Genomic DNA, 111886 nt, shown 5'->3' with positions numbered 1-111886 from the left:
ACATCTGCATTCAGAAACTCATAACACAACTGCCCTGTCTTCCTTGCATTATGGCTGACTGTGGATTGGTACCACCTGGCATGAAAAGTGTGGCGAATGTACATTGCCATAAGTAGCTCAAGCAAAAGCCTTTGACTGTGTCGACCACAGCAAACTATGGCAAGTTCTTAAAGAAATGGGAGTGCCTGATCACCTCATCTGTCTCCTGAGAAATCTCTAGGTGGGACAAGAAGCTACAGTTAGAACTGGATATGGTGTAACTGATTGGTTCAAAATTGGGAAAGGAGTACGACAAGGTTGTATATTGTCGCCCTGCTTATTTAACTTATATGCAGAATTCATCATGCGAAAGGCTGGACTGGATGAATCCCAAGCCAGAATTAGGATTGCTGGAAGAAATATCAACAACCTCAGATATGCAGTTGACACAACTAAGCGACAGTGGAGGAAAGGACTCACAGACCATTCTGCACAGAGATGGTGCACATGGGAAGGAGCTGATACTTCCCAGGAAGTTCTAGATCAAATGGGAGGGACTTGGTGCATGTTCAGTTCCATTGTGCAGGATCTGCACCAATCACGCCCCGCCCTGCCCCGCCCCCACTATGTTTTCTGGCTTTCCATTTGTCAATGGATTCAGATTCCCAAAAAATTAACTTTCCAGAGGTTACAATAGTCTTGAGACTAAAAAGATGAGCTACCTGTAGACTTGAGCAACGGCTTGAAACGTTAAGAAATTCCTGCATAGAAACAATCTGCAATAAAGCATGCCAGCAACACGCATGTTACCCCATGGATCAGACGTGTGCACATTTCATGCATAACTGACTGGATGCTTCATAGGAGGGCAAAGTACTCCTTCTGATGGCTTTCTGCATACGACTGCCCTCCAGTGGTAATTTTTAAAAAAGACACAATATTTCCAAACGATTTCCATGTTGCTGCTGCAAAACAACAAAGAATCTCTTAGCACCAGCTTGTTATGGCATAAACCTTTGTGCATTTCATCAGATGCATAAAGTGCAATCCTCAGATGGCTAAGGAAAAAATATAATACATAACATGGTGTTATAGGGTTTTTTTGGGGGGGCGACAAAGGCGGAGCACAGAAAAAACCCCTGATGTGGGGCATTTTGATTGATGTCGGCAGTGTGATGCAGCAGCTAAAAAAGCCAATGCAGTTCTGGGCTGCATCAATAGGAGTATAGCATCTAGATCAAGGGAAGTAATAGTACCACTGTATTCTGCTCTGGTCGGACCTCATCTGGAGTACTGTGTCCAGTTCTGGGCACCACAGTTCAAGAAGGATACTGACAAGCTGGAACGTGTCCAGAAGAGGGCAACCAAAATGGTCAAAGGCCTGGAAACGATGCCTTATGAGGAACGGCTTAGGGAGCTGGGTATGATTAGCCTGGAGAAGAGAAGGTTAAGGGGTGATATGATAGCCATGTTCAAATATATGAAAGGATGTCATATAGAGGAGGGAGAAAGGTTGTTGTCTGCTGCTCCAGAGAAGAGGACACGGAGCAATGGATTCAAACTACAAGAAAGAAGATTCCACCTAAACATTAGGAAGAACTTCCTGACAGTAAGAGCTGTTCGGCAGTGGAATTTGCTGCCAAGGAGTGTGGTGGAGTCTCCTTCTTTAGAGATCTTTAAGCAGAGGCTTGACAGCCATCTGTCAGGAATGCTTTGATTGTGTTTCCTGCTTGGCAGGGGGTTGGACTGGATGGCCCTTGTGGTCTCTTCCAACTCTATTATTTTATGATTCTATGATTATTATTTTTACTCTCAAACTGTGTGTTAATCACTCCTGCTTTAGAGGCAGGCAAGAAGAATACTTTGTAAGACTCATTCCAGTAAAAATAATAATCCCAGAGCGATCTGGTCATGGAGAATGAGCAGCACTGATTTCTGGACTAGTACATGTAATAGGAAGAAGACTGCTCTTGGTGATTCCTTGCTTAGCCCAAAATGCCAGTCTTTCGTGGAATGCCCTTCCCTGTAGAAGACTAATGGAAACTAGCTTATATGAGCAGACCCTCCAAATGTCTCTGTTTTCCAGGGACAGTCCTGGATTTACAGAAGTCACCCCAGTTTCTGATTTGATCCTGGAATGTCCCACTTTTCCTTAGGACATCCTCGTTTTCATTGGAGAAATGATGGAGTGTATGACTGCGTGGTGAAGCTGGGTCTCTCAGCTGTGGCCCATGAGTCAAGGGGAAAGGGTAGGGTTGGGTTGCTATATTTCGAAGAGAAAAAAAGAGGACACATTTGCCGACTCATACTTTTAACTATGGATCGCTATGATGACTCTACCCATGAGAAAAAAGGACGTGTCCTGGAAAAAGAGGACACATGGCAACCACAGCAAGGAGGTAGTAATGTGTGGGTTTCATTCTCATTACATAGCTGACAATATAGTAATTACTAGGGTTACTCTTCTTTGGAGGCTGAGACTGAGATGCAGGAGGCAGAGCTTAGAAGCCAAGTAAATGAAGTATTTAGTAAATGAAGGTGCAGAGTCTGGCAGGATTGGGGTTGCGTCTAACAGCACATCATGGTAAAGGTAATGAATTTGTTTTAATTTAATTTTTCTCATGGCACGATTCCTTCCTCAGTAAATACCTCTTACTTTTTCCAGCGTTACTTCAGTGGAGATGAAAGATCTTTTTTTAAAAAAATTAAAAATTAAAAAATTAAAAACATTGCAGCTGATAAATGGCTTTTGCTGTTGCTACGGGGCCTGCCATTTCATACTGAGAATGAAGAGATGTTTTTGTGAAATAGACATTTCTCCCTGGAGGTGGCATGCTTAAAAATGCTGACTAAGGGTTGCACAAGGCAGGCTGTCAAACATCAAAGGGAAGCAATCTTCAGAATATAGTTGCATACATAAAAGCGGGTGTTGGTGGGGAGCAGAGGAGGAGGCTCAGAGAAAGAGAGATGTGGCAAAGTTTTTATTTTATTTTTAAAAAACCCCTCAAATCCTCACACTTTGTTAAGTATATAGCTGAGATTACAACATTATGGGAGTTTGGGACTGGCTCCTATAATATAGGGACACAGAAGTTCTTCTATAGTTTGTTTTTAATATATTTTTATTAAAGTTTTTTTGGTTTACAAAAGTATGTGCAATGTCTCTTTTTCAAGTTACATTTTCTACAGATCAGTTTCATTTGTTGAGGCGTTAGTGTTACATTAGGAAGAAAAGGGGGAAGGTGGAGGGGGAAGGTGGGTGGGGTGGCAATGCTTCACTTCTACTTATTGTATGTGTGGGGTTTTGTGTCAGCCTCACTTGTGCGGGTTCTCTTTACTATTCGCTTGTATTTCTTTGGTGGTGAGAGAGGTTGGGGTTGGCCTAGGGTGTGGTTGCTTGTTTGTGATTGGCTGTGGTGAACTTTGTTTTCAATAAATGGCACCTTTTGAGCAAATGACTTGAAAATTGGTAGATGGTCTATGAAAGTGCCAGATTTCAAGCTGCTCTAGTAAAAATGGCCCAAGATATAGCAAGGTAAAAAGTACTGGAAATTGGCAATTTGACCCCTTTCCCCAAAGAAAGTATATCATATACTTCTTTCAATTTTGATGAAAATAGTAGTACGTAGTAGTAGTAAATGTGCTTTGTTCAGGCTTGTTGTGAAGCACAAGCTTTCTTTGGTTTGGGGAAGCTCTGATCACCAACTAAAATTTTATTAAGGTTTTCCCACCCCATTAAAGTCTGTGGAAGGTTTTCCAGCAAAATAATGCTTATCTAAAAGCAAAAAATTAATCTTTTTTTTTTGGCCAGGATTGCAGTATCTGCAAAGGGTGGGTGCTCTATACAATACCTATTATGAAATTTCACAGGAGGATTCCTCTAGCTTCCAAAAGCCATACAGGAACAGGATATCGTGTGGGGCATCTTTGCTGGTTGCTGGAACCAGCATCTCCTCCATCTAGATTAGGACCTGAAAGACCAAGAGAAACTGTTTCAGAGCTTGGAGGATAAGTTGTAAGCAAGCACAATATCACAGCTGACCTTCCCATTTTCCTGTTTTGTGGCAACATGAGATAGCTTTAGCTTTGGTCTTAGACTGGCAGGGTGTTGTTGCTGCTGTTTAAAATCATTAAATTGATTACTTGAGCCATGAGAAGACCTAATTTTAAAACTTATTCTAGAATCCTGAAAAGATTCCTAAACGTCAAAGAGAAAAATCCCAAGTCAAAACAATGCCAATATTCTAATGGCTTAAAACAGCATTGTCTGATGATTGAACTTAAGGTTGGAAAAACAAGAAACTGAGAGATTCATCCACTCCTAACTGCATCATAAAATGATGTTTTGGGACACTAAAATAGCTTATGAGAGGGCAGAGGTAAATGCATGTCCCCCGACAAAAACATGCAGGATGGAGAGATCTGTGATCTGCATCTGAACTATATGTGTGGAGACCATGTTACATGGACAAACTGCTCTTAGTGGTTTGGGGACTTTGGCTGGAATTTGTCTGTCTCTCTGTTTCACAATTCCTGGGTTCTCTCACTGGTTCCTCAAAACTCTAAATGACTTGCCATAGTTCCAACATGCACAAGAGACAACCTCATTACTTGTTTCCTATTATAATCTCTGAGACCCCTCAGAAGATGCTCTCCAAGTGACAGCACCATAATGGAAGGTTCAGACACAGCTATGGAACTTCCTCCCATGGGGGGTTCGCCCAAATCCGTGAGTATGTTTTAGAAGTAGTGTAAGACCCACCTGTTTGAGTTGGTCTTTGGAGATTACAATTGAATTGGGGAAAGTTGGTGAAATTTCAGTGAGTTAGGTTCAATATGATTCTTCCCTGTTTGGAAGAGGTATTGCTTGTCACACTTTTCTGAATCCTTCAGGATGTGATGAGCTATAAATGATTTTTAAAAAATCCTTTCCATTGATTTTCAGTTTTAGGCAACTGACTACAGTAGTACATCAGGTTGCAGACCTGATCAATTCAGGGATGCCGTTCGCACCCTGAAAAGTCCACAACCCAAGCGACACTTTTGCCCATGCGCGAAAGCACGATAGAGTGCTTCTGTGCATGTGCAAAGGGCACAGAACACTTCTGCACATGTGCATGCGGCAAAACCCGGAAGTAAACACTTCTGGGTGCGCTGTGTTCGTAACCTGGAAGAAGGCAACCCGCCAACATGAGGTATGACTGTACAGTGGATTTTGGGAAATAGAGTGATTGGCTAGATTTATCTTTCGTCTGACCCAGAAATGCAGTTTTTTGCCGATTTGCAGAGTGCTGCTCCTGAGTAGTGGCTGCTTTTCCATATCTCTTATGTATTCACATTCACCTTCTTATATATCATGGTGGGGAGTCTGTGATCCTTCAGACAAAGATGCATTTCCCAACATCACCCCGACCATTGGCCTTCAGTGCTGCTTCTAGTTGCTATGAATGCCAATCCAAGCTACTTTGCCCTTTTAATTCTATTGAGACCAGGGCATCACAGAGAAGAGGAGAGCCACGGAGCAAATCCTTATTGCAACATACGCCTGCTAACTGGTGAGGCAGCTACTTATTTCATGGGTTACTTCTTTTAACTTCCACAAGATGGCGCCAGACCTGTTTTCAGAAAAGTGATATTTCCCTTGGGCCAGGTTCTTTCAGGACAAGGGTCGGGTATTCTTCTTTTGATTTAAACTTCCTTGCTGTAGGTTCTGTTTAATGCTTCTTGTTCTTTGGCATTCCTGCCCTGCTCCATAAATCTAATGCCTCCAGCAGCTGCTGAAGCTTCCTAAAATAAGATATAGCTCATTCTTAAGACACAGTTGCAAGAGCTTAATTATTGTTGTTGTTTAGTTGTTCAGTCGTGTCCAACTCTTTGTGACCTCATGGACCAGAGCACGCCAGGCGCTCCTGTCTTGCACTGCCTCCCGCAGTTTGGTCAAACTCATGTTTGTAGCTTCGAGAACACTGTCCAACCATCTTGTCCTCTGTCGTCCCCTTCTCCTAGTGCCCTCCATCTTTCCCAGCATCAGGGTCTTTTCCAGGGAGTCTTCTCTTCTCATGAGGTGGCCAAAGTATTGGAGCCTCAGCTTCACGATCTGTCCTTCCAGTGAGCACTCAGGGCTGATTTCCTTCAGAATGGATAGGTTTGATCTTCTTGCAGTCCATGGGAGATCTTCTTGCAGTCCATGGTCCGGCTCTCACTTCCACTCCTGTGCTGCCCTGTGAGTTTCTGCCTTCCTCCTTCTCACCTGCATTTTAAACAATTGTCTACAGTAGGATACAGAGGCATAACATGAGAAGTGAAGAGGTCCTGGGTTCACAATTTTTGAATGGGCACCAACTAGGTGACCCCACGTAGGTGACCCCAGTGCGGCCTGGTTCAGTGCTCCTCTCTACTTACCAAGGACTGCATTGGCTGGCTGGGCTCCCCCCTGCGCAGGCAGGCAGGCAGGGGGCTCACTCAGTGTGACCCTGCTTTGCTTCAGCGGCATCAGCAGCGAGGGCTGGGCTGGTGTCCCCCACCTGCTGCACACACGTGTTTGCCCCAGGCCCCAGCAACCAACGCTACATCACTAGTAGGATACAAGAACTGCAGTGGGCAAACCTGGCTCCTGAAAATCACTTCCATCTTCACCTGGCCACCAACAGCACCAAGCCTTTACAGGGAAAGGAGCAGTGAGCTTAAGGGGTACCAATTTCTCTGGCCTCTCCTCTCCTCCAATTTCATGCCAGGCTGACACAAAACCCACTATGAAGTAATGCTGTGATGGCCACTAGGTAGGGGAAGGCACAGGGAATCGGGGAAGGGTGTGTGGATTGGCCAACCAGTGGCTGTACGTCTCCATTCTATGCACATTTATTCAGAAGTCTCACTAATATTAACAGGATCTACTCTCAACTGGGCCAAAGCAAACAAGATGAATTTTAACAAGGAGAAATGTAAAGTGCTACACTTGGGCAAAAAAAATGAAAGGCACAGATACAGGATGGGAGACACCTGGCTTGAGAGCAGTACATGTGAAAAGGATCTAGGAGTTTTGGTTGACCACAAACTTGACATGAGTCAGCAGTGTGATGCAGCAGCTAAAAAAGCCAATGCAATTCTGGGCTGCATCAATAGGAGTATAGCATCTAGATCAAGGGAAGTAATAGTACCACTGTATTCTGCTCTGGTCAGACCTCACCTGGAGTATTGTGTCCAGTTCTGGGCACCACAGTTCAAGAAGGATACTGATAAGCTGGAACGTGTCCAGAAGAGGGCAACCAAAATGGTCAAAGGCCTGGAAACGATGCCTTATGAGGAACGGCTTAGGGAGCTGGGTATGTTTAGCCTGGAGAAGAGAAGGTTAAGGGGTGATATGATAACCATGTTCAAATATATAAAAGGATGTCATATAAAGGAGGGAGAAAGGTTGTTTTCTGCTGCTCCAGAGAAGCGGACACGGAGCAACGGATTCAAACTACAAGAAAGAAAATTCCACCTAAACATTAGGAAGAACTTCCTGACAGTAAGAGCTGTTCGGCAGTGGAATTTGCTGCCAAGGAGTGTGGTGGAGTCTCCTTCTTTGGAGGTCTTTAAGCAGAGGCTTGACAGCCATCTGTCAGGAATGCTTTGATGGTGTTTCCTGCTTGGCAGGGGGTTGGACTGGATGGCCCTTGTGGTCTCTTCCAACTCTATGATTCTATGATTCTATGATTCTATGAGTACATAGGATCCTTGCAGATTTAGTTACTGATCAGTTATCTTCATCAGCTTTGTTGGACACAAAGCTTGCATTCAAGTCTGACCATCTTGTTTCAGAGAATAACTTTCTCTAAAAGTACGCAGAGTCTTGCGATACCTTAAAACAGTGGTTTTCAAAACTTTCTTCTCTGGGCCACACTTTCAGAATAAAAATTTCCTTGCGCCACATTAATATTTTTTATTGATAAGAAATATACTGGGAAACACTGGAAAAAGATACAACTTCTAGCAATGCTTGATTTATAAAACACAACTACTTTATAATATGACCATGGGTTGGGACATGCAGAAAGTATAAAACAATGCAACTACACAAGAAAATGAATCAATCCCAAAGTATATAATATTGACTGTACTTGATTCTTCCTGCCACATTTGCCATCCTCTCCTGCCACACCAATATAGTGTGCCACCAGGGCCGTCTTAAGCACATCCAGCGCCGTGGCTCAAAGATCCCTCAAGAGCCCCCCCTTTCCCAAAATTTAGAGCTCCGGGGGCAGCACCTCCAGCCCCCCCCCGAAGCCCGGTTTGGTGGCTGCAGAGTTGAGCCCCAGCCTCGCAGGCTCCCGCCGGCAGCTTTGGGGATTGCGGCGGCAGCCAGGAGCATCTCCGGAGCTTAAAGGGGCCGGGCCGGGCACCTGCTCAGAGTAGCGGGGCTTTGGGGGGATGCTTGTCAGTGGGCTGGCTGGCGCAGCCCTAGAAGAGTGGGGCCAAGGCAGTTCCTGCCCTCCGGGTGCCCCACGCGGCGGGCGCCAGGGAGCATCCCGAGGGATGTTCGCCGGGAGGGCAAAGACTCCGCGAGGGGCAGCGGAAAGGGCGCCGTCATGGCACACCGGGTTTGCGCCGCGCTCGCCTCTCAGCCCGAGAAAGTCCTCCTTCTCTTGTCCTGCCTGAGCTATGCCTGACTCTCCATGGACCGAGGTCCCTCCCTCGCCCCCTCCTCTGCTCTCGGCGGACTCGGTGCGGAGGAGCTGGTGGCCCGAGGCGGAGCCTTTCCTCGGGTGTCTCTTCTTGCTCCCGCCGCCGCTCCCGCTTCCCCGGTCCCCATTCCCGCCGCCCAGTCCAATGAGCGCGTTGAACTCCTTGCACTTCTTTATCCTTTTCTGCTGGGCCGGGGCAGGAGCTGGGGAAGCCGGGTAGCAGTGCAACCCGGGAGGGGCTCCCAACTCTGGACCACGGCTCGCCAGCTTCAGCGTCTCGGAGGTTTCCCTGACCGCCCTGGAGCAGCATCAGCGGGGCTGGCGCAGCGCCCTCAGTCGCTGCCGGTGCCCTTGCTCAGGGCTTAGTGGTTGGTTGAGCGCCACCAGCGCCCCTGAGAAGCCGGAGCCCTGGCGCATTGCGCCACCCAGCCTTGTCTTAGGGCTGGCTCTGTGTGCCACCCTTTCAGGACCACTGCCTTAAAGACTAATAGGTTTTTTTAATGAATAAGGTTGTAAGGGTGCTGGATTTTCCTGTAGGATCTTTCTGTGCATCAACTATACTGTGCTGTGGAAAGAATCAAGAAATTGGGCTTTTCTTTATTTATAATAATGAACACCTAGCCTTCCTCAGTGGTCTTCAGCTTGGTCCAGCCGTTGTACTTAAGATAAATGATGTCACTAAATAGGGAATTAAGTGGCAAGCTGCTCTCGAGTCTTATGATCTGCCCGCCCCCACCTGATCTCCTGTGAAAGTTCTGCCAAGGTTCTTTATTCCCAATTTACCATTCTGTTGGCTAGCTGTAGTTACAGGTAGGTAGCCGTGTTGGTCTGAGTCGAAACAAAATGAAAAAATTCCTTCAGTAGCACCTTAAAGACCAACTAAGTTTTTATTTTGGTATGAGCTTTCGTGTGCATGCACACTTCTTCAGATGTTGGCTAGCTGGTTTGTCTATGTGGGTTCATCTCTGTCTTTAGAATGACATTCAGAATTCCTGTACTGCAGGGCAGGAAGAATGCTCTGTGAAATGCATCCTTCTGGAGTCACCATCTGGGCAATATTCATCTTGCTTAGCAAAATGCCACAATATTCTGCCGAACGCAGGTGCTGAGGCTGATCACGAGGCACTGGTGACCACAGCAATAAACCAACATCCAGCAGGAATATAATTAAGGCACCTGGTGCTGCCTTGGCTTTGAATGAGCCAATTTTATTTTCTGTACTGATCTGAATGGAAAAATCCACCCTTTGTTTCACTCAGCAGCAGCAGCATTGCAAGTTGCTTCTGTTTAAGGAATATTCAGCCTGATTTGTTTATATTAATTTTTCAGGGTGGCTAGAAGTAGACAATGGCAGCTATTTACTGAGCATTGATTCTGATCTGTTTGTGGGGAGTTTGTATGAAGTAGCATCAAGCAATTGTTATCCTACACATTCTAGTGCAAATTCCCATCCTTTTCCTTCACACAAGAAGTCTGTTCTTCTCCTAAACAGGCAGCCCTGTTTAGGGAGGCTTTTAATGTTTAATCAATTATTTTATTTTATTTTTCTGTTGGAAGCCACCCAGAGTGGCTGGGGAAGCCCAGCCAGATGGGCGGGGTATAAATAATACATCATCATCATCATTATTATTAGTTACTGGTAGGTGGCCGTGTTGGTCTGAGTCGAAGCAAAATAAAAAAATTCCTTCAGTAGCACCTTAAAGACCAACTAAGTTTATATTTTGGTATGAGCTTTCGTGTGCATGCACACTTCTTCAGATACACTTGAAACAGAAGCAACCAGAGGGTGGGGGTGATGGGAATGGGTGATGGGCTGTAAGAGTGGTAAACCTGTTGATGGCTGTTAATGACTGCTGATTACTGAAATAGGTCCTGCAGGGGAAAAACAAGGGCTGAGGCTAAAGAAAGCTTGATCATGCATAATGAGATAAGAATCCTATGTCTTTATTCATCCCAGGTTGCTCCGTGGTTTTAAGCTTGGTAATGATTTCCAATTCAGCAATTTCTCTTTCCAGTCTGTTTCTGAAAATTTTCTGTAATAAAACAGCTGCTTTGAGATCTTGTATAGAATGTCCTGGGAGATTGAAGTGTTCTCCTACTGGTTTTTCTGTCTTGTGGTTCCTGATGTCAGATTTATGTCCATTTATCCTTTGGTGTAGGGTTTGGCCTGTTTGTCCAATATAGAGAGCTGAAGGGCACTGTTGGCATTTGATGGCATACACAATGTTAGAAGATGAGCAATTGAATAGTCCTGAGATGGTATGTTGGATGTTGTTGGGGCCAGTAATGATGTGGTGTATGTGGCAGCAAAGTTGGCTTCTGGGTTTATTGCAGGCTCTGGTACCAGTGTCCATGTTAAGTCTGGTGGTTGTATTATTGTGGGTGAGGAGTTGTTTAAGATTGGGTGGCTGTCTGTAGGCAATGTAAGGTCTTCCTCCCAGAGCTTGAGAAAGGGAGCTGTCATTGTCCAGGAGAGGCTGTAGATCTCTGATGATGCGTTGTACTGTTTTAACTTGGGAGCTGTATGTGATGACTAGTGGTGTTCTGTTATTATTATTTTTTTGGTCTGTCCTGCAGCAGGTTCTCTCTAGGTATCAGTCTGGCTCTGTTGATCTGTTGTTTAACTTCATCAGGTGGATATTTTAGTTCTAAAAAGGTTTGCTGTAGATCTCTTAGGTGAGATTCTCTGTCTGTAGAGTTGGAACAGATGCGGTTGTAGCGTTATTATTATTATTATTATTATTATTATTATTGGGGGGAACAGGTTTGTTACACCTAAATTACCCATTGCCCATCCTGTCTCCACCTTACCCCTCACCCCACAGCAGCATTCTACAAAGCATGCTAAATATCTTGTACTTTTAAAATTACCTTAATAATGGTATTATCCTACTGATATTTTGATTTCTCTTCCAAAAGGGACAACATGGCTGCTAACATTTTATAAATAAACCAGTTCATAAATTGTCCCCCCGCCCCGACTTTTCTCATGGCAAAATCATAAATTCTTTTCCCAGAGTCAGTTTCTCTGGCAAGGTCACACCCAATAGAGAAAAGAGCTGTGTAGTTTAATGGTCCTTGCAATTTGGCAGAACACCTGCGGCTTCTGATGAGCGCTAGCTTGTTGAAACACCTTTTAGCTTCTGCGGAAAATATCCAGAGGGCTGAGCATATTACACTGAAAATTAATTGTACTTGGCTTTTCTAAATCTCTTTTCCCAAAAGTAGATTTGAAGATTCCCCACCCTGCCCGGATGTAACATTTCACAAGGCAAATATTAATAAATATCTGCAGGTCTTGGAATGCTAAGCCTCTTGAAGCAAGATATAAGGCAGGGATGAGGAACCGCCCAGGAGAAACTTCACCCACCTGAGGTCAGATGTGACTTTAGATGTGGGGCAGGTAAGGATGCAGTTGCAAACGAATGACCAGGAGTTTAAATGAACTCCTGTTTGTTCCTTTCCAAGCAGGGCTTGCTGATTAGCACTCATGTAAGCTGAGGCTCCAACACTTTGGCCACCTCATGAGAAGAGAAGACTCCCTGGAAAAGACCCTGATGTTGGGAAAGATGGAGGGCACTAGGAGAAGGGGACGACAGAGGACGAGATGGTTGGACAGTGTTCTCGAAGCTACCAACATGAGTTTGACCAAACTGCGGGAGGCAGTGCAAGACAGGAGTGCCTGGCGTGCTCTGGTCCATGGGGTCACAAAGAGTCGGACACGACTAAACGACTAAACAACAACAACAAGCTGGCCTAGGTTCTGGGGTCTTGGGCAGGGGGCATGACATGCCATCCTCACAGGCATGCTTGGTGGGGATGCGGGAGAAGGCCTTCTCAGTGGCTGCTCTAAAACTTTGGAACTCCTCCCTAGGAAGGTTAGACTCTCTTCTTGCAGTCTTTCCACCAGCAGGCGAAGAAGATCCTCTTATTCCAACAGGTTTTGGGGAACCAACAGTTTTTAATGAAAGGGCCAGTGCCATGTTTTTAAATGATTGTTTCTCTCTCTGTGTGTGTTATTAGCTCAGGGCCGGATTTAGGTCTGATGAGGCCCTAAGCTACTGAAGGTAATGGAGCCCTTTATATGTCCAGCTGTCCTTTGTCAACAACAAATTGTTGCTGTTTTTTGTGTTGAATATATGCTATATGGTAAGTTATGGACCTAATAGGTATCTAAAGCCATCTGCACATAATAAAATACGTATTTTATCAAGTATCTTATATTTTGGAAATGGACACCCAGGTGTTTTTTTCCCTTTACATTTTTGGGGGGCTTCCAAGAGAGTGGGGCCCTGAGCTATAGCTTGTGTAGGTTATACGTAAATCCGGCACTGTATTAGCTGTTCTTTTATTATTAAGGATTTTCTTGATTAACAGCTGTTCTGAGTTTATCTGTAAGGTGCTTTGAGAGCCTGTCAGCAAAGAAGGTGGGAAACAAACAAACAAACAAGCCCCATTTGGATTGGCTACTCTAAGGGGGTTTGCTGTTAGCAGCCATCAGCTGAAAGTGACTGGATGTGAACAGTTAGAAATTAGCCAGGTGCGAGGAACAAATTGTGTCTGGAACAGGTCCAGTTGTGACCCTGTGGAAATCTCTGGATACCAGGCTGGCAACTGGGGAAAGTAAAATGTCACTTAGAGAAGGATCTGAAATATTTTCCTTGAAGCTTGAATTTATCCCCCCCACCCCTGGATTGTTTAATTTGATGCTTTAATGTGTTGTAAATTGTTTTGAGATTTGTTTTTTAAAGCTTGTTTTTTTAAAACTGCTTTGAGATTTGTTCTAGAAAGTGGTATAGAGATGAAATTAATAATAATAATAATAATAATAATAATAATAATTCTACTAAAACAAAAAAAGGCATCTAGACATTCCATTGTGGTGACTGGAACTCAGGTTCAAGGTGCCATTTGCTGATTAGATTATGTATCTCAGTTTCTAACACTGCCTGTGAAGGCACACTTTCATCACCAATTAGCTGATTGGTGCTTTGAGCCCTCACCCCTCACCCCGGTTGTCTATTTGCAGGTGCGATTTGGATTCAAACCGTGTCTGCAAATGGACACCTTCCCTCTGCAGTCATGGTTTGAATTCCTTTGGAGGGGCACTGCTAGCTCCAGTGAGCTGATTCGTGCTGGAAAGGAGTCCCATTAAAATTGCCATCAGAAGTCACAGTGACGTTGGATGACTGACAAGTGGCAGCCCCCCCACCCATCATGGCAGACTTTGGGCTTTAAAATTTCAGCATTGCCCTGTGAAACGCCATCCCTCCCCCCCCGCCTTCCGTCATCCATCATTGTTATAGAGCAGGCATCTCCAAACTGTGGCCCTCCAGATGTTTTGGCCTACAACTCCCATGATCCCTAGCTAACAGGACCAGTGGTCAGGGATGATGGGAATTGTAGTCCAAGACATCTGGAGGGCCGAAGTTTGGGGATGCCTGTTATAGAGCCTCCTGCAGCAACCTGTTGGCTCAGCAACCAGTGCAGGCAAACTGATTGTGCTCCCCCCAATCTGCCTGTGACCCCCAGCTGTCTTTTATCCACAACAGAGCCATTAATTTAATCCCATTCAACTGCTCCTATTAACTTCCTAATTATATTCAATTTATTTGGCTTTTTAACCATCTTCCATGCCTTAACATATGCATTTTGTTTCTTTGCTGCTGTTAAAATATATTGCATCTATACAGTATGGCGTGTATACATCTTGGAGGAGCTTTGGTTTGTTGCAGCTATTAGACTGAGTGCAAATCACAACACACATGGATTGCCACAAGCTGGTGGTTGAACACAAGGACTGCTCCCCCTACCTGCCTTTGTCCTGCTCCCCAGCATTGCTTGGTGAAGCATGCTTTAAAGTGACAAATATCAACATATTTTACTTAATCAGGAAATTTCCCAAAAGGATGCTGTGTCATTTGAAACAGATTTTAATATTGAAACTGTTTTTAATATTTGGTTGGAAGCCGCCCAGAGTTGCTGGGGAAACCCAGCCAGATGGGCAGGGTATAAATAATAAATTATTATTATTATTATTATTATTATTACCTTAACGTGAGGGAAATCATATGCAAATCTTGCATCCCTGGGAAGCCTGGGAAGGAACACCAGCAAGCTGTCAAAAGGAGGAGCTTGGTGGCCCTAGAAATGCCATTTTGCTTGCTTCAAGCATACCATGCAAACTTAGCTTGGGCAACTCTTACACCTATTGTGGCCTATCCAGATAGCTGGTTGGCCCTCATGCACCATGATGCTAGACACCAATCTAATTTTCATTCCCAAGGCAGCATTTTACAGAGGTGGAAGGTTAATGTATTAATATGCCCATTTTAATGCATGTCTAGCTCCTTGAACAAAATTGCTGAGCATTAAAATCTGATTTATGATGACATCCTGGCGATGGAAGTGATTCTCTTTCCTTTTTTTAAACAAAAGATCAGGAAGTGAGCCCCAGCAGCCACAGAAAACAGAAACACTGAATCAGATGTTCAGCTCATTATACGATGTCCCTTACATATATGGGACCTCTTTGCCATAGATTACAGACAGCATGTGTGTTGTGTGTGCAGCCTAGAACAGTCTGTTCAGTTTATGAGACTCCCTCCCCACATTTCAGCCAATAGGCAGGGTCACCCTTTAGAACTAAAGTTATGAATCAAAATGTGCAGGCACAAGGTGGCTCTTTGACCTTTGCTGATAACATTGCCGTATACCGCCACCATAAGATCTGTTCTTGATCTACAGATTCATTACAAATAATGAAAAAGTTTTGTTTTTTGTTTTGCATGGTTTAGGGCTGGCATTGGAGGAATGCTACATGACAGGTCAAAATTCAACAGGTTAAGCCTTTTCTAGTATGGAAATGGGGGACCCAGGTGGCGCTGTGGGTTAAACCACTGAGCCTAGGGCTTGCCGATTGGAAGGTCGGCACTTCGAATCCCCGCGGCGGGGTGAGCTCCCGTTGCTCAGTCCCAGCTCCTGCCAACCTAGCAGTTCAAAAGCACGTCAAAGTGCAAGTAGATAAATAGGTACCGCTCCGGTGGGAAGGTAAACAGTGTTTCCATGCGCTGCTCTGGTTTCGCCAGCAGCTTAGTCATGCTGGCCACTTGACCTGGAAAAACTGTCTGTGGACAAACGCCGGCTCCCTCGGCCAGCAAAGCGAGATGAGCACCGCAACCCCAGAGTTGTTCGCAACTGGACTTAACTGTCAGGGGTCCCTTTTCTTTTAAGTATGGAAATACAATTAGGAAGAAATTATCACCTGCTCAGTCTTCTAGAGATCTTATTACATGCATATGACCCCTTAATTTATTTTGGGGCCCTCTACCTTACTCACAACAGGATACAAATCTATGTAAGACCCAAAGCATGCAAAATGCAGGCAGAAAATCCTACTGGCACCCCTACCAACAGGCCTCCAAGATAGATGTTTTTACTTTTGTAAGCTATTGGAGCAGGCATCCCCAAACTTTGGCCCTCCAGATGTTTTGGACTACAATTCCCATCTTCCCCAACCACTGGTCCTGTTAGCTAGGAATCATGGGAGTTGTAGGCCAAAACATCTGGAGGGCCGCAGTTTGGGGATGCCTGTATTGGAGAGTGATTAAAACCAGTAGAAAACAGCAGTGTGTGCGAAGGCGAAGTGGCAGCAAGGTCAGCATTGTGCAAATACAGATCGCAAAAATCTGGGGCTCCTGTTTGCACATTTGCACTCCCACCACCCCTCCCTTTCTGTAAGCAGCAGTAACTCACCTGTTGAGAGGCCAGGTAAGCACCTCTGCCCCATCATGTTGCCAAGGCTAAGATGATTTGGAAAGCCGATTAAAATGGGGGTTAAAATGAAAAGATGCCAGGAATATGAATGCTTCCATTGTGGATAATGCAAGGCCTCATGATCTGCGCAATCTGTCCTCCCTTTCATTCCAGAGATGGTCCACTAAGGGCAATCAAGTAGTGCAGTAGAATTCATGCATTGCTATTGCTGAGCAGTTAGGGCATACATGCAGCAGAATGACAGCACCATGTGAACAGTGAGGATTTTCTGGTTGGAGAGATGAGAGTCAGGGGTAAATGACAGCTGATATGTTCTGCCTCTAGGCCAGGCATCCCCAAACTTGGCCCTCCAGCTGTTTTGGGACTACAACTCCCATCATCCCTAGCTAACAGAACCAGTGGTCAGGGATGATAGGAATTGTAGTCCCAAAACAGCTGGAGGGCCAAGTTTGGGGATGCCTGCCCTAGGCAAAGCAGTCAAAGTGAGAACATGCATTCATGGTGTCCCATGAAAAGAGGTGCATCCAAAACACTTGTATCAGGGGTGGTGGAACTTTAGGCTGGGAGGCCAAATGTAGCCCCCTGGAGTCTCCCAGGCCACCCTGTCCCAGCTCTGCACCCTTCCTTGAGTGCTTGTGCTTGGCTGGAAGGTCCTTGAATTGTGATGCTTGCCTGGATGGACATGTGTGTTTCTGCGCACATGCAGTGCAAGGTGTTGAACTAGACGACGCTCAGGGTCCCTTCCAACTCTATAGTTCTATGAAACCACCAGCAAGCATGGTTGGCATGCAGCCTGCTGTACAAAGGTAAGAGTCGCATTCACTGCTCTGTCTACATTTGCCTTGTCCATCTGATACGTTGCTTCGAAAGGGGTTGCCCAGGAGAGAATGTGGCTCTTGGGTTGAAGGAGGCTTCCTGCCCTGATTTAAACGTTACAAATTTAAGTACAAGTTTTGCACAAGTTCAAGAGAGATTAGCATGGTGAGGGGCATGCTTGTGTGTAACAGCACCTCTGCTTTTAGGGCTGTGGAAGAAACACATTACTTAACGATAGGATAATTTCTTTTCATCTGTGACTCAAGCAGAAAGCAAAACAATTCAGAGAGAAAAATATGCCAATAACTTAATAGTTTATTAGTCAGTCAACAATATTACAAATATTTAAAAATTACTTATTATATAAATAGTTGGCAGCAAACTATTCCATTACAGAGTTAAATTACCAGTACAACAGACAGACTGGAGATTTAGACACCTGGAAGATAACAGTAAAATGAACTAAAATATTTTAACAGAAGATTTTAAGCTGAAGGCGATCAACTAGGGAACCAATCCGCCAGCACCGCTGCTGGGTCACCCCATTCATTTCACTGGGACTTTTATGGGGCTCCACTGAAACCAACAGAGGTTGCTCAGCGACAGTGATTCCTGCATTGGTTCCTTTGTATCCTTAAAAAGCATGGATTTTCTTTTTATTTAGAAAAAAATAAAAACTGTTTTAACACCACATTAGGAATACAAAATAAAATTAACTGAAAATATTAATTTGCATATCAAAGAACCATTTATAATTACAATCCAAACACTCCATAAACCACTTGTGCGATTCTTTACAGAAACTCGGAATTTAGAAACTAGTTGCTTTAATATTACAAAGATTTAGGCTCCAAAAATAATTCAACATAAAATAAACTTTTAGCAATTAGCGTCATAAAATTATATATTTCCACATAAAAATACAAAATAATATTAATGACAAGAATATGAAAAATTATTCCAAGTATTTTTGCTATTTGAAATAAAACAAACAAACAAAACCCAAAACAACAACAAAATAGAAATATGCATGAAAAAAGTCTCTCCTTTTGTTAGCAAAACACTATCCAAAATAACTACGATCATTTACATCAGTACAAAGATTTCTGGATTTTAAAAAATATTTGCAATGACAAAAGGGGTTTTCTTTTCTGACAGTAAAAAATGACACTGTGGATAAAATTTGCAAAAGATGCAATGAAAAAAATAAAATTTGCATTAAAAAGGTTTACACTGTTATTCTTTTTATACAAACATTAGAAACAGTATTGCACGTCACAACACAGAATCGAGGTTAGTCAGCCTTCCAAAATGTGTTATATTCAAGTTTTGTAGCATCTTTGAGGAGAGGCTCTGTGCAGCCAGATGCAACAGGGAATAAAATATCAAGTGTTTTCCATACACAAATATATAAATGCTAAATGTTTCCTTCTTAACAAAAAGTGTGGACTTTTAAAGTATTTTTTTTTCTTCCACAGTCAAATGTTTGGGCAGCAATATGCACATTTGGGGAAATAAAAGAAGCTTTAAAATACAAAAATACAATAAAATTAACAATCTCCTACAAAAATAGTAAAATAAATATGATTTATATAAACAAAAACCAATACAGTGTTGAACAGTTAAGAAAATAAGGGCACAATCCACTAGGGACATCTCTTACATTATTATCCTGTCTTGAAACAAACAGGAGCTGTGCAAAAGCACATTATCTCAGCCTCCATTGAGATGAATGTGCCCATTCACTTCAAAGAGTGCTGATGCAGGAGAGCTTCCAGGTGGATTGTGGCCTAGGAACATGGATTTAAAAAGGAATAAAAAGAGGAGATGTACGGTAAGTTACAGGAGCTATTAGCCTCAATAGCTCCAGAAATGAAGTGAGAAGCATAGCCTGATATTTAGAATAGTTTACCCATACCAAAGGAAGGGTATCACTGTTTCCTTACAGTTTTATTTGGGGAGAAAAAAAGGATTTTTAAAACATCTCCAATTATTTCAATTTTCCATATTCATTTTCATTATTTAAAACATGTAAAGGCTCTTTAATTTTAAACTCCAAGCAAGAAATATGAAAATAAAGTTAAAAACATCTGCAGAATTAAATTATATCTAAATAATTAACATTGCAAAACTACTGATTTTTTCCCATTTCTAAATTCCAAAAATTGAGGTATAGCAAAGGAGATGTTGTCAGTCAAAAAAAAGTGTGCCTTAAAATAGCTGACTAGTTGGAAAAAAAATCTCTCACAGAGATATAAAAATAGTGCATAACAAATGTCAAAAATGGATCAAGGTCTGGTAGGGTTTAAGGTTAGAAAAGAATACTCCAAAAAATCTGGAGGATCATGGTTAAGTAACAAATAGGATACATTGACAACTAAATCAGTTAAAAAGCTCTTCTTAAAACAGCATCAACTTTAAAACCTTAAAAACTTGAACCACAACCACAACGAAACAGCAGATTTAGACATGAAACCACATATTGAACAGTACAAAAAAGCACATTGCAGACAACCAATATAAGAGCAACACTTTGCTTACATGAAGGATTGTCCACAAGGGATTGCCAAGGACAAAACCCTTGCAAATTTCTCTCTTGGAATAAGACTTTCAATTCTGCACTGGGTGCTTGCTTAAACTGTAGAGTGGCTCTTTCTTCCATTGAAACATAAGGGCTAGTTGCATTAAAATGTTTTGTGGAGGACAAAAACACTGCTAATGAATTTCTTGCATTTCAATTCAGAAACAGCCCCCCTCCCTCCCTCCCCCTCAAAAATCTTGCAAGCAATGTCGTCACTTATAACTCCTTCATCAAAATCAAAACACTATGTTTGACTTTCAGTCAACTAACTATATTGCAACAGTGACCCTAGTTTGACAGAAGTCTTAAATGCACCTAAGGTCAAACAAGCACACAGTTTAAGCCAGATTTCACTGTTGTCTTAAAGGTAAGATTTAGCTTATGCAACTAGCTGTCTGTATATTACACCATCTCCATTTTGACTTTATTTTATTACTAAAGCATTAAGTTTTCTTGTATGAGCACATTTTTAATGCTCATTTCTCAGTAGTTTCCCATTTGGTGACTGGTTAGCAGTGGGCTGGCCATCTTTGGTTTGTAAAGGAAGTTTTAACCGTGAACAATCAAGAGGGCTGAAATAAATATAAATCTATTAAAAAAATCTAGTAATTTTGCTCAAACGTGTCTAAGCTACACCACTCCACATGAATTAGAACCACACATCACAAAGTTGCACAGGGATTACAATATTACATCCAGTCTGCAAAAATTGAATTCCACTACCAACCAGGTCACAAAATGGCTGCACTTTCTAATCTAAAACTAGTTTGCATATTGTACACATGTAGGACATTTTTAGAGGAAAAAAAACTTGAGTCACAATAATGCATGCAAGTGTCTTTTGTTACAAATTTTGCAATTTGCTCATGCTATCTAGATTTCAGAGCATTAATTTTTTTTCAATAACTCACCTTTTGTTAGATCTAGTGCATGCATATGGTGTATACAGGTAAGTAAACATGCAATTTTTCACATTCTAAAACTATGGCAGTTTATGCCATATTGTGCTGCCTGCATTTTAATCGGCAATGCAGTGTATCTTAAAACGTTTTAATCCCGTATTAATAGGTGGCATTACACACAGCACCTATATAGCAGCAAAGCTAATACAGCTTGTGATTATAAATGTTTAAAAATAGCTAATAATTCAGATTATCTTGAGGTATTATTTCTTGCAAGTCAAAATGGAGAGCAAAAAATCAACCCTATTTTTTTTAATTGATGTATACACTGAAAATAGCAACAACAATAAAAATAAGCTTTTTTGTAGCAGACATATTCCATCTTCACTATTTTTGCTACCTTTGGTAAATTACTAGGGCAGATCTTGAAGTTAAAAACCCATGTTTAGAAATAAGTGCACGCTTCACCCACTAAATATAGCAGCAGACAGTGTGCCCCTATGCAAAAACATTCTCATATCTAGTTTTAATTTTACATATAAAAATAAGTTGGAGAAAATACAAAAAAACATTTTTTTTTATTTTAACATGAAAATATCACAAAAATTATTAAGCCTGAGATGTAGGGTTTTGGTGAAAAACAAGAGGCTTTGTAGTGTTTTGGCTGCTGAAAAAGATGCATGTATTGAGAGTTGGGGTGAGAAGCAGAAGAATGCACTTATTTCTTCTGCATGTCAGTATCTTCAAACACAGTAAGCCACATGCACCCTTTGTTCCTTAAGCAGATGCTGGAGAAGCAGGCTCAGTTCCAGCGGAAGTGGATCTGGCGCGGGCGGTCAGCCCCTTCCTTAACCAATGGCTTATGGAATTCACGTCCTGCCCGAGAGTGGATATTCGCCCAGCAAAACTCACAGTAATACTGCAGGCAAGTGACATTGGCACAAAAAAAGGGAGCAAACTTTCCACCACACCGTGCGCCCTGGCATTCGTCACACATCTGGTCATCCAGCACATATGGCTTTACCTCCACCTGTTTCAGAAACAAGCACACAAGAGGACAAGCGATCAGATTAGCTTCACATATCGTTGTTAAATTTGTATCCTTTATTTTCTCCAGGAAAATATGGGTGGCATAAATGGGGCTTTAACTCAACCCTTATTTCAAATTTAACAACTGACCCACTTCATCACACTACAGGGAGCCTCCCCCCATCATCCTGACCAGCACTTCGCCCAGTGAGAAAGGTAGCAGCAGGTCAGGCGGGGGGGGGGGGAATGAGGAGGGGAGCGGAATGGAGGAGGGAAGGCTCAGTGAGGTATCAGAGCCCTTGCACCGCTCAAGCCAACAAGTGGAAGAGGGAGCACAGTTGCTTCCGGCACCCGAATTGAGGCGCGCCCCCAAACGCAGGTTTAGAGGGTGGCGTTTTGGGGTGCCCAAGCTATTATGCTGGCCCTGGAGCAGAAGCGCGCCATTGCCGTATTCTGAGAGTGACTAGGAGGTCATGTTTTCTGCTGTCTCTGCACTATAAATAGTATGCACAATAAAACCCTTAAAGACAGAACGGACTGGAGCGTCTTTACTCAGGAGTAGCTGCAACAATCCCCTGACAGGTTCAGTGTGGATTTTCAGGCTGCCAGAGAGACACCAGTCTTGCATACTGTTTTCCTCCTCAATAAATCTGACTGCCAGAATGGAAAAATGGCAGAGGTCCAGTGCCTGATTTGCATGAGACCTGTGTTTGCTGCTGAACTTTAACAAATTGTGTTAAGGGAGGAATTGGAACGCTGTAACAAAAATCAGTTCGACATATTTTTTAAAGAAGACATTTCATGTTTCTCTTTTGTCCCTTATAGTGAATAAACCAAGAGTTCACTAAAGTTGAAGTAAACTGTTGCTGCAAACTGGTCTAAAACACTGTAAAAACCTTGATAGCAGAATGCAGTTGTGAAAAGATGTTATTTGTTTTAAGTGACTTAACTTCAAACTACATCTTGTAATACCTGGATTCTTGAAATACCCGGATATAATGAGAAGAACATCCATTTCAAATTATATGGGTGGGTTTACAAAAGCAGACTTCCCAACAGCATAATCTGGCAAAGTACAGCAGTTGAGTATGCACAGCCTTCACATAGATGTTGCCCATTTGGGTGAACATGGTGTGGCTCGGTGAGACTTGTATTCGGGATACAGTTTCACCTCAGTATAGCTTTTCTGACACCCAAATCTCTGTGTTGCTCAGATTTTTAAAGTCACTGTTTGTTGCTGATTGACATGATTAGATGATCTAGACCAACTAACACCTTCCGTTATCTATCTCAGGCAATCTGCTACCAGAGATCTTATTGTGGCAACCAACCCCTCCCCGCCTTCTACTTGCTTCTTGTCATGCTAGTTAATATTTTCACTAAACAACTGTACTTCTTATATAATGAAAGCAATTCCAAATGTTGCCCAAATATAGGTTGAACACAAAACATAGGTAAGAATCCCCTTGAGATAACTGCAATTCATATTTAATTATCAAAGCTTGACAGAGATAATTTCTGACTGACTGTCCACTTTTGGCTTGTTTGTATGAATCATGCATTTATTCATATATAAACCACCTTGTGGCTCAGTGTCCACCAAAGTGACTTCTAATACACAAACAATTAAAATAAGCACCATATGGTTCAGAGAGGAGAGGTTTTCAAGAAACCAGAGGAACTAGAACTACAGCATAGGGAGATTGATTTATTCTCCTCTTGGCAATGTTACTGAAAGGTCTAGCTTGGCTTGAATAACCTGCAGGGAGACAGTAGACAGGATATGTGACTTATTTTGGGAGGGCAAGGGGCTGCCCTACTGGAAATTTCCCCAGCTGTTGTTGAAGGTTCACCTACTGAACACTGGAATGAATGTCTCTCTGGAAAAACATGCTGAGAGCTTCAGGAATCATCTACATGTTCAGTAAAATTACATGTTGATGTATCATACTGATGGAAACATACTATGTAGCAGGAAACATATTAAAAGATAGGGCAGTGGAGATATATAATTGGCATGTGTATGTGTTTTGTAAGAGCAGTGCTTTTTCAGAGGGTACTTAAGGGGGTACCTCTCTTTCTTTGGTTAAAAGATGTGGCTCTTACTGTAATAACTTCATGGTGAGTACCGGCACTTATTTTTCTAGAAGAGAAGCACTGCGTAAGAGCAAATGCAGTTCCAAGCTCTGGAGCAGATCTATGGCACCATGGGAGGGATATAAACCCTCCAATTGATTAGAGCCAGTTAACCTTAACATCTTGTAGGAGCCCGACATCCCATACAGACACTAGGCAATAAGTTTTCCCTAATGGCAACTGGCTTGCAATCCAGGCTGTGCGCATGCAGACACACACTTTGTGCCCAAGTAAAGTGCCCCCTCCCATGCTGACACCCTCATATGCTTCTCATAATGCAGTCTGTCCAGTTGCTCCCATAGAAAATAATAGTTGCTATAAAATACAGCAATGTCATGATTGACATTAATTTGATACAACTTACTCGTTTATCAATGTCACCATGTTGAAGCTGAACAAACCGAGCACTAATAGCAGCAATGTAGCTCTGCTGATTGGAAAAAGCAACTCGCCCAGCACCTTTTGGATATTTGAGTTCAGGATCTGTATCAATTCCAGCGTAACAAACTCCACCATACAGACGGTCCATTATCATGGCTAATTCCACTACAGAAGAACAAAAACCATTGCAGTAACATTAAACTACGTTGATATACTTTAAATGGGACACATATTAATAATGGATAATGGGATGGGAAAACCCATAAGCCATGGATCCTATGGTTTGCTCAACAGCAAAAACAGTGCCTAGAATTAAGAGTTAAGCTAGCAGTGGTGGGGCAAAAGGGCAACTTGTACAAGGCTACAATCCCGGGCACCAGGCAACACCTGCTTGCAGTGCTGTTGTGTTAGCAAGGGGGATAACGGCCACTCTGGTGCCATCGTATTGCACAAATTTGCTACAGTGCTTTAATAGTACTATACTTACCAGCTCGTAATGGCCTGGGGACACCACCAACAAAAATGGTTTTTCGGGGATCAAGAGGCTGAGAACCATCCATCACAAAGTCACTATCACTTAAGTTCCAGGGACGGATCTGGACCTATTAAAACAACAAATAATAGATCTGCATATTACGTTTTCACTAGATGTAGATTATTAATGCTTGGGATATAGGTCATTCACATGCAATATAAATAGGTTCAGTAAAGGTAAAGGGGCCCCTGACCATCAGGTCCAGTCGTGTCCGACTCTGGGGTTGCGGCGCTCATCTCCCTCTATAAACCGAGGGAGCCGGCGTTTGTCCGCAGACAGCTTCCGGGTCATGTGGCCAGCATGACAAAGCTGCTTCTGGCGAACCAGAGCAGCACACGGAAACGCCGTTTACCTTCCCGCCGGAGCGGTCCCTATTTATCTACTTGCACTTTGATGTGCTTTCGAACTGCTAGGTGGGCAGGAGCTGGGACAGAGCAACAGGAGCTCACCCCGTTGCAGGGATTCGAACCGCCGACCTTCTGATCAGCAAGCCCTAGACTCTGTGGTTTAACCCACAGAGCCACCTGGGTCCCAAATAGGTTCAGTACAAAACCCAACAGTATAAAATACTGTATAAAACCACTGTGCTACCTAGAATCATACATAAAACACACGTCTTCACAATGCTACATAAATCACAGTAACATATATAGAACTTACATATTGAAAGGGTAGAATTTAATACAGATTAAAAACATTAATTATTAAAAGATATTAAGGTTAAACAAGGGCATTTCCAAAGCAGTCAACTGCAATCTCCTTAATAACTCTTACCTGGATTTTCATTGCTGCTAGGGCAAAAAGAGAGGAGACCTTATGGGTAACCCTACAACTGGTGTCTGACAGGAGGTATTTTCTGGAATGGTGTGGAATATAGATGGGGCAGAATAGATCCCGAAAATTTGGTTTTTGGATCAGAGTAAAGTGAATAAAAGAACAAATAGTGAGGCAGATACTCAATATCTGGGGCCCTGCAAATACACAAGAGGAGTGCCAAGGAGGTATGAGAATATCTGCCATCAATCAAAGCTGTGGGCATCATTAAGAAATGAAGGGCTTTAAATGCTTGTATAATCTTTGAAAGGGATGCGGGTGGCACTGTGGTCTAAACCACTGAGCCTAGGGCTTGCTGATCGGAAGGTTGACAGTTCGAATCCCTGTGACGGGGTGAGCTCTCATTGATCGGTCCCAGTTCCTGCCAACCTAGCAGTTCGAAAGCAAGTCAAAGTGTAAGTAAGTAAATAGGTAGCGCTCCGGTGGGAAGGTAAATGGCATTTCCGTGCGCTGCTCTGGTTTTGCCAGAAGCGGCTTCGTCATGACCTGGAAAAACTGTCTGTGGACTAACATCGGCTCCCTCGGCCAGTAAAGCGAGATGAGCACTGCAACCCCAGAGTTGTTCACAAGTTGACTTTACCTTTTTAAGCTTTGAAAACATACTAAGTTTAACCAAGGAGTATGCACTGGCAGCAAGATTTGGTTTGAGCCCTCATTTGGTGCTATAAAAATTGGTTTAATTTGGCTTGAACTGGGTTCAAATCAGACTTCTGGTTTAGAAAACCTTAGCCCTTGTCTCTCCTCACTGACTATAATGGAGAAATCAATAAATAGCTCTACATTCTTCTACTTTGGACAGAACTGAATGAAATTTACAAATATTTATGTATGTATGTATGTATGTATGTATGTATGTATGTATGTATGTTGTTTATGTTATTGTTATTTACGACGATGGTATACTTGGTCCCCCCCTTCTCATTTTAGGTAACTCAGTGAGTTTCATGGTTGAGTGATATGAACCTTGGGTCTCCCAGGTTCTGGTACAATATTCAAGCCGCGATACATCACACCGGTTCATAGTAGTCCCATCTCAGTGAACAAAACCTGACAAACTACAGAATAACAGGTACAGTACAGGGTGCTTTTAAAGTATGAATTTTAAAAAGAACCCTCTATATTTTTTTTATTTCTTTTTGCTGTACAGTGGTACCTCTACTTACAAATTTAATGCGTTCTGAACGCACATTAGTAAGTCGAAAAAAATTGTAAGTTGAATCCCATAGGAATGCATTGGGAGAAAAAAAATTGTAAGTAGAAGCAACCCTATCTAAAAATTCGTAAGTAGAAAAAATCCTATCTAAACCGCATCCAAGATGGCGGAAGGAGCTCCATTCGTAAGTAGAAACATTCGTAAGTAGAGTTATTCGTAAGTAGAGGTACCACTGTATTAGATGAAATTTGCGGGCATGGTAGTGCATTCTGAGGAGATGAATACTGTTAAATTTCAGAAGGATTGGTGCAGGATATTTAGAGTTAGGCACCTTTACATTTGATCGAAAATCACATACATCACCGAAGTGCCCCTAATAGTAACCTGCAAAATCTCAGAAGGATACCGGTAAGTGTAGGCAACTAAGAAATGGTGTTGAATGAAAAAATATGTAAACAGTTCCAGTCTTTTTTGTGTCCTGCTCACAAAGTCAGGAACTAAATGCAAATCTGATTTAACATGCTGCATGTTTAACATGTAGCGGGCATGTGGCAGGGGCAGAACCAGGAGGACTTGAACAAGCAGCATTTTGCATGCAAGCACCTCTAGCAGAACTACCAAAGAGCACAGAACAGACAAGAACAGGGCTGATGTATTACTTCACTGTGATTGGAGAGCCCTGGTAAGGTCAACTTGTTTAGTTGCTGTCTTTCAATATTCAAGGTACTGCACTTTTTATAACAACTGTATAGATCCAGATGTTTGGGTCCAAGGATCAAAAAAGTTATGAAAATTCTAGCAGAACCACTGCAGGGATCTGAGGATTAACCTTCTTCCCTGCAGCAGTGATCCTGCTAACCCTCCACCACTGCTATTGTTGAAGGGGGAAAAAACAGACACATTAAATGCATTTAACATCATGGCCCTAAGTAACAACTTGCTTCTAGCTATTTTTATCACCATCCTCTCGGAAGCAGCCTTCATACAATGACAGTTATGACCCAAAGGCCATGTTAGCTTCACTTACGGGCTTGTCCTTGATAGTAGGGCTGGAAACACACAGATAAAGTTTTCCATCTTCTTCAATGCAGGCATCGATCAGTGCTTGAACAGAGGTCTCCTCTTGGAAAAGAAGGAATGCATAACCTGAACAGCACAGAGGGAAAAAGGCTTGAGTACCGTTAATATATTCTTAAGTACAATATGACCAAAAACCAAAGGACTCCATATGTATGTTCCATGTGCACACAGGAGTTTCAGTGTTTGGGAGAATGGGAACATGCAGAGTTTTGATACCAGCATTGAAGCTACCTGATGAGATCCCAGGCCATGTTTTAAAACTTCTGGGTAGTGAACAACTGAAGAGAGTAGGCTCTCAAGCAACACATACGCTGCCTTTCCTGAGTTTTCTTTTTGGTGTGGTTAGATTGCCCCACCTCAGAACCATAGAGAGGGAATTCACAAGGTAATCTCACATTTTTACTTTCTCTGCTTTTACTTTCTCAGTAGAAAAGTAGTACATACCGGTACTATAATAGGGCAGATACCAACAACCCTGAAGCTACCTTCTATAATGCTTATTTCAAAGGCTGTGTTGACTCATTCATTCTCTTCCATCTAATAATGTTCAGTAAATGGATGAAAGACTTCAATGGTTGTAAACTGACTCTACAGAGAACTTCTATATCCTGGAGAAGTGGCTGGATGTCACCCTGAGTGGACCATGGCCCCTTTGGGAATAGCTATTTCCAGAGCCTGATACAGTCGTATCTTGGTTTTGAATGCCTTGGTACGTTTTGGTGCCCGAACACTGCAAACCCGGAAGTGAGTGTTCCGAATGTGAGCTGAATGTCCGACGGGGCTTACGCAGCTTCCGATTGAGTGCAGGAAGCTTCTGCAGCCACTCAGGAGCTGCACTTTGGTTTTCAAACTGTTCCAGGAGTCGAACAGTCTCCTGGAACAGATTAAGTTCAACATCCAAGGTACCACTGTATGTTTTAAGAATATAGTCCATAGCTACTGAGCAGCTGTAGAGATGGATACCTGAGCTCCCCAACAGGAGGGTTTGAGTTAGACAAACAGAACTTGAAAGGTTCCACACTATTTTGCAGCATTTTAGTTTACCTAACAAAGGTCCTAATATTGGTGTTGTATTTTTTCTTATGAATGAATACACTTACCATATATACTCAAGTATAAGCCGACCCGAATATAAGCCGAGGCACCTAATTTTACTTCAAAGAACTGGGAAAACTTATTGACTTGAGTATAAGCCGAGGGTGGGAAATGCAGCAGCTACTGGTAAATTTCAAAAATAAAAATACATACCATCCTATATCTTTTCCAGCTGTCAGCTGCGGGGAGAAGCAGCGAGGAAGGATCCCTTCCTCGCTGCTTCTCCCTCCCCATCGCCTTGCACAAAGCAGGCATAGGACGGGGGTTCAGAGAGTCGCAGTGCAGCGATTCTCCAAACCCCAGGTCCTGTGCCTTTCTCCACTGCCGCCCGCCTCACTTGAATATAAGCCAAGGGCGGCTTTTCCAGCACATTTTTGGTGCTGAAAAAGTAGGCTTATACTCAAGTATATATGGTACCTTTACTTTTGGGGTGCACTACAATAAGTTTTGTTTTGTTTGAGTAGGAGCATGGCTTTTGTTGAATTGTCATGTTGTATATTAAAAGTAGAGAAAGTAATTTAATTTAGAATGACATGAGACTGACTATTCTGGTAAGGAATGAAGCACACCTTGCTCCTGGCTCCCATAGCGGCATGCAGTGTTACCTCGCATACAGAGAAATTATAAAAAAATTCCTTCAGTAGCACCTTAAAGACCAACTAAGTTTTTATTTTGGTATGAGCTTTCGTGTGCATGCACACTTCTTCAGATACACTGGAAACAGAAGTGTCAGACCCTTATATATATACAGAGGGTGGTGGGGGTGGGTGGGAATGGGTGATGGGCTGATGGGAGTGGTAAACCTGCAGCCGTTAACAGCCATCCACAGGTTTACCCATTCCCACCTACCCCCACCACCCCCTGTACATATATAAGGGTCTGACACTTCTGTTTCCAGTGTATCTGAAGAAGTGTGCATGCACACGAAAGCTCATACCAAAATAAAAACTTAGTTGGTCTTTAAAGTGCTACTGAAGGAATTTTTTTATTTTGCTTCGACTCAGACCAACACAGCTACCTACCTGTAACTAGAGAAATTATATACAGGCTTTGAGGGCTAGTTCACAAATTGGAAACAGTGTCTGTATGTAAATTTGTGGAGAAACCTATATGATGAACTGAGCTACATATTGAGACTAACTGCAGTCATCAGCAGCCACTTTCACAAGTGTGTTGACACTTTTCTCTAGCTACTATAAATATAGCAATGGATGCTGCACTTTGTTATGTGTGCTGCCCAAGTCACCACACAATCATGTATAAATAAAGAATAGAGGGAAGCAAGGCGTACATGTGTGAACGAGGTTCAAGTCTTTTCAAAAAATGCCTTATATGGAGTGAAGTACTCAGAAAAGCAATACCTTTAGGTGGAAAGTAGGATTTACTTTCTGCTTTGTGAGGCCAGTCAACGACCAGAGGTCCAAATCGTCTGAAGCTAGCAGTAATTTCATCTAAAAAAATTGATGCAAATAATTGAGTAAATGTATTGGCTTGCATTTCCTTTCTTAACGTTTTCCACAGCTACTTATGAACCATTTACTTACGTAAGTATAACTAATGTAATTTTAAATGGCTCACATTGGAAGTAGTTCTGTGTGAACTCTCTTCCAGCTTGACATGGAACTATTTGGGTTTCGTAAATCTTTCAAAAACATGGAAAGACAATACAAAAGGAGTGATGCTAATAAATACTATTTATTTTAAAACTGTTTGTGCCAATTGCATTCCTGCTCTTGGAAGGGGAGAGCCTGCCCTGCTACCTTCTAGAGGCAAGAGACTCAGGGTAGTTTATTCCTTTGGGAGAGTGGACCATGTGTTATAAAGTTTAGTTTGAAGTAAATCTTATTGATTTCAGTAAAGCTTACTTCTAGGTAAGTGCATATAGGATCACAGTATCAATTCCATATCGATTTGGTTTTTCCAAGACAGCCCCCCCCCCAAAAAAATCGAGCAACTCACCTTCATCAATATCTGGAGGAAGACCACCAACAAACACCTTCCGAGAGAAACGTTCTATCCGTTCTCCATTCTGATGAGCAGAATAGCATGTAGGTGAATTCAACACACCTACTTGGTCACTATGACCATCATCCAGTAAGCCATCATCTATTGGAAAGAGGGAAGAACGACCTGGGGTGGAAAAAAAGAGAGAACAGAATTCAGTGTTATTCATGGATTCTTTATTCAAACCTCTAATGGTCAGACTAGATGTCATTGAAAGCTTCACACTGGAGATCAGTAGCTGTGAGACCATGATACGGGAGGGAAAAGTTAAAAATACACCTGCTACATGGCATAGTGCCAATTCTGACACGCACACCTTCCCGTGTTTAAAAACAGATATGGTTTTTTTGCATGGGGGTTAAGTTCTGCCTTGCCCCCTTTTCTGGCCACTTCCAGGTTGTGGAATGAACACATGCGCAGTCGCAGACATATTGGATAAGTGTAAAACGGTCATTGCCTGGATGTGAAATATGGTATGTATTCATAAATTTTATGTATCATGCAGTTGGACCCTTAGTAGCCTTGGGCATGCTACTATCTCTCACAATCAGCATTCTCACCTGCAAGCTGAAGACAATAATAGACATCCCTATAAAGCTGCCATAAGGATTCCTAAGATCACATAAGTGCAGTGTTTTAAACACTCTAATGTACTATACAAATGCCAATTCTGCAATGCGAAAGAAAGAAAGCAATGTTAAAGGAATTATGTTTTCAAACAGCAAAAAAAATTTTTTTTGCCAATTTAAAAATATTTAAGGAGAGCAAATTTCAAAAGTAAAGCAAAGGATTAATGTGTTGCTTTAATAAACCTATATTGTTTTGAATAAATGTAATTAGAACTGTTACAATATCGGTGCTTCAGAGTTCAGGCTGTGATCCATTGTGGGATTACCCTTTTAACCATTGCGGAACTCACATGCTCGAACAAATACAGAATCCATTTACAAAAGCCACGCTTACAATATAGAATTCATAGCAGTCCTGTCTTTCCTTGGTTTGTTCTCCATTAATCCCTTTGCAATGCTATCCAAGGCCTAGTTGCTGTTATACTGAAGCAAAACATTAACTGGGATAAAAATGATAGTTTGTTTAAGAGATTTCTTTTAGTCGGCATTGCTCTCCAGTTACAATAGAACAGATTTGGGTAGTAAGAGCTTGGCTGGGTACATAAAGGTCAACTGGCTCATTCTGTTGTTGAACCGATGCTTGTAGGCCCCTAACTAGCTTTGAATTTCCAATAATATTTTACCAGGGTAGGAGAAAAAGGAATTGCATCTACTTTTTATAAAATATTACTTGATATCCAGATGGGACTTTTGTATGATTACATGCACACGCACACACCCCACACTTAGTGCATTCCACTCTAGTGCAACCACATTTACACAGTTCATTGTTAAATAAATGATTCTGGGATTTCTGCAGCAGCAAAATGTTATTTATAAATTGTTTAATAAAAAGATTTTTACAATAAATAAATAAATTAATAAGTATTGGTGCTTCAGACTGAGGAGAATTAATTTTAATATGAAAACATCCTAAGAACTAGCAAGTAAACAGTCCAACATATTCCATTTGCCAACAATCGTCAAACTGCACGTAAAACCAGAGGGAAGTCATAGATATTGCTACGTCTCCCATGTTCCAATCAAACTGGGCATAGAGGCCTAACTGACCGGTTCAGAGGAAACTACAGAAGATAATGGTATTTCAGAGTAGATTTTTCTCAGTTTATTGGGAAAGGTTTTGTGACTGAAACGAATTTTAATTCAGCTATGGTGTGAAAGCACCTGATTGGCACCGAGGCTCAGCAACCAGACAGGAGTTTGCTTGGAAACAAAAACACAAAACAACAACCAAACAAACGAGACAAAGCTCACTAGGTGCTGAAAAAATATTATTCATTGGGTGGTGTCCAACAAACCCATTCCATCTGTGCAAGGATGTTGGATACCACACAATATTTACAAAAGCATTCCTATGGCTAACACATTCTGAATACGACATCACATCCAGAGGCAGTAGATACTTCTTGTCTCCTGAATGAGAAGTTTCTTTGTCTTTTCAGAGAGCACTCCCAAAACACAAAGGAACGTCTCATTCAGAAGAAAAGTACTGCCTCTGATGAGAAGATGTCATACTCAAAATGTGTTTGCCATAACAGAACTTAGGAATCCTTTTCTAAATAAAGTACTCATTTTTTTAGTATCTGCCATTTTTTTAGTACCTTTCATTTTGTTTGGTATTGTTGCCCTTCTTTTTTCCTACAGATTTCCTATGAACTCATTATGCTCGGAATGCCTCCTTTAAGGAAATAAACATACACAAGGTGGTGGTTGTTTTCAAAAAAAGAGGGAAGGGGAAATACTGTATGTAAATGAAATTTATCCAGACTTGTTTCTGAGTATTTAAATAGCAAAGTGGCTCACTGTGACTTATTTGCGAAAGCATTTCACAGAGTGAAACAATCAGATGCACTTTAATATGGGTTCCACATTGTTTTCAGCTACTTAATTTGCTACTGGAGATGTCTCATTTGTCATTATTTTACTGTTATTTATACTGTATCTATTATTTTCATATGAAATTGTGAGCAACCTGGAAGGCTGAAAGTCAGACCAAAAATATTTTAAACAAAACAAACAAACGCCTTAGGATGCAATTTCATGATCATGGAGTCATGTTCTCATGAGGCTCCTTGCAAGACCATGCAGGCCACCACCCTAAAAGAGCTAGTGGAAAAAGCTATTTGAAAAAAGGAACAGAAGAATTATAACCAAACCAAAAGAATCTGAATAAAACTATGGTGAACTGATACAAATGCCAACTTCACAGAGCAGGAGAAAAGAACATTTAACATGCTGTTGGCCTCTTAACCCAAAAGCTCATGTTGTCATAGCAACAACACTCACATAATTGAGAAAACACCACAATGTGAAGTGCAAAGGGTAGAATGAGAGTCAAAAGTTCTCTCTTTTGCATACATAACATCTTTCATCAACACATATTAACAAAGAAACATCCTCCATTGGAAACAGGGTGATATCCAATGCTGTCTGTGCACAAGCAGGACAGACTTCCATTTACGTAGTGAGGGTTCCTCCTCCTGTACTCCTTTCTGCAGCCCCCACCAATGTGTACCTAAAATCTGTTCCAGAGGGTTGGGGGAACATTCAGAGCAATATTTTAATGGAACACAGGAGGGAGAAGACAAAGTGTAAGTTTGCTTCCGTGATGTTGGATATTACTGAGACAGGTGTGTGTGTGTGTGTGTGTGTGTGTGTGCGTGCACACACACACACACACACACACACACGTGCAAGCATACATGTTCAGCAGCCAATATGCACATAGCTTCCCAAATGATAGCAGTTGGCACCCACTCCCTCACCTCCAAGTATTTGGAATAAATTAGCCAGCTACAAAATGGGACCCTGGTAAGGAAGTGGATGACCTATAAGGATTATTGGTACCTTTGTGTATTTCAGCTTTAGCTGTGATTTGCAACGTGTGGGCCAAGCAATTGCTATCAGAAATAATATAGTATCAAAGATTTAAGATGTGAGTTTCATCTGGATTCTGTGCAGTGGTAGGTGTGGTGACATGGATACCACTGCATTTCTTGGTCCTTTCAGTAAGTTATGTGGAATTAATGAGGATGTGTTGGTTCTATCCAATACAGTGAGCCACTGAAAAGACAAAAACATATGTAGCCATGTTAGTCCAACATGGATACAAATGCATTTTGTGTATCTTGGAGAATATCAAATTTAGCTGCCCACGTGAGAGCGCCTGAAACTGCAGGTTGTGATTTTCAGCCACCTAAATATGGGAGTTTACATTCTGGAGTGCTACATATCCTCCAAAGCAAGAAGGAAATGCTACCCAATTTGGCTTCTGTGACCACCTAAAATTAATCTCTAGCTTTGCCAATTACTACCATGCTTTTCCTTACTTCCATCTCTGCCTCAGAAGGGTTCCAAGTTTTCTAATTCACAGCTTGAATGAGCTCAGATGATGGTGGTGACCAGGGGCATTTCCCCCCAACTCCCACTGGAAAACCTACTATGAACTACAGTAATATAGAGGTAACATACCTTTGCCACAGCTATCCATGCACTACCGGTAGTGACTTCCAGGTTAGGCTACTATGATACTCTATATAAGGGGTTGCCTTTGAAGACTGTTCAAAAACTTCAACTGGTACAAAATATGGCTGTCTTGACTACTCATTGGGCCCAGGTAGATGGAACAATTTCACCAAAATTGTGCCAGTTGCACTGGTTACCAATGCGTCACCACTGGTGATGACTTTAAAGCCCTAAACAGCTTGAAAGTAAGTTACTTTAAGGGCTACCTTGCACTTGATCTGCCTATCTGTTCATTAAGATCTACTTCAGAGGCCCTTTTCAGACACTTACCTATAAAAAAAAATAGGCACATGAAAACAGGCCTTTTCAGCAGCTAATTTTTGAACTCGATTCAAAGCAAGCTAAGGCAGGCTCCATCCCTCGCTACTTTTAAATGAGCCTTGAAGTTTCATTTTTTGTGATCTTTGAGGGCTAATCTAGGACCTGCAAATTGGAAGCTGATTTTGCTGAGCTAGATTATTTTTAATTTATTGTATGGGTTATATATTTTTGGATGTAACTGTGTATTTTCAAATGATTTTATTGTTTGATTCTACGGGTGCATTTATGCACAGTTGCAAACAAGTTTGGGAGGCAGTGGTGCCTAAAAAGTGGGCTAAAAGCCTATGAAATATATAAAGAACATAAATCTGAAGGTCCATTCAGAATCTAACAGGGACTAATCTAATTAAGTCTGTACACTTCCTTCTGTAAACCATCTTGGGGCTGTTAAAATATGAAGGTATCATGCCTTTAATATCACACCAACCTTTTCTCTTTTCCCTCCCACATGATAACATTAGACTTTAGCCTGATGGAGATGCTTGAGAAGTCAACCACTTTTTCAGTACAGTATTTTATGATGGTTCACTTGGTTCTAATAACTGTATTAGATTGTGGATTTTGGGTCATGGTGACAAGAATCTCTTTGCTGTGGTGTTTTCCCATATTGCTCTTAATTTAAACCAATACTATATTATTAACCAATGCCCACTGCCATTAGATAGTGGAAATTACTCATGTGTCTCAAGTTATTGAGTCCCACGGAACACATTTTATTTAGAGCTATATTTACAGGAAAGTACATATAGCATTGCTTGAGATAACCATGGCTTTCCAGTGTTGCAAAACTGGTTAAAATTTCAGATATGGACCTTCTCAGCATCAGCAATTACATTCTCTTTTGCTGTAGTCCATGGTCCACTTAGAGAAGGCTATTCTTTTCTTATCATGACTCCAAAATACATTAGTTTCAATACATCAGTAGAGTGTATCTTGTCTCACTGTTTCAAGGCAGGCCACTTCAAAAGCAGGTGGTAAAACAACCACCTCCCCATTATGCATTGTAGTAATCTAACCTTAATATTATGTAGCCTGGACAATTCAAACCCATGGTTACTAGGTCCAGATTTACAGTTTCATGAGGGACTTCGTTCAATTCCCATGTTGGAAATCTGATTAACCAAATGTAATCAAAATCCATCCATGATCATCCGTGATCCATTCATGATCACCCTCTCTCTCTATAGGCAGATGGTCTTAGCCTTTTCTTTACATGGCACCAAACTATTTTCCTTCATGACCCAGGCACTTGGCCGTGAAGTTAATATTTACCCTGAGTATATTTGAGAATCATGGTTTGAGATCTGAACCACTAGGTGTGGAGCATTGCTTCTAAGAGTTGTTTTAGTGTATATAAAACTGTATATTGAATCTGAAACTTGCTGATGGAATGAAACAACTTTTTTAGGAGGGGAAGGTGTGTTTTTAAGAAGCCTATTCAGGAAGTATTTACTGTAAACAAGATTGTGAATAAGGAGGGAGGGAAATCAAGCACCAACATTTAGATAATACTAAAATCAGTATCTAAAGCAGATAAAGATTTTGCTGAAGTGTGGTCATGCAAAATGAAAGGAACAATCTATTATTAAAATCAATTGTTAGTTTACCACCAACTTCAACGAGAAGTAAATGGCACCTTCAGAATAACTGATTTGGAGTAATTACCAGAATAACAGCCAATCTAACCCCAACCAGCATTAGATTTATTATAGGAAACAGAAGGGAATTACCTCGTCTTCGCCCATAACTCCTTGCTGCATGTAAACAAAGGACAAATGGTAAAACATTTGGAAATACAAATATAATGTAGGGTAAGTGATTTGTGTGTATACCAAATTAAGTCTGCAGTGATTGTTTATGATGTGCATTTTTACTTTCATTTGATAATGAGCACCAGAGACACTTCCTATGCAAGTATGAAAATGGTTTGGATAATTTTATTTAAATTTTAATATTTTAATGCATTATAAATTCTGTTTGTATTAGTTGTAACAAATATCACACAATGCGTGTAAATATTTTAAAACTGTGTTTCCCATTTTCAGCTTTCAGGATGGAGTATAAACAAGATGAACAGAACTTTACTCTTAACAGAGAGCACTTTGATTCTTTTCAGTGTAGAAATATGCAAATGAATCTGAGAAATGTCCTGACTCTTGGGACATTTTGTACTTCTTTTGCAGTGGTAATACAAATACTATAAGCTATGACCTTCATTTGCCATGAAAACAGCTGGAAGAAAATTAACTCAAAGGCTTTTGTCTCAAACAAAAGACTCCTTTTGATCTTAGATTAGTCTTGCAGATAAGTAAAAAAAAATCCCTTTGCCTGGCAACTCAAGTGTAACAGAATCACTGCTGACTTTTTTGCAGTTTAAAGGCTGAGTGTTTCACATAAAGCTGTAATAGAAGTCCTGATCTCTCTCTGGGCCCTCTACTCTGGCCAGAAATAGCCACATGACATTATTGTGCCAGACTGTTCTCTCCGATTTTTAACAGTGTGGAAAAGTAGCATGCATAGGTATGGAAACCTTGGAATGCCACTGCCTGTGTCAGTAATAGAGCCAGGTCGTCTGACTTTGGATAAAGGGAGCTTCTTATGGACTAAAAGTCACCCTAGCCCTAACTCCTACTTCCAGCTACTCTCACAGAAGAACTAGCATATGCTGTGCATGCACTTACTTATTTTTTTAAAAAAATATACACAACTTTTCACCTCATATGGGTTTTCCAGAGAATAAAAATATACAATATATAAAATTTTAAACACTCATTAAAATATTAGAGAATTAAACATAAGAGCAGCATTCACAGTGCAAACAGCTGACTGTATGGGAGTGACTCATGTGGTTCAATTCAGGCATCAAGCAATGGCTTGAGGTACCGGTAGGCATATTTTAGGACCTAAGCCACAGTATGAGCTTCTGCATGTTCAACAGGTAAACAGCTGGTTTACAGCTACTTGTTTGCTTTCATTTCTTAGTATTTACATGCCATCCTCAAAGTTCAATCGATTCTTACTACATTGCTACATTGACTTCACTCCTGTCAGTATCACCCCGTGCAAAAAGTCTCCCCCTCCAATATCATCAACCATACATGTATGGTTTCCAAAGATTAGCATCCAAGTACAAGTGTATTTACTACAACTGTATTTCCTACAATTGTAGAAAAACAAAACAATTAGCGTAAATAATTGTTCAAACTACAGGTAGAACAAAACTTGTATTTCCGTTGAATCTTGCAATAAAATACCAGGGTTTTATATATGTATGTATACATGCACATAAAAGTCTTCAAAATAGAGAAATCCTCCTCTGGCAGACTGGAAATGTCTCTAGTATTCAATCATTAAGATTACAGGCATTTTAGAAATTAAAATACCCACAATATACAGTGTCTAGCAGTGGCATCTTCCCAGGGCAGTGGCAATGTACTTGTTGATACAAGGGGAGAGTGGGGCAAGGTCAGGGCAGCTCTGGATTCATTGTGCAGCTGCTGCTGCCGCCACCACCACCACAGAACTTCCTTAACGTCTCTTGCAAATACCTGTTTTTTGCTGTCTGGTGTTGAGAGAGCGATATCCTTTAGAAAAATCTAAATTTCTTGTTAACGCTTTAAAGATTTCATGTAACAAAACTTGAGGGGAGAATGGGAAATGATTTATCCACTAGGAGTCGGGGAGTAGAACTGTAAATTAGTAGCAGTATTCCTGTTATTATTGTTATTAACTCTTTTTGTAGGGCCTGCAAGACAGAGCTGTTCCGCTTGGCCTTTGGACTGACTCAGTCTGACCCTGGTGTTACCCTCCCCTAAGGTTTTATCCCTCAGATATTTAAATGAGATTCCACTTGTAGAATCCTAATTTTAAAATTGAATTTTAACATTGTCTTTCATCTGTATTTTTAATTGAATTGTTTCTTTTTATGTTTGCTTTGATATTCTTGTTGTTAGCCGCTCTGAGCCTGGTCTTGACTAGGAAGGGCGGGGTATGAATAAAATAATAATAATAATTATTATTATTATTTTATGTGTGTAATGGCTGCTTGCTAAACACAATAAACCAAACTGACTGACTTAGGTGGAATCTACACACATAAAAAAACATTCTAGAAATGCTTTTTTTTAAATAAAAAAAGCATTTTAAAAAATACATCAAATTTTCCATAATGCTCACCATCACCATGTAGTGTCACATTGTATATTGCACTAAAAACACACTTAAAACGTTTTGTTTGTAGCTCTATAGCTGAGTCTAACTTAAACTCTTACTGTATTAAGGCATAACCTTTCATGACCTAAGTCACCCTGATGTGCAGCAGGAGAGGAACAGCTGTTTACACAACAGCACCTGGGTGGCGTCAAGACACTGTAAACTTTGAAAGCTACTTGGTTTACAGGAGACCTCTCCTGGCAATGAAACAGAACAGGAGACAACTGGAGAGCTTTAGCTTGGGAGGGCATAAGAGTACATAATTGGGCTTGCTGTGCAGCAGCAAGGGCAGCCTTCTTTGCTGCCTCCATCATGCCCTCAAGTTCATTAGTAGTATCCCCATGAACTCAGTTTTAGAGACACTGGAAGCCCACTGTGCCATTTTTTTTGAGTCACTTTGAGGATAAAATTGCAGACTTGAATGCTGCTGCTGATTCAGTGCCTGTTGATATGTCTAATGAACCTTCTTGTGTGCGTGCACACGAAAGCTCATACCAAAATAAAAACTTAGTTGGTCTTTAAGGTGCTACTGAAAGAATTTTTTTATTTTGCTTCGACTCAGACCAACACGGCTACCTACCTGTAACTAGAACCTTCTTGTGTGATCAGTTTTACCGTAGTTGTTGACACCTGCCACCTGCAGCTGTGCAGCAAATCTTATGCTCTTTTGACCCTTGCCCTTCTAGGTCATGTACTAGCCATGGCAAAATGATTGGGTGGATTCAGAGCAAGGGAAATGCTTCATTGCATGACAGAGTGGTCCACATTATCTTGAAAGAGATGATGGTGGAAGCTCTCCTTAAAGAATAACTACCTTCTGATCATTAAATTGCTCAGTTGGCTAGAGCATGGTGCTAATAATGCCAAGGTTGCAAGTCAGATCCTCATATGGAACAGCTGAATATTTCTGCATTGCAGGAAGTTGGATTAGATGATCCTCAGGGTCCCTTCCGACTTTACAATTCTATGATTCTATGAATACACCTTTTCTAAGCAAGGTAATTAAGAGGATAGTGGTAGTTCAGCCCTCAGCACTTGGCATGCCTGACCCTGATACTCTCACAATTAGTCTATTGTAATGTACTACATGTGGGGCTATTCTTACACTTTTTTTGGAAGCTGCAGCTAGAGCAAAAAACAGCTGATAGGGTGCTCAGCAGGACAACAGTTCTGAAAGATATGCACTGGCTTAATATTAGCCACCACGTTAGGTTCAAGGTCCATTTGCTAACATTTAAAGCTCAAAACAACTTGAAACCTGGGTACCTAGCTGACCACCTCCCCCATTAAATCCAAGTTTTAAAGTTCTCAGAGGAGTTCCTGCTGGGCATTCCATAATCAGTCGATTGTCACTTGGTAACAAAATGGGAGCAGGTCTTTGATAGTAACACCTTTCTAATATTCGTTTAGCCAAGCTTTCCTGAACTCCAAATCCTAATTTTTAAATTCTTTTCAGTTTTACTTATGATATAAAAAATATGTTTTACTGAATTGTTAGAAAGTCTAATTTGAATGTTATTGTTTTATTGCTACATTAATATTGGGGTTTTCCTGAATATGAATTATGTAAACAGTTTAGATACTTATTTATATAAGGTAAAGGTAAAGGTAAAGGGACCCCTGACCATTAGGTCCAGTCGTGACCAACTCTGGGGTTGCGCGCTCATCTCGAGTTATTGGCCGAGGGAGCCAGCGTATAGCTTCCAGGTCATGTGGCCAGCATGACAAAGCCGCTTCTGGCAAACCAGAGCAGCACATGGAAACGCCGTTTACCTTCCCGCTGTAGCGGTTCCTATTTATCTACTTGCATTTTGACGTGCTTTCGAACTGCTAGGTTGGCAGGAGCTGGGACCAAGCAACGGGAGCTCACCCCGTCACAGGGATTCGAACCGCCGACCTTCTGATCAGCAAGCCCTAGGCTCAGTGGTTAGCCCACAGCGCCACCTGGGTCCCTTATTTATATAAAGCGGTATATAAATTCTATAACTAAATCTCAGCTGCACAAGCAATAAGGCCAACTCAGTCTACTGAATGGCTTGGTTGTCTCACAAGTGTTTGTGGGGCCATAAGGTGCCATGCTTTCTTCAAAGGTTGGGAAGGAATGGCCAAGGTGAACACATCCTGTGGCTCACTTGCTCAGCAAAGGAGGAAGACAAGAACTGTTTAACCCTATCCCCTCCATTGTGTATTTATCTGTCAAGCACTGTATGAAAAGATGTTTCCACATTATATCCAGAACAGAAAGCTGCAGGTTTTCTGCTTGCAATGTACCGTAGCAGAAATGTTAAGAGTTTTCTGTTCTATATTTAGAAGTGCAAGCATTTCACATTTTACAAATGCAAGAATAAGGTCAGCAATATTCACAAAAAAATCTTAGCCCTGCATCTGAAATTATTGTCAGGGGTTTTATAACTACCAGAACATTCATAACGTAGAGCAAACACGTATTACTAAGAGGTAAATTGAGAGAAGCTCATCTATTTCTCAATTGTGTGCTAAAGTACATATTTAGGGAAGTAGGTTGTAAATATGAAATAGTGCTATTTCAAAGAAGTCATTAAAAATTTGCTCCTGTCTTTGAAGCTTCTCTCTTTGGGGTGTGGCGGGGAGTCTACTTTTTAAAAAATATGGTGGTATTATTGCTCTTAAGCTTCTAATGTCCTGTTTTACATTGCTGTTAAGTCTGTGAAGTCATTTTTTGTATAATTACACACCTTAAAATCTCGATTACTCATACATACATCACCTAGCTAAGTCATCACAGAAAACTGTAACTTCAGGATTATGTCTAAAGTTTCTCACTTAGAAACAAACACCTTTTAAGTTTGCACTCTGTAATGATCTTGTGATTATGGGGCTAGAATCTTTTACAGGTATTATTATGGGTCAAAGAAGCACATTGCAGAGATTTTCTATTCTACTTCATTACAATTTCTAGTCAGTGTACTCTATAAATAACTAACAAGTTTTCATAGTATGCAAACATTGATTTATTGTTCTTAAAGAATACATACACTCACAAAAATTGCAAATATTTAAATAGTTTGAGATGAACAAACAACACACCTGCACCAGAAATCTTAAATATAAACTCTGAAACGTGGAGAAGGAGAGAAGAAAACTATAGCAATGTGATTCTATAGCTCACAGAAATTTATTCCCACATTTTTTGCCAACAAGATTTTCAATTCACCAGCTATTCCAATTAACTATCTTGAGTGCTACCTTGGTAACGGAAATATAAATAAGCAACACAAACACTATGGTTTTCCCAATAGTGATATACAGAAGTAAGAGCTGGACCATAAAGAAGGCTGATCGCCGAAGAATTGATGCTTTTGAGTTATGGTGCTGGAGGAGACTCTTGAGAGTCCCATGGACTGCAAGAAGATCAAACCCATCCATTCTTAAGGAAATCAGCCCTGAGTGCTCACTGGAAGGACAGATCCTGAAGCTGAGGCTCCAATACTTTGGCCACCTCATGAGAAGAGAAGACTCCCTGGAAAAGACACTGATGTTGGGAAAGATGGAGGGCACAAGGAGAAGGGGACAACAGAGGACAAGATGGTTGGACAGTGTTCTCGAAGATGCGAACATGAGTCTGACCAAACTGCGGGAGACAGTGCAAGACAGGAGTGCCTGGCGTGCTCTGGTCCATGGGGTCACAAAGAGTCAGACACGAGTAAACGACTAAACAACAACAACAACACAAACACAGACGAAAAGCCTTACTTAAGGCCTCTAGCATTTTATCACATATTAGAGTGCATGTCAAGAAAAAACAACAACAACCACATATTTATTAATACAACAATGGTAGAAAACCTAACCACTTGGTAAATTCATATCAGGGAATAATTTCCAGCAAAAAACAGCAACAAAAAACACTTTTAATCTAGCAGATCTTTACTATTGAGTGGTATTTCTAATTCTTTATTTCAGCAGCTGACATCTGCTGCTCAATCTCTAGAAGTTCTGGAATTCCAACATCTAGATTGCACTTTTTGTAAATATTCATCTGATCTGGAAAATGCTTATGCTGGTTTAAATTACTTTTGGAGAAAATCTTCAAATACTGCCATTTTAAACACCATTTGTACAGTTTGACATGCATACTAAGTACTGGACTACCAACCTGCACGATTACCAATAATTAGATTAAAATATTCTGCACGCACACACTTGTTTGTTTGAGTTTCCAAGGTGATCAAGGTGGTATACATGGTTTTCCTCCTCCCCATTTCATCCAATAACCCTTTGAGGTAGGTTAGGGCGTTAGGCTAAGAGATGGTGGACTGGCCCAAGGTCACCCAGTGAGCTTCATGGCTGAGTCTCTCAGGTCATAATCAAACATAATCTAACCATTATTTTATATTGCTTAGTTTCTATATTTTGTTTATGGGTTTAAAAGTTGTGGGGTGGGAAATTCCTTAAAAAAATAAAAAAATAAAGTATCTAATATTTACAACATACTGTATTACCTGATTTTTGCAACATCCTATCAATTCAAATATCTCTCCCATGACTGTACTACAGTATGTACTACAATTAATAATGAAAAAAAACAGATCTGTGTATGCTCCTATGGTCGTGGAAATTCTGATTTGTTTTTCCATTTATATGAAGTACGGTATTCAAACGTGAATCAATCACTATTCATAAATGCACGCATGGCAAATGCCTTCACTCTATTGTCTAACAGCATAATTATATGCATGTTTATTCAGATGTAAATCCCACGGATTTCATTGAGGTTTAGTTCCAAGCAGGCCTGCAATCCTATGCACCCAAGGAGTGTTTTAAATCTAAATCCTTTTAGTAGCAAACATAGGAGCCAGCTCCTAGGGGTAATGGGGGCTTCAGTCCCCACAATAAAATGTTTGAGGGGGCCAGGCTCCCACAAAGTTGATGGGCATTCTCATTCAAATTGTATGTGTGCATAGAATCATAGAGTTGGAAGAGACCACAAGGGCCATCCAGTCCAACCCCCTGCCAAGCAGGAAACACCATCAAAGCATTCCTGACAGATGGCTGTCAAGCCTCCGCTTAAAGACCTCCAAAGGAGGAGACTCCACCACACTCCTTGGCAGCAAATTCAACTGTCAAACAGCTCTTACTGTCAGAAAGTTCTTCCTAATGTTTAGGTGGAATCTTCTTTCTTGTAGCTTGAATCCATTGCTCCGTGTCCACTTCTCTGGAGCAGCAGAAAACAACCTTTCACCCTCTTCTATATGACATCCTTTTATATATTTAAACATGGCTATCATATCACCCCTTAACCTTCTCTTCTCCAAGCTAAACATATCCAGCTCCCGAAGCCGTTCCTCATAAGGTATTGTTTCCAGGCCTTTGACCATTTTGGTTGCCCTCTTCTGGACATGTTCCAGCTTGTCAGTATCCTTCTTGAACTGTAGTGCCCAGAACTGGACACAGTACTCCAGGTGAGGTCTGACCAGAGCGGAATACAGTGGTACAATTACTTCCCTTGATCTAGATGCTATACTCCCATTGATGCAGCCCAGAATTGCATTGGCTTTTTTAGCTGCTGCATCACACTGTTGACTCATGTAAAGTTTGTGGTCTACCAAGACTCCTAGATCCTTTCCACATGTACTGCTCTCAAGCCAGGCGTCACCCATCCTGTATTTGTGCCTTTCATTTTTTTATTTTTTTTTGCCCAAGTGTAATACTTTACATTTCTCCCTGTTAAAATTCATGTTGTTTGCTTTGGCCCAGTTTTCTAATTTGTTAAGGTCATTTTGAAGTGTGATCCTGTCCTCTGGGGTATTAGCCACCCCTCCCAATTTGGTGTCATCTGCAAACTTGCTCAGGATGCCCTCAAGCCCATCATCCAAGTCATTGATAAAGATGTTGAATAAGACTGGGCCCAAGACAGAACCCTGTGACACCCCACTAGTCACTACTCTCCAGGATGAAGAGGAGCCATTGATGAGCAGAACCCTTTGGGTTCGGTCAGTCAGCCAGTTACAAATCCACTGAATGGTAGCATTGTCAAGCCCGCATTTTACCAGCTTCTTTACAAGAATATCATGGGGCACCTTGTCAAAGGCCTTGCTGAAATCAAGATAGGCTATATCCACAGCATTCCCTTCATCTACCAGGCTTGTAATTCTGTCAAAAAATGAGATCAGATTAGTCTGACATGACCTATTTTTCAGAAACCCATGCTGATTTTTAGTGATCACAGCAGGGGTCAGCAAACTTTTCAGCAGGGGGCCAGTCTACTGTCCCTCAGACCTTGTGGGGGGCTGGACTATATTTTGAAAAAAAATATATGAACGAATAACCCAGAGATGCATTTTAAATAAAAGGACACATTCTACTTATGTAAACATGCTGATTCCTGGACCGTCCGCGGGCCGGATTTAGAAGGCGATTGGGCCGCATCAGGCCCCTAGGCCTTAGTTTGGGGAACCCTGGATCACAGCGTTCCTTTCTAGGTGCTCACAGACCGTTTGCTTAATGATCTGCTCTACAATCTTTCCTGGTATTGATGTCAGGCTGACTGGGCAGTAATTGTTTGGGTCCTCCCTTTCCCCCTTTTTGAATATAGGGACAACATTTGCCCTCCTCCAGTCTGCTGGGACTTTGCCTGTTCTTCAGGAATTCTCAAAGATTACTGCCAGTGTTTCGGAAATCACCTCTGCCAGTTCTTTTAATAGTCTTTGATGTAGTTCATCTGGCCCTGGAGACTTGAATACATCTAAACTAGCCAAGTATTATTGTACTACCTCCTTACTTGTTCTGGGCTGTGTTTCCCTTGCTGAATTATCTGCTCCATATTCTTCAGGTCGGGCATTGTTTTCTTTTTTGGAGAAGACTGAGGCAAATAAGGCATTGAGGAGTTCTGCCCTTTCTGTCCCCTGTTCGCATTTCACCATCTTCTCCTCTAAGTTACCCCACTGTTTCCTTGTTCTTCCTTTTGCTACGGACATACCCATAAAAACCCTTTTTGTTGCTTTTAACCTCTCTAGCAAGCCTGAGTTCATTCTATGCTTTAGCTTTTCTGACTCTACACGTGCTGGCTATTTGTTTGAATTCCTCTCTGGTGGTTTCCCCCTTTTTCCATTTTTTTGTACATATCCCTTTTAAATCTTAACTCAGTTAAAAGTTCTTTCCGCTGTATAATAAACTCCAGAAGAGCATGGTAACTCCCACCTAATGATCCTGCCACTTCTACCCCACTGACCAGGTCACCACTATTGGTTAGGATCAGATCTAAAATGGCTGATCCTCTTGTTGCTTCTCCCACTTTCTGGACAATGAAGTTGTCTGCAAGGCCAGTGAGGAATCTGTTTGACCTTATGCTCTTGGCTGAGTTTGACATCCAACAAATATCAGGATAGTTGAAGTCCCCCATTACTACTATCTCACTTCCTTTTGAATGCTTGGCCATCTGTTCCAGGAAGGCTTCATCTGTGTCCTCAGTTTGGCTTGGGGATCTATAGTAAACTCCCACAATGAGATCACTGTTATTTCTCTCTCCCTTACTTTTGACCCAGATACTCTCAATATGGCTTTGAAGTTTTAAATCCTGGATCTTTTCACAGGTATACACATCCCTGACGTATAACACTACTTCTCCTCTTTTCCTGTTTGGTCTATTTCTCTGAAATAGATTGTATCCCTCTATTACTACATTCCAATCATGAGACTCATCCCACCAGGTTTCAGTGATGCCTATTATGTTGTATTTAGTTTGCTGTACCAAGAGCTCAAGTTCATCTTGTTTATTTCCCATGCTCTGTGCATTAGTATACAGACAGTGAAGACCATTGATCATTCCCCCATGTCTCTTATTTAAGTATTTTTTCATCCCACCACTGAGTCTGCGTGCTGTTTGCTCCATGTGGTCCTTGACATTTGGGTGATCATCTTCAGCACTTGGTAGACTCCTACCTTCAGGACCACTATCTCCCTCCTCCACATAAGTCAGTTTAAAGCCTTCCTGATGAGGTTTTTTAGTTTCATGGCAAAAATATTCCTCCCAACCCTTGTGAGGTGCAGCCCATCACTTGCCAGAAGTCCATCTTCAAGAAACTGCAGATCGTGATCTAAGAATCCAAACCGTTCCTTCTTGTACCATTTGTGAAGCCAGTTGTTCACTTCCCCTATTTTTCCCTCTCTCCCTGTGCCACGTCATTCAAGTGGGTGGACAGATGAGATGACAATTTGTGCATTTAATTGCTTCAACTTCCTGCTGAGAGCCTCATAATCACTTTTGATCTTCTGAAGGCTATGGCTTGCAGTGTCATTGGTTCCCACATGGACCAAAAGGAAGGGGTATTTGTCAGTGGGTTTTATGATTCCTTGCAGCCGTTCTGTTACATCTTGGATCTTGGCCCCGGGGAGACAGCACACCTCTCGAGACGTCTTATCAGGCCCACAGATCACTGCTTCTGTACCCCTCAGTAGGGAATCCCCTATCACCACTACAAGCCTCTTCATAGGCTTGGTCGGGATTCTTCCATGTGCTGTCCCTTCCAAGGTTACCTGCATATTCCCGGAGGACTGACTTTGCTGCTCTTCTTCATATTCCTGATCAACTGTGATGAGGGAGAGATTTTCAGATGGAGTCTGTTCTTCGTCTTCCATGTTAAGGGAGAGCACTTCAAATCGATTGTGTAGTTCTAAACACTCAGAGTGATCCCTGGGCCTTCTACTTCTATGAGTCACATTCCTCCATACATCTGGCTCCTGTGTTGGGGAACTGACCTCCTCCTCAGGGATGTCACTTGTCTCCTCCTTGGTGCAGACAGTGTGCTCTGCTACATCCAAGAAAAGCTCCAGCTCTTTAATTCTCTGGAGCATAGATACACGGGCCTGAAGTTGCTGGACCTTGTCTTCTAGTAGGGCAATCAACTTAATTGTATGTGTGCACTGCATCATGTGATCGATTATGTGGGCTGGGGCTTACCTGGGCCCCCACAATATTTTATTCAAATTGGCACCCCTGGTAGCAAACACAATTTGCAGGAAGCATCATTACAGAAAAGCAAGCTTATTTCAACCATGTAAAGTAAGTGTGTCAGACGACAAAATTTCAAATGAATTGTCATATATTGGTAGAAAATAAAGCAGATGGAGGAGGAAAAGCATACCTGAAAGATAGAATTAGTAAATTTTGGTTTCTGTTTTTTTTTAAATTTTAACACCAGTAGTTTTATATTGATTTAAGTTTCGTGGGTGCTAGCACAAAAAGGGTTCTGTGAGCAGCAAAAATAGAGAAACCAGTACTCCACATTGTTGAGCACTTCCACACACAAAATGCACTGGATAAAACGATATATAACATACTGTAAAATTAGCTACTACTTTTTGGAAGTGGAAGATAGCCATGGTTCTCAAAAAAGCTGGTTATCTTTTATTATTTGTGGATTATTCAGTAACAGAATGCAGTGGTACATAAAAAATTAAGCTTACTATGATAATAGAGAATTAAACTGCTAGAAGACTAGCTCTTACCATTTAACATTAGAAGATTGTCAGTTCCTGGATGTGGGTAATTCAAACGACCTAAGAACAAATAGTTGTAGGATTTTAGCCATTATATTCAATGGAAAAAAGAAGATGCGCAAAAATGCTTAATATAAAAAATAAACAATTTCTTATTTATACCCCACTTCTCTGCCTGGGTTTCCCCAGCCACTCTGGGCTGCTCCCAGCAGAATAGTAAAAACACGTTAAAACATCAAACATTAAAAACTTCCCTGAACAGAACTGCCTTCAGATGTCTTCTAAAAGTCAGATACAGTGGTACCTCGGTTTAAGTACACAATTGGTTCCGGAAGTCTGTACTTAACCTGAAACGAACTTTCCCATTGAAAGTAATGGAAAGTGGGTTAATCCGTTCCAGACGGTCCACAGAGTACTTAAACTGAAGCGTACTTAGAATCATAGAATCATAGTTGGAAGATACCACAAGGGCCATCTAGTCCAACCCGCTGCCAAGCAGGAAACACCATCAAAGCATTCTTGACATATGCCCGTCAAGCCTCTGCTTAAAGACCTCCAAAGAAGGAGACTCCACCACACTCCTTGGCAGGAAATTCCACTGTCGAACGGCTCTTACTGTCAGGAAGTTCTTCCTAATGTTTAGGTGGAATCTTCTTTTTTGTAGCGTAACCTGAAGCAAACTTTCCCATTGAAAGTAACGGAAAATGGATTAATCCATTCCAGATGGGTTTGCGGAGTATTTAAACTGAAAGTACTTAAACCGAGGTATGACTGTAGTTGTTTATTTCTTTGACACCTGAAGGGAGGGCATTCCACAGGGAGAGTGCTACTACCGTGTTTCCCCCTTTTTAAGACACCGTCTTATTACTTTTTTTTCTCAAAAAACCACAGGGTGGCTTATTTTTGGTGGGATGTCTTACTGGTACCGGTATTTTTATTACGAGTCTGAGGGAAGGGAGGTGTGTGCGTCCCTGGTGCAGCCCTCTCTCCCCGGCCCTGGGATGTTCGCGAAGGGCTGCTCTCTCTCTCCTCCAAGGTGGGGACTCACTTAATAGCAATCTGCTACACTGGAGCTTCTTAAATCTAAACCAGTATAATGGAATCTATCTGTGTGATACAGTCCTAGCAGTAGCCTATACCTAAAGCAAGTAAGGATCTCTACCAGCCAGCTGCCCAAGACTGCAAGACTGTCTGAAGTTCCAACAACATAGCACTTTGCAGTGCTATCACTGATAGCAAAGAAGCTACCTGCTGAGAACAAAGAAGCCAGCTAAGCAGCAATTAAGATTGCTGACTTGGTTGTTGTTTAGTCGTTTAGTCGTGTCCGACTCTTCGTGACCCCATGGACCATAGCACGCCAGGCACTCCTGTCTTCCACTGCCTCCCGCAGTTTGGTCAAACTCATGTTGGTAGCTTCGAGAATACTGTCCAACCATCTTGTCCTCTGACGTCCCCTTCTCCTAGTGCCCTCAATCTTTCCCAACATCAGGGTCTTTTCCAAGGATTCTTCTCTTCTCATGAGGTGGCCAAAGTATTGGAGCCTCAGCTTCACGATCTGTCCTTCCAGGGAGCACTCAGGGCTGATTTCCTTAAGAATGGATAGGTTTGATCTTCTTGCAGTCCATGGGACTCTCAAGAGTCTCCTCCAGCACCATAATTCAAAAGCATCAATTCTTCGGCGATCAGCCTTCTTTATGGTCCAGCTCTCACTTCCATACATCACTACTGGAAAAACCATAGCTTTAACTATACGGACCTTTGTCGGCAAGGTGATGTCTCTGCTTTTTAAGATGCTGTCTAGGTTTGTCATTGCTTTTCTCCCAAGAAGCAGGCGTCTTTTAATTTCGTGACTGCTGTCACCATCTGCAGTGATCAAGGAGCCCAAGAAGGTAAAATCTCTCACTGCCTCCATTTCTTCCCCTTCTATTTGCCAGGAGGTGATGGGACCAGTGGCCATGATCTTGGTTTTTTTGATGTTGAGCTTCAGACCATATTTTGCGCTCTCCTCTTTTACCCTCATTAAAAGGTTCTTTAATTCCTCCTCGCTTTCTGCCATCAAGGTTGTGTCATCTGCATATCTGAGGTTGTTGATATTTCTTCCGGCAATCTTAATTCCGGCTTGGGATTCATCTAGTCCAGCCTTTCGCATGATGAATTCTGCATATAAGTTAAATAAGCAGGGAGACAATATACAACCTTGTCGTACTCCTTTCCCAATTTTGAACCACTCAGTTGTTCCATATCCAGTTCTAACTGTAGCTTCTTGTCCCACATAGAGATTTCTCAGGAGACAGATGAGGTGATCAGGCACTCCCATTTCTTTAAGAACTTGCCATAGTTTGCTGTGGTCGACACAGTCAAAGGCTTTTGCATAGTCAATGAAGCAGAAGTAGACGTTTTTCTGGAACTCTCTAGCTTTCTCCATAATCCAGCGCATGTTTGCTATTTGGTCTCTGGTTCCTCTGCCCTTTCGAAATCCAGCTTGCACTTCTGGGAGTTCTCGGTCCACATACTGCCTAAGCCTGCCTTGTAGAATTTTAAGCATAACCTTGCTAGCGTGTGAAATGAGCGCAATTGTGCGGTAGTTGGAGCATTCTTTGGCACTGCCCTTCTTTGGAATTGGGATGTAGACTGATCTTCTCCAATCCTCTGGCCATTGCTGAGTTTTCCAAACTTGCTGGCATATTGGGTGTAGCACCTTAACAGCATCATCTTTTAAAATTTTAAATAGTTCAGCTGGAATATCATCACTTCCACTGGCCTTGTTATTAGCAATGCTTTCTAAGGCCCATTTGACTTCACTCTCCAAGATGTCTGGCTCAAGGTCAGCAACCACACTACCTGGGGTGTACGAAACCTCCATGTCTTTCTGGTATAATTCCTCTGTGTATTCTTGCCACCTCTTCTTGATGTCTTCTGCTTCTGTTAGGTCCTTACCACTTTTGTCCTTGATTATGGTAATCTTTGTACGAAATGTTCCTTTCATATCTCCAATTTTCTTGAACAGATCTCTGGTTTTCCCCATTCTATTGTTTTCCTCTATTTTTTTGCATTGCTCATTTAAGAAGACCCTCTTGTCTCTCCTTGCTGTTTTTTGGAAATCTGCATTCAGTTTCCTGTATCTTTCCCTATCTCCCTTGCATTTTGCTTGCCTCCTCTCCTCAGCTATTTGTAAGGCCTCGTTGGACAGCCATTTTGCTTTCTTGCATTTCCTTTTCCTTGGGATGGTTTTCGTTGCTGCCTCCTGTATAATGTTACGAGCCTCCATCCATAGTTCTTCAGGCACTCTGTCCACCAAATCTAAATCCTTAAACCTGTTCCTCACTTCCACTGTGTATTCATAAGGGATTTGATTCAGATTGTATCTTACTGGCCCAGTGGTTTTTCCTACTTTCTTCAGTTTAAGCTGGAATTTTGCTATAAGAAGCTGATGATCTGAGTTACAGTCAGCTCCAGGTCTTGTTTTTGCTGATTGTATAGAGCTTCTCCATCTTTGGCTGCAGAGAATATAATCAATCTGATTTCGATGCTGCCCATTTGGTGATATCCATGTGTAGAGTCGTCTCTTGTGTTGTTGGAAGAGAGTGTTTGTGATGACCAGCTTGTTCTCTTGACAGAACTCTATTAGCCTTTGCCCTGCTTCATTTTGAACTCCAAGGCCAAACTTGCCAGTTGTTCCTTTTATCTCTTGATTCCCTACTTTAGCATTCCAATCCCCTGTAATGAGAAGAACATCCTTCTTTGGTGTCATTTCTAGAAGGTGTTGTAGGTCTTCATAGAATTGGTCAATTTCACTTTCTTCAGCTCCGGTAGTTGGTGCATAAACTTGGATTACTGTGATGTTAAAAGGTCTGCCTTGGATTCGTATCGAGATCATTCTGTCATTTTTGAGATTGCATCCCATTACAGCTTTTGCCACTCTTTTGTTGACTATGAGGGCCACTCCATTTCTACTACAGGATTCCTGCCCACAGTAGTAGATACAATAGTCACCCGAACTGAATTCGCCCATTCCCTTCCATTTTAGTTCACTGATGCCCAGGATGTCTATATTTATTCTTGTCATCTCATTTTTGACCACATCCAGCTTACCTCCACTCATGGTTCTTACATTCCAGGTTCCTATGCAATATTTTTCTTTACAGCATCGGACTTTCCTTTCGCTTCCAGGCATATCCGCAACTGAGCGTCCTTTCGGCTTTGGCCCAGCCGCTTCATCAGCTCTGAATCTACTTGTACTTGTCCTCCGCTCTTCCTCAGTAGCATGTTGGACGCCTTCCGACCTGAGGGGCCATCCATGAAGGGGTGCTGACTTGGTAAATGGTAGCAATTGAGAAGCAATTGAGCCAGCGAGGTGAGGAAGCACGTGTTGTTAGGACCGGCAGTTTAACTTTTGTGTAAAGCAGCGTTTAGCAGCTCCTTTTAGCAGCTCGCAAACAGCGAAGGAAAAAGTCCTTAATAAATAAATAAAAGTCCCCAAGGCAAGGACTGCGATCCAGACTACTTACAAATCCTTAAAGGGGCAGCTCCACAGACAACCAAGCAGCATAAGGTAGAAAGAAAACTGCAGCAGGATTTTTAAAAGGCTGCTTTATGCCCGGTAAAAGCAATGAGACAACAATCAGACACGGGAGATTCCCGTTAAGAGGAAATCAACGTGCATTGAATGGAAGGGAATTTAGGGAAAGGTGGGGGGAAGCGAGAGGTGGGCTGTGTGTGTGTGTGTGTGTGTGTGTGTGTGTGTGTGTGAGAGAGAGAGAGAGAGAGAGAGAGAGAGAGAGAGAGAGAGAGAGAGAGAGACGCAGGGGGGGGGGGAGAGAGACAGACGCGCGCACGGAGGTCTCTCCCTAAAAGGGAAAACAGCCTTTGCATTCTTCAATCGCCCCTCTTTTCTTCCTCGTGCCTTCATCTCCTCCCCACCCCACTTTTCTCCCCTTCACCAAGTAGAGCTTACACAGCTTGGCTAAAAAAATTATTTTTGGATCTTTTTATTTAAAAAAATGCTCTCAGAAACGGGGAAGAGAAATCACAAGGCTTCGGCAGCCAGCAGCTACGGCTGTTCGGTGCATTTTTACAAGCTTTTAAAGGAAATACGTGTCTGTGGAGCGACAGCAAAATGGGGAGAGATTTTTAAGGGGGGAGTTGGCTGGCAGGAGGGGGGTTATTGCTAGTGGGTGAAGGGTCTATCAGTATGTCTTATTTTCGGGGTATGGCTTGTATCGCGCAATTGCTTAGAAATCCTGCTATGGCTTATATAATGACTACGTCTTAAAAAAGGGGAAACACGGTACCAAGAAGGTTATTTATGTGGATACACCGATTAACCATAACTCCATTTTGTTCAAGAGCAGAACCAGCTAATATTTTACTCGATTAGCCAACACCACTCTTGAGCCAACTTAAGTTGAAAGAATGAACTTCTTAACCTTAATTCTCTGGTCATAAGATCTGCAATGTGCTTTGGGATCAGCTCCAAGAGGACAAAGATTCTTTGTTCAAGAAATACAGAAATAGTGCCAACTATTCCAAGTCTCCTTTTCCATTCTCACTATGAAAACTTCTACCTAACCGCTTAACTCAGTCACACTGGAGAAATATCAAGTGGCTCAAATCTCAAACATATCTTCTGAGACTACAGTTCAAACAAAAACATTTATTCTGGTATAGTTGGTTCTCATTTACTCCAAACATTTAAATACATTTAAGATAATACAAGTTCCATGGATGTTTTCTGGCTGGTACATTTTAGAATTTAATATAGAAAATACTAAAGAGAGATAGAGAAAACTCTCATAATAATTGAATTCTGAATATTTAGAACCACATAGCAAAAGGTTTTGTATTTTACTAAGAAGTTTTAGTAACATACAACAGCTGCTTTGTTTTACTATGGTATGGAAGACTGGCATATTACCTCAAGCTCTAATTAAATCTGCTATAATCCCCAAATATATACTAATATACTGCAGCTTTTAGAATCACTGCTCTGTTTTCAGGATGACCAATGACAAATCATGAAGGGTCCATTCATGCAGGCCTCTGCATACAGAATTTAGATCAACTGAATGTATTAAATACTACTGACTCAAACAGGCATCTAAATACATATGAAAGCAGTAATTTCTGTTTTAAGACAAATTTAATTACTGTATATTCCGGTGTATAAGATGACTGTGCGTATAAGACAGCCCCCAACATTTCCAGTTAAAATATAGAGTTTGGGATATACTCGCCATATAAGAAATACGACCCAGAGTATAAGACGACCCCCAAGAAGATTTTCCTGGGTTAAAAAGTAGTCTTATACGCAGGAATATACAGAAACTCTATATAGATTAGCGTCCTTTTTCTCATTTTTTAAAATACAATACTTTACTGAGTGAAATCAGTGTCCAGACCATACAAAAGTAAGGTCCCCTCATTTCATATCAAAAGCCCCCAATCTGATTCCCCAGCTGCATGTTTTATTTTTAATATTCTGATTTGGCAAACCTAGCACCACCTATAATCTATGGACAGCATAGGAGAAGGGGCAGCAATGACACAATTCCATTTAACCCTGCAATTTTTGCACCTGAATCTTAAATAGTTGTAGATTCAGATCTGACACAGTCAAAATAATTTTTATTTTTTTTTAAAAAAATTCCACTAGCACCTTAGAAACCAACTAAGTTTGTTCTGGTTATAAGCTTTCGTGTGCATGCACACTTCCTTTAACTTCCAATAATCACATCTGAATAGGACCTATCTTGCTTTATTCAGTGTAAGCATATGATTAAACACCAATGCAACATTAATTTTTTTCCAAATAAGGAAAAATACAGTAATGGTGAAAGAGCTCTCCTAGAGACTGAAATCTACAGTAGTAACATACCTTTAAGAGGATCATGTTCAGCCCTCATTATATCAATGAGTGAATTTTCCAATGAATGCATATTCAGACTGTCATACATTCTGTTTCGATCCTAGAAAAGAACAAATACATAGCATTAAAGCTAAAAAAATTTAAGGAGAAAAGGACAGTATTTCTAGAATAAGTGAAAGTGTGCTATTGTTATAATAGTCTTCATTTAGCTTTGCAATAAAGGTTTCTACATAAAATTTCCTTCCAACTGTTGGTACAACAGGACACAATGTTTCTCATAGACATTTTTATGAATCAGTTTTTAAAAACTTACTTTTACTAGAGGAAATGAAATATTCTATTGTCAGTGCTTTTCCTCACAGATTGATCCATCAACCTAGTCATGCTTACTTTGAAAAAAACGTCCACTGAAGTAACTATATTTAGCTCAGATGCTATTTGGGAATTAGAAGTGTGTGTCTTCTGCAATACAGACTGTTATAGAAATATGTTCAAACACCAAATAAAATAAAATCTATAAAGGTTAGGTTGGTGAGAAGCAACCTGCTTGGTTTATATGTCAGTTCAACTAGATCTGATGCTTTTCCTTTGCAAATATCATATATTTATCAGATTATTTAGAAAGAAACAGCCTCTCTCTCTGGATCCAGGGTTGTAATGTTACAGGGAACATTCAGGAGACAGTCATAGGAGGACACCTAGATTTGACAAGAACCAAGTAAAACTGTCATACATTCTGTTTCGATCCTAGAAAAGAACAAATACAAATGTTGGGAAAGATTGAGGGCACTAGGAGAAGGGGACGACAGAGGACGAGATGGTTGAACAGTGCTCTCGAAGCTACGAACATGAGTTTGACCAAACTGAGGGAGGCAGTGCAAGACAGGAGTGCCTGGCGTGCTATGGTCCATGGGGTCACAAAGAGTCAGACACGACTAAACGACTAAACAACAACAAAAGTAAAACTGGTAGGGGAACTATGGCAGAATCATTATTTATTTCCTAGAAGTGCTTACCATCCCAAGGAAGAATTAAAAATCAGACTGTTTCTGGTGCTCCTGCTAATATATTCCTCCTCACACAAACAACTCTAGGCACGACACTAAGGTGAATGGATAGGAAACAGAGAATAAAGAAATCTATCCCATTTCTTTGTAAAGCCAGAAGCAAAATAATGCATGTGCAGATTGTTCTAGCACTTTGTTTCCCTGGTCAGCAAATATTTTTTTTCTGAGAGACACTTCATAAAGAGAGAAGTAGGCCATCATCTCAACCTTTACCCTCTAATGATTTGTTTGCCACAGATGCAGCTTCCTTCACATCTAATCGGCCTACTAGTATGGCATACCACACTGTTCTAAACTATACTATCAGGTTATATTTAATCTGACAATGGGCCATCACCTTGAAATGAAACCAACACAATGAACGCACACACTGCCTTTAGCATTGTTAACAATGCTACTGATGTTTTTGATTATCAAAAGGTTTACAGTAGAAAATCTCAGGAATTGATTCATTTGGTTTGTTTTAAAAACATTTTATTCAGTATTTCTTAACAGAAAGATAAAGCATCTTATAGTCTAAAATAGTACAGAGACTGAAGCACCTTCTCTGAAGGTCTCAGTTGGAGGGGGGGGAGGGATTAATTCATCCACTTTGGCTATGAGTACCTTCACATGGGTGGCGCTGTGGGTTAAACCACTGAGCCTAGGGCTTGCCGATCAGAAGGTTGGCGGTTCGAATCCCCGCGATGGGGTGAGCTCCCATTGCTCGGTCCCAGCTCCTGCCAACCTAGCAGTTCGAAAGCACCTCAAAGTGCAAATAGATAAATAGGTACTGTTACAGCGGGAAGGTAAACGGTGTTTCCGTGTCCTGCTCTGGATCGCCAGAAGCGGCTTAGTCATGCTGGCCACATGACTTGGAAGCTGTACAGCGGCTCCCTCAGCCAATAACGCGAGATGAGCGTCGCAACCCCTGAGTTGGTCACGACTGGACCTAATGGTCAGGGGTCCCTTTACCCTTTACCTTCACACACAATGGGTTTCATTTATCTAATTACGGTAAGTCAGAGATGACCCTCTAAAACTGTTTGGTTGGTTTTGATCCATGACAGGGCCCCTTCCTTGGTGGTTCCCATGTTTTGAATGAGATGTATCTGTTTCCATCATAACAGACTTTCAGGAGGAATTTGAAAACATTTCTGTTTATCCAGACATTTGATGGCCGAAGGACACCACTCATGGCAACCTTGAGATCACTGGATGAGAAAATATTTAACAGTTTTACTATTCTTTTAAATGTAACTTTTAAAGATGTTAATTAACTATGTTAATGAAGCTTGCTGGAGACCCTTCCCCAATAGGCCCACAATTTTGATGCAGGCACTAAGTGAAACCTTCCGAGTATGCATCTATTTTGCTTAAGGTTTTTGTCAGGAAGTCCGTATACTTTGGAACAAATATTTGATTTGTTTCATTGTACAGTAGTTAGCTTTTGTGGTACCAATTTTTGCAACAATCACCAGTCCTTCTTTATCCAGAAGATAGTGTGTAAATGATACTTGTAATCTATGAAACTGATCACTGTAAGTTCCTAAGGACTGCAGCAGGAACAAAAAAGAGGTAGTGCAGCAACATCTGGAGGGCCATAGGTTTCCCACCCCCAACTTAAAGCAGCATATACATTGACTGCCATATAAAATAATACAATACTGAACAGTGTCGGTACTAAATATGGGCATAATTGTAACTTGTGCTTGTTTATCCTAGTTTATTGAAAAGGGTGTGGGATCGTTGCCTCTTGGGGAAAACCATTGCTCCAACTATTAGCTTTTGTAATCTTTGCTCCCCTTTTATTCCTAAAGCATTTACTTAGAATTAAATCCTTATGGATTGACTTTAGCTGTACAGGTAGTAGCACAAAAAACATGAAAGATTCCAAGTAGCTAAAGTAGCAATCTACACATTGCAAGACATCCAATACTGCCTAGCACTGGCAAACGCCTACATGTTATGGTCCACACGAATTCACTTTTTCGGTCTAAAAGACTTTTTAAAACCAGTTCACAAGTTTAGACTTACAGCACAGAGTAGCCCATTAAAGTATTAGTAGTGTGCTTCCAAAGCTCCTTTGTGACAGCTGTAGAGGGTTGGAGTGTGAGTACACGAGTGTGTGTGTGTGTGTGAAAAGAGAGAGAGAGAGAGAGAGAGAGAGAGAGAGAGAGAGAGAGAGAGAGAGAGAGAGAGAGAGAGAACTGTAGGTGTTTTGCATGAATTATTTTAATGGTATCTGAAGAAGTGTGCATGCACATAAAAACTCATACCAATGACGAACTTAGTTGGTCTCTAAGGTGCTACTTGAAGGAATTTTTTGTTTGTTTGTTTGTTTGAATTGTATAATTCATGTTTATGTTTTTAGATGTGTCATAAGAGACCTTTGGGTAACAAGTGACTACCAAGTCTAAGAAACAAAACAACAACAACAACAACCATCATCACCAAACTTTGAATCTGAGTTTGACCTGAGTGTCCAATGCACTGTAGGACCTGAAGGACAAAATATGCAAAAATATGTAGTCAGTTGGGCTTTTCCAATCAATGTTGTAATCTCAAGGGATGCGAGTGGCGCTGTGGTTTAAACCACTGTGCTGCTTGGACTTGCTGATCGGAAGGTTGGTGGTTTGAGGCCCTGTGACAGGGTGAGCTCGTGTTGTTTGGTCCCAGCTCCTGCCAACCTAGTAGTTTGAAAGCATGCAGTACAAGTAGATAAATAGGTACCGCTCCGGCGGGAAGGTAAATGGCATTTCCGTGCGCTGCTCTGGTTTCGGCAGAAGTGGCTTTGTCATGCTGGCCACATGACCCGGAAAAACTGTCTGCGGAAGCGGACAAACTCCGGCTCCCTTGGCCTGCAAAGTGAGATGAGTGCCGCAACCGAGTCGTTCGCGACTGGGCTTAACTGTCAGGGGTACCTTTACCTTTACCTTTGATCTAATAATTGCTTACTAGGAAGGAAACTGCACTGGAACTTACACAGGGGTAAACATGCTTAGGATTGCACTGTATGTTAAAGTGCAAACACATGGAGGATCCACTGAACAAATCTGCAACTGTGTCCAACAATGATCACATGAATTTAGAAATTTATGCAGGGATTATTTGGGGGGAAGTATGCCTTAATTCTAAGGGACGTGGGTGGCGCTGTGGCCTAAGCCACAGAGTCTAGGGTTTGCCGATTAGAATGTCGGCGTTTTGAATTCCTGCGACGGGGTGAGCTCCCATTGTTTGGTCCCAGCTCCTGCCCACCTAGCAGTTCGAAACCACGTCAAAGTGCAAGTAGATAAATAGGGACCGCTCCAGAGGGAAGGTAAACAGTGTTTCCGTGCGCTGCCGTGGTTCACCAGAAGCAGCTTAGTCATGCTGGCCACATGACCTGGAAGCTGTCTGCGAAGAAACGCCCGGCTCCCTCGGCCTATAGAGCAAGTCGCGCAACCCCTGAGTCGTCCGCAACTGGACCTAACGGTCAGGGGTAACTTTACCTTTACCTTATGCCTTAATTCTGTACTAGCAACAGACATTTTAATAGCAAGAGTACACAACACTATTTTCTCCCAAAGGAGCAACGTGTTCAATGAGGTTACAAGTGGCTATCCTTGAGCACTCCTTGGTTCTGCTGCCTACAGTGCTAGACAGTGTTACCAGGGAACAGCAACAGAGGGACCTTACGCCTGCAACATTCACATGAATAAACAATGAAAGAGCCAGAACAGAATGTTACTCTTCTCTTTAAAGAGCAGCCTGTACCCTTGTTTCTTCATTTTAATTCTTCACTCAGTGTAAATAGTACAGTAAATAAATAAATAAATAACTGCAAGTACTTAAAGCACATTTGTTAATCTGAAGTTTCCTCAAATATGACCTAAGTCAGGGGTCCCCAGACTTACCGAGCGGCGGGCCGGTGCCCGCCGCGCCGCCCGCGCGGTGGGCCGGACGGCAGGGGAGTGCGCGCGCAGCGGGCCGGAGGGCGGGGGAGTGCGCGCCCGTGCGCATGCGCACACGCGCACGGGCGGAAAAAAATAGCCGAAAATCGCTTGTGCGCATGCGTATGGGCCTCCCCCGACCCGGAAGTGCACCAGAAATGACCTCTTCCGGGTCGGGAGAGGCCTGTACGCATGCGCACAAAGGATTTTCGACGATTTTTTGCCGATTTTCGGCGATTTTTTTGATTGTCGCTGCGCCGCGCGCCGTGAGAGCGGGCGGCGGCAGCGGGCGGCGGGGGTCGTCGCGGGCCGGATTGGAAGGCCGATTGGGCCGCATCCGGCCCGGGGGCCGTAGTTTGGGGACCCCTGACCTAAGTGCTTGGGACATTTGCAGGCATCCAGTCACTCTCCTACAATGTAAATCCTAAGCGTGTTCACACAACAGAAGGTCCAATACTCTCTTTTTATATATATAAAAAACCCCACAAACTTATACAGTGGTACCTCTGGTTAAGAACTTAATTCATTCTGGAGGTCCATTGTTAACCTGAAACCATTCTTAACCTAAAGTACCACTTTAGCTAATGGGGCCTCCTGCTGCTGCCGCCGGTGCACAATTTCTGTTCTCATCCTGAAGCAAAGTTCTTAACCCAAGGTACTATTTCTGGGTTAGCAGAGTCTGTAACCTGAAGCGTCTGTAACCCGAGGTACCTCTGTATTGTCCTAACCTGGTGTACCTAGACAACTTCCTAGCAGCTGCATTCTACAACTTCCCAAACAGCCCCCCAAAGAAATTTACAACAATCAAAGCAGGATGTTATCAGAGCAAGTGTTACCATAGGAACGGAGCTGGGGAACCATGCAGAACGTTTATGAAATTTTACAATTATAGCAAAGTATGTATCTCAAATATAAAATCACTAAACAAACAAAGCAAAAAAATAATCTGAGTCAATATAGGTTAAAAAATAATCCCCTAAAATACATGAAATCAATTACAGAGGAACTGTTGTGGACTGCCAATAATGTCAGTACTAGGTCGATTATACTTACTCAACTTTGTTATCTGTCAGGTAGAGGACAACCATGTTCCTTCATGTTTGTAAAAACAATAAAATCATGCCAAGCTGCCAAAAACAAATCATGTCCACACTGACTCAATTTCCACATCCACTTAAACTTTTGTATCAATTTCTCAAGTAATGCTGCCTTAGACACAGGGTGGATAAAAATCAATGATTTTTTTTTAAAAAAAATCAAAAAAATCGGATTTTTTTGATTTAAATCGATTTTTTTGATTTAAATCTGATTTTTTTAAAAAAATAAAATGCTTTTTGAGGAAAATATATTACCATCCAAAGGTTATTCCATCATGAAATAAAGATTAGTTTTTTAATTATGTAGAATAAGGTTGTATATGTTTATTTTTGGGGGTAAATAAATGCCATTAATCCATTCACAATGTCATGCTCTTCCAGAGGTTTTTGTAAGATTATTGGGCAGATTCTCTGCCTACAAGATATTATCACAGATGCTTGGTTTACTTTTGCAGTTCTCAAAACTGAATTTGACTCAACAGAGATCACATGCCTCTTCTTCACAGCAAAAATGTTATAACATGAACAGAGTTGAGAAAAAGACCTTAATCCTATTGTTCTACAAACCTATGAATACAGAAACAACCCCTTCAGTGCTAAGTTTCAAGAAGTTCAGTGAATAGAATAGAAACAATATTTTTCTGATTGTTTGGAGTGGACAGTATTTAGGTTTTTCATGTGATTTAAATAGACTATGATTTAAATCAAGCCTTACTGACTAGTGATTTAAATCGTGATTTAAATCATGATTTAAATCAGTTTGATTTAAATCAAATCCACCCTGCTTAGACATTTTGGTAGCAATAATCTATAGTTACTGCACAAAAGTCATACCAGGCCCATGCCACCAACACTGACTGCAGATAACAAGTTGTTTGTTAGTTTGCTAGTTTTCACATTTCTATGATGACCTAGAAATAAATTTAAAAGAGCCAGTTGCGGTGAGGTTTTTTTGCAGCCTGTCTTGTAATGGCTCTAATTTCCACTAAAACTCACTTGCAAAACTCCCAAACTCTATGGCTTCCCCACCACATATGAAGGTAAGTTTCAATTACCTGAACTCTCTCTAACACAATGGAGAGGATCTAGGGTCTGTGGAGTAAGATAGCAGTTATGAATTAGTTTTAATGATGATCCCTTAGTCAGAGTTATCAATTTGAAAGGTTTACCCCAAAGTGAGATCAATTGTCCACCATCTATTTCTAATTTCCTTTCAATACATACAAATACCATCTATTGCACCTTCCTCATGGTTTATCAGTAACCTATACATGTTTGGGGCCAAACCTATCACAGTCTCCAGCAAACGAAGTAAGCCTTCCACAGGCAACATGATAAATCTCAGGCTTCAACAAAAAAAAAGAGCATTTGTTGTTGTTTAGTCGTTTAGTCGTGTCCGACTCTTCGTGACCCCATGGACCAGAGCACGCCATAGCTGAAATCAAAAGAACCATGATAGTAATGTGGCTCTAAAATTCTCTCTAACAATGTGTTCAATATGTGTTTTGCATAAAGAAATTGAAGAACCAATACAACCACTAAGCACACCATACATCAGTCTCAAGAGCTCTGTGTCTATTGAAGAAAGAGGGATGAAAGACTAACAGCAACAATGGAGACACGGCTGGCATTAAAATAGACATGTTAGATTCCTAAACCTTAAGCTTTGCCAGCATCACACGATTGTTGAGCCAATGGAAGGACCTAAATTTAATCTTTAATTAAAGGATATACACCTATGGTGCTGGAGGAGACTCTTGAGAGTCCCATGGACTGCAAGAAGATCAAACCTATCCATTCTGAAGGAAATCAGCCCTGAGTGCTCACTGGAAGGACAGATCGTGAAGCTGAGGCTCCAATACTTTGGCCACCTCATGAGAAGAGAAGACTCCCTGGAAAAGACCCTGATGTTGGGAAAGATGGAGGGCACAAGGAGAAGGGGACGACAGAGGACGAGATGGTTGGACAGTGTTCTCGAAGCTACGAACATGAGTTTGACCAAACTGCGGGAGGCAGTGCAAGACAGGAGTGCCTGGCGTGCTATGGTCCATGGGGTCACGAAGAGTCGGACACGACTAAACGACTAAACAACAACAACCTAAGAACACAACACAACCTAGGAGTACCGAGTAGTCTTCACCTTGTGCCAAAATGACTGTGAAGGTGGGACTGGCACCAGGGAAGCCTCTCAGGGGACAGCTGATGTGCTACCAACAAGAATGCCCTTCTCCTGGTAGCTACCATTTGGCAAAGGTATTAGGAGTAGAGATAAGGGAGAAATTAGATGTCGTTTACATTTAAAGGTGAACCTGCCCAATGTTCACTTTCTGAAACAATATAAGAACCAAACACAGCTATCATTTGAAATTTGCACTATCTGAATTTTGCAGTGCAACTCTCCAACCAATGTTTAAAAAAATGCCTATATCAGGGGGAAGTGTTCCTAAAAATGAATATATTCATGAAAACAACATACAAAATATTAGGGGGGATTCTTTCAAAGTGTGTAGTCAAAACTGTACAATAAACATGTAATTATTAGAAGAAATTTGTACTAAAACGCTGATAAATTTTCATTATTATTATTTCTAATCCACAAATTGCTACAGAAATTTGGAGAACTGAAATTAGAAAAATCAGAAACTGAGAACACCAAAGTTGAAAGGTATGCTCATCCCTAATGAAGACTATTTTAAAATGTGGGTGGATATAAGTGGGAGAAGATTATTTTAAGATGTCCTGGTCCTAAGCCAATGGAGGGCATTTAAGGTCAAAACCAAGAGTCGAAAAGAGACTGGGACCTCATCTGCACTATACATTTAATGCAGTATCATATTATTTTAAATAGTTGTTGGCTTTCACCAAAGAATCCTGGGAACTGTAGTTTAAGGATCGAGAGTTGGTAGAAGACCCCTATTCCCCTCACAGAGCTACAATTCTCAGACTGGTTTGACAGTCAATCCCTCTTCCCTGGGAATTGTAGTTATGTAGGGGAAAAGGCGTCTCCTAACAACTCTGCATCTTTAACAAATGACAGTTCCCAGGATTCTTTGGGAGAAGCCATGATTGTTTAAATATTATGATGCTGCTTTTAATGTATAGTGCAGATGAGGCCTGTTAGCCAGTGTAGCTGATAAGACACTAGCATAGTTACTGAATAATCTAGACCCAGTTAACTATCTTGCAGCCCAACTGTACTTATGGGTTAAAAAAGATAGTCTGCATACAAAGTGTTAAAATAAGCCTGAGTATGATTATGTAGCACTCTTGGGCAAAATGGCGCCTACAAGGAGTACCTCTGGCACCTGCCATGCTTCTGAACCCATATATATATTCTCTGTCCCAAACATTATGTGCTGGTAAGGACAGGTTACCTTTGCTTCCCTTGAGAAGCGTGTAACAATGAAGGAGGAAACTGGAAGAGCAGCACTCTTTTTAACTGCCCAGAGTGGCTGGGGCCACCCAGCCAGATGAGCGGAGTATAAATAATAAAATTATTATTATTATTATTATTATTATTATTATTATTATTATTATTATTTTAGCTCTGTGCTCCTCATGGATTGGGTCAGCAGCTGAAGTGCCGATCTAAGCTTTGAAAAGCACATTGAGTTGAAATGAAGTGGGAAAGAACATTACCCTTCTAACATTGTATTTCATCTTCCTGTACTTTTCAAGGCTCAGACTGCAACCTGAGCAGCTGAATAAAAAGCAGAGTGGTCAAGAAGGTGGGAAGGGAAGGATAGCTGAATCACAGCAAATGTCAATTCGAGTTTTTCATGGATTGAAGTTTGCTCTGACCATTGGGGTGGGGGGTAGGTGCTTGGACACAGAGCTTTAAATTGCAGACCGTGTCTGTAAGGAACGGAGGAAAGGTAAGTGTGTAAAAGTGCACAAGAGAAACCAGAAAGACAGACAGACAACACCCACATTCAGAAGCTGGATCCAGTGAAATGGATACCATTGGAACTGACTAATTTTTCACAATTTCCCCCACCCCAGCTGTCTTCATTGACTAAACCGTAAAAATCATAGGATTTAGTTCCCAACACGACACAGATCCATATAGATTCTCACAATTTTTCAAAGGATCCAGTCAAACTACCATCAAATTGTAGTTCACATCTGTGTTCTGTGATTTGTTGCTGATTTAACTGGCATTCTGTGTAAAAAAATCTGAAGATCCATGAGGATCTGTACCTTTAATCAATATTTTAGGGTGCTAACAAGCACTGCATCTGTGATTTTTTTTACCATGCAGTCTAACACTGCAAAGTTTAATTTAACATAAGGACCCCATATAACATTGTTGTTTAGTCGTTTAGTCATGTCCGACTCTTCGTGACCCCATGGACCATAGCACGCCAGGCAGTCCTGTCTTGCACTGCCTCCCGCAGTTTGGTCAAACTCATGTTCGTAGCTTCGAGAACACTGTCCAACCATCTCGTCCTCTGTCGTCCCCTTCTTCTAGTGCCCTCAATCTTTCCCAACATCAGGGTCTTTTCCAAGGATTCTTCTCTTCTCATGAGGTGGCCAAAGAATTGGAGCCTCACCTTCACCATCTGTCCTTCCAGGGAGCACTCAGGGCTGATTTCCTTAAGAATGGATAGGTTTGATCTTCTTGCAGTCCATGGGACTCTCAAGAGTCTCCTCCAGCACCATAATTCAAAAGCATCAATTCTTCGGCGATCAGCCTTCTTTATGGTCCAGCTCTCACTTCCATACATCGCTACTAGGAAAACCATAGCTTTAACTATACGGACCTTTGTCGGCAAGGTGATGTCTCTGCTTTTTAAGATGCTGTCTAGGTTTGTCATTGCTTTTCTCCCAAGAAGCAGGCGTCTTTTAATTTCGTGACTGCTGTCACCATCTGCAGTGATCAAGGAGCCCAAGAAAGTAAAATCTCTCACTGCCTCCATTTCTTCCCGTTCTATTTGCCAGGAGGTGATGGGACCAGTGGCCATGATCTTGGTTTTTTTGATGTTGAGCTTCAGACCATATTTTGCGCCCTCCTCTTTCACCCTCATTAAAAGGTTCTTTAATTCCTCCTCGCTTTCTGCCATCAAGGTTGTGTCATCTGCATATCTGAGGTTGTTGATATTTCTTCCGGCAATCTTAATTCCGGCTTGGGATTCATCTAGTCCAGCCTTTCGCATGATGAATTCTGCATATAAGTTAAATAAGCAGGGAGACAATATACAACCTTGTCGTACTCCTTTCCCAATTTTGAACCACTCAGTTGTTCCATATCCAGTTCTAACTGTAGCTTCTTGTCCCACATAGAGATTTCTCAGGAGACAGATGAGGTGATCAGGCACTCCCATTTCTTTAAGAACTTTCCAAAGTTTGCTGTGGTCGACACAGTCAAAGGCTTTTGCATAGTCAATGAAGCAGAAGTAGACGTTTTTCTGGAACTCTCTAGCTTTCTCCATAATCCAGCGCATGTTTGCTATTTGGTCTCTGGTTCCTCTGCCCTTTCGAAATCCAGCTTGCACTTCTGGGAGTTCTCGGTCCACATACTGCCTAAGCCTGCCTTGTAGAATTTTAAGCATAACCTTGCTAGCGTGTGAAATGAGCACAATTGTGCGGTAGTTGGAGCATTCTTTGGCACTGCCCTTCTTTGGAATTGGGATGTAGACTGATCTTCTCCAATCCTCTGGCCATTGCTGAGTTTTCCAAACTTGCTGGCATATTGGGTGTAGCACCTTAACAGCATCATCTTTTAAAATTTTAAATAGTTCAGCTGGAATATCATCACTTCCACTGGCCTTGTTATTTGCAGTGCTTTCTAAGGCCCATTTGACTTCACTCTCCAAGATGTCTGGCTCAAGGTCAGCAACCACACTACCTGGGGTGTACGAGACCTCCATATCTTTCTGGTATAATTCCTCTGTGTATTCCTGCCACCTCTTCTTGATGTCTTCTGCTTCTGTTAGGTCCTTACCACTTTTGTCCTTGATTATGGTAATCTTTGTACGAAATGTTCCTTTCATATCTCCAATTTTCTTGAACAGATCTCTGGTTTTCCCCATTCTATTGTTTTCCTCTATTTCTTTGCATTGCTCATTTAAGAAGACCCTATTGTCTCTCCTTGCTGTTTTTTGGAAATCTGCATTCAGTTTCCTGTATCTTTCCCTATCTCCCTTGCATTTTGCTTGCCTCCTCTCCTCCGCTATTTGTAAGGCCTCGTTGGACAGCCATTTTGCTTTCTTGCATTTCCTTTTCCTTGGGATGGTTTTCGTTGCTGCCTCCTGTATAATGTTACGAGCCTCCATCCATAGTTCTTCAGGCACTCTGTCCACCAAATCTAAATCCTTAAACCTGTTCCTCACTTCCACTGTGTATTCATAAGGGATTTGATTCAGATTGTATCTTACTGGCCCAGTGGTTTTTCCTACTTTCTTCAGTTTAAGCTGGAATTTTGCTATAAGAAGCTGATGATCTGAGTTACAGTCAGCTCCAGGTCTTGTTTTTGCTGACTGTATAGAGCTTCTCCATCTTTGGCTGCAGAGAATATAATCAATCTGATTTCGATGCTGCCCATTTGGTGATATCCATGTGTAGAGTCATCTCTTGTGTTGTTGGAAGAGAGTGTTTGTGATGACCAGCTTGTTCTCTTGACAGAACTCTATTAGCCTTTGCCCTGCTTCATTTTGAACTCCAAGGCCAAACTTGCCAGTTGTTTCTTTTATCATATAACATACCGCAATGCAAATTCAAAAGGATTCATTTTAATTCTATAATGAGTGTGTCCACAGATCCCAAAAAAAATTGTGACCGACCTCTGTACAGTATTGTTGAAGCAGGAGGTTTAACAGGGTGTGGATAAGTGGTGTCAGGCCATCTCCTCCCAGATATGCTTGCTGTTGCTGTATCAGCCAAAGCATATACAAGGTACCTTTAAACCTTGGAAGTCTCTTGACACTAATAATGCAAGCTTTCATGGATGCCTACCGGTACATCACTACCTAAATAAAGTGTGCTCAAAAAGGTTATACCACAATTCTCTTTGCTGGAATATATTAATATGTAATTCCTACTGAAACTTGCACACACAGTTGTTCAGAACCTCTGATTACCTCCAAGTGATTTCCAAACAAGAAAAAGAACAATCAGTAAGGTCAGAATAATGCAAAATAAGAATATGTATTTCCTGGATACAAAACTAACACAGAGAAAAAACAACAGAAGTTGTCACTCAAATCTAATATTTTGCTTTTTGGAACCACAGATTTCAATGTGTTTGCTGTTCAAAAGCTGCAACAAATAATTGAGCAAGGGTCATATGCCCTGACAGCTTTACCACTTAATCATAATTGACTATATGAGCTTTACAATATTTGTTAGCAATGATAAAGGAACAATAAAATAGCTACATGTTAAAGTGGAAAAGTATATAAAAGCTGCATGTTAAAACCTAGAAGACTACAGTATGAGGAAACTACTTTAAGCTTGAAAAAAATCCATCTGATTTCTAGTGCAAGATATGGAAACTACTAGTTCAATCTATCTTGGATTCAGTTTGGTTGAAACGAACCTGTAATCTCTGCATATGTTATTAACAATGTAGTATTTATAGCTCTCTATAATGCATTTTCTGCAAAAGCTGGCATTTCTAAGTTGCAAATGGGTTAAAATTCATATATTGAACTACTTAGGGGACAATTTCTGGAGCTAAATTAACATATTTACTCAAGGTTTGAATACAATCTCTTAAAAAACATTTTACTTGTTCATGGGATATCCAAGATGGATCACAATGGTCACTGAGCCAGTCTAATAAAAATACCAGTTTGGATTATTTGTAATGCTTAGCACTACAATCCTTTTTCCTAACCATAAAATAATTTTCTGCTTCACCTTTCAGCTTTTTGCTACATCTGATATATTTTAATGATATCTGTGAATCTTAAGTCTTATCTGGGATAAAAATCAACAGGTTTCTAAAGTTCCCTTTTGGTTAAATTCATAATGATTTCGTTATTATTATTATATGAGAATTCCTTGCTGAAGGAAATAAATAATCCTAACTTCACCTATAAACAGGTGGTGGTGGGGAGGTCTAAACTGATAGTCACAGACCATAAAAAATAAAAAATAGCACAATGAAAATGTAGAGTTTGCATATTGCAACTGGGATAGCAACAGCAAATTCCATGTTGGGAATGATTGAGGGGACTGAAAAGAAAATGGCTAGTCTCTCCCTCTCAAGGAGAACAACATAGAACAGAAGAAGGTATATAAAAGGACAACAAGAATAATAAAGGTGATGAAACATCTTCTCTATGAGGAAAGGCTAAAGTATTTGGAACTGTTTAGCATAGTAAAAGATTTACTGAGGAAGGAATATGGCAGAAGTTTATAAAATTATACGCAATCTGGACAGAGTGAAGAAACACTGGCTGCATTCAGATGTCATGCTAAGTCAGGTTCAAGGTGTCGTGAGTGAGCCTACTCTCTTCCCACGTTTTGTGTTTGTCTTTGTTTCCCAAGCCATAACTAAGAGCCAAAGTGGAAAGTTCTGAACTCCTTCTCTTGGTCATGTGGGTTGAAGCAGAGTGAATAGGCCTGGGCAGTGTTAGAAACTCAGATACATAAGCTCAGTGCCAAATGGCCCCTTAAACCAAGGTTACAGTGAACAAAACAAAATGTTCACTGGGGTAAGATGGCTCTAAAGTCTGATTTTTCAAATGATGGACTATGATTGATTATCAATTGAACATCTGGCTAGTTCAGATGACAACCCTGAGCTAGGTTAAGAACTTTGAGAACTTAAAGTCACTCGATCCAGGGAGAGTCCACATATGTATTAGCCCTATTCCTACCTCTTTTTCTTAATGGTGACTGCTCCCGCCCAGGCTGCAAAGAAAAAGCATTTTGGTTCCTGAAATTAATTTCAATTGTACAGATAAAATATAACTGATAGAATTGTACAGAATGTGGTATTAGCGTGTGAAAACAGTCCAGGCATGCACTTCCAGATGGTGGAGATGTCAGGCACCATCCATGCATCTTCATTTGGTCTCAAGTGTCAATAACCAGGTGCAAAATGTGCCTGGCTAATTCCGAACACTGGGCCTGGGAGGAGCTTAGGTGCATTCATGCAACACTAAGCCATTCACTTTATCCCTGTTCAACAATGCTGCAACTTCAGTTCTTATATTCTTAATTACCCTCATCCAAATGAGATATTTAAATTGATAGAGAAGACCACCAGACCTTGATTTTTTAAAGGGGTGCTGTTATTCTTAATTACATTAATATACTGTATATCGTTCTTAAGAATTCACCAAGATATTTTATAGACTTTTCAGTCCATTCTAACTTTCCCATAAAGAACTTATTTAAAGTTGAAAGCTATTACTCTGGTTTTTGATATTATCTTGTTTTAATCCAAGTTAGATGCAAATATTTTCCTGTTTTTTAAAAAACCTCAAACGTGGAACTGGTGTTCCCTTACCAAAAAATATGCGACCTGCTGTCACACAGGACCTTGGTCTCCTACCTCCATCTTTTCTCTAAGCCAGACTGTCATGTATCCCCCACTAATTCTACTCACATGCAAAAAGGTACTTAAGAATACCCGGGACATGTGACAAATCTGACAAAATGACTATGGCTCTCATTGGTCAGAAAGAGCCAAAGGTCACTCTCTTCAAGGAGAGGGGAGAGAGTATTTAAAAACTGAGCTGCTCTTGCAACTTTTGTCCCTCTCATCATCAGGAATCCAGGCTGGCTCTTCCATATAACCAGGAAGTTAACCAGCCTCACTGCCTATGCGTAAGTAGACTGAGATCATTGTGCTATTAACAATTAAAATAGAAGCAGTCAGGTTTTAGAGCTTTTTGGCTTTTTAATATTTCTGTTGGACTTATTGCCCTTTTCCTTACGTACTCTTAATAAACTTTCACAACTGAACTAGTGGAATCAGTATGTGACTGTCACCCTCAGGATTCGGGAATCCCCATGCACCCAGGTTGCTTTGGGTTTAACGCTATTGAAATCTAAGAACAGAGTTAAGAAATCCAGTAATTTGCCCTATTGTCAGGGAGAAACAGAGCACTTGACAGCTGACTTTATACTCTACATAAATTGCAAAGGATTGGCTGGAGACATGAAACCTGCTAGTCCAGGATCCTGGGATTTAACCATTAATTGGACATCCTCATCCCCCACCCCTTGTTTCTGGGGATATACCATAGGTGACCAAAAAGGAGTGGTGACAACAGCAACTACTGGATATTAGGTCTCAACTGGTAGTACTGCAGGGCAAAGAAGGGGGTGTGAGACACTCTCCTAAGCATCCTCCCTTCTTCATGCCAATCACTAAAGCTGACCTCCTCAACATAGGGTTAGAAAGAAGTCAATTGATATTTAAAACTATGGAGATAAGGGTTTAAGTCAGATAACTGCATGACTAAGATGCCTTAAGTTAGGGGTGATGTTATGTAAGAACTGAAAGAGAGAGGAGCTTTCTATATATGAAAAACCAATAAAAAGTATCATATGGGTCTTTCAATGAAATTTATTGGCAGTTGATTAAAGGAAGACAAAAGAAAGGACATCTTCACACAATGCATCATGGCAGTTCTCTTGGCTTCAGGAGAAGAGTACCCCAAAGTACAATGGGGGAGGGTATTGTATTCATGCTTTGCAGAAATCCTAATCTAAAATGCTTCCATATGAGAAACTGCACAAGTCCTGCACGTAAAACTTTACATGTGAAAACAGCATTAAATGTGAGGAAAAGCTACAATTCATGACAACCTACTAATGTGTCAACAACTTTCTACAGGGCACTATTACCATGCATACATAGATTCATCATATGTGATGCTCTATGTACAATTTTGCAATGTACGGAACACATACTTGACATAAAGGTGTTTCAGTCCAGACAATAGGAAGAGATTGCTCTATTACAGAGACAAACTACATGTGATGCACAAGATCTGTAATTAGATACCGATGGCATGTTTTATTTTTTGCTAAATGTGCATACGAACGAGGGTATTTGGCATTTAGATCAGGGAGGGCAAGATGTATAGGGCAAAACATACAGGTGCAATCAGAGGTGTGGGGTTTCAGGTGGGAAATGAACTAGAAAATTCAATCTCATTGTCTAGCCTGAAAATTAGGGTAATTTGCAGGTTAACTTACATCAGGAAACTTTCAGTTAGCAGGGGAGGAGGGAGAGTAGAACTTGGTGCCCTAGAGAGTTCTAATTTAGTATGGCTGTTTTATTTGTATTTAATGCACTAAGCTAAAAACTTTGAAAGTACCTAGCTTGTGTAAAACTATTTGAAATTTGTTTCCACACATCCATACTGAATTTCCACAGAAAATAAAGCTGCAAAATGTTCTGCCCCACATGACTGGGTGCAGTTTGTGCTTGTTTTCCACTCCATGGGGAAAGTATTGTTGGGGTTCTAGTATACTAGCTTCTGCATAGCATTTTAAAGCACCAGAGGTAATAAGGCTTATCATATGTATTGAGGAAACACACTTGTGCCACATACATGTCTTGCTGCAACTAAGGTATTGGGGAAAAACATGCTAATAACAACTCAAAACTAACATAGTTCAATTTGATTAAAATGTGGCAGCTTTGTTACCTGTACAGTACATATAAACAAATTTTCTTGGCATATTCTTTGAATTATATATATATATATATATATATATATATATATATATATATATATGTATGTATATGTATATATATGTAAACTGGGCATGTGGGTTAGTCTCCACTTTTCTGTGAAACCACTTGACCGATTGCATTCAAATTTGGACACAACGTCCCAAGCGAATATGTGAGTGACCATATGCAGGTTGCGTAGATAGATGTCACACCTATGGCATGTAAAACCCCATTCTTTGAAGCTCAAAACCCACACAGCAGATCCTGCCAGGCATGCTGGGAAAAGAACCAGGTAACACAACATCGCCCTCTAGCAGCAGCTACACTGGTACTGTAGCTATAAAACCTTCTCTCTCCACAACACTTCAGTTTGCCTTTACAGACTAGGCCGAATGGAAGTGGGGACTCGCCTGGGTGGGGGTTGGGAGAGGAGGGGGCAGGATACGTCATGGATCAGGACAGGGTGGGGGGAATCACAGGGATGAGCCACAGCAGCGTGGCCGGGCCAGCTAGTATAAAATTAATGTGTTGTACAGAATGTCAGTATTCATATTAGGCAGAAATCAGATCGGTCTGGCATGACTTATTTTTGAGAAACCCATGCAGGGGCTTAGTAATCACAGCATCCTTTTCTAAATGCTCACAGACCAACAGTTGAATTATCTGTTCTAGGATCTTCCCTGGTATTGATGTCAAGCTCACCGGATGGTATTTCCTGGGTCATCCCTTTCCCCTTTTTTTGAAGATGGGGACAATATTTGCCTGCCTCCAGTCTGCAGGGACCTCACATGTTCTCAAAGAATTTTCAAAGATAATAGACAAAGGCTCTTAAAATACATCTGCAAGCTCCTTTAGTACCCTTGGATGTAGTTCATCAGGTCCTGGAGACTTGAATTCATTTAAAGTAGCTAGATGTTCCCTTACTACTTCTTTTCCTATCCTGGGCTGCAGCTCCCTCCTTACATCATTTATTCTGTTATCACCAGGTTGGGCATCACTTTCCTTTTGGGTGAAGATAAAATAAAAGCCTTATTTACCTCAAGATCTGCTTTTAATAGCAGAAGCCAAGAAGCCAGTTGGATGGTATGAACATAGCTGCCAAGTTTTCCCTTTTCTCACGAGTAAGCCTATTCAGCATAAGGGAATTTCCCTTAAAAAAAGGGAGAATTTGGCAGCTATGGGTATAAATAATCATGTCATATAACAAAGGCAGAGAATTAACTGGAAGATAGCACTATACAGGTGCCCGTATAGATCATCCATACTTAACGCAGCCAAGATGCAATGAGGAATAATCACAATCATAGAACATGCTCAGAGGAACAACTGAGCTGTTATGGTGCTGTCTCAGCTACAATAGCTGCCAATATCTCCACTCATAAAATGTGTAAAAGCCATTTGCTATTCCAGAAGTGTGGGAAACAACAACAATCCTATTGTCTTATACTTGGTTTTATCTGCTTGCTTACAATTCATAAACAATTTCATTCTATACAGAAGAAAATGATCCTAACTACTATCAACTTCACAGATTAAAGTTTATTAACTTCACTTCCGGTCCGTCGCGCCGGCAAGAAGGACGCAGGGACTTCGCGCTCCGAAGTCCCTGGCCTCGCGGAGGGGGGGGGAAGTCCGCAGAGCGAGCGGACTCCCCACAAGAGCAGCGGGAAGGGCGTCCCGGTGACTGAAGCACCCAGCAGCTGCTCCGTTCACGGTTCCTCCGCTGCCCGAGAGCTCCGTAGAGCGATCGAGAGCCAGCGGAGTGGAGCCGCGGGAGCCATTTTGGGGTCCAACTTACCTCCTAGAAGCGAAGCTCCGAGTCCTCACCCGGCAAGCGGCGGATTCTTCCAAGAAATAAAAGATTTGATCAAAGTAAGTGAAATCTTCATTGGACTTGTTGACTTTATAAATAAATAATTCGGAAAACAGGGAGAGATTCAAAAACGGGAGTCGATCTCTTCCTAATGGTCAATCAAGAGGCGTATTAAATATTCCAAAGCCGAAAGGGAATTGAAGTAGAAAATCCGCCACAATTAATTAGAGAAGTTAGGAAAACCAGGAAGAAGAGATTTGAGGAAGTCACAATTATAATGTGAAGAAAATAAGAATTGGAAATTTTTAAATTTTTATTTGTTTTCTTTTTTTGGTGTTTTTTTTTTGTATAGGTATTGTGTTTATGTTTTGTTGAAGGCTTGTGTTAAAGGAGCAGCTGAGGGGAAACCAATCCCCAGAGCCCCTCCATCCCTGTCCTTTCAGTGGCAGGGAGGGGATGAGGGGGGAGGGGGGAGGGGGAGGTCAAACCCAGCCTTACAATGGACCCCTCTGATTCTCAATGCCCACGGGTTCTACTGGTGGCAGAAGTGGACTTGTGGGGGGAGGGAAATTGGAGGGACAGAGCATGTATTGTGTGTTTTGTTTGTTTTGTTTCTATAAAAAAATCAATAAAAATTATTTTAAAAATAAATAAAGTTTATTAACTTTTTATATAAAAAAGTAGACTTGACATAAATACTAAATATGTGCAATTTATACTTAACTCTCAGTTTCTACAAGGTCAGAATGAGAATGTCTGTAGCTCATGCAGCTTCTCTTCTTTTTAATTCACATGCTTTAGTGTTACAGCCTGGGAGAGCTCAGCTTCAATGTGATAAAATTAGTTTCAAAAACTGTAAAAAATGGTGCAAGTGTGGAGTCAAACATGCATCCTTTGTTTTCATGGATGTTATCATTTGTTATCATTTATGAAACCTACCTCACACAGCACTAAGAAGTGTACAAGGAATAAATTCATTTTTCCCCAGTAGCAAAGTATTGTGCTTTCAGTGCTAGGAAAATTCAACTCCTTATCAACAAGACTTCCTTGAAAGTGATCTCCGGATTTCTCACAGCAATGGAAAAGCCACTGCACATTAATAAATGAAAGATAATGGTCATACTGACTACTAACCTCATTGTTAAGATTAAGGTTTTTTCGTACTTTGAGAATACTTTCCAATGGAGGAAGAGTAGAGGAAAGACTTTGTTGATATATGGGGCACTGGCTTAGCAGTATAATAAGCAGTATTGTAAGAAACAAAACAAACCCCTGTGTTGCAAACACTAAAGTGAAACCAAAAACAGGGCAACACGTGACCAAATTCAAACGAACAGAATGTATTTACAACATATGTAATGTCAAAAACAAGACTAGAATATATAATATAATTCACATGAAAACAATTCCAATAGGTCTCTGAAAGTCCCTGTTGTTATGAATGGAACCAAATGGCAGAAAGTCATTCAATAAGAAACAAGCTGAAAAGCTTTGTATTGCAAAGTTCCAAAGTAGTTAGAGTAGTCAGCGAACTTGTCGTATTCCAAAGTTCCAAAGTAACTGACATATTCAATGAGCTAGTCGGACAGTGTTTCTGAATGTTGCACAGTTTCGTGAGAACTTCTTTAGCGCAGAAACAGAAAACTGACGTATTTCATAAACTGTAAAAAATAGAGGTACAATGTCCTATATCTACTTGACAATATGAAAACAAAATATACAATGAAGTACAATCGCTGAATACATACCACATCCATCATATAGATAAATATATGCCCTTTGCAGGCCACTACTCCTGCCCCCCTTTCCTCTGCCAGTGCCATTGATAAACCACCACCATCACCACATCTTTTCATCACCTCTACCTCTACGAATGTCCCCGAGGTTGCTAGAGCAACAGGTCTGCTCTAGCACCGTTATTTTAATTCTAGTCTTGTTTTTGACATTACATATGTTGTAAATACATTCTGTTCGTTTGAATTTGGTCACGTGTTGCCCTGTTTTTGGTTTCACTTTAGTAAGCAGTATTAACAGTCAAGGCAAAATGGAGTAAGATCTCCTATTCCTGAATGACAAACTCCACCCAGTACACAATATCCAAGTTGCTTCTCAACACAGCAATTAACCATAACACTTTTTTTTTAAAAAAAATTACGGAGTGTGTGGAACAATTTTCAATTTGCATTCCCAAAGCCATAAGCAATATAAACTCTGGGACTTTATAAAAAAATTATTTTAAAGCCACTAAATTCTGTACAAGTGCATGTGTATCTGCCACACAGATACCTCAAATTTCTATGCCACTCAAACATCTACAAATGCATCAAGAAAAGCTGGCCCAACAATAGTATCATGAAGTTTCAGAACTTAATACCTAAAACATCTAAAAACTAAGTGTTGAATGAAAGATGATTTTCAAGATAGGTCACACAGCTTTATACAATGCCAACTGCTGCAGTTAAATCCAGTTACTGCAAAATCAGTTCTACACATTTCTGCCCTGCAGGATGCAAGCTCCCAGCCTAAATGGGGAGCACAAAACTATGCCCACTAGAGGCCTACTCAATGTCAAATGAAACATTTACCTCCTATATCTTTGATCTGTGGCGATCTACACTGAAAATCCCTTTTCAACACAACATGGTTGATTTATAGTTTGTGATGTTATACACAGATTGTTTTCTCATTATTGTCTAGGCAAGCCACTCCACTGGTATCTGTTAAGGTTTTTCTTATGTGCAATATACTTTAACATTGCTCTGGATAACATCTTATTGAACTCTAATCCTAGCCTGGGTTGCAACATCTGCTAGCGTAGACAACATCAACAGCACCAGACTCTTGGGGCCCAGGGAACATTTTTTCACCTGTGTTGGGAGTGTCTGATTTTTTTTTTAAGTCATGGCAAAATGTGTTTCATTAGTTTTCCATTATCTTCAAAACTTATATTCAAATGACTCTACCACGTTGGCTTTTAAATATATGGCACAACCAAATTCGACAACTGCACCCCAAAGAACTAACAACATGGCTGCTGGTACCACTTAGGATTATCCATGTTGCAGAAATTGAAGACACTAGGGTCTGCAAATTTCTTCATGGTATAACAATGCATGGAACTTGACAACCAGAGAAATGATAATGTACAATGTAAAGTCCTCAAAGCTCTCAAAGACCCCGAACATACTTTTGCTTTATAGTGGGACTATATTACTCATACTAATACAAATAATTTTCAGAACTCTTCTACAAAAGCATGGCATATGGACTTATTAATAGTTGTTCTTTGATATGTGTCTACATCACCCATGTACTCATTGAAAGAACTGATATACAACCCATTTTGCTATTTCTACTACTGCCTTGTTTTATAGTTTATGCAAAACTGACAAAAACTCATTAAAAAAATCAAAAATATTTTTTTCAGATTCTCTAAGCACCAAGTTGCTCATTTCAGTGGTATGAAATGCAGGGGAAACGGACAAGGAAATCATAGTTAATTTGCAAGTGAAATCATATGACAAAAGTATAAAAAAGAGAATACTTGCATTCTAATTCTAAATATTTGCAGTGCCACGTTTGCAATGCCAGCAGAAAGTCATTGCTATACTGATGCAGTATCAAGATCCGCAATGCTAAGTATTCCACCGTACTGACTGTTGACTTTCACGGTGGACCCTCGGGTTAAGTTACCTTCAGATAACGTAACTTTTGGGTTGTGAACGCAGCAAACCCAGAAGTGTATACTTCTGGTTTTCGCCATACGCGCATGCGCAGAAACGCTCTATTCCGCCACCTCTAGATTTATTTATTTACTTTCTGGGTTAAATAATAATTTATTTATTTATAACCCACCCATCTGGCTGGGTTTCCCTAGCCACTCTGGGCGGCTTCCAACAGAATATTAAAAACAATATAGCATCAAACATTAAAAACTTCCCAACAGGGCCGCCTTCAGTTGTCTTATAAAAGTAAAATCGTTGCTTATTGCCTTGACATCTGCTGTGAGGGCGTTCCACAGGGCGGGTGCCACTATCGAGAAGGCCCTCTGCCTGGTTCCCTGTAACCTCACAATGAGGGAACCGCCAGAAGGCCCTCGGTGCTGGATCTCAGTGTCTGGTATGTTGGCAAAAACCTATCTACCTACAACATTAGAAGTTGAACAACATCAAAAGGCTGTAGTTACATACCATTCTTACCTGTAAGGGTAAGAGCGTGTTACTGTTGCTGTCTGTTCGGAAAACATTATCTTCAATCCAGGATTTAGGAGTCAGTGATGGAGTAGAACGAGTAAACTTGGGAGGAGCTATGACGTTACCAGAAAACGGCTTCTTTAAGGGAGAGATCTGGTTCATAGTTCCTGGAATTCCCATGTTTCCAGTTCTACGATGGTCTCTACCATGCACACTTCCCCAAGACATATTTCCTGTGCTCCAGCCAGTACTCTGATGGTTGCTCCAGGGTGATGTCTTCAGAAGAGGCTGAGGAGGGGAGGCAAAGGAGGAGAAATTACTAAAGTTAGTTGAAAATATTTTTTTAAAAGTATTGGTAACATAACCTAATCCTATGCATGACTGCTCAGAAATTATTTCTGCTTAATTCAGAATTCAGCTTACTCCCAAATAAGCTTAATACTACAATTTTATTAAAGTCAAATTGACTTTTTCTGGATCAGGGCAACAGGAAAAACACAAAACACAGTTTTTAGTTTTGTTAAACCCAGCATATACGTAGTAGTGACATGAGAATGACAATAGGTATCTCTGGCAATTGTTATGAGAGGCTCAAGCTCTCTATTCTCATCTCAATTTTTGCATGGTATTTTTCTAGGGCAGAACTTGGGGGCCCATCCACTTTAAGTACTAATCTTATAATACCAAGGAAATATAATTTTTTTTCTTTCTGTTAATTTCCTCTCTTGCTCTGTGAGATCAGTCCCACACTCCTCCTCTCTGAAAAAGTTGTGGTGCCCCTATGCTGATGAAAGCAAAGATGTGACTGACCAAAAGAGTATAAAACCAAAAAGTTGCCACTTATTTATAGAATCTATTTCCTTAAGGCTGTATGTGTAGACAGAAACAGATGAATCAGGTTTAAAAGAAAAATGTCCAAACTACATGCCAGACTTGTAATATCCCAAAATGATCAGCCCTATTCTCTCACAAATTCGGAAATATTTGTGATTCCTCAACTTGAATGCTTGGTTGAACTTGCTGTCCAGATACAGTGGTACCTCTACTTACGAATAACTCTACTTACTAATGTTTCTACTTACGAATGTTTCTACTTACGAATGGAGCTCCGTCCGCCATCTTGGATGCGGTTTAGATAGGATTTTTTCTACTTACAAATTTTTTTCTCCCAATGCATTCCTATGGGATTCGACTTACAAATTTTTTCTACTTACAAATGTGCGTTTGGAACACATTAAATTCGTAAGTAGAGGTACCACTGTACTGCTCTGTATCTCTAACATTATTCATAAATAGTTAAAATGAAAACTGTGATACTTTTACCACTGAAGGTTACACACACACACACACACACACACACACACACACATTTATCAATAACACTATCTTCCTATATACATTTATTTTGATGAGTGAGGTGATTCTCTCAGGATTACAGAAGTATGCAAGGCTTAAAGTGCAACTCAAAATTACCGGTAAGTCTTTCTGTGTTCAATGGGGCTTGCCCTCAGGTAATCAAGTACAGTGGAACATCGGTTTATGAACACCTCGGATTACAAATTTTCAGTTTATGAACGCCGTGGACCCATCTGGAATGGATTAATTCACTTTTCATTACTTTCAATGGGAAAGTTCAGTTTATGAACAGACTTCCGGAACCAATTACACCCATGCTTCGGGTTAAGTACGCTTCAGGTTGAGTACTCCGCAGACCCGTCTGGAACGGATTAATCCACTTTCCATTACTTTCAATGGGAAAGTTTGCTTCAGTTTATGAACGCTTCAGTTTAAGTACTCCGTGGACCGTCTGGAACAGATTAATCCACTTTCCATTACTTTCAATGGGAAAGTTTGCTTCAGTTTATGAACGTTTCAGTTTATGAACAGAGTTCCGGAACCAATTGTGTTCATAAACCAAGGTACCACTGTACTGTATAAGACTGCACCCTCAATGTCCCACAGATATTTGCTAGCTCAGCTGTCCATAATACTTGTGTACTCAGCTCTTTATCTTCCAGACTGTTGGTGTGACAGAAATAACTGTTACAATTTTCAAAGGTTTCCTGACTAGTCACCTGGAAAAGATTCTTATTTATCACAGCTGACTGGGTGAGTTGCTATTTACAAGCTTAAGGTAGCTATATTTGGGTTTTTACGAAACAGCAAAGCTAGGCCATAATGCATCATCAAATACAATAAAAGCATAAAAAGTTGATGACTTAATAAGTAAAAGCATAGTAGCCCTAGGAAAGGTAGAGGGATGGTCTAGGTGGTGGTGGGGGAGATGTTGCACAGAATAACTATTCAAAATTCCTTCTTTAGCTTTTGGTACAATATTTTATGTCAAGTGGTATGACGTAAAAGCTTTTCAATGTCACTGATATGGGAACAGCTATAGCTGTGCAATGTGTCAACATCCAATGTTAATAATTTAACACTTGGCTTAAAAAAGAACAACCCCATACATTTAAAAAGAATTTGGGAGGGGCAATTTATAGTACAGTGGAACCTCGGTTTATGAACACCTCGGTTTATGAATTTTCGGTTTATGAACGCCGCGGACCCATCTGGAACGGATTAATTCACTTTCCATTACTTTTAATGGGAAAGTTCGCTTCAGTTTATGAACGCTTCAGTTTATGAACAGACTTCCGGAACCAATTACACCCATGTTTCAGTTTATGAACGCTTCAGTTTAAGTACTTCACGGACCCGTCTGGAACGGATTAATCCACTTTCCATTACTTTCAATGGAAAAGTTCACTTCAGTTTATGAACGGTTACTCCGCGGACTGTCTGGAACGGATTAATCCACTTTCCATTACTTTCAATGGGAAAGTTCGCTTCAGTTTATGAACGCTTCAGTTTATGAACAGACTTCCGGAACCAATTGTGTTCATAAACCGAGGTACCACTGTACTGCAACAACTAGAGGGCTACTATTCCCATTAGCCCCAGTCACTATGGCCAATCGTCAGGGATGATGGGAGCTGTAGTCCAGTAACATCTGGAGATCTACAGGTTACCAACTCCTGAGGCTTATCTGACTCAAGTATCTAGCAGGAACCATCACTATATAATTATTTCAAAGTAAAATATTTTCAAGACTAGTGTGATACATCCTAGTAAAGAAGATACCTATATAAACCATTTGGGTAGGATAATTAAGCAGACACTAAAGTCCTATATAATTGCAGATAGACATGGTCAGTCTTGAATGTCTCATGCTGCAATTTTTAGGAGAAATATGCATCATACTGTAAAACTAACAGTGAAGGTAACAGGATTTAACAGGATTTTCATCTTTACAGCTAGTCTGCTGCTCACCAAGTACTACTATTTATAAAGTTTAAAACACAAAAGGCAGAAGAGACTTCCTTTGCTTTGTGAAAAACTTAGAAATTGTTTCTGCAATTCTTAGCTTGTCCAGCAATAGACCGAACAGTGAATATCAACAATATTTTTTTTAAAAAAATATTTTAGTTTCCCCATTAAATACAACTTATAATTCTTTTTTGTTTTCTCATTGTAGCTCTTTATTACAGAAACACAGTTGGTTACACAGACAATCATAATTAGATTCTACACCATCATAGGTGACACTTAATCTCAATCCACTTTTGACCTGCAAGGCAGCCACATATTCTCTCAGCCATCTGTAAAATGGGAGGAACAGCAATCTACTAGGCCAGCTTGTTCCAAGAAGAAGCAAGAGGCCTTTAACATTAAAGAACTTTAAATGCATCAATAAAAAGATAAGAAGGAAAATGTTTAATACTAAGCATAAATGTACAATACTTGAGCACAAACAAAATGCAGCACACTACCTGATGAACAAGTATAAAGCTAATCTGTTATAGAAAACATGAAACTGTTAACTTATATTACTGTGAGTATGCAGAGCTCATTGAAAGAAGCAAGCTTCCAACCAATGGGAGAAAAGGTGTTCAGCCCACCCATAAGGTAGCAGTAAGTGCTACATGCGAAAAGACTGGGACAACCTGAAATACCACACTGAAACTTTTCTTGGCATCTACAGCTGCTTATGCAAGCTGCTTAGCACATAGCTCAGTGTTGCAAAATAAAATGTAAGTGGAAATTTGTGTACAGACCTACTGTATTCACAACCTGGACAAACCAAGATACTCAGTTTAAGCTGCTTTAGGCCAATTTATGGGTGTGTGGATTGGACTGCCAGATTTTGGACTACCACTTATGGTTGTTGGTTTACACATATGTATAACTCATTTAAACAAAAAACAGTTACTATAAACTAATAAACTTGTCTGAAACAGATGTTCAAAACTGCCCTGTTCTGTTCATTATGAAGTTATGATGTTGCTGATTCACTCCAAAATAAAACTATCGAATAAAAGCAAATAAAATCTATAGGCAGCCAGTATGACAACCCAGTGACTATTGCTTAAACATAACTAAGTTATGTAGACTCTTCACACAGGCGTAGTCAGGATTTTGATTGATCCTCCCCCCCCCAGCTATACCCATGCCCTTCATAACTGCAATCCCGTGCATACTTATCCAGATGTAAGTTGTACTGAATACAGAACTTATTTATTTGGTTATTATTTGGTTTGAAAAAACTGAAAATCTGCTTTTTAAGCTCATATGCTACAAAGTGGCTCTCATCGTTAGGTACAAATACAATACAAAACCATTTACAAATACCCAGCTGTAAAAAGCCAGTGGAAAAATCCAATGCAAAATAAACAATAAAAACTAGCAGTAAAATTCAGCACATCTCAGCATAGAAGTCCTAGTTTATTTACAAGTAGACATGCATTAAATTGCACTGACAGGCTGCAGCCCTATATCTACTTACCTCAAGTGAATTCAATGTGAGAAAAGTATAGGATTGTATTGTTAAGTGCCTGATATGTCAAGGCTGTATTTTAAGAGAATAAATATTTAATGGAAAAAGCCTAACCAGGTTTACTCAGAAGTAAGTTCTACTGAATTCAATAGGGCTTTCTGCCAGGTAAGTGGGGTTAAGACTGCAGACTTGATCAAGAGGATTGGGAAGAGAGAACAGCCAAGTGAATGCTAGTACAGTAATTTATTATGAGTTACTGCAACAGAGACTAAGAAAAAGATGTGGGCGTTAAAGGTCTTCTTTGTCTTCCTAGGACTTCTTCACATATTACCGAATTCCAACAAGGAAACCACTTTCATGTATTGCACTATGCAAGTCCAATACAGAACGCTGTATGTGACAATTACTGTACACCTTAGTGGTTGATTGCCCAATGCACACATACTGTGCAAAAAAAGCAAACATAAAATATGATCCACACACAACTGACCGACACACAGGATTCATTTTATCTTTTTCTTATGACTTACTTTTCACACTGGAATTTTGTAACTTGTGAAATCATCCTAAAGATCACCGCACATATTTCTTAAGCCCTTGCCCTGACACTGAGGTAACCTTTGCACTAGAAAAGCCATATACGTGGTCACAAGTTTTCCCTTGTGAGCACATTGGACTGGGAGGTCAGATGTGGTACATCTTTGTCTACTCCCAACCCCTAGAAAAACTCATCTCTCTGAAGGAAGGCACCTTGGGGCACCCACCATGTTCCACTAGCCAGCTGGTGGCTTGACACTGCTTTGACACTTCAGCATGTGTATTGGTGTCTTTAAAAATCTCTGTCTCGCATGTGCGACGCACACACAGCCCCTCACTTTACTGTTCTCTTTAGCCCCCCAGCCCCTTCCTCATGCGGTCCCTGTCCTCAAAAACAGATTCCTGCCACAGGATACATGGCAAACCCTTCTCGGAAGAGAGCAACCCTATAGATGATCCAAACCTGAGAGGCCATTTGCCTTAAAGCTAAACAGAACTTGCCACCATATTTCCTCGGTCAATTTTCATGCATGCGAAATGAGAGTTGCTATTTTCTTTTCATTCTTTTCTGTTTTCAGCAAAAACAATTTTTAACACGCAGGCACACACGTATGTATGGTTCCAAAACAAACCCACTAAAGTCCTTCAATCATAGGACATCCTCTTTCCACACACACACCGTTTCACCACCAGCTTTCTGTAAACAATTAAATTCCTCTTTAGGCAGCCCTCCGGCATTAAACAACCTACGGCCTTCCAAGTGGGGGAGGACGGCTGTTAATACGATGTTTTCCTGCGTGATCGTGTATTCAATCGATTGGTCTAAATTGCTTCACCGCAAATGCCTTGATCGGACGGCACGCAAAGGCGAATAGCGAATCGGGGAAACGGCCAATAATCGGCCATAGCTACCACAGAGCCAGATAGATAGACGGGTGGAAATAAGGCCGCTATCTTTCCCTGCCTCGATACCCGCCTATCGATCGCCACCCCCAGGACCCCCGTTTCCCCAGCACCCACCTGGTGGTGGTTGTAGGAGTTCCTCTGCTGCAGGAAAGCGGCTGCCGCTGCGGCCGCAGCCGCCTGGTGTTGGTGGTGCTGCTGCAGCTGAGGGCTGACGGGCGAGCGCCGGTTCTGCTGCTGCTGCTGCTGCTGCTGCTGCTGAGGTAAACTGATCTGAGGCGGCGGCGGCGGCGCCGAAAAGGGGCTTCCGAAAGGCCCCACCGAGGCGGCGTGGGTCGACACGGGCGAGAAGCTCTGGAAGAAAGCCGGGTTGAGAGACGACGGCATCCCGCCGCCCGCCGCGTAGAAACTGCTGCCGCCCTCCGAAGACGACGACGACGACTCCGGGCTCGGCGGAGGAGCCATGGCGGCGGCCGGAGGAGGCTGCTGCTGGTGCTGCTGCTGCTGAGGCGATGGCGGCTGCCCCGGCGGCGGTTGCTGAGGAGGCGGCGGAGAGGTCTGCACGGACCACGGCGTGCCGAAGCTGGGCAGCGGCGGCGGCGGAGGGGAGGCCGCGGATGCCGAGGAGGAGCCTCCGCCGTGAGGGCTGCCCAGCTCGGGGCTCTGCAGGCTGCTGAAGCCCAGCCCGCCGGGCAGGAGGCTCCCGGCACTGCCCAGCAAGTGGCTGCTACTACTGCTGCTGCTGCTGGGGGGAGACTCCATAGGGAGAAAGAAGGGCGAGGAGGGAGGAGGCGACGGCGCCGCTTCACCACCACTTGGCAGCCGTCGTCGGCGTCGCCGCCGGGCGCCACATCGGGGTCGGCCGACCGAGCGAGCCGAGGGACACCGGTCCGCCCGCAGTGGCGGCGGCGCTTGGGCTCCTGCGCTGTGAAGAGAAAGGGCGGCGCGGGCGAAGCGAGCCTTCGGGGCGGCTCAGCTCGCGAGGCGCCGCCGCCGCTGAGGGAGAGGCGGGAGGCCGCCCCTGGTTGACACGCAGCAGGCGACTCCCTCGTCCGGGTCGGGGTTTAAAACCGGCCGGGGCGGAGAGAAGAAGAAGAGAGCGGTGGGTGGGGGCCGCCGGCGCCGCCCGCTTCGCCCGGCGCTCCAGCCTCGCCTTTCCCCGCGGTCAGCCCCACGAGCGGCACTCGCCCTCCCCTGACAAGCTGCTTCGGCTTCTCGGGGAAGCGGCGTCCGGAGCGGCGAGAAGGACAAGGGGAAGCTGCCGACCGAGGGCGACGCCTCCTCCCTCCGCCGAAACGCTGCTGCTGCTGGCTCGGCGCTTTCCTTTTTCTCCCTCTCTGCAGAGTCCGGATCTTTCAGTCAATGCAAAGGCTGCCCTTGTTCTTTTCTCCACCTCCTCGCTGCTGCCCAGTTTTTATTTTGTTTGGTGGGGGGAGCCAATCTTCCTTCCTGGCTTGCTTCGCCCCCAAAGTACCCAGCGATGGCGAAACCCGACCTTCCCTGCTCGTTGCTAAAAGAGGCTTCGGCTGCAAAATCATGTACTTTGGGTTCTTTGGGGGGGGGAGGGGGCGGAGAGAGGGGGGGAGGGTTTTAACTAACAGAAACCTGTCCTCTACAAAAAAGGGGGGGTAGTACAACCACCGCCCTTCACGGAATAGAAATTGTCAAAGTTATTTTTTAAAATAAGATTCAGTATACTGTATGTATATATAGAGACAGCCCTGTTTATGACTGGTGTCCAACTCTACTGAATGGATTTCTTCACGTTACTAAAGTACTGGAAAAAAATCCCCCTGTGCTGAAAAATAGCCCCCGCTTTAAAGACATTGAAAAAATCATTGAAAAAAAAACCCTTCGGAAACCAGATATTTCTTTCTCTCGGTATGTACATAAATACATATATCTGCCTTTCTATCGATCTTATTTATCTGCATAAAAATTGAAGCAATCCCCGCCGCCCTCTATCTCATGCTTTCAGCAGCTCCTGTCAAAGCCCCTCCATGTTCTACTATCCTGGCCCTACAAACGGCCTGCGCATAAAGAAAGGAATGGGAAGGCAACAACCCCCCCCCTTCCAAAAAAGGACGGGTCCTCTTTTCCCTGCACAATATCCCTGCGTTTCGTTTCTTCCGCAGCCGGTCTGTCAGCCCGCCTGAGCAGCGCCCCAGCCCCGCCGCAGCCGCCCGCATAAGAACCCGGAACTGCCGTCACGGCCGTCACGCATCACAATCCCGCCCCTCGCAAGTCTGTCAACGTCCCCGACGCTCCGTGAGGCCCCGCCTCCTTTTTAATTATTCATCCGCCGTCGGCCCGTGTCTCTCCGTCGCGTCTTCGACGTCGTTTATTCGGCGCTTTTTGGAAACCGGACGAGACCAACGCGCGACATTTCATTAGGGTGGCTTTTCTTTTACAAAACAGTTATTAACGCGCCCGGAGGGATACGTTGGCTGACACCGTGGAAAGCTAATTTGGGTGTTTTACTTGGCTACGTTGGGAAACAGCGTCTCTGCCCCGTCCTCTCTCCCTACTTCCCCCAGGAAGTGCTGCGCAATCGGCTCTCCCAAGGAAGCCTGACGTCACTCCAACGCGTTCGCGTTGACTCGGTCCCGCCCACCACTCGCTTTGCAACGTCATCAGTCGCTTTTCGCAAGCTGCGCAAGCTGGTTTTGATTCAGTATACAGTATATACAGTATAGTATTTCTATGCCTCTTTTCATTGAGATGAATCCTAAACTGGCTTACAAACAACAAATAACGACAACTTGGTAGAACACAACAGCAGCATAGATCATATAAGATAATTAACGCATCATCAGTGAAACAAACATTTCCAATCTAAAGAACAGTGTTAACAAGGCATCAACTAAAACATAAGCTAAACATCACAAAAGTCACGTTTTATGATTGACAAATAAATACAGCATTTATAATCTGAAGTGAAGCCCAGAGAGTGGGGGAGCAGAAACTAAGCTGGTGGGAACTTATCTGCTGGTTGGCAAGATGCAGGTTCCTGCTCCTAATGTTTTATTATGTTTTTATATGTACGGGAAGCTGCCCAGCGTGGCTGGGGCAACCCAGTCAGATGGTGGGGTACAAATTTTAAAAATAAAAACAAACATCTATAAATATAGAAAGAAATGAAATCTATATATATAAAAATGGTGAAGGTGCATGTGTGTTATTCCCCACTTTTCTCCCACAAGCACTTACCCGATCGTCCTGAAATTTGGCCACAACCTCAGCGTCACGTGTGAGCAGGTAATCATGCACTTACACTGACCAGCTGACACACCTAACACAGGTAAAAACCTGGATTTGTGGTCAAAAAATTGCGCCCTCCAGTGGACATTCAACGAAAAACGGACAAACATCCCTCACGCCCACAATCCCTCACGCCCCGGAGATCACACCTCCAACAGAGAGCAAACCGCCCCGAGACCAAGCTGCTCCTCAGGGAACCAAGCCCGCCTCGGAGATCGCACATCCGAGACCAGGCCGCTCCCCAGGGACCCGCGCCCGCCCAGGAGATCATGTACCAGCGACCCCCCCCCCGACCAAACCAACTCCACACACACCCCACTGCACGGATCCCACCCCCGCCAATCCCACAACCTCCCACTACCCCCTCCCGCCCTGAGCAAGCCCACTCCACACACACACCCTACGGATCTCCCCCGATCCCTTAACCTCCCGCGACCCCCCCCTTGAGCAAGCCCACACACATACACACACCCCATGGATGGCACCCCCGCTGATCCCGCCGCCTCCCGGGACCCACCCCCACACCGGAGATCACACCGATCCATCCCCACACACACCCACAGATCCCGCCGCCGATAATGCCACCCCCATGGACCAGGCCGCCTCCACAACAGCCCTGGGCCTCTCCAAAAGACAAAAATAAATACCTCGCTTCAAAACGTTAACTAACTTCTTCCTTTCTTCACAATTTCACACTAAGCCAAACAATTATTTAGCAAGCCTGACAGGCCACATTTAGAAAATTGTGACCACTTTGTTCCTTCCTTGCTCCTGCTGGTGCAGCACTACTAAAAACGTTTTACATGTCAACCTGGACTTTTGGTTTCTATCTCCCAAGCAAACCAAAAGAAGGAAACAAAACTTGCCTACTGTTTGTGGATTGTTTGGAACAAGACAAACCATAAGTCTGGGTTTGCACATATAATGGTAAGTCAAACCATGACTTAGCTTCTAATAGCAGCAGGAGCATAGCTGCCAAGTTGTCCATTTTTTTAAGGGAAATTCCCTTATGCTGAATAGGCTTCCTCGCGAGAAAAGGGAAAACTTGGCAGCTATGAGCAGGAGTGGTGCAAAAATCCGGTTACAGGTTGGCTTAATAGAAACCCCAACATATGTCCTACAAATAAACACAAAATAGATCATGTTTTCCTGATACAGCAAAACTTTATATTGTAGGGGAAAGTTGTCATAATTCAAATCTCAAAAAGGGATGACCCAGGGGTGGTGGGAAGAGGGGGCGTGATACGTCTGGGACGGGACAGGTTGGGGGAAATCACAGGGAAAAGCCGGGGGTGGGGGGAGGAGGGGGTGGGATATGTCATGGATCGACACAGGGTGGTGGCAGTCACGGGGGTTAGCCACAGCAACGCGTGGCAGGGCCAGCTAGTAAAACTATAAGAAACAAACCTTGATTGATAAGAGCACACACACTCTCTATCAAAACCATACAAATAATTACAATAATAAATAAAATAATAAAAGGAACATGACGCTAGTCCTATCGTTGAAAGTAGTCAGTTCCCAAAAAGCCTGTTGGAATCAAAAAGTCCTTCACTTGCTGTTGGAAGGAGTGAGGCAGTCTAGTTTCTCCAGAGAGGGAGTTCGATAGTCTGGGAGCAGCCCCTTGGTATCAGCTCCAGCCCTTTCTCATACAACCATTCTGTATCAAGTGGTGGAGACTGGAGTCTCTCCTGGAAGTAACATTTTTACGTTAGTGAGACTGTTTGGAAAGCTTCAGCATGTTCCATAGAAACATACCATATTTTTCTGTCTATAAGACGCCCCCGTCTATTTTGGGGCCTCAAAATTTAGAAAATAGGGGGGTTTGAGCTTTTGGGGAGGATTATTTGGGGGGGGGGATGCAGAAAATCGCTCACCTGCCAGAACGTAGCACACAACCGCTCGCGTCACTTACAATTGCCGCTTACAATTTCGGGCTTGCACTTTGTTCCAATCGGCTGCCTGATCACAGCCATTAGCCCTCCTGATTGCCGCTGCAGCAGCCAATAAACAGCTGCCCTTGTTGCAGGGAGCGTGATTGGCAGCCGCTGGCGACAATCAGGGAGCTGATAGGTGGTTTCTGCAGGGCTTACAATCTCGGGCTCGTGCCAAAAAAACCATTCGCATGCCCCCCCTCCCAGCACTACCCGTGTATAAGACGAGCCTAAATTTTGAACCTCATTTTTGGGTCAAAAAAGCTCGTCTTATACACTGAAATATATGGTACTTTACATATATCTGCCCAACACCTGAAAAACTGGTTTTGCAAGATCCCAGTGTGGTCAGTTTGGGCTGGGGTGTGCACCTATCCACCACTGCTATGTGCCTGTTGCCTCTACCATCAGCAGCTTTGGAGGAGACAAGGGAAGGGCAGCAGCCCCTGTACATACCACACATAGAAATGCTCTTGCTGGCCTCATCCTGCCCAGAACCCCAGCATACTAGCACATGCATGAAAATGTGCAATTGTCAAATAGAAAGCATAAAAAATAGTTTTGAGGATAATTATCAGCATGACAGGCTTTCTCCCACTCTTGTCTAACAACTGCTCTGAAAAAAAAATGACTAAGCCAGCCAAAACTTTTCCACTTTAAGGCATGAATATCATTGGAACATCAGAATGCAGAGGGAAACACAAAGGGTTGTGATAGTTGGGAGTGACTGGTGAACTGAAGGCCCTGCCACATCCCCACTTTGAACGTGATGTTACGAGGAAGGAAGCGGGAAGAATAGGTGGGTTGTACTTCCTGTTCCATGTGCTTCTAAAATCCCTCTCTTTCTCTTCCAGGGCATGACCTGAAATGCAAAAGTGCCAATGACTGGAGCTATGAGCTGCTCTTATCTGGTCCATTAGCTGTTCAGTTAGCCCAGGGGTCAGCAACCTTTTTCAGCCATGGGCCGGTCCACCGTCCCTCAGACCATGTGGTGGGCCGGACTATATTATTGGGGGGGGGGGTGATGAACCAATTCCTACACCTCACAAATAGCCCAGAGATGCATTTTAAATAAAAGGACACATTCTACACATGTAAAAACACGCTGATTCCTGGACTGTCCGTGGGCCGGATTGAGAAGGCGATTGGGCCGCATCCGGCCCCCGGGCCTTAGGTTGCCTCCTACTGAGTTAGCCCTTTCAGATTTCAATGGTTTTGCAATTATCTCCTTTTAATCAACCGTGAGAGAACCTTGAGGATCTTAAAGATGGTGCCCAAGTCTCTGTTTGTTCCATTCTCCCGCTCTCATCTCCTCCCTCAAATTTGCCTTTCTCAGTGGCAATTTGACAAAAGAGGAAGCAGTGCAAGCAGCTACTATTTCATTTAGAGGTTGCTGGCCAGTTCTGATCTCTGAAGAAATAGGATGGGAGAAACCAGAAGACTATAGCAATGGTCTCTTAATATATGATGTTGTTGTTTAGTCGTTTAGGACTCTTTGTGACCCCATGGACCAGAGCACGCCAGGCACTCCTGTCTTCCACTGCCTCCCGCAGTTTGGTCAAACTCATGTTGGTAGCTTCGAGAACACTGTCCAACCATCTCGTCCTCTGTCGTCTCCTTCTCCTACTGCCCTCAATCTTTCCCAACATCAGGGTCTTTTCCATCAGGGTCTTCTCTTCTCGAGGTGGCCAAAGTATTGGAGCCTCAGCTTCACGATCTGTCCTTCCAGTGAGCACTCAGGGCTGATTTCCTTCAGAATGGATAGGTTTGATCTTCTTGCAGTCCATGGGACTCTCAAGAGTCTCCTCCAGCACCCTAATTCTTAATATATACAGTAATTTAAAACGGGGGAAAGAATCAAGACTTCTCTGTCATAACAACCAATGTGTTTTTTCTGGCAAGCTAATATGCAGCGGCACTTTGAATGATCTAGCAGCTTAGTACATAAACCACATTTCCCTCATTTTGCTGTACTGCAGATAAATTAGGATTGCTTCACTGCATGATCCTTCGTATAGCTGTCAGACGTACTCCTCTAGCCCTGGCCAATTTATATGAAAATTGTGTTCCTCAAGACTTTAAGGTCTTATACCTGGTATGAAGAAAGTGTACCAGTGGGAAATTTGCACAAGCTATCTGCTTGCCTCTTGGACATAGCGGATAAAGGAACATGAGCTTGGCTGTCCATATTTGCATGTAGTCTTATCGGTGCTCGCGAAAATGAACCCTTTCAAGCCACTTTTCCCTTTCACTGACTCTGACACCATTCTTGGGTGTTGGAATGCATTGTGCTTGATTCATCACAAGTTATTTTGCTGGTTAGTCTCACAGCAAAGCTCTTTCTGAAATACCTCTCATTCCAATAAGAGTGGCGCATAACATTAAGCCATGGCTCGTTTTTACCACGGTTGTTCGATAAACCATGAGTCATCCCACAAACAAGCAGGCTAGCTTGGTTCCCCCCCCCCCCCCGGTTGCTCTTTGTGCATCTGTAACTTAGTAAATACTGAGGTGGAGTGGTCAAACAAATAAGGTTAAGCAAGACTGCTAGGTATGGATGCAACAGCAAACCATTGTTAAAATAACCCATGTTTCATAAGTCAATAACAAAAATGACTTACATCTTGGGGGTTGGAGGTTGAGTTTGGGTGTTTGAACAAAACATACTTTATGTGCCAAGGATCTGATTGTGTAAGACTAAAGGGGTCACAAATATTTGTCCAACAGTAGCAATAGCTGGAGAGCAGAACCTTTGTGTTTACTCACAAAGGTGGCTGCATGCCCCATTGTCCTCGCTGCTTGGTGCATGTCAGGCGTTTTCTTGCATGCAGGGTTTCGTGGCCAACAAAGCTCTTCCTCTACCCAGGGATTGTCAACCTGGTCCCTACCTCCCCCTAGTGGGCGTTTCAGGATTCTAGGTGGGCGGTAGGGGGTTCCACGGCACATGCTGAATCCTCCTTCCGTTGAGCATTGGGGGGCGGTAAGGAAATTTTACCATCAAAAAAGATGCATTAGAGGGCGGTAGGTATAAAAAGATTGACTACCCTGCTCTACACTGTATAGGAGATGTTGCTACTACCTGTTGAGGGAGGAATTATAATTTAGCTGGCACCCTGTTTCCCCATATTTGTAGCCCTCCAGTTACCCACTCCTGCAGAAAGGGATGAACTCCCTCCCTTGACACACCCTTTCGCTTACCTGTGATATTCGGCCAAACTGTTTGTGTCACCAGGTTTCCCATCACCAAAGTCCCTCTTGCGTCCTCAGAGGTTCTCCAGGCATGAAGTGAGAGTGATGTGGCTCCATGCTGCACCCCTTCTTATCCAAGCTATGGGTTCCCGGGCCAAGATTTAGAGATGTTTTACATACACATCCTTCTCCCAGCAACCAAAAAAAAAAAAGAACACTGTGATACATTGCATCTTTATTATCAAGCACAAAACAGCTTTCTTTTTAAGAACCATAACTTACGGTTTAATATTTGTGTGCAGGTGCTCACCTTTGTGGGAAAAGAGAGTTATGTCTGAACTGCATTTTGTTGAGGAATATTGAGTAATCCCTGTCTGGTTAAGCCATGCTGCAGAGGCAACTTCTTTCTCAGGAGAGCATCTTCCGCTGTGAATACATCTTTTTCAATACATATGCTTCAATGGCACTCAGCTGTCATGTCCGTAACACATTTACCACCCACCAAGGATTCTTTGCCCCTCTCTGTGACCTCTTGCCTGCTTGCCATACTGCGGCCATGGGGCACAGATGGTACCATCCTGTCAAGCTACGGCAGGTGACAGCGATGTTCAGTGATTGGTAATTATAGGCTGTAATTAGCCAGACTGGATGCAGACTCGGAGAATAAGGAACCAGCCAGCTGCCAGTCATGAGAACTTGTCTTTTAGATTATGGTAGATTGCCCAGGGGTGAGAAGTAAAAGAGAGAAACAAATAACCCTTCCTTTATTTCTTATTCAAATATATGTGGAGAGCTCTTTTTTTTGAACAAGATTTTTTTAAAAACCTCAACAACTCTGAGGGAAAGTCATTTCAAGGTTTTCCATAATTGGCACATGAGCTCTTTGAAATTACTGGTAAGTATGGGGAGGGGCAGTACCTCTGGTGGGGGGTACCCTGCACCCGGAGCGGTGGGGCGGGGCGATAGCGCGGCAGCGCGATCCTCGGGGGGAGGGTGCTGGGTGCGATCGCAGTGAGGTGGCGTGATCCTCCTGGTGGTGGTCTGATCGTGGCGCAGCAGTGCAATCCGTCCGGGTTTTTTGTCACACACCCCCCGGATGGAACCTGGGGCAAACCGCCCCCACCACACCCCCTTCGTACGCCCCTGACCCTACACTCAGCTTTCATTTTTGGCTGCTGGAAGCTGTCAGTATGCGACAGCGGCCACAACCTTGGAACAGCTTTCACTGGCTGGCAAAACCAGGAGAGGGTAGCCAGTGGGTCTCGAACCCTCAATGAGTTCGGAACTTTCCCTGCAGGTTCTGGCAGACTAAGCGGACAAGACCAACAGTGGCTCCAACAGTCAAGAAGGTGGTTTCTGCATGTGCTGTAGAGGGAAGTGAGGGGCAGATGGGGCTTGTCAAGCTGGTCCTAAACCTCAGCTGCCTAGTAAACTCTACACAAATCCGGAATGCAGTCCCTAAGATGCCTGGATGGTGCCTTGTATGCCTCATGGGATTGCTGTTTGGAAGGTCAGAGGTTCAAATCCGTGCGACGGGGTGAGCTCCTGTTGCTCTGTCCCAGCTCCTGCCAACCTAGCAGTTTGAAAGCACACCAGTGCAAGTAGATAAATAGGTGACATGCCTGCCCTGTGGAACTCCCTGCCAGTAGAGATTTGGTAGGAATCGTTTTTGCCTTTGTTTAGACATCTCATTAAAACTGTGTTATTCAGACAGGTTGCTGACCAGTATTTATTGCTGCTGCTGCTGTTATTATTTTGTTATTATTTTGCCTTGCTGTATTTTTTGTGTGAAAGTGCAGTTTATAAATATTTAAACCAATCAACCAACCAATAAATACCAACCATTATTGTTGTTGTTGTTGTTGTTGTTATTGTTGTTGTTATTATTATTATTATTATTATTATTATTATTAAACTTATTAGTTGCTTGCCATCCAAAGGTCTCCAAGCAACTTACACAAACACACAAATACCCATAGTTATAATCAAAGGAGTGAGTGAATTAAACATGCTTAACAAGGGGATAGAAGAAAAATGAAATATATTTAAATGCTACGGAATGGGATAAATAAACACAACAGGATGAATTAAGTCCCAGATCTAAGATAATAATTTTCAAGTAAAAATGTCATATTTGTATATTTAAATTTTGAAACCATTTTAGAAGAGCACATTTTTCATACACCTGGTAAATGATTTATTTATTTTGCATTAGCTGGATTTCCCAGAAATTGCACAATCTGTTGTGGTCCATGAAAAAACTGGCAGCTTTAGGAAGAGTCTAGCACAAGAGAAAAGTTAATGATTTTCTTGATTCTCCTCACTTGTTTGTTCCACTATGAAATGGGGACATTAATGTTACAGTGGCATGTCATCATTTTAAAAACAAGCCGGGGTCAGAGAACATTTCATTTTATTTTGCAATAACCTGCCACCCCCACCCGCCTGCCTCCTGAAATTTAAATTCGATCTATTAAGAACAGATACTTGTAATCCTTTAGGGCTGCTGTGCAGAATGATCTGGATGACCTTCCCTTTATGAAAAGCCATTCTGATGTCATAGAAAATAGATATGGCATCTATAAATAAATTATTCAGAGCTGGGTGCGGAGATGGAGTTACATGTTGCTATTGTTAAGAAGGGAATATGTAAAGCCTGACCCCAGAGTGCAGCTGTTATCTTCGTGATTGGTATCCTGCATTTCCTATTGTTTGTGATTATAATATACAAGTGGGGCAGGGAAGCCGGGTGGGGGGAGAGAGAAAAGGATGCCTGTGCATGGAGAAAATTTGGCATTGGCGCTGATTGCAATTATGGGCTTCTTAGCTCAGGAGCTATTAGTCTGGAGGAGCAGGTTCAGTTGCTGCTCCCCACTGCTCCCCGTTCTTCCCACCACCCGAATCTGCCATTTCAGGGGATCTGAATGTGTTCACCTTCTGTGTTCTGCCAGCTGGACTTTACCCAGGCGACACAAACTGAATTGTGTCAACAGATGGCAGAAAAAAGGAGGACATAAAAGACAGTATCTCAAGTATGAAATATTAAACAGGTGCAGAGGTAAGGAAAACTAAATGATCAAAAGGCATAGAGAGTAATAACTGTGCGTCTTAGTTTGTCACATCTACTGTCCTTTTAACTTTCTCCTCTCTCTCTCTCCCTCCCTCCCTGCAATAATAATATGAAGGATGCATTTAAATGGCATATTCCAAAGGCGCACAAAGGAGATGCGAAGATACGCTTTTGCTGAACTGTGGCCTAGCTGTGGTGGACGTGTGAGCTTGTGAGGGACACTGAGCTGCTCTTCACACACAGTATTATATAAGCTTAAATGGTATCAAAAGTCCAAATACACCCCCCCTCCAACTAATTGATATGGGTCTAGTAAAAGGAATCTCTGCCCTTCATCTTTTGGAGCAGCGAAATGCTAACGTTCTTTTCCGTGAAAGCAGAAGATGTCTGCTGAAAGAAAACACCATGGCGCTCTAAACTTTGAATGGAGTGCATGATATCTGGCATTTGTTCCGAGGCTCTCCCCCCCCCCCCCACGCTGCCAGCTGGCATTACTATAATGCTCAATAATGTGAAGTTGCAGAATCTTTCTCTCCCTTCAAGATTCCATTGTTAGAGACGATCATAATAATAAACCTTAGCAATTATATAGTTTATTTTGCATGTTTGAAGCATATCACATCACATTATCTCTGTAATCTTTAATTCCTGTAAATTGTGCTTAGATCTTTACGGGGTGTGACAATACCTCTTTATTTTTCCCAAATGTGCCCTGTACTGCTTTCAGTCCACCACTGCAATGCTCTCATGTTCCTATTGCCTCTGCTGTTTTAACACATATGATTTGTTATCTTGAAGCATTTGTTTGTTTGTTTGTTTGTTTGTTTGTTTAAATATCAAACCAGCACAACTAAACATAACTACTTATTAAAGTGCCTGGGTACAACAAAATGTTTTCACAAAGCATAGGCACCAGGTATACAGAGTTGGGAGGGTATTCTACAGTCATGGTACCCTTTGCTCTTACCCTAATGTTCTGCCTTCTTCGTAATCTGCTTTGTAAACCTGTTAGTCTCCAGAGCAGCCTGCCACCCATCCTTTATCAATGAGCTTGACCTCTAGAGCCAAGTGACTCCCGTGGAATGGCTGCAAAATGAATGGGCCAGCCCAATGCAGCCTTCCGGAACTCTCAAAAATGGATCTATTTCACCAACAGATAATCCCAGAAACATCTGCAAGATTCCTGTGTAGTCAACATGGCAAATGTTTCATTTTTAAATGGTGGCCCTGCATGACGACCATTGTCGGGAGAGAGACAGGGGGAATGTGACCTAACCCCCCCCCCAACTTACCCCTGTGATTTCCCTCCTCTCCTCGACTTCTCAGGGGCTTCCGATACCATCAGCCATTGGCATTCTTCTGGAGAGGCTTTCTGCGTTGGGGGTAGGTGGCATCGCTTTGTGGTGGTTCTGGTCCTACTTGGATGGCAATGCTTTTCAGCCCTGTGATCTTTTGATGAAGGACTGTGCCTAAATCAAATAAATAAATAAATAAATAAATAAATAAATAAATACAGTGATATAAGTAATTATGACTTTGAAATATATCATGCTGGATTGGAGGAGGGGGCAGACTTTATTGCCATTATGATAGTCATCCATTCCAGGCTTAGGGGCCCTAAAGCTACTGCAGGAGGCAGTGGGAAGGGATGAGGGATGGGCATGGCAGGAAAGTGGCATAGTATCGTCACATGGAATGGGAATACTAGGGCTGATGTGAGAGCCACCTCTCTCCCTCTCTCTTTGGCTGCACTGTGCAGCCCAGCAAATCAAAACACCAGGCTTCAGGGTGATATGAAGGTGGTCCTTTCTCATGTGATTGGAGAACTACTCTAAAGCAGGGTTTGGGCACATGGTAGACAGCAAAGGCAAACTGAACTCAGAGATTTAAACAAGGGTCATTTTGTTTTTGTAATGGTCAAACCTTTGACTGCAACCATACGCCTTGAAAGAAAACAAAAAAGAGAACACAATACCATTGAACATTTCTTTTATTAGGGAAGAAATATATAGTATACTAGCTGGCCCTGCCACGCGTTGCTGTGGGTTATTTGTGTCATTTCCCCTACCCTGTACCGATCCATGACATATCCCTGTGATTCCCCCACTCCTCCCCTCACCCCCCCTGGTTTATCCCTGTGATTCCCCCCTCATCCCCCTCCCTCATCCCTGTGAATGCCCCAACTCTGTCCTGATCCATGATCTATTATGCCCCCTCTTCCCCCCACCCCAGCTTATCCCTGTGATTTCCCCCCTCTCCTCTCCCTAACCCCCCCACTTGCCCCTGTGATTTCCCTCCTCTCCTCCGTCCACCCCCCCCCCCCCCGGTTATCTCTGTGACCCATTCATTTTGCACACAATCATTTCCCCAATGCGCGTGTTCTGTAAAATTTTGCCCTGTCCCAACCCTGACTCCCCTACCCATGTGTGTTATGTGAAATAACATTTATTCTACCCAAAGGCACAGCCCTGTAAAATGCCCATATTCATTCGATTCTATGCTGCAGCCTATTCGGCCCCCCACCCAGGCAGGCCCCTAAATCGACTCAGCCTAGTCTGCAAAGCTGAGGTGAGATACTGTGGAGAGGGCAGGTTTCATCCCTGTGTCTCCCCCACCCTGTTCTGACCCATTACCTATCCCTGCCCCCTATTCTCCCCCCATCTCCCCAGGTAGGCCCCTACCTCCACTTGACAATGTTGGGCCTTGTTGCTGCCAAAGGCCTGTTTTCAGTTGGTTGCTGTGGAATTTTGTGATGTCATCTGGTGGCGTGGCTTTCGAGGCACCGGTGGGTGATCTGCCTTTCTATTGGATGCTGCTGGAGTCTTCAGAGCTTCTGCTGGTGACGTCTAATTTGGGCACCACTTTTTGTGTTTAATCATTATTTTAGGTATGAAAGGTTTGCTTTTTTTGGGGGGGGGGGGAATTATGCCAGATCCCTCACTGATGGGCATGGAACGTTGTGGCCAAATTTGTTACATTACGGTTCAGCAGTTACGGAGAAAGGCTGTTATATCTGCATGTGCAATGCCTACATTTATATATATATATATCTGCAATGCAAACAGTATCACATTCCAAATACTCAGTTTGCATCTATTGCTACAAATTCATAATCTTAGCATGTGATTTCCAGAAATGTAGAAATAAACTCCCATTTTGCCAGAACCTCATGGTATGTTCCTCATTCTCTTATCTTCAGATAGTAAGTAACCTTTCTGTGAAAGCTATGGTATATCCCATATCTCCAATAACTAATCTATAATGTAAAAGTCATGTAATTTCAGGAATGATGGGAGTATCATTCTGAGTGGCATTATGTGGGGGGAAACGGTGGTCCCCGGTGACAGGCAGGAGGCACTGACATTCCTGCCTCAGAATGACCCCATGTAATGATTTAGCATTGTTCCAGGGCTTATTGTTCTGGGCTGGGGAGGACCAATGGTAGCCACATGCAGCAGGAGGTCTGCAGGAGTGCCACCAAGTTTCATGTTCCCTCAGAGATGCCTCCACCACAATTCACAACCAGAAAGGGTTAGAGAAACAGAGTTTGTATGAAATTTCTGACAAGGGAGGTTGGAAATGGGAAATCAGAATTCTCCACAGGCAATTCTCATTAGTGAATAAATGGACAACTTTCTACTCATCAATCCATCCAGTGGGAGCTGCCCTCATTCATTTGTCAAAGTTTCACCAAAAAACAAACAACCCATCCTTGCCGAACTTGTCCATAACTGATGGCAATAGGGCTCTCTCCAGATCAGTTTTCAGATCCTCAGAAGACTTTCATTCAAAGTTTTAATCTGCACCCTTATCTAATACTGACCTCAGTCCACAAAACTTATTCCAGTGGAGTCTTAATATAATTTTCTTCTAGCTCCCTCCATGGAGAATTACCTCCTGCTAAAACCCATCTTGCTAGATGACAAGCATAGGGCAATAACAGGAAGACCTAAGTCCTCGTCCCCAGGGAGTCTTGCCAGAGTAGCTTTCGTTACTCTTGGACGTTTGTCATGCCATACAAAATTCAAAAGATTTCCACCATTCTCTAAGTTTCACTGGTGAAATATTAATGGGTAGATTATGGAACAGGAACATCAACTACAGCACAACTTTCTAATGCCCCACTTTAAAAAAATGGTTAATGTTTCCAGGAAAAAAGTTCTGTTTGCCCACATTGCATTTCAGAAAGCATAAATATTTTAGCATTTCAAAGGCACTCTGCCAAAAGGAAATGTTTTAAATGTAGAGTTACCAAGCTGTGTTTTACTTTGCGGTTCTGGCCAGGGAGGGTGGGGTATAAATAAATTTTATTATTATTACTATTATTTGTGTGTATGCTTACTTCTGAGGTCTGATAGATCTGTGAGGCCATTGTGTGCCACAAAGAATAGTAGAGAATGATCAGTCTATATGACCTGCCTGTATTTTATTGTTAGATATCTCACAGTGCAGTCCTATACATGTCTACACAGAGGCAAGTCCCATGGAGTTCTACAGGACATACATCTAAAATTCCTATGTGATTTTTTAAAAAAATTGTTGGGCTCACCCTGTTAGCATGTAGCAATCACTCTGCTTCAGGTTGTCCTCAGTCCCACGCTGCTGACATTCTGTCTCTTCTTGGCCATTCAGCATAGCTTGAGCAAGAAGCAAAGTCCAGAAGGGCTCCATTCAGACAATGCAGGCATAATTCTCAATGGCTTAAGGTGATTGTTGAAGTGCTGTTTGTGCACAGCTCTAATTACTAAGACTTTTATTAATACTATGATCACAGACTCACATGGAGAGAAATTTCTCATTGGTCTTCTCCTGATATGCCATTCCTGCATTGCAGAGATTTGGACTAAATGACCCCTGGGGTCCCTTCCAACTCGACAATTCTATGATTCTATTAGTCAAATGTGTGTAATAAACTAACCTTAGCTGGGTCACACTTGTGGAGGAGCTGCTTCTTTATAAATACATTCATAGATTCTAGAAGTGTTTAGGGGCACAACAATAATCTTCCTTGGACAGTTTGCAAAACAAATGCTGTCATTTTTGTTTGTTTGCTGTTTCCTTGTGTTTGCTGGTGAGGGTTAGGAATGTACCGTAAATTAAAAAGAGCCAGGAACAAGTGAGGTGGGGTTTCAAAAATGGTTGCTGCTATGTATTTTATTTTGTCATTTATTGATGAGTTACACTTCACCTTTTGGAAAATATCCCCACAAGCCCAAAAATGTGAATACAGCATTCCCAAAAAATTGTAAGTAAATAAATAAACAAACAAAACTCCAGTCATAAATGGCCTTGAATTAAACAATTTTTTTTTGGCCAAAGCTCATTTAAAAGTACGGAGGAGGGGGACACTTGCTGGAATGCCCTAGGGAAGAATTTAACAATTCTTCAGGAAAGAATTGTGCAGCTCAGAAAAGGATCTGCATCTGGTAGAGAGTGGGGTCCTAAGAGAGTGGGGCCCTAAGCTATAGCTTGTTTAGGTTATGCATAAATCTGGCACTGCTTATTCAGCTCTATGAGGAGGATGAGAGGGGGCGGGGGGGGGGGGAGAGGGAGAGGGAGAGAGAAATACTAATGGGAGAAACCAAGCCTGGTGTTTAAGTTGAGTCCAGAAAGAGGAAAACTACTTTAGATGATAACAGGTCTGGACAAGGTCACGTTTGACCATTATCCCATGTTAGCTCACTTGTTTCTGAAGCAGGGTTAACTTGACCAACACGACAGACTGGCCAGCCAGTCTTGCCAGAAGCCAAGGTACAGGGAGAGGCTCATTGCTGGTTCTTATTTTAGACATCAAGGGTTTAATTAAATCATGGTCATGTAAGTTTAGGCGCTGAGTTTCTTGGGTTCCTCCCAAGTTTAAGCTGTTGTATGAAGAAGAGAAATGAAGCAAAAGGAATGCAGGGTGCCCTGAGGAGCTTAACATTACGACAGGTCAGAAGGGTGTTTTCCAGAGGCTCGCAGGATATGACCAAGCTACTCTTGCCTGTAGTACTAGCACTCAGGGTTTTTTGCCCCACTGTGGTCTCTTTCTATTCAGTAGAGATATTGTGACCATTCAGCCAGGGTGATTTACAAAACCGAGCATCTCTTCTCCAGCACTTGTGAGCAGGACTGAGGCAAGCATTGCCCTGGTCACCAGCCTGCAGCTACCCCTCTTCCATGACTTGTCTCCCCTTTCCCACAAACCCAAGAATGCTGTGCCAGGGGGGCGGCTACCATGGGTGCTCCCAGGACCCCGGCAGAGTATTTTCCTACTGGAGATTCAGAGAGTGTCAGTGTGGTGTAGTGGTTAAGAGCGGTAGACTCCTAATCTGGGGAACCGGGTTCGCGTCTCCGCTCCTCCACATGCAGCTGTTGGGTGACCTTGGGCTAGTCACACTTCTCTGAAGTCTCTCAGCCCCACTCACCTCACAGGGTGTCTGTTGTGGGGGAGGAGGGGAAAGGAGATTGTTAGCCGCTTTGAGACTCCTTCGGGTAGTGATAAAGCGGGGTATCGAATCCAAACTCTTCTTCTCATTGCGTGAGCCAGGCGCCCCCTCTCCCTAGGAGCGCCTACAATGATTACACAGGACATGCAACTTATAAGACTGCAACTTTTATTGATTACAGATGAAGGGTTGGGCAAGGCATCGGGAAACCTGTTTGCTGAGGTAGACTGTTTTGGGGTCAACCTGAGGCAAAGGGGACCTAATGACACACATCAAGTAGGGACCCCCCTGTGGGGTTGTCAGCTTGCAGACCTTCCAAGTGTCTCGATACTCCAGGGACAGTCCCAGTTTTACAGAAGCCGCCCTGGTTTCTGATTTGATCCTGGATTTTCCTTAGGATGTCCTATGTTCATTGGAGAAATATTGGAGGGTATGGAATAGGACTCCCTATTGTCATCAGAGAAATGTTGGAGGGTATGAGTTTGAGGAGTGCTATGGCCCTCAGCCCCACCTGGGCTTCCAGACAGAAGCAGTTCCTCCTGGATTTCTTTATTGGGGTACCCCTGAGCTTTAGAGGGGCAGGCAGAGGTTACAACCTCCCCTCCACCAAAGACTAAGATTTACCCAATCCCTTAGCCACCAAACTTGTTAGAACTGCTATGAGGCAAAACCAAAGGACAGTCCCCTGAGCAAATTCCAACATGCCCCTGAACACAGCAACCAACAGTAGCCATAGCAAGGTCAAGTAGCACAAGAAAGCCAACACAAAGGAAGGGAGGGTGGGAGAACCCACAACGAACTGGACAAAGAGGTGAACCACTTAACCCTTCTTTTGCCCCCCCAAGGGCTTGGAGGCAGGGAGAGTGTGAGGCTGGGGCAGGTGGCTTGCAAATGTCTACTGGCCATCTGCAATCCTTCCGTTGGATCATTTGCAAAAGATTGACTGGTTTTGTAGGGTTTGATAATGCTTCAGACGGCATTTTTGTACATTAATGCATTTGTTTTGTTTACTGATTTGACACTGTGATTCTTTAGAATTAAATTAGTCTCCAAAGGAATAAGAGCTTTCAAGTTCCTGCACAGCTGAGAACAGAGCAAATGTAATCTGTATTCTGAAGGGACAGGCCGCTGAGCTGCTCAGACTACTGAGAAATCTTTCTGATCCAGAAGCTCTTATAGTTTATTTATTTTAGGAGTGTCTATAATGCAGTGTTTTTCAACCACTGTTCCGCGGCACACTAGTGTGCTGCGAGATTTTGCCTGGTGTGCCGTGGAAAAAAGTATTATTTGATTCCTATTCAAGAGAATTACTTTATATATACTGTAGTCAATATAGGCACAGAGTTAATTTTTTAAACATTTTCTAATGGTGGTGTGCCTCGTGATTTTTTTCATGAAACAAGTGTGCCTTTGCCCAAAAAAGGTTGAAAAACACTGCTATAATGTGCTTTGAACGGAAAGTCCTCAAGGCAATTTACAAAGCATAAGAATACCAATAAAAACACAGTATCACAAAAACATTAATAGTAAAACAATTCTTTTATGAGTCAGGGAATATCACTGGATCTCCTCAGGCCTTTTAGTGTAAAGTGGCTTCCTTATCTGGTTTCACTGCATCAGAAAAACAACAACACCCAGAGCTGTGTGGTGGCATACTGGAAAACCCTACCGGACAGCCCTCTATTCTTTTCACCGACATACTGTAGGTGTGATACATATTTGGTAATGGAATGAAGTTGAACCACATTCGTTTTACAGCTCATGTGTGTTGGATCAATGGGTGCACATGGACAATCTATTAAAGAGGGCAACTGGCCAATGAAATAAGGTAAAGGGGAAATGAAGCAAGCAAAAGGGTTGGGAAGCACACACCCTAATTTAGTCCTGATTCACGCAACTACTTGTCTTTCAATCCATGCAGACTTCCTTGCACATGGTAAACTGGTGGAATCAGCTTTTACTATGAACACTGATTGCTAGCGTGCCAATTATGGTGGGTGGGTGAGAATTCTCACAGCTATGGATGTGCTGGAAGTCTATAGCTATGCTACGATGGTCTCTCCACAGAGCCAGATAACCATGCCACATAGACAAAAGGGCCTGAGGGCTGCAGCCAAGTACAAATGTCCTAACTGTCTAATGGACCTAAACTACCTCTTGTGTATGATGTAGCTTCTGAGTGACACGAGGTCTGTCTTGTTCTTATAGACTATAACTGAGATGTTGCTTCAGGAATGAGACTAGTGTATGACATTGGAGAAACTTGGCATTGATTAAGCTAAGTTGGAAAGGACCTGATCAGCACTGGACCTTACAACCTTTGTGTTTTATTGAAGAACTGTATGCTGTATGCTGCTGCTGTTTTCAGCTTGAAATTGGACTATTTAATGCTGTTTCAATCAGTTTTCAAAATATATTTCTATCTTGTTTCAACCAGTTTTTGTAAGCATATAAATTAATTAAACCTACAAATAAATGCCCAGTATTGAGAAATGCGAGGGATTCAGCCATGCATCTTTCAGCAAGGGTCTGGAACACCTTCCCTGTGGACAAAGTCTTTTTATTTTGAAGAATTTGTTGGCCTCCATCTGTCTCGAGTGACAATGGAGTGTGCGGTGAAGTCAAACCTTTGCAAGCCGAGGCGTAAGCCTGGGCAGTGTATATGGAGGTCCTGTACTGCCAAGATGACGAGACTCCACTCCAGATTTGTTTATAGTTTACTCCTTAGTCTTTTCTTCTCCAGAAGATATCCCACAAGGCAGTGGCAGTTTAGTACTGATTCCTCCTTCTCCTAGATTGGCTACCTTCCCAGGTTTATGGGTCTCATCAGCCTCTCACTTCCTCCCTCTATAGTGCATGCAGAAACCGCAGGGTTCGTGTCTCCGCTCCTCCATATGCAGCTGCTGGGTGACCTTGGGCTAGTCACACTTCTCTGAAGTCTCTCAGCCCCACCCACCTCACAGGATGTCTGTTGTGGGGGAGGAGGGGAAAGGAGATTGTTAGCCACTTTGAGACTCCTTCGGGTAGTGATAAAGCAGGATATCAAATCCAAACTCCTCCTCCTCCTCCTCCTCCTCCTCCTCCTCCTCCTCCTCCTCCTCCTCCTCCTCCTCCTCCTCTTCTTCTTCTTCTTCTTCTTCTTCTTCTTCTTCTTCTTCTTCTTCTTCTTCTTCTTCTTCTTCTTCTTCTTCTTCTTCTTCTTCTTCTTCTTCTTCTTCTTGTCTTTGCATGCAGGGGAAGTCCCTAACTGAGGGTTTGAGACTATACTGCAACTGCAAAATATACTCAAAAAGTGATTAGAGAAAAATATTAGATAGATGAGAATATAAGCAGTTCATTCCCCCCCCCCCCGAATTCTAACTTCATTTGTGATGAAAAGGCACGGTAGCCATGGAAATTAGATGATAATTGCCTTACCTGACTACTACTTGTATTTTCACTCTGATAACATGGTGTTATAAAGGGCTATTTATAGGCATGTCCATGTTTGCACACCAATTTAAAAATACATCTCATTACACACAGTCCCCAAGATATTATTATTTTGGAAATGTGCCAGATCTTATAAAGCAGGTATACTAAACAAGGTTGCTCATCTACATAATTTATAGAAATTGTTTTTAGTGTTATGTTTGGATGTAAGATGCCTTGAATATCCAATTAATGTTACAGGGTTGGTAAATAAATAAAGATTAAATTAAAATTAGCATTTAAAAGTAGTTAAATCAGTAGTTAGACTTTGAATAAGTGCTCTAGGATTTTTGGATTTGGGGGAGGTTTGACCACTAAAAAACTACCATCGCACTGAGTCAACAACTGCAAGGAAATATTAGAAATGCTGCTTCTCACATAAAACCGTATTGCTATGGATACATTGGATGTGTTGGGTACCAACAGTTAAACAGAATGTACTATTTGGGCTATGGGCTACAACTATACATTACTGGTGAGGTCATAGGCATGGGGGGTGGGCAAGTGCAGATCCGCAGTAGAGAGATGGCAGGTACAAAGAGGGGTGTTTAATCCTTCCTAGTTTCCGTGTTTCCTCTATGCCACTTCCCCACCCCCCACCCCCGGACTCACCAGGGGAGGACTTGGGTAATCTTTCATCATATGGGACCCTGTGCAAGGCCAGAATTTGGCGTCCCCAAATAAATCTTTTCAATCATGGATCTTCTCAATTTTGCGCTCCCTTGGCTCCGTGCCCTGTGGAGGATGGGATGGCCCCACTGCTCCAAATCCAGTGCTGGGAGTAACCATTCCGCTTGCTGGATCCCAACTTGTCTCAAACACACCCAGACCAACAAGGACGAGTGACTGGACTATTATTCTTTATTGGCAAAGAACTTGATTACATCGGCTCCTACAGTGCCAGCAGAAGGCAACAATGCTCTCTGCTAACTAGGCAACCTATGATTGCAGAGTTGAATTCCACCTCAGACAGTTGGAGCAACAGTGTAGGCCTGCCCTCCTGCCTTCTTAACCGCCCTAGTCTGACACATTGCTTCAAGCCCCTCCTTGGTGGGGGGACACCCTGGGGGTACCAAAGGCAGGAGTCCTTCTGGGAGTGCCAAAGGCTCTCCAGACTCCAAGGGTGCCTGCAGCTCTTCTCCTGCCTCCTTCTACCACATCTCCTCCTCTTCCACCACCAACTGCTTCCTGGGCAGGCTGACAATGAAGCAAGTCGAGGTGCTGGGCTAGGAGCCTTCGGGATGCCCAAACTGAACAGCATCCGACCATGAGAAACAAAACCTTGTCCTCTCCTTTATCTACTCAATGACAGCAGAACATTGCTGAAATTTTAGCACTGATAAAAAGATTCTTTATAAATCTATCACCTTTAAGGAGTTGACCAAGGTATGGGATTAATGAAGACGTTCACACAGAACGTTCATAGGGCAATCATACCGGCAGTTATAACATGATGCTATATACAAAGTCAGAACAGTTTCTTTCGCGCTCTTTTTGATGCAAACCTACCCATTAGATCAATCGGTAAGTCACAGTGTATCATTTTCTATGCCTAGATTGTAAAATCTGCCTGTTTTTCTTCTTTTTAAAAAATTGACATGTGTCCGAGCCCCACAGAGATTATGGGGCCCTGGGCTGCAGATTGCTCAGCACTGCTCATGGGTGGCACAGAACCCCACAAATCATTGGCTGCTTCCCCTAGATGCACCTCCTCCTGACCTTTGCCCACACATCCCCATTACCCCAACCCAGCCCCTCCCCATTTTCCCAGGTAAGTCTGCTTGGCATCACTCTTTGCTTTCTCAAATCAATACTTGGGCTGTGATGGAAACCACTTAGCTAAAAGGAAGTTCCACTGAAATCAGAGGACCTCAAACTAGTTCTATGTTTTCAGGGTTGGTATGTTGAATTCAGATCCCAGTTCATCCACAAACCCATTTGGTAATCATCAATTAGTTACTGTTTTTACAACTGAAATCCCCAAATAAGTATGACTTGTTTTATTAGGCCAGGGTACAATTAAATGCAAGTAGGAAACCCTTGGCACACTTACGTTGCTTACGTAGGGTTGCCATAGCTGCCAAGTTATCCCTTTTTAAAAGGGATTTTCCCTTATGCTGAATCGGCTTCCTCGCGAGAAAAGGAAAAACTTGGCAGCTATGCGGGTTGCTGTCTTACACCAAGTTCGGTGCATGTAATTCCAGTTCCAGTCACTGAAACTTTAAACTTTTAATTAGATACGACATTACATAATACTACTTTAATGCATTAACCACACTACAAGTACTTTTTATGCCGCATGAAATCAGCTCAAGTTTCCTACACCCATAATTATCCAGGTACGTATCTCAGCATTCCTGTCTTAAAGCAATTGCACTGCTAAGGCTAGCCCTGCAACAGCTTTGAGAAATGCGTAGTAGGGTTGATCAGATAAATGTAACACCAATGCTGTGAAATGCATGGCAGCAGGTCAGATTGAAAACTGGGAATGAACATGTGTCCTGAGACCCTTGTCTACAGTGCATTGTGTTTCATTTGCACACTCCACCAGGGATGGGGAATTTGTGACTGTTCCACCGGTTGTTTGACATCCATCAACCCCCATGAGCACAGCCATTTTTCTGGGATTATGGGAGTTGTAAACCAACAAGAAGCAGTGGGTCACAGATTCCCCACCCCTACACTAGGCAGTCAAACCTAAAACACGTTGGAATAGATGAACCTTATGAAGTTTAATGAATTCTGATTAACAAAGAAGAAACTACTGAAGATATGCATCTTTAGGAGGACCATAGATCAGAATGAGATGAGATGGCCAATGAATGCAAGCAAGAGTAGGGTTACACTCTCAGCTAGTTAAAAGGCAGCTGGTCTTCAGCTTTCCCCCTGTGTAGAGATGGCCCCACCAATCCACCAATGCTTTTTGGTCAGCCAACCCATCAATCAAATCTTTTAAAACGAAGATTTCTCTTGTACTTTCATTTATGTCAATGGAAACACTTCAAGAGAGCAAGCTAATTTTGAGAAAGTAGTGTAGGATTAAAATAAATTATTATTTTCGGACTGTATGTAGAGGAAAAAACCCTGTGTAAATAATACAGCTATCGTACAAAACGGAACAAGAATTTGGGTGAGGATGTCAAAACTGTGTGGCAGTGTTTTCACTATTCCTAGCTTGAACAAACATTAAAATTGTAATGTCTGCTGTAGTCTATTTCTTTTCTTTTTTGTTAAAGATTTTATTGATTTTCCATTTTCAAAACAAATATCCAATATCAATACAGTATTCAACATTAGTTTTCATCCCCCCCCTCAGTTGACTTCCCTCAGCTTCCATTTCTGGTTTATTACATCAAATGATATGTTCTGCTGTTTATATACAATACTATGTTATCACAATGTTATATTCCTTGTTTTATGTAAATAAAATTGTAAATGTTTATTTAAATCCTGCCAATGAGTCCATTTTTTTGGTGTTTCTGCAAATATATTGTAAAAGGTTCCCATTCTTTTTCAAAGTCCCTCTTGTCCTTTTCTCACAGTTTGTCCGTTAACTTTGCTAACTCTGCGTAGTTCATCAATTGTTCTTGCCACTGTTCTTTAGATGGTACTTCTCCAGTCTTCCAATTTTGTGCTACAGTGGAACCTCGGTTTATGAACACCTCAGTTTACGAATTTTCGATTCACGAATGCTGCAGACCCATCTGGAACAGATTAATTCACTTTCCATTACTTTCAATGGGAAAGTTCGCTTCAGTTTATGAACGCTTCAGTTTATGAACAGACTTCCGGAACCAATTACACCCATGCTTCGGGTTAAGTACGCTTCAGGTTGAGCGCTCCGCGGACCCATCTGGAATGGATTAATCCACTTTCCATTACTTTCAATGGGAAAGTTCGCTTCAGTTTATGAATGCTTCAGTTTAAGTACTCCGTGGAATGTCTGGAACAGATCAATCTACTTTCCATTACTTTCAATGGGAAAGTTTGCTTCAGTTTATGAACGCTTCAGTTTATGAACAGACTTCCGGAACCAATTGTGTTCATAAACCGAGGTACCACTGTATTAGAATTCTTGCTGTTGTTGTAGCATACATAAAAAATGTGTCTTTTTCTTTCGGCAGCTCTTGTCCTAAAATACCTAACAAAAAGGCTTCTGGTGCTGTAGTCTATTTCTAAGAATCCTCTTTAACTCCCAAGGCGGAACTGGCTGTGCCAATGGACAAATGGAACCCTTGCTTTCAAATCTGAGGAAGTGTTTTCCCTTGTACAAGCCCTTCCCTGGGCCTTCTGAGATGGTAGTAGAAGGGCTGCTACAAATCCCATGTACATATGGGTGGGATTCAACAGAGCACGGGTGTTGCTAATGATTCCTTAGACTGCAGCCCAAAGCTGGTACCATTTCCTCAAAAGGTCTCATGGCATCTCAATCTGCAATGTAAGATCCAGCTCATCAAACAGGCTGATGGGTTATCCAGCTCAAGGTACAGCTCCAGCCTCTGAATCAGGATGAGGGCCAAGAGTGCTCATTTTTGAGAAGC

The 111886-nt window shown here is 42.2% G+C and overlaps 1 protein-coding gene across 5 annotated transcripts; it reads right to left on the bottom strand.

The window, feature by feature from the left end:
- Positions 1-17534: 17534 nt before the first annotated feature.
- CPEB2 (cytoplasmic polyadenylation element binding protein 2) lies at positions 17535-89276 on the bottom strand. 5 transcript variants are annotated; one of them, XM_060279078.1, is made up of 11 exons: positions 89203-89276; positions 79719-80009; positions 56006-56096; positions 49141-49191; positions 37173-37196; positions 30923-31093; positions 30325-30414; positions 27816-27934; positions 24754-24868; positions 24250-24431; positions 17535-21750 (listed from the first exon to the last, which is right to left on the bottom strand). In XM_060279078.1, exons 2-11 carry the CDS (start codon positions 79947-79949, stop codon positions 21523-21525), a joined length of 1302 nt encoding a protein of 433 aa, XP_060135061.1. In that variant the 5' UTR covers positions 79950-80009; positions 89203-89276; the 3' UTR covers positions 17535-21522. The 5 variants fall into 5 exon arrangements, with proteins under 5 accessions (XP_060135061.1, XP_060135057.1, XP_060135058.1 ...); XM_060279074.1 differs by lacking the exon at positions 89203-89276 and adding an exon at positions 86110-88179; XM_060279075.1 differs by lacking the exon at positions 89203-89276 and adding an exon at positions 86110-88178 and having other exon boundaries at positions 79728-80009.
- Positions 89277-111886: the final 22610 nt, after the last annotated feature.

Source organism: Zootoca vivipara, chromosome 9 (assembly GCF_963506605.1).
Source record: "Zootoca vivipara chromosome 9, rZooViv1.1, whole genome shotgun sequence".
Lineage (NCBI taxonomy): Eukaryota > Metazoa > Chordata > Lepidosauria > Squamata > Lacertidae > Zootoca > Zootoca vivipara.
Note: the sequence above shows the minus strand (reverse complement) of the source record. Positions and strands in the feature narration are given on the sequence as shown.

Coding starts and splice junctions, on each gene's coding strand:
- CPEB2 (XM_060279074.1), bottom strand. CDS start 86,754: ATGGAGTCTCCCCCCAGCAGCAGCAGCAGTAGTAGCAGCCACTTGCTG. Junction 49,192..56,005: donor TGAACATGATCCTCTTAAAG/GTATGTTACTAC, acceptor ATTTGTTCTTAG/GTCGTTTGAATTACCCACAT. Junction 37,197..49,140: donor CAATCTTCTAATGTTAAATG/GTAAGAGCTAGT, acceptor GTTTACATGCAG/CAAGGAGTTATGGGCGAAGA.